Source organism: Muscardinus avellanarius, assembly GCF_963383645.1.
Source record: "Muscardinus avellanarius genome assembly, chromosome: 20".
Lineage (NCBI taxonomy): Eukaryota > Metazoa > Chordata > Mammalia > Rodentia > Gliridae > Muscardinus > Muscardinus avellanarius.
Window position 1 is genome coordinate 4,890,360 of NC_137806.1, and position 144,179 is coordinate 5,034,538.

Sequence of the window (144,179 nt, forward strand, 5' to 3'; positions counted from 1 at the left end):
AATGTCCTCTCCAAAGTCTTCTGTTTCCAATTTAAAAAAATAAAATGGTGCATCTCCCCCACCCCCTTCTGATTGTGTGTGTGTGTTATTAGGGATTGAACCCAGGGGCATTCTACCTCCAAGTCACAACCCCAGCCCCTTTTCATTCCTTGTTTTGAAACAGGGGTGTGCTAGGTTACCGGAGTCTCGCCACGTTGCTGAAGCTGTCCTTAAGCCTGTGAGCCTCTTGTCTCTGCCTCCCAAGTGCCGGGATTGCCGGCTCGTGCCACCGCGTCCAGCTGCTCTTCCAAAACAGAAATCAAAACCAAGAGTGGAAGTCTCCCTGTGGCTGCAGCAACCCCAAAAGAAGGCAAGGCACAATTATTCCTGCTATACAATCTTAATTGCTCTGAATTAACAAGATCTTTAGAGGCAAGGAAATCTTGATTTATCCCCCAGTCTCTTAAAGGCCCTTCAGAAACAAGTTTTGTCTATTATCCAAAATTCCAAGCTGGGTGTGGTGGCACATGATTGTATTCCCAGCATTTGGGAGGCTGAGACAAGAGGATCATAGTTCACAGAAAGCCCCAGCAACTTAGTGAGGCCCTCTGCAACTCAGTGAGACCCTGTCTGAAAATAAAAAATAAAATATAGAGTTGGGGGGTATAGCTCAAAGGTAGAATGCCCCTGGGTTCCATCCCTAGTGCTGCAAAAACAAAAACTCCTTAAAAAGTCTTTAAATTTTTTTCTTAAAGAATAACACAAGCTGTGCGTGGTGGCGCACGCTCGTAATCCCCACGCTTGGGAGGCAGAGGCAGGAGGATCGCGCAGGTTTGAAGCCAGCCCCGCTGGCTTAGGAGACCCTGTTTCCAAGTTAAAAAAAAAAAAAAAGAATATATATATATACACACACACACACACATATACATATATCATATATATAATAGGCCTGGGAGTGTAACCCGGAGGTAGAAGGGTTTCCAGGAACCCCAGTACCACCAAAAAAAAAAAAAAAAAGAATACAAAGCTGGGCATGGTGGTACACACTTGTGATTCAGTCCTTGGGAGGCTGAGACAGGAGGATCACGCAGGTTCAAAACCAGCCTCAGCTACTTAGTGAGACTGTGTTTCCAAATAAATTATGAAATAGGTTTTGGTGCAGGCTTGTCATCCCAGCATTCGGGAGGCTGAGACAGGAGGATCGCAGTTCACGGCCAGCCTCAGCTACTTAGTGAGTCTTTTTGCAACTCAGTGAGACCCAGTTTCAAAATAAAGAATAAAAAGTAGGCTGGGAGTGTGGGAGTGTAGTTTGGAGGTCGAATGCCCCTGGGTTCCAACCCCAGTACCACACACACAAAAGAATAGAAAGGTACATATTCTAAGTGCATAGCCATGAACTTTCACAATCTGAAGTCCTCCGGGAACACAGCAGCAGGAAGGCTCCGCTTCTTTCCAGTACCTCCTCAGAGCAGCCGGGAGCCCGGCTCCCACAGGCCCATTAGCCAGCTAGCCGGCTGGCCCTGCGCTGGGCACATCCGTGGAGTCTCACAACATGCGCGCTTGTGTTCGGCTGCTCCACTCAGCACTGAGCTCACGAGAGCCTCCCAGTCGTTGCAGGTGGTTCAGAGCGTCCATTCTCATGGCTGTGTCCTACTGCAGCTCTTTAGCTGTGCTGGTGTGGATGGGCGTTTGGCCAGTTTGCAGATCTGGGCTACTGTAAAGAGTATGCCTATGAACGTTCTAGTACATGTCTTTTAACTGGCATATATGTACTGCGTTTGGGTATATATAGATCACAGTGTACGCATGTGGTTCAGCTCTAGGAGATATTGCCAAATTCCCCCAGTAATTGTACCAATTTACACATCCATTGCCGGGTTAAGAGAGCTACTATGGCTCTATAACCTTGCCAACCTTGGTATTTATTGTATATCTTTTTTCCTTTTAGATGAAATTCACTTAATATATAATCAACCTCTTAAAAGTAAGTAATTCGGTAGCATTTAATGCACTCACAATATTGTGGAACCACCACCTCTGGCTCCATGACATTTCATCACTCCGAAAGAAAGCACTGTGTCCCTTAAGCAACGACTCCCTATTTCATGCCCTTTGACCCAGCACTGAGCAACCTCCCATTACATTCAGCCCTATAGATTTACCTACTTAGGATATTTCATGTAAATGGAACCATACAAAACATAAACTTTTGTGTTTGACAGCCTTCACGTATTTTCCAGGTTCATCCATGTGGCACCGTGTATCAGTATTTCATTCTTTTAATGGCTGGATAATATTTCATTGTAGGTATATAGCGCACTTTGCTTATCTCTGCACCCCATTGATGGATACTCTGGCCATTTCCATCATTGGGCTGTTGTGAATAGTGCTAGTAAGAGTATAGAGGTATTTGGTTGAGTACCGCTTCAATTCTTTAGGATACACCCCCAGGAGCGGATTCCTGGGTCGTATGGTGTTTTATGTTGAACTTACTGAGGACCTTCCAAACTGTTTTCCATGGTGACTGAACCATTTTACCTTTCCAATAGCAGTGTACCTGGGGTCCAGCTTCCCCACATCTTTGGCAGAAAATAACAGGTTGTTTTTGTTTGTTTGCTTGTTTGTACACAGTACTGGGGATTGAAGCCAGGGTGCTCTTCCACTGAGCTCCATCGCCAGCCCTTTATACTTACTTGCTTTTGTTTTGACAGCGTCTCTAAATCGCCCAGGCTGGCCTCAACCTTGTCGGTCCTCCTGCTTCCGCCTTTGAATGGTTGGGATGGTAGATGTGCAACACCAGACTCCGCCACGGGTTGCTTTTGCTTGTTTTTTTTGTCTCTAATAACTAATGAAATCGAGCATTTTCTTATGATCTTATTGACTATTGGAATATCTTCTTTGAAGAAATGTCTAAGTTATTTGCACGTTATAATCAGATTTGCTTGTCTTTTTGTTGTTGAGTTGTATAATCTGGATACCTTATTAGATATGTGATTATTTTAAAATATTTTCTCCCATTCTTCATCCCTCCCTCCCTCCCTCCCTCCCTTTCTCTTTCTTTCTTTCTTTCTTTTTGCATATTGAGGATGAAACCCAGGGGCATTCTATCTCCGAGCTACACCCCCAGCCCTATTTTTAATTCTTTTTTTTGAAACGGTCCCACTGAGTTGTAAAGGGCTTCACTAAATAGCTGAGGCTGTCCGCAAACTGCAATCCTCCTGTCTCAGCCTCCCAAATGCTGAGATTACAAGTGTGCACCACCATACCTGGCTCTTTTTTTTATTTGAGACAGAGTATCACTAAGTTGCCCATGCTGCTCTCAAACTTGTGATCCTCCTGCCTCAGCCTCCCAAGCGCAGGAATTACAAGCGTGTGCCACCACGCCCGGCTCCATTTTTTATTCTTTTGACTGACACATAAATTTTTGTAACATCCCGAAATCTCATTACATATCCAAAGGAAATCATTTTCAAAAATTTCAAGAAACCCTTGTGCTGTCAGCATTCATTGCAACACTAGTCACAATAAGCCAGGATGTGGAATCAACCTAGATAGCCACCAACAGACAAGTGGGAAAAGATATGCAGATATGCACATATATATTACATATATACACACACATATATATGCGGTGGAATACTACTTAGCATAAGAAAACAGGAGCTCTTAGAGAGTTGATCTCATCAGTGTCGATCCACTTTGAGCTGTCTTCTGTGTATATGCGGTAAGGTTCAGCTTCATCATTTTGCATCCAGTTGTCCCCTCACCAGATGGTAAAGGAGTGTGCTTTTCCCATTGAATGGTTCCATCCCCATTGTCCCCCTACACACACACACACACACACACACACACACACGCACACACGCACACACGCACACACCGCACACGCGCACACGCACACGTGGTTAGAATGTACATCCTTGTGTTTTATTGACTTAGGAAGAAAGTTTTCAGTCTTTCACTATTGAACATGATGATGGCTCTGAGTTTTTCACAAAATGTCCCTGTCACATCAGAGAAGTTCTCTTCTGTCCCTACTTTACATTACATCGGCTTATTCTTCGTTTTGAAACAGGGTCTCACTGAGTTGCAAAGGGCCTCACTAAGTAGCTGAGGCTGTCTGCGAACTGTGATCCTCTGGTCTCAGCCTCCCGAATGCTGGGATTACAAGCGTGCGCCGCCACGCCCGGCTCCAATGTTGTTTTAACCTGCATTTCCCTATTGTCTATGAAGTTAAGCATCTCTTAATAGGTTTACTGAACATTTTTATAGCATCTTTTATGAAAGTCTGTTCAAGTCTTTTGTGCATTCTCCTACTGGTATTCTGCCCTTTTCTCATTTACAAAAGTATTTATATATTATGGATGAGTCATGTATATATGTATATCTTCTCCCATTCTGCAGTTTGTGCTTTTATTCTCCTAAGGGTACCTTTTGATGAACAAAGTTCGTAATCTTAATATAGTCCTGTTATACCATTTTTTTCTTTTGTGATGACCTTGTTTATGTTGTGGGTAAGCCATCTTTGCCAATTTCAACGTAATAAAGATTTCTCCTGCATTTTCCTCTAAAAAGCACTATTACTTTGCCTTTCCCATACAATGTGTTACTTACTTTTGTGGGTGTGAGGTAAGGGACAGTAAAACCATCTAAGTACAGTCTATAATGTTTACCTAACGGTGGTATTGCTTAACAGTGCTTCTCAGAACTTTGTTAAGTGATCAAGGCCAAAGCTGTCTCCTAGGATGCCTTAGGGAGGTGGGGCATAAGGACAAAATCAAACAAGAGAAACCAGCTACCATCAGAAGAGGAGTAGGACTGCAGCTTGGCATCCTGGTGCATGCCCATAATCCCAGTACTTGGGAGGCTGACACAAGAGGATCGCAGGTTCAAGGACAGCCTAAAAAATGTAGCAGGACCTTGTTTCAAACAAGAAATAAAATGGGCTGAGGGTATAGCTTAGGGGTATTAGGCTGCTGGGTTCAATCCCCAATAAAAAGAATAGTAAATTGATAAACTTTAGGAATAGATTCTGAGAGTGTTTTTTCCTTCCTTTTTTTTTTTCTTTTTTGGTGGTACTAGGGGTGGAACCCAGAGGCTTTCTACCTCCAGGCTATACTCCCAGACCTATTTTATATTTTATTTGGAAACAGGGTCTCACTAAGTAGCCGAGGCTGGCTTCGAGCCTGTGCGATCCTCCTGTCTCAGCCTCCCAAGCACAGGGATTACAAGCGTGCGCCACCACGCCCGGCTTTTTCCTTCCATTTTTAGAAATTTAAGTATGAAGAAATTGAAATACAGGAAGCTAGGCGTGGTGGCACACGTTTGTAATCCCAGCATTTGGGAGGTTGAGACAGGAGGATCATGGTTCACAGACAGCCTCAGCTACTTAGTGAAGCTCTTTGTAACTCAGTAAGACCCTGTTTCAAAATAAAAAATAAAAAAATAGGGTTGGGGGTGTAGCTCCAAGATAGAATGCCCCAGGGCCTGGGTTCCATCTCCAGTAACACACACACACACACACACACACACACACACACACACACACACTGAAATACAGATACAGAACTGGGCAAACACTTGTTATTCTTTTAGCCACCCAATCTCTGATCTCTTTTTTATATTTGGAGAACCTCCCTCTCTCATTTTTTTTTCTTGCAGTACTGGGGATGGAACCAAGGGCATTCTACCTCCGAGCTATACCCCCAACCCTATTTTTTAATTCTTTATTTTTGAAACAGGGTCTCACTAAGTTGCAGAAGGCCTCACTAAGTAGCTGAAGCTGTCCATGAACCCGGATCCTCCTGTCTCAGCCTCCCAAATGCTGGGGTTACAAATGTGAGCCACCACGCCTGGCTTGAGAACCTCTCTCATTAAAAGGCAAAGCCTGCTGCCTACTAAGCTGAAAATGTGGAATACTTGTTCTTTTTGGTGTCAGTACACTCAAGTGAGGTTTCAGTCCAACGCCTTGGGAGCTAGACACACATAGTGCCCTGGTGACACATGCCAGCTGCAGATGTCTTCGGGACCAGCAAAGCTGTTGGGCCCAGAAATGCCCTTCCATGGGACCCTCACACCCTGACCAGTTATAGCACAGTGCTGTCTTCCTGAAGCAATGCTGTGGGGAATTTGGGGTGCTGTTTCCTGGATAGGTGGCCCCATATAGTGGTATACTAGAGTTAGCTGTGTCTGCTTGCAAAATCCAATTACTATATTTTCAGAAATTTGTGAGATAGTTGTTAAATATAATGCTAAAAATTAAATTATGTAAATGTACAATTGCATAAGGTATGTTCTTAAAAGGTAATCAATATTCAAAACTAATAATTTCCTATTATCTGTAGATATAGGTTATTTACATGTTTTGTAGCTTTGTGATACATTGCTTTTGGATTCCATGTTCATCATGTTGGGAGCAGGAGATTGACAATGATGGGATTATTTGCACCATGAGAATGGGCAAAACTAGAAATGAAAGCTTGATTTATTATGTATTAGCTGCCTAGAGTTTGATATAGCCATGTTAATAATATATATTATATGGTGGGTCCATTCTCAGTTTTCTGAGGAATCTCCACACTGATTTCCATAGGGGCTGCACTAATTGGCTATCCCACCAACAGTGTGTAAGAGTTCCCGTTTTCCCCACATCTGTACCACTCCTGGGTATCTTTCCGAATGGACTGAAATCAGAATATTATAGTGATACCTGCATATCCATGTTCATAGCAGCAAAATTCACAATAGCTAAATTATGGAACCAACCTAAGTGTTCATCAACACATGAATGGATTATAAAATCATGGGATATGCACACAATGGAATTCTACTCATCAATAAAGAACAAAATTATGTTATTTGCAGGGAAGTGAATGGTCATAGTGTCCTCTTCTATGGGGAAGCTGGGGAGTGATCAGGACGCAAGAGAAACTGTAGACAGTTGAGGAGAAGACCCAGCGGAGCAAGGGAGGTGGTCCGGGGAAAGGAGCGATGGTGGGGAGAATAAACGAAGGAAATATTTCCATTGACCTTCTTGATATATGTGAAATTATCATGTCAACTCTATCATGTGTGGGGAGAGGGCAGGGGAGGGGAGGAGCGTGGGGAAGCTCACCAGGTGCTATGTGCATGTATGTCACTATCACTCTGAACTACACTGACTGCGTGCAACAGTAAAAGTATGACTTTCAGCCGGGCGTGGTGGCGCATGCTTGTCATCCCAGCCTTCAGGAGGCTGAAACAGGAGGATCACGGTTCGCAGACAGCCTCAGCTACTTAGTGAGGCCCTTTGCAACTCAGTGAGACCTGTTTCAAAATAAAGAATAAAATTAGGGCTGGGAGTGGAGCTTAGAGGCAGAATGCCCCTGGCTTCCATCCCCAGAACCACACACACACACACACAAAGTATAACTTTCACAGAGGTATAGCATCTGGAATGGTACAAGTATCATCTCAATAATATATGATAACTGGAAGGCTGAGACAGGAGGATCATGGTTCTTGGACAGCTTCAACTACTTAGTGAGGTCTTTTGCAACTCAGTGAGACACTGCTTCAAAATAAAGAATAAAAAATAGGGCTGTGTATAGCTCAGAGGTAGAATGCCCCTGGGTTCCATTCCCAGTACCACACACACATAAAAATAATAATATGGCAAAACCTCTATGATAAGCCTTAGCTCAAAGGAGGACAAGAGTCTTTCCTTCATTCAAAGCTTAGGCTCAGATGGTAACAAGAACATCCTACCTGCCAGGTGTGTGGCACACTCCCAGCCTTTGGGAGGCTGAGGCAGGAGGATCGTGGTTCAAGGACAGCCTCAGCTACTTAGTGAGGCCCTTTGCAATTCAGTGAGACCCTGTTTCAAATAAAGAATAAAAAATAGGTTTAGGTGTGTAGCTCAGAGATAGAATGTCCTTGGGTTCCATCCCCCAATACTGTAAAAAATAAATAAATAAAAATAAATAAAATAAAAAATAGGTCTGGGGGTGTAGCTCAGAGGTAGAATGTCCCTGGATTCCATTCCCAGTACTGTAAGAAAATAAAAAAGAAAAAAGAACATCCCACCTCTGTGAAAAGTAGTCCAATTCCCAGTTGAAATTGTTGAAATTTTCCCATATACCCCAACTGCAAGTCTCTCACATGTCATGATGTATACCTAGTGCCCCAAAATGTAAGTGTATATTCTAACCTGGGACTAGTCTGACTATATTTGAGGAACTAAGCTATTTCTATTAAAAGTAACAAACATTTCTTGAACTCCTACCATTTGAAAACTGCTTCAGCAGGCCAGGCATGGAGATGCACACTTGTAAACCCAGTATTTTGGAGGCTTAGACAGGAGAATTGCAGGTTCACAACCAGCCTCAGCAATTTTGCGAGACCTGGCAACTTAGTGAGACCCTGTTTTAAAGTAAAAAACTAAAACAGGGCTGGGGGGGAGGGGGGCTGTGGTTCAGAAGTAAAATACCCCTGGGTTCAATCCCCAGTAGAAAAAAAAAAGTTCTATGGCAGAAGCTCTTGGAGAATAAATCTAAAAGTTTTGTTTGGCCCTTGAAGAATACTATTATTCACCATGGTAGATCACACACGCACACACACACACACACACACACACACACACACACACACTAACTGAAATTCGGAAGAGTATGTCAGGAAATACAAATGTGGTTCAAACTGCTAGGATAACTGCCAATTTCAGTAAGGTAACAACTAAGTCATTACAGTATAATTCTAAATTGTTTTTAATATAAAAGAAAGACCGAGATGACCTTGGAGCCAGACAGACCTGCTGTCTGTATTAGTTAGTAGTTCAATCAGAGAAGCAGAGCGGCCAGGAGTTCGTTACAGGAATAAGACTTTATGGATGGGGGAAATGTGATGCTGAGACCGATCAAGGAGGGGAGCGGGAGCATCAGACAGTCACCAACCCGGATGGTGAGCAGGGGATGGGAAGGGCGCCTGCCGACCTCCTCCGGGGCCTGTGGAGGTGAGTGCACACCGCACCTGCTTGCGGCTGCGCACTGTCTTCAATCGCCTCTCACCTGGCCCAGGCTTGAGAGAAGCAAGCCCAGCAAGAAGATGAGCAGGAGCCCTTGAGCCTCATTGGGGGCCCCTGGCTTTGGCCTCCAAGTCTCCCAGGATACCTCTTGTGGCCAGCACTGAGGAGGAGCCATACAGGTCGGGAAATCCTGGGAAACATAATCCTAGTTTAGCTGGGTTGCCTCAAAAGAAAGCCACCACACTGTTACCCCAGGTAAGAGACTGAAACCCTTTGAGCTTGATTCCCGCGTGGAGTTGACCGGGCTCACCTGGGAGAGTTGGTAGGCTGCGCAGCCCAGTGTATAGTCTCTAATATTGCTTATCCCACGAAACAGATTTAAGGCCTCCAGTGCCAGCTTTATGGTATTTTCTTCTATTTTTAAAGTTATCTTCTTTTGTTAGAATTGTTATAGTTTAGCACGGCGTGGTGGTGCATGTCCGTAATCACAGTACTTGGGAGGCTGAGACAAAAAGATCACAGGTTCAAGACAAGCCTCAGCAACTTAGCAAGACCCTATTTCAAAACAAAAATATTAAAAAGGGGGTTGTAGCTTGGAGGAAAACACCCCTGGGTCCAATCCTCAATTATAAGGGGTATGCTTATCTGCTCCCTTTTCTTTTCTTTTTTTATTTTTTTTTATTGGTGCATTATATTCATACAACTTATTGGGGTAAAAAACTTGTGTGTACAAACATGTACTCATGGCTGATTTAACCCCTACCCAAATCCCACCCCATGCCCTCCCCGTCCCTCCCTCCCTTGCTTGGCTTAGTGATTGACTTCGATATGTTTAAGATGCTCCCTTTTCTATACACTCAGTGTAAGAACACAGCCTCTGGAAAGCACTAGGAGACTGACTTCGAAACAGGATCTCACTGAGTTGCAAAGGGCCTCACTTAGTAGCTGAAGCTGATCGTGAACCGTGACCCTCCTGTCTCAGCCTCCCGGCTGCTGGGATTACAACTGTGCACCACCTTTTAGTATTTAGGGCCCTAAACTTGAAAAGAGGCATTTGGTTGGGATAATATGAACAAGGCAAGGATGCTTACTTTGACCATGTCTATTTAACAGCATATTGGAAATCCTAGCTAGGGTAACTAGGCATAAAAAAAATAAAGACATACAGATTGGAAAGAAAGAAATAATATTATGTTTATTTATAGAAGACATGCGTGTCTACGCAGAAAAATCCCAAAGGAGCTAAAGAAACTACCAGAGCTAAACAGGTGAGTTTTAGCAAGATTATAAGATTAATATACAAAACAATTATTTTTTATATTCACAATGAAGAAATTAAAAATGGAAAAATTTCACAATAAAGAAATTAAAAATGGAAAAATCATATTTCAAGAAGCATAAGAGAACATAAACTATTTAGGTAAAAATCTGACAAAATATGTATAAAATCTGTATGCTCAACTATGAAATACTGAGAGAAATCAAAGAAGATTATAAATAAAAATAGAGCTATACCATATTCATAGATTGGAAAACTCAATATTTTCATCATTTTTTCTTCTGAATTAATTAATAGATTAAATGTGATCCCAATTAAGATCTCAATAGGCTTTTTAAAGTAAATCAATAAGCTGATTATAAAACTGATGTGGAATAGGCAAATAAAATGGAATTTCCGGAACAACTTTGAAAGAAAAACAAATTAGAGTACTTTATACTTTTTTGTGGTATTGGAAATTCAACCCAGGGGCATTCTACCTCTGAGCTACATTCCAGCCCCAATTTTCATTATTGAAACAGGGTCTCACTAAGTTGTGGAGGGTCTCACTAAGTAGCTTAGGCTGTCTGCAAACCTATGATCCTCCTGTCTCAGCCTCCCCCTGGGATTACAAGCAGGTGCCACCATGCCTGGCTTACTGTCTGGTTTTAAGACTAAGTCTATGGTCATGAAGACACATAGATCAATGAAACAGAAGAGAAGATCCAGAAATAGACCCACATGTATATGGTGAATTGAATTTTGACAAAAGTAAAAAGATAATTCAATGCAGATCAGATAATCTTTTTAAAAACAGGATAAGAGAATTGAAAATCCATATTCAAGCTGGGTGTGGTGGTACATGCCTATAATTCCAGTAATTGTGGGACTGAAACAGGAGGATCACAGGTTTGAGGACAGCCTCAGCAATTCTTGACTCTCGTCAACCTAGGGAGACTCTGTTTCAAATAAAAATTTAAAAATAGGGCTGGTAGTATAACTCAGAGGTAGAATGCCTCTGAGTTCAATCTCCAATACCACACATACACACACACAAAGAAAATCCATTTTCAAGAAAAAAAAAAACAACAAAAATTCCCACAACTTAATTTGTTTCACATTATATATAAAAATTGACTCAAAACTCAACATGGATCATAAACATAAATGCACAATCTAAAACTATAAAACTTCTGGAATAAAACATAGGAAAACAATTCTTGTGGCCTTGGTTAGAGAATTGGTTTTAGATGCAATACCAAATGTATAATCCATAAAAAACTGAACGTAACCAAAATTAAAATTTCTTTCCTTTGAAAATCACTAAAAAATAAAAATATAATCCATGAAATATACACAAAAATATTTTCAAACGTTTATCTGATAAAGGACATGTATCCAGAATACATAAAGAACATCTAAAACTCAATCATAAGAAAACAAATAACTCCATAAAAATAGGCAAAAGATTTGAATAGACACTTTACTAAGAATATCAAATAGGCACAGGAAATATGCTCAGCAGTAGTAGTCATTAGATAAAAGCCCTTTGTATTTTTGGTTCTGAAACAGGGTCTTGCCCAATAGCCTCCTGTGCAGCCTCCCATCCCTGAGATTGCAGGTGTGCGCCACCATCCCCAGTGGTGAAGTCGTCTTGATTTAGCTCCCGAGACTTTGTAAAGAGCTGCTGGCAAAGGAAATGACTCCGGAAAGATGGGAGGAGTAGCAGAGGGGAGAGCGGGGACAGAATGGCCTGCAAGGCTGTCTTAGGAGGGAAGTATTTATAGGTAAACTGGTTATAACAGAGACTACTGGTAGACTGTGGGATCTCTAGGGGGTCGAGAGGTAGGGGGATAAGAAAACTTTTGTCATCAAATCATTTGAGTTATTCTACGATTGACGTTATTTTAAGAGCTCTGAGTTTGACTTTAGAGTTCCTAAAAGTGCAGAAGTAACGGGCAACCCAGGAGGGTTTTACTTTAAGTTTTTAAATAGGTGCTTATGGCTGGGCATGTAGGCATACCCAGAAATCCCAGTAACTGGGAGCCTGAGACAGGAAAATCACAGGTGCGAGATGACTCCACCTCAGCAACTTCCTGAGACCCTCAGCAACGTTTTTGAAAATAAAAAGGGCTGGGGATGTAGCTCAGAGGTAGAGTGCCCCTGAATTCAACCCCCGTACCAAAAAAAATGGAGAGCTTAGCCAGGCATGGTGGCACACAGTTGTAATCCCAGTACTTGGGAGGCTGAGATAGGAGGATCACAGATTTGAGGACAGCCTCAGCAAACAATGAGACTTTCCTTAGCTTAGCAAGACCCTTTTTCAAAATAAAAATAAAACAGGGCTGGGGTGTAAGTCAGAGGTAGAATGCCCCTGAGTTCAGACCCTAGTACCACACACACACACACACACACACACACACACACACACATACACACACAAATGGGGGCTTATGCACTTGGGGCTCTCAGATGGTTACATCACATGCATACAGTTATAAATTTAAGTTAAAAAAAAAAAAACAGCAAAACCAAAACTCACAATTGCAGATTCTCTTATTTGGTTATAACTGCATGTGTGGAACAGGACTTAACTCTGAATGCTCTCCAAGAGCCTTTTGGAAGAGACGCCATTAAGACCTCCACTGTGCACTGGAGGAAAATGAGACCCCGCCTCATAGTCAAGGGTTCAAGGCTCAAGAAACACAACCTTAGTCCAAGGTCACGTGGAAAGGTCTGGCCCACTGCCTCCCTCCACGCCTTTATTACCCTCACTCATTCATCCCACAGATAACTCTTGACTACCTAGTAGGTACCTGGCATTTGTCCCATAAAAGGACTCTATAAGAACAGCAAAGTAAAGAAGTAACAGCTTATGTTCCTTTTTTACAACCCATATTATAAAAATCCATAAACTTCAGTATACATATAGTTATTAAGATAAAACAGATTTTTAAAACAAAATTATGGAAATATTCCTATTAAGAAAATAGAATATATCTCCCTAAATGGCACCTAAAATATAGTTAGTATTCCTTTTTAATAAATCTTGTTATAATCAAGAATGTTATTAGAAAAATTGATATTCCACTTGAAATGAAAGATAGACTATAATAGCTAAATTTGTCATTTAAACTTTTTTCTCAAAATAACCATTTATATAATTATTCATATATCTTTAGGCAAAATGAGAGTAACAACTCTTTTAATTGAAATAATGGTACAATATTATTATAATGCCCAAAGTAATATTAGCTAACTCCTATTATTTAGCTGAGATTATCATTTTTTAAATTGTATAATATATAACTGTCTTACGTTCTGATGACATTTCTGTGGAATGACTTTTTTACATTTTGCTATTTTTGTTTCAGTACTAGGGATTGAATCCTGGGCCTCACACATGCTAAACACATGCTTTACCACTAAGCTAGACGCCCAGCCCTTATTATTTTTATTTATCTATTTAAGTACTGGGGATTGGATCTGTCCCTTGCTCATACAAAGAATGTGCTTTACCACCAACCTACATCACAGCCCTAACGCCTTCATTTTCATTTTATTTTGGGGGGTACTGGGGACTGAATCAGGGGCATTCTACCTCTGAGCTACACCCTCCCAGCCCTGTTTTTTATTCTTTATTTGAAACAGGGTCTCACTAAGTCGTGGAGGGCCTAAGTAGCTGAGGCTGGCCGTGAACCCAGATCCTCCTGTCTTGGCCTCCCGAGTACTGGGATTACAAGTGTGAGCCACCACACCAGGCCTAATGCCTTTTTAAAAAACCATCTTAGAGCCGGGCGTGGTGGCACACACTTGTAATTCCAGCATTTGGAAAGCTGAGACAGGAAGATAGTGGTTCGAAGACAGCCTCAGCTACTACTTAGTGAGGCCCTTTGCAACTCAGTGAGATCCTGTTTCAAAATAAAGAATAAGCCGGACGTGGTGGTGCACGCTCGTAATCCCAGTAGTCGGGAGGCTGAGACAGGAGGATCGCACAGGATCAAAGCCAGCCTCAGCAACATAGTGAAATCCTGTTTCCAAATAAAATAGAAAATAGGTCTGAGAGTATAGCCCAAAGGTAGAAAGTCTCTGGGTTCCATCCCCAGCACCATAAAACAAACAAATAAATACAATAAAATAAAGAAAAAAATAGGCCTGGGGGTATAGCTCAGAGGTAGAATGCCCCTGGGTTCCATTCCTAGTACCGCCAAAAAAATAAATAACAACCATCTTAGGAATCATTAAATACTGTATTTTAAGTCTAAGCCTTTAATCTTCAAACTGTTTTCTAAAATTTTAATGAAGTAAAGAGAAACTAAGACAAAAAGCTTGAGAAAGCACAAGTACCTTGTTTTGTATGGCTCACGCCATTGCCAGACATTTAAGTGAGAGAACGGAGTCGGTACCTTATGCTGTGTGCCTCTCCCCTTCACAGGCAGGATGTTTGTTTGCAAAAGCCTGCCTTCTTTCTAGGTGTTCATGTAACAGACCATCATTATGACTTAACTAGAACATTAGTCATCTTGGAATATCAGTCTCTACAAACAGATATTGGTCATAGCAACAGAATAAAGAGAAAATGAAAATAAAATTAATTTTAAAATATTAGTTTGAAAATGCTTTTGTAGGTTTCTAAAAACACTTTGAGCCGGGCGTGGTGGTACACGCTTGTAATCCTCGCGCCTGGGAGGCTGAGACAGGAGGATCGCACAGGTTCGAAGCCAGCCTCAGCTACTTAGTGAGGCTCTCAGCAACTCAGTGAGACCCTGTTTCCAAATAAAATATAAAATAGGTCTGGAATATAGCCCAGAGGTAGAAAAGCCCCTGGGTTCCACCCACCAGTACCACCAAGATATAAAAAAAAAAAGATAAAAACACTTTGAGGTTTGGTTAAGGCATTTTACAAACACCTAAAACATATTTTCGATTTTTATTTATGTCTACTTTGTTACCAAAATAACTTAAAGCAATCTTCAAAACTATGTGAAAATATTAACACAAATACAAAATTAATATTTCCAAGTATTTATAATATATATTATTGAAAAAAAAAAAAGAGTTCTAGGCTGGGCATGGTAGCACATGCTTGTAATCCCAGCGCTTGGGAGGCTGAGACATAAGGATCACACAGGTTCGAAGCCAGCCTCAGCTACTTAGTGAGGCTTTCAGCAACTTAGTGAGACCCTGTTTCCAAATAAAGTATAAAAAATAGGTCTGGGAGGATAGCCCGGAGGTAGAAAGCCTGTGGGTTCTCCTCCCAGTACCACCAAAAAAAATAAAAAAGTAAAAAAATAAAAAAAACTAAACATTAAAAAAAGGAGTTTTTTGTAAAGAAGAATGCATATTATTTACAGAAGTTTTAAAATAACATATATGTTTTTTATGACACCTTTGGTCTTACAAAACTAATCTTCATTTCAATTCACAATTTTAATTACATTATTATTTTAACAAAAGTAAAAGTGTCCTTATGCCTCTCTGGACTGTTCACCTATATATCATACCTTGGCCTCATTTAAAATTTTCTGTTACTTTTAAATTTTAAGGAAAGCATATAAAAAATTCAGAGTTCTCCTAGGCCTCATTTACTCACATATTTCCACCTATGTTATTATTCTTAACCAAATTTCTCTTATTTCTTAGTTGGTAATTTATAGAGAAGGCAAGACAAATAAAAATTGCCAATTATCTGATTGATTTTGTTTTAGAATACTGCTGCGCTAAATGGTCCAGGCCACTCCTTTAACATAGAAAAGAAAAGAAAGCTGAGTAATTACCTAAAAACTAGTAACTTACGACCAAGTTTCTAATGACGTGGGCTAAACTGACTATATAAATACAATTCTCTCCTTCACCCTGTTGCTAGTCATTATTTTCTTACATTAAAACGACTTTATAGCTGGAGCTGGCCGTGGTGACGCACGCTTGTAATCCCGGCATTCGGGAGGCTGAGCGCAGGTTCGCAGCCAGCCTCAGCTACTTAGTGAGGCCCTCTGCAACTCAGGGAGACCTTGTTTCTAAAATAAAAGAACAAAATAGGGCCGACAGTGTAGCTGGCAGGTAAAATGCCTGAGTTACATCCCCAGTAGCCCACCCCACAAAGATTTTATAACCACCCCCCACCCCTTTCTATAAAATGCAGATGGAAATGCTTACCCAAAGAATTGTAATTTGGGGCTCTGAGTCAGTGGTAGAGAGCCTAAAAGCATGAGCGGGGCCCTGGGTTTGATACCTAGCACTGCATAAAAAAAAAAAAAAGAATTCTAATCTTGAAAAAAGCTAAAACAATAATATTTATGTTTGAACCTCAATATTTATGTTTGAACCTCAATAAAATAAACAAAAGCTTAGGGAGAAAGAACTGAGTCTATAGAAAGAAGTACAGTAGAGAGGTTTTATCTATTTTCTAGGTTTCTTGTTTTTGCAATCGTCTAATAAAATTATTTCTGAAGATTCACCATTGTATGAAATTCAGGTATTTATAACCATACGCAGCATTTTCTGAACAGTTTATTTACACAGGAAACTAAGTAGGTGGGTGTGATAGCACATGCTTGTAATCCCAGTATTTGGGAGGCTGAGACATGAGGATTGCAGGTTCGAGGGCAGCCTCAGTAACTTAGTGAGACCCTGTTTCAAAATAAAATAATAAAATAGGGCTGGAGGTGTAGCTCAGAGAAAGAATGCCCCTGGGTTCAATCCCCAGTACCACAAAAACAAAAACCAAAATGAAATTAGGTGAAAAATATGAGGATGATTATTCTACTACAGTGTATTTTTAAACTATCATCAAACTAAATAATCTCTAAAAATTTTTCAAGTCTATATTTTATTTTGACAGGGAAAATAAACTATGTATTTTTTAGAAAATAATAAAATAACATATTCTTAACCATATTGAAAATGTTAAATTCTTAACCAACATTATTTTATATATTTATCTTAAAACATGAAAACAATTTTTATGTAGGCCTTTCTTTGCCAAGTAAGTTTTTAAAAACACTAACTTTGGTTTAAACGTTCATTTTAAATGAGTTAAAAGTACATTTAGTAGAGCCTTTTTAGTGTTTATCATGAATTTAAGTCAACTGACCCCTTAGACACTTAACCATCCTAGAATGCATTTGGTAAGTGAATATGGTCAGATCTTGTAGTTGATCAGAACAGATTATTGTTACCTGAATTTTTTAGTCTATAAAATACCCTTTTCTGTTTTCCTTTTTCTCTGTAAAATTATATACCCTTAAACAAAAAACATAAATATGTATACATGACTTAAATATCCAGTTCAAATATGCGTTTTCTCTCAAATTGCAAACTTTAAAAAATATACCTCTATAGACATAATGGTCCATAGAGCAGGCCCAGCTGCTCAGCCTTTCACTAGACCTCATGGATCTGTCAAAAATTCCAGTTTCTGAGATATGAGAAAATACAGTGTTAGTGTAGATTCTTAATACAGAACCCAAACAGAAAGGGAATCTGTGAGGTATGCTCTGCTGTGACAGTCTAAATGCAGGACACCTGGACACGGATTCGCTTCTGGGCATGCCAGATGACCTTTCAGTCTATCCTGAGTTTTGGATTCAGAGTAGCCAAGGGCATCTTGCTATAATGGATGTGTCAGAAAGAACACACAGTAAATAAGCTTTCTGTGATGTCTCTCTGTGGGGGGAAATGTAGCCGGCCTTCTTCCATTCCTCTTCTTCCCTTTCTCTCTCTTCTTTCATCCAATCTTTCCCCTCTTTATTTTTAAAAACATACCAACAATTTAAAGGGCAGTCTACATACATATGGAAGAATTCATGTATTTATCAAAGGAAACTTAACATATCTCTGCTTTGCTTTTACTTGGGGTCATTCTGGCTGGTAGCAGATCAGTGATGGTGGAAATGAAAATGGCGGTCTTCAGAGTTTAAGCCCAGAAAAACACAAACAAAACCCTGCTGTTGAGGGGTTCTCATTATTATCTAAATTGTCTGTTCGAAAGAATTTGCCAGCCCCAATTGGCCAGCCCCAAATTTTCACATCAGTTCACTGGTGATATAAATTATGTGATTTCAGAAGTAAACTTGCTTTTTAAAATCTATAAAAATGAGAAGTGATAATCATCTAAGTCACTTACTGAATTTAAGGGCAAATTATTGTTTTCTATTTGTCTATGTAGAAAAATTCTAAGACACACTATTGAATCTGTTCTTTGCCTCCACTAAATATTTTATGGAATCTGACTTTCTTTCTTATTTCTTCCTAATACCCTCACCTTTAAAAATGTGCTCTTATCTTTTACCAAACTGCATTTCTTTGCATTTTGTTTTTACAAAGCAGCTCCACATCTCTTAGATGAAGACTTCATGGCATTAGTCTGCATGACTCAGATGTTTGCATGTAACATCGACCGCTTCACTTAAAAAGAGGGCTCAAACTTACTAAAGTAAGATTCAGTCTATTGGTGACATTGGAGCCCAAAGAGATCACTGTTTTTCTGCTATGTAGAAAATCTTTTCAAAACTATAAACTGGGTAGAAATAGATATTTGATATTAAAACTTATAATTTTATGCTTATTTATGTTCCTTCAATCTTTTAGAGGTCTTATTCTGACTCAAGTAGCTAACAAAATCATAGCACAGCACCAGTGACTACAGCTTCCTAACTTCAGTATTATATCCTGACTACCTGACTACAGAATTTCCTATTTGCAAAATCTAACAAAATTACTGTGTCCTTCCTTCAGGAACGTTTGAGATTTTTCTTTTTAAGAAATTCACTTTTGTGTGTAGCATGTTAATTGAACCTTTTAAAACTTAGGTTTGAAATAGTTAATTTTTATTGTTCTGTAGTATTCTGAAGTTTTCTACTTCCCTGACACAACCATATAAAATAAATATTTTAAAATGATATTAAGTAATGGAAACATTACTTAAATAGAAATTGAACTTTTTACTCTTTAATTTAAATGTCTTCAATAAAAGTCTTAGGGAGAAATCCAAAATAATTTCAGCAGGAATTTCTAAATATTTTAGAGAACATTGTATCATGGATTTTCATTCCAGGGGTTCCAGCTTTTTTCTGTAATTAGCATTTCACTTTCCTTCACACATTAAAACACTAATATAACTGAGAGAAATGTGAGTTTTATGTTTATTTGCATATATACAAGTAAGGCTATCCTGTGGGAGGGAAAAGGTTATATGCCTATAGCAATTACTGTAGCAATCACCATTTAGAAATTATTAGGAATTTTATTATATGGTTAATTTCAAAGTAAAAGCTTTGCTGTCTGCTCTGAATATTGAATTTGGTGTTTGAAAATGTAGGTGCTAGAAGATGCAATTTGAAATGACCAAACTGTGGTCATAAATGTGCAAAAAACTGACCATTCAAATTAAGTCTCAATTTATGCCTTTCCAGGTTAAGATATTTAATAAATGCATGTAGATAGGTTTATGTAAACTCCACTGGAATGCTTTTTGACCTGTACTTTCAAAGGTCATGAATAACTGAATTACATATTCCTTCCAATTGTCCATTTGTGGTTAAAATACTTAAAACAATACATCTATTTTCATTAATAAATATCTCAACCTCTTAAGATAACTAACCATCAAAGAATCAGTTATTAGAGGGTACAGATGGAAGTTTCTTACTTATAGGTAGTTTTTAAATGTTTTAAACCTCTTTCTAGAAAATGAGCAAGTATTGATAAGCAGGAATAGAACAGACCCCTACTGTAGACTGGCAGAGGACATATGCCAGTCTAAAACTTCTGGATAGCTCATTGGCTCTTAAACATATTGGGTTTCCCCCATCTACATGTTCAGTGAACCTTTTAATCTAAAGAAATACATCTTTCAGGGTTTTTTTTTTTTAAACAAAAGCAAAATAAAATCTTTAAATTCACAAAACTAACAAATGTAGAAATAAGGCCTTTGGGAAAACTGACCACTGAGATCCTGTAAAGAGCTCCAGCCTATTTTAATCATAATTACAGGGAAGAGCCAATATTAAGTTGGTTTTCAAAAATGGAAATACAAAATTAACAAGCCAGTTTAAAAGATCTGCTGTATCTTGAAACATTAAAACATTGTTAAAATAGTACTTTCTGGTTCTTTACATAACTTCTAGATTTTCAAAAAGGAAAAAGTTTAACAGTATCCTCTACTTTGGTATATGCAGTTTAAAGGGTAAAAGATACATTTTTAACAGAAAGCTATTTGAATATTGTGATTTTTCATCTGTATACATTGTTCTCTGAAAGGCTCTTTGAGGTCAAATTCAGTCAACTGGCTCTGAACCTGCAGAATTTTTAAAAGTTTAGTAAAAGTTCCAATGCTGTTTTCAGTGAGCAAGGCAAAAATTTTAAATAGTATTCTTCACATTTTCACAATATATTCATACATAGTTTGCTCATAATATAAAATGCATTGATTTTATGGTTGTAATCAAGAAATTCTACCTCTGAGTAACCATGTCTTTTAATGACACACATGTATATTTCAATGGCTTGTCAAAGACACACATATTCGACACTTGCACAAATATTTATTCCTGTGTCTTCTTCAAAGAAATCTGAAGCAAATTTACCTGTAGTTAAAAAATAATTCAGTATTTTTAGCATCAGAAAACATGGCTAAAATTTTTATGTGAGCTGGAGGTGTACCCATCCCTGGGGCCTAACATATGAATATATTTGGACAAAAGACGACAAACATCCTCTAAGAGAAAGTACTTACATATGGGCAGGAGAGTTAACACGACAGATATTAAGGAAACAAGTCTAGTGACTTACCCAAGTTTCATTCCCACAAACTCAGAACCACTTGTGTTTCAAAAAAGCATTTTAAAATCTGTGCTCAGGCATGAATGCTTTACTTTTTTTTTTTTTACACCAGATTAAGTATAATTCGAGTTATCGACTCAAATTCTACTAGAGTATCAACAATCAGTGTATTATACATGTCATGAAACATATAATAAACACACTACGCGTGGGTGTTACCCTTGTTTAACATGTATGCAGTTCTGCCCTGTAAAACATTCCCTGTGAAAATCAGATACCCTGAAGCTTTTCAGCTGACATTTTACTTCTGAGGAGAAGAAACGAGAAACTTCGGGAGCGGTGGGAAGAGAAGGTGGACGTGGCGAGTCGGCGCCGGTCTCCTGAAGACCCGGGCGACCCGGAGCCTCCTTTCGCCGCGGTTTTGCGCCGCGGAGGCGGCGGCGCGGGCGGGCGAGCGATGCGGCCGCCTCGGTCCGTCCCTGTCCGGTGGCGGTGAAGGTCCTCACCCTGCCTATGTGTGCGAGGTCAAATGTTGACTGTGCTCAGGAAACATTTTCCCCAAATGGGCACTTACACTGTGCCCAAGGAAAGGACGTTCCCCGTGCATCGAGCGTGGCCAACAGTCGCTCCCGAGGCTTCGCCTGGCTGTCCCGCGGCCTCCTCCCTCAGCCTTCAAGAACTCGCTTTTTTTTTTTTTTTTACTTTTCACGTTCTTTTGATTTAAAATGGCTCATCTACTTTGTGGAGATTTTTTTTTTTTCCCTAAAGAATTTCTCTTGTTCTCTTAAAGCAACTTCGCAGAAACAGAGGGGAAGTTAAAGTTTATTCAGGGTTCAACGTGTAAAGCTACCGGCATCCGAAAAAGAAGTCCCCGCGGGCGGAGACCCGGCCTGCCCGCCGCGCGTGCCCGAGCTGACCGTCGGGGTCCACTTCGGGGCCCCGGGGGCGAGCGCGGCCGGAGCTCCCGGGCCGCCTCGGGGACGCGGGGACGGCGGGCACGAGCAGGCGGCGGCCCCCAGCCGGCCGGTCTCGCCCGCTACCGGGCGGCGCTTCGGGGTTCAACTGGCGAGTCAAAGACAAAAAACAAAAAACATAAAAATAAAACCCGAAAGCCGGGGGCGCGCGGGGCCGGGCGGGCGGGAAGCCGGGAAGCCGCAGCCCGCAGCCCGCAGCGCGCGCCCCCGAGCGCGCGGCCGCCCGCCCGCGTGCGCGCCCCCGAGCGCCCGGCCCGCGCGGCCGCCCGCCCGCGCGCGCGTGCGCGCCGCGCCGTCAGCTGAGCGGTCACGTGGGGCGTGTCGAAGGTCACGCGCGCGCACCATGGAGCTGGCGGCGGCGGTGCAGAGCGGCTTCCAGGCGCTGGCCGACCCCCGCGCCTTCGGGCCCGGCGCCTTCGCGCGGCTGCTGCGGGCGGCCTTCCAGAGCCTGCGGGGCGCCGCGGCGGGCGAGGCGGCGCTGGGTAAGCTGGCGGCGGCGGCGCGGGCCGGGGAGAGGAGCCCGCCGCGGCCTCGGCGGGACGGACTGCGGCCTCGCCCGCGGCCGCGCTTTGTTCCGCGGCACCTGCGCTCCGCGGACGCCCGCCGCCTTTGTTCCCGCGAGGCCCGGCCCGTCCCCGGCCTGCGCGCCCCCGCGGCCCGGGCTCCCCGGCCTCCGCGCCCAGGCCGCGCCCGCCTCGCCCGCCGACAGCGGCCGGCCGCCCGGGCGCGCGAGCCTCGGCCCCGGCCCCGCCGCGGTCGGGCCGGCGATCGCGGAGGGCAGTGTCGGGGCGGGCCAGAGGCGTTTCTGAAGTCAGAGAGCCTCCAGATTGTTTTCATAAGTATAAGTATCCCAACAATTCAGGTTCTGGGGTTTTCCCTGTAGTTTCATGAACTAGACACTTGTACAAGAAGTATGAAAGTGGAAGTCCCTGAAGCGAAAATAGTAACCACCACCCGGGATAATCTCCAAGGGGGGGGGGGACTGTCAAAACCTGAGAATACTGATGAGATTTGGGATATTCTGTTTACACCCTGAACTCACCACTTCCCACCGCTCTGGATGTATGAACGACCATGGAGCCGGTCCCCCTGAAATTTTAGAGTGAAAGTGATCCTAAAACTTCACCATGTTTGCCTTGTGTTTTTCTTTGAATTTACTCCAGTGCCAGAATGACCACTTCCAGAGTTACTTTTCCTTGGGGCCATCGTGTTTCTTATAGATGGTAAAAACAGGCAAGATGAAAGAAAGTAATTGAAAACAGATCAACAGCAGAATTACTGACGCGTTCTCTTGACCGTTTTGCAGTTGACCTTGTAGCGCATTTACTAATCACGGACAATCCTCATACTTGAACTCTGTTATTCCTGTTAAAATCCCCATATTAAAGTACACTTTTGGGGAACATGACTGCAAAGAGTTTATTATCACAAACGTTACTGGCAGTTAATTTGTTTTAGATCACCCAGACTTGAAACATATTGACCCAGTGGTTTTAAAACACTGTCACGCGGCAGCAGCAACTTACATACTGGAGGCCACAAAGCACCGGGCTGACAAATCCACTCTCAGGTACAAGATTTACATAAATACTAATTACCTCAAATATTCTCTTTATGATTCCAATTCCAGTTTTTAAAAATGGAGACTAAACTTTAGCTTTTGGCCCCCTCTAGCACTTACCTAGAAGACTGTAAATTTGACCCAGAGCGAGTAGAACTGTTTTGCACGGAATACCAGGTCTCTTACTTTACATTTTTAAATTAACAATGACTACTTTTCTTCTACTCTGTTTACAAAGATGTGTTTTCTTTCCTTTTTCTCCTCCCCAGAAGAATAAGCATTCCCTAGAAATCCTACTGGGAAGGTAGGTTCTGTGGAAGGTGTCAAGCTGGGGGCACTTTGCACTTGCAGGTATGAATGGAGAGTGCTGGTGTGAAACCGAACAGGGCCCTGAGAGCTGGGGTCCTGACCCAAAGGAAGGGGGCCAAAGGGCAAGGCAAACCATTGAAGCTGCTAATCTTTTTAAAGATAAAAGTTTGAGATAATTTTAGAATGCTTTGACTCTTCAGAACTTGAAAATGAAGTTTAACACTGTTTTAAATTCAGAGTGGATTAAAATGGGGGTGAGGGGTGGGAGGTAGACACCATTCTTAGTAAAGATAGTTTTTCTGTAGATAGCATATTAAAGTTATCACTGTATCTCTTAGTATAGGCAGATCTCTTCCTCATATAACTGATGTTTCTTGGCGCTTGGAGTATCAGATAAAGGTAAAGTTTAACAAACTGCTCTCTACAGGGATCTAGGGAACTTTTTAGAAAATCGAGTTAAAGACTGATGTGTTGTGTTGTGTTTTAGACCAATCAGCTTCATAAGATGTACAGACCTGCATATTTAGTGACCTTAAATGTAGAGGTATGTATAGATAATTCCTTTCTAAAACTGAAATGTGTGGTGAAATTTTAAAATTTCCTTGATTTAAATAAATAGGTTTTTTTTTCTTCCCTAGAACACAGATTCTCCATCCTACCCAGAGATTAGTTTTAGTTGCAACATGGAACAATTACAGGTACAGTATTAGGATCTCTGAAAATGCCTTTTTTATAGATATTTGGGAATTAACCTATGAAAACTTCAAAAGAAAACTATTCTAACTGCCTGCCAGAAGATATAAGGCCAGTTAAGGGTGTGATGGGATGGAGGCTTCAAAAGCAATATTTTAAACATAGACTTTACTTCTGAATTTAGGATGTTACAGGTGACTCATATTTACTGTTCTCTCCAATTAAAATAAACTTATGAAAGCGTAGTGTTCAGTGTAAACTCCTTCAGTTCATGGTGAATTTGGTCCAGTAAGGTAGAGCAGACTTAGGAGCAAGGCTTTGAAAATGTCTTCTTTGCTTTCAGAAGTCGAGTCAAACTTTGAGAATTTCATTTTTAAGCAGCGATTTTAAATGACTTTATAAAAGGGGTGTATGTATAACATGTAAGCACTGTCTCTGTTGCCAATACAAGACTGGGGAGATTGAACAGTACATTCATTGATGGAGAATCCAACGAACTTACGACTTACCACTTTAAAAAATGAAGATGAGTCCTGGGGATTTAGAGGAATTGAATTTCTCAGAGGCATCTTCTGCGGACATTTCATTGCAACTGTTAAACTTTCAGAGAATGTGTCTGTAGGATAACGTCATTTAGATAACTTGAGACATTTAATTTAGAGATAACTTGCGTGTTAAGAGGATTCCGTTAGAAATCATGTTTCAATCCAAGGGCAGATAGCCGGTTTGAAAATGAGGTATTTGGGGGAAAATAGCACCATACTGTATGCATGTATTTTGGGGGAAGTTCAACCGATACCGATTTGTCAGAGGTTAGAACCCTAGTGAATTTAACGTCGTTTCGAAAGTGTTCTCCCGACTTGTAACTTGCATCGCTCACGGACTCAGAACTCACGGACTCGTCCAATGCTTTATCCTTCAAATGTGGCATTGTATACATCTTTTAGGATTTGGTGGGGAAACTTAAAGATGCCTCGAAGAGCCTGGAAAGAGCAACTCAGTCGTAACTGGGGTTTAGCGCCCCGCGGAGCCCCAGGAGAGCCGCGAGTCGCCGCCCTCAGCGTCCGCCGGCCGGCCGCCGCTGCGGAGGGAAGCGCCCGCGGACCCGCGCGCGCTGTCAGCCTGTACGACGTGGCCTCGGCCCAATAAAGAGCGTTCCGAGCGTGCCTGGTGTCGCGGGCCCGTTACCTGCGGGCGGGCGCGGGCCCGACGCCCCTGCCCGGGCCGCCTCCGGGAGCGGCCACGTGACGGCGGGCGGGCCCGAGCCATTTTGGAGCCGGTGTCAGTTTCCAGCGCCGGCGCCTCCCTCGCCCCTCCCGGCCGGCGGAGGACGCCGCGCGGCGGCGAGACAATGGGGCCGCGGGCGCGGGCGCGGCGGGGCGGCGCGGGCTGACGGCGGGCGGCGGGCGGCGGGCCGGCTCCTCGCGGCCGCGCTCGGCGCGCGGTGACAGCGGCCCGCTCCAAGATGGCCGCTTGGCTCGCGTTCATTTTCTGCTGAGCGGCTTCCAACTTTCATTGTCCTCTCCGCCCGCCTCGCTCGCTCGCTCGCTCGCGCCGGCCGCTCTTTCCGGGTACGTGGGCCGGGGGCGCGGGCGGCGGGCGGGCGGCGGGCGGCGCTGACAGACGGCGGGGCGCGGGCGGGCGGAGGGACGGACGGACGGAGGGAGGGCGGAGGGACGGAGGGAGGGCGCGCCGCCGCCGCACATGGCCGCCGCCCCGGCGCCCTTTGTTGGAGGGAGGCTCGCGGCGGCGGCGGCGGCGGGTCAAGTGGCTCCGCGCGCCCCCAGGAAGGGCCGCGGGCGGCCGCGCCGGCAACTTAAGTTGAGGGACACTTGTGTGGAGTGGACGGCCGGTAAGATGGCGGGGCCCGCGCCGCGCCGCGCCGCGCTCGGGGGGAACGTGAAGCGCCCGCCGCCCCGCCCGCCCGCCCGCCGCGCCCGCCCGCGGCCAGACGTCAGCCGGCCCGGGGCCGGGGAGCCCGGGAGGGGGCTCGGGAAGTCGGCGGTGGGCGCCGTCGCCGGGCTGACAGCGACCGCGCGGGACCCCGCCCGGAGATTTACAGTCGATAATTGGGAGCGAACAGGGAGAGGGACTTTGATCATTCCCAATTGCAATAAAAGGATTTAGTGGGCTTAGTGGTCACGGTTCAATATTTGAAAGAGAATCGTGTATTAACCCCTTCCCTTAAAGTAGGCAGAATTCCGGGCATATCTACCCACATGCAAATCACGTCGGTGGCGAGGAGAGCAGCCTCTCTGGGAATGTTAGCCCCCAAGTTTCGGACACGCATTAGAAGCGACACTACAGACTTGGTCCTGGAGGATGTCAATTGTTGACCATACAATGTATGAGACTTATTTGAAATCCGATAGTGACATTTGGGGTTGAAGTTGACTAGTGAGAAATTTCTCAAAGGTCGATTTTTATGAGCAAAATTATAAGTTTTTTTTTTATCCTTCAGTCCGTTTTCATGTATTTTCCCCAAAGTGCATGCAGAGATAGTTGACATAACTTATCTAGGCAAATTATACCTCTAGTAACACAGTATCTTTGAAGCTATATAAGAAACACTTTGTATTCCCGTGTAGATGGACAAGCTTCTGTAAGAAAATTTAAGCATTTAATTGTATTTGATTAATCCTATAATACTCTACTGCCGAGCTCTAAGTGTCCAGATAGCAAAATTCTCCCCAAGAGTCACATTTACCATAGCTTTACCCATACTTATATCTCATTGTGAACCCCAAGTGGGGTTATGGAGTTCATTTGCATTTCTTAGATGGCAGTAGTCAAGCTGATTGTTAACATAAGAATTTGCTTTTGTTTTCCTTCATTTTGGCATTTCTGATGAAGGGTGGGCCTCCGACTAAAAACTGACAGACTCAACTGAGTATTTTATAGCGGCAGGTTTTAACGATTGAGTATTTCTCCTGTGTACATTTGGTGCCTTTTGACTAGCTCAGAGACGGTTGCTTTGTTGGGACCTAGATGATCTTTCTTTCTGAGGATCAAGAGATTGTGTCTGAAACCTTACCAAGCCTGTCAAGCATTTTGGAAGTCTTCATTAGTTTGTTAGCACTTGCCAATAGGATGAAAGATAAGGAACTGATTTTTATGTAAGCAACAAAGTGGTATTTATTAGCATCATAAATGGTAATAAAATTGTGGCTAGATTCTTCTGAACTGAGGTAGGAGAGTTGTGTGAATTAAGACCGAAGATGAATTTGAAAGGGATTTGATCAAGTATATTTGACTTAAATGTCAAAGCCAGCCAATATATTGCCTTCCACTGAGGAGGTTTGGCTGTTCCCTGGGATAATATTTGTGTGGTGTTGGGTTTTATGTGAGGTAGAGAAGAAATAAAGGAAGCTGTTTTTATGGGAGCCCTTTCCAGAGCTCCGGGGTCCCTGGTGTTAGTGGGAAAGGCTTGCACAGGCTAACAGACTGTATCACCTTGCTAACTGTCTTTCTAGAGTAGATCCTGGTGCTTTCACAAGGAGAGATTTCCTTGGGCACCAATGTCTTTAATCATCAAGTCCAGTTGGATTTAAGTATCCCTGCTCTTTAGGACGTGGCTCCATCCACAACTCTTCTGTGGCTCCATTTAGGTTTCTGTTAACATAGGTTGACAGTATTCTTCTAAACAAGCAATCCAAAACAACTTTGGAGTCACACACTAAGCTTTTCTGGTCGAGGTCACTGGTTGCCACTGCAGTCACTTTCATAAGAGAAGCTTGCTTTTGCTTTTGGCCATTTTTCAGTACTCAGTCCTTTTAATCTGAGCCACTGATGTATGTTGATTGGTATTTCCGAACTCTTTGACATTAAAATTCCCTAAGAATTAAAACGTCAGAGGCATTTTACTGCGAGCTTCACAAGTTCCTAGATAGATTCCCATTCAAGGCACCTTTGAGAATGTACTTCAGTCAGGTCTAGAAGCTTAGTCAGGTTCTGAAATGAATGAAATGGGGGTGGTAGTTAGAATTGTGAGTTTTCAGCGGGTACTACACGACATAATTGACTTCCCTGGTTGTCCTCCTGTGTGTTGTTGCTGAAAGTTCCCTACCGTGACTTTTCTATGATATATAGTATCAGCTGGGAATAGCATTTCATCGTGTGGGGGTTTCTATAGAAGTTAGGCTGAAAAAATGGCATTTGTTTCTTTCTCCTCTCATTACTCCGGGTTGACAAGGTGTTGATTTAGCCTTGGGAAGGGGCCAGTCACTTGGCTCTTTACATATTGTCACTATCCTACCGATTAAAGGAGTTTTTCTTGCCTCCAGCATAGTTTGTTCAAATAAAGCGCTGAGCTTTGCTCCCTCCTCTTCCTTTGTAAAACAGATTTCAGTTTTCAGCCCTTTGAAAACGTTGTATGGCTCATCTAATCTACAGGAGAATGTCTTATTAGAGAAGGAAGCTTTAAAGAGGCTGGGTTCAATACACATCTCTGCAACTTGAGCCTCCACGCTTTGGGGCTAAGTGCACAGTTGGCAATTCTTACAAGATCCCTTCTTGAATTTTTTGACCTAGCAATTGCTAACTGGACAGACCAAAAGAGTCAGGATCTGAAACCAGCGTTTCTCACCAGCTAACGTGGACAGGGGCCCCCAGGAGTGTCCGCAGGGCCCAGCGTGCGCTTTGCATATTGTGTGGCAGGAGTCCAGGGTGCCCTAAGCTGCCTGCCGGTGGCGAGGCGAGGCGGAGCGGATCGCGGCTGTCTTCGGTCGCGGCCTCGTGGGCGCCCGCCCCGCCCCCGCTGGCGGCGCCCCTCCCCCTCCTCTCCCTCCCCCACCCGCCCGAGGCCGAGGCCAGCGCCCCGCAGCACCCGCGAGGCTCGGGGCTCCCCCGGGCGGGCTCCGCACCGAGTAGCAGCGGTGGCCGGATGCCAAGTGTAAGTGTAAGTTGCTATGGAAACCCCGACGGAGGCGAGTTCCGAATCCGGAACGAGTCGAGCCCCGGGCGCCGCCGGATCCGCCCCTCGGCCCCGGCCGGGCTCAGCCAGGCTCAGGCCCCAGCCGAGGCCCGCTGGAGGTGCGTCTCCGGCGTCGGCACCCAGCTCCGGAAATTCCAGGGATGCAGATAGAGCAGAATTTGTTTTCCCTTTGTTTCGCTTAAAAACCTGCCAGGCTCCGGGCTTGAACATCTAAAACAGAATCCCGGGATTTTCGACCGGAAGATTCTGGAGGAAGCTTTACAATAAATTGAGAAACCTGGAACGAGTCCTAGTGGTTGGTAAATATCTTCGGAGACTGTAGAGTCGGTAGTAGCCTTGGGGCTGCTGGCTGGAGGACAAATGGAAGAAAGAGACTGCTCCCGGCTCCCACCCCTGACCATCCTTTTCACCTTTACAGTGGAATCGACTCAGATCTGATTAGTAAATTCATTCTGTGGGTCGGTCCATTTGTACCGGGCTAAAAGAGTTTTATGAACTCTACGTTTCAGAGCGCACAATTACCTGGTCGTAAGAGATGATCTTGATGCTCTTTCTTTGAATTATGGCCAACATGTCTTGTCTTACAGGATCTATATCAAGCAGAAATGCATCGAACAACCAGAATCAAGATCACTGAGCTGAATCCCCACCTGATGTGTGTGCTTTGTGGAGGGTACTTCATTGATGCCACCACCATCATAGAATGTCTACATTCCTGTGAGTACACGGCTTTAGCCCTCCCTCTTTTGTGTCACATTTATTTCACAGTTCATCCTAAACCACGAGCAGTTCCCACAATCCTTAGGAATATTGGGACAAAGTGGTGGGAGTCATTTTCTTCTCTTCCCATTAGTGACCTTTTGTTACTGTTTCATTACAAGTATGCATTGTGTGTTATCAGGGTACCGATTCCGTTTTCTTGGAAATTCCTTTGGTATTAACTGTCTTGCTTCTACTAATTATTTTTCTGACACTAATTATCCTGTCATTTCTAAACTTACAAAACCTTTACATGTTCCTATTTCTAGTCTGTAAAACCTGTATTGTGCGTTACTTGGAGACCAGCAAATATTGTCCTATCTGTGATGTCCAAGTTCACAAAACCAGACCACTACTGAATATAAGGTAGGAAAATGTTTAAATTCCTTGTTTATGCTTGTTATTGGAGTTGCATAATTTACAGACAGGGAAGGAAGGCATGTCGTGTTTTTACAGGAAATTTATTCTTGAATCCCCACCTAATGTGTGTACTTTGTGGAGAGAAACCATTTAATTTTTCCTGAAGAATTCATTCCTTTAATGGTGACCAAGTTTAGACAAAGTTCATTATTTCAGTGCTTTTAAGACTTTTTTCTAATTGCCCTTTAAAAACCGAGTTAGTTCTCCTTGTATTGCTTTATTGACTTCATGATAGAAGAGACTGAATTTTTTAAAGTGTTTCCATATTCTCTTTGTTTTCTATTTGTATTAGCAAATTTAGTACCTTACAAGGCATACTTCTCTTGACTCAGTGTTTATTAGTGAATATAAAATGAAATGTTTCTGTTTATTTAAGAGTATTACTGTACAAGGAACTTTCCCCTAATTTTTCATATTCATGCAGTTACAGACAGCATCATAATGAAGTAAACTATTATACCACAAAAAAACAAAAACTATAAAAATATAGGAACAATTTTAGTTTTTGCCATATTAGTTGGTGGTTCACTTTTTTTCTTTTTTGAACTTGGTTGTTTATTTCTGGGCCTGAAGGCTAGTAACAGTCAACTTTTCTATTTTTTTTTCAGGTCAGATAAGACACTTCAAGATATCGTCTACAAATTGGTTCCAGGGCTTTTCAAAAGTAAGTAACTTGCTTACATAAATTTAAAACTATTATACGTTTGTTTTACCTGCTATGCCAATTGTTCTTATCTTTCTCTTTCAGATGAAATGAAGAGAAGGAGGGATTTTTATGCAGCTCATCCTTCAGCTGATGGTAAACTGGGGGAGTGGAGGAAGACATTTTATTTGGGGGGGAACTTACCTAGTAACTAAATTTTATTAAAATTGAGCTTACTTAGCTGGGCCTGGTGGCGCACGCTTGTAATCTCAGCATTCAGGAGGCTGAGACAGGAGGATCCCTGTTCTGAGGACAGCCTCAGCTATTACTTAGTGAGGCCCTTTGCCAACTCAGTAAGACCCTGTTTCAAAATAAAGAATAAAAAATAGGGCTGGTTGTGTAGCTCAGAGGTAGAATGCCCCTGGGTTCCATCTCCAGTACCAAAAAAAAAAAAATTTTTTTTTGAGCTTACTCTAATGTAATCCTTCCTTTCTAATGTATATAAAATATTTTATTAGTTAAATGCTTATTTTTTAATTGAATTTCAAAATGTCTTTATAGCTGCCAATGGCTCTAATGAAGATAGAGGAGAAGTTGCAGATGAAGATAAGAGAATTATAACTGATGATGAGATAATAAGCTTATCTATTGAATTCTTTGACCAGAACAGGTAAATTTTCTAGGAATTTTATTTCATGCTCATGTGTTTATTAGATACATTTTTTTTTCACTAGTGACTTTTCTATTTCTTAGATTGGACCGGAAAATAAACAAAGATAAAGAGAAATCTAAGGAGGAGGTATGGTCCATATTAAAATGTAGCTTGCCCTCTAGAATAGTCTGGGGTCAGATTTTTCTCTTAATTAGAAGAAAATGGCTAAGTTGGATGTTAAAATGGCCATGTTAGGAAATTTAATAATTAGAATTTACATCTGTTGCTATTCTTAATTATTTAACATACTTAAAAGTTTCTTATATTAGGAATTCATTCATTTGTTATAATGGTAAATTCAAAGTAGTTATTTGAGAGTTTAGCTGCATCCATTGTTAGTACCTTTTGTCATACTTGGGTAATTGAATGGAAAGGTAGCTGAAAGTTAGGAATTGATAAAATTATTTTTGTAAATCTGCTCGTAGGTGAATGATAAAAGGTATTTACGATGCCCAGCAGCAATGACTGTGATGCACTTAAGAAAGTTTCTCAGAAGTAAAATGGATATACCCAACACTTTCCAGGTACCTACTTGATAGCTTTTGTGCATTTTATGTAGGTTTCTAAAAATTTAATTATTTTTTCTCTTTGGATTCTGAACCCAAAAAAGCAGTAGAAATTCAAATTCGTCGCTTAAGTTAAAGATACCACTTAAAATATATTGGATAATTGTCTTTTATACTGTAAAAACAATTCTCTTAATAATTTCTCAAATGCTGTCATCCCTCATTTAGAGTTTCAGTGAGTCTTTGCTTAAATGTAGGAAATTTTTCTTAAAGCACTGTTGAATTTTATTTTGATGACAACAACGTAGATCTACCTGTGTTCTTTGGTTACTTATTACAATAATTGAAATATGTTTCTATAGATTGATGTCATGTATGAAGAGGAACCTTTAAAGGATTATTATACACTAATGGACATTGCTTACATTTATACCTGGAGAAGGGTAAGTAGCATTATTTACACTTAGATTGTGGTGGGTAAATGCATGTAAAGAGTTAAGAGTGATTTTTTTCTTTCCCCTTTTGAACTTTATAGAATGGTCCACTTCCTTTGAAATATAGAGTTCGGCCTACTTGTAAAAGAATGAAGATCAGTCACCAGAGAGATGGACTGACAAATGCTGGGGAACTGGAAAGTGACTCTGGGAGCGACAAGGCCAACAGCCCAGCAGGAGGTCTCCCCTCCACCTCTTCTTGTTTGCCGAGCCCCAGTACTCCAGTGCAGTCTCCTCACCCACAGTTTCCTCACATCTCCAGTACTATGAATGGAACCAGCAACAGCCCCAGCGGTAACCACCAATCTTCCTTTGCCAATAGACCTCGAAAATCATCAGTAAATGGGTCGTCAGCAACTTCATCTGGTTGATTCCTGAGACTTAAGGAAAACAGTTTTAAATCCCTGATTTATATAGCTATCTTCATGCCATTACAGCTTTCTAGATGCTAATACATGTGACTGTCGTCCAGTTTGCTTTCTTTTGTAGTGACATTAAAATTTGGCTATAAAAGATGGACTAGGTGTGAAACTCATGGACGTTAATTGAAAAGAAAGATTGTTCCTATCAAGAATTGAATTCTGGGAAGGCAGGCAAGATCCCCCCCCCACCCCACCCCCCTATTAGGAAAGATGTGAGATGGTTTTCTGTAACCATTGTTTGGATTTGGAAATATTCTGCAGTGGATAGAAGCATTGGGCCATAGTTTGTTAATCTCAACTAACCGCCTACATTACATTCTCCTTGATTGTTCTTGTTATTATGCTGTTTTGTGAACCTGTAGAAAACAAGTGCTTTTTATCTTGAAATTCAACAAATGGAAAGAATAAGCATAGAATAATGCATTCTATGTAGCCATGTCACTGTGAATAACAATTTCTTGCATATTTAGCCATTTTGATTCCTGTTGATTTTTACTTCTCTGTTGCTACACAAAACCGATCAAAGGAAAGTAAACTTCAGTTTTACAATCTGTATGCCTAAAAGCGGGTACTACCCTTTATTTTACTGACTTGTTTAAATGATTCGCTTTTGTAAGAATCAGATGGCATTATGCTTGTTGTACAATGCCATATTGGTATATGACATAACAGGAAACAGTATTGTATGATATATTTATAAATACTATAAAGAAAATATTGTGTTTCATGCATTCAGAAATGGTTGTTAAAATTCTCCTAACTGGTTCGACCTTTGTAGATCCCCATACCCTATTTGTTGCGCCTTGCTTACCAGCACAGAACATTTTTAATTTGGATATTTAATTCTAAATTGTTCTATTGGGAGCCTTTGCCAAATCATAATACTGAATTTTCTCCAATAATATGTTTGCTTTTAAAATTGATTGTTACAGCAAAGAAAAACTTTAAGGAACATGAAATAGTGTCCTTATTTTCTACTGGTTATGATGGAATTAATGTTTTTAAAATGCATATTTATCACTGTAATTCTAAAACAAGTTTTTTAATAAACCAGCTAATTGCTGGAAGAAGGCATTTTTTTTAAAAGTTACTTTAATATGTGATTTCAAATTTAAAGAGTTGCTTTAACAGATAACAATGGAATATGCCTTCCCTGCAATGGCTAGAAATAGAAGCTCAATTTATAAGTTTCTGTAGGTATTTTTCAAGTAGAGCAAGAGTGTTAAGTTTAAGATATGAATAACTCCAACACTTTTCAGTTTCTGTTTTACTTTGGTCGAACTCAGTATGTGCTCATCACCCATCAGTTATTTTGTGAGGGTGTTTATTCTATATGAATATTGTTTCATGTTTGTATGGAAAATTGTAGCTAAACATTTCATTGTCCTCAGTCTGCAAAAGAAGCACAATTCTTGCTTTGTCTTGCTTATAGTCATTAAATCATTACTTTTACATATATTGCTGTTATTTCTGCTTTCTTTAAAGATTCAGTAAATGATGTTTTATGAAGCCACAAAATACATATATTTTTATTTTGACCTAAATTTGTACAGTCCCATTGTAAGTGTTGTTTCTAATTATAGATGTAAAATGAAATTTCATTTGTAATTGGGAAAAATTCAATAAAATGGATATTCATTTAGAAAATAGCTAAGATCTTTAATAAAAATTTGATATGAAAAGCACAATGTGCAGAAGTTTTGGAAATCCTGTAGTGGACTACAACAGATGAAAGGGAAAGAGAATAAATACTGTCTTACAGTGATGTTGCTAAAAAGTACATGCTTTGTTGTATACTGCTTGAGAGCCCATTGAAAGATGTATCTGTTTATTTACTATCCAATCTTTGAAGTAAAAGTTACCAATGTTTGCCAACTTGGGTGAATTTAAGTCATTTTTTTAGGCTTTCCTGAACTTTCTCCTGATGTTATCTAGGACAAAGAAAAGTTAATGAAAGTTTTCTGTGGTATTTTTACTTTGGATGATCATGTGTGTAATGAATGAAAAAAATATTTTTCAAAACCTTAAAAACTCTAAATGCTAGTGGGCTGTCATTTGCACAAATCGAAGTTGTGACATAAACACAGAACTCAAAAGACATCTCAGCCTTTACGATGGACTTATTTTAAAATAAGTGATGAGCATTTCTTACAGCACTATTTAGCCATACTTGAAAACATTTTCCTTTATTTTATTTGGAAGTGGATTTTTACCTCAATTGAAAATTGCCTGTTTAAAAGGATATTTCAGTTAAAACTTATCTTTTAATAAAACAAGGAGACAGATTATCATGGCTTACATTCCTCAATAGCCAGCCATAACAGTTCTGACAAGATTTTAAAAACTCAACTAAAGATCCACTTTAAAAATCTTAATCTCACGAAAATCCCCATCGAAGCTCTGGATAACAAATTGGTCAAAGCAGAGTCCATGAAAGTTTGTCTTTTGCTTCTAACAGTATTCTAGGGTCCTAAACAAAGTTAGTGCTAACAAAATACTCCAAAGAAAATGCCTAAAGTGAGTTCATACATCTTTAGCTTAAATGCAAAAAGAAAAGGCCAGTTGCTATTGTGTAAACAGTGGTCTATCTTGCTTTTACACATGCATTCCACTTTACAAGTACTCTTTGCTTTTTAAATTGCCGGCCGTTAATTGCACTAAGTTGGGGGGGAAAAAGTTGTCCTTCAGTTGACTGAACCCATCAGCCACTTTGCTTCGTTTCCATATCCTTATGTTCTCTGGAGGTAAAATACAAAAGGGAGCGTAAACTGGTAGGACCTTTCCTTCATCCTTTCCTCTCCCCAGTTTTTGGGCTGCAGTTCATGTGTGAAGTTTTTCATTACACTCATTGTGTAGGCCTAACAAGATTAAGTTTTGTTAATGAAATCTTTATAGGAACTTAAATACCCCTCGTGAGATGCTACTTGCATTGACCAGCAAAAAATAAGACATTTGTTCTTTTTAAATAACTTATGATAATCTTTGGAGGGAATGGGATTTTAGTAACAACTTGCACCTGGAACCCAGTCCTGTCTCCTAGAATCTTGGGGTGAATGACATGTTAATTTTTCATTTCTCTTTATATTTTAAAAGCTCAATAAATTTATGATTTTCTTCCCACTGCACCAGGAATGAGAAATTCTGAATTAGTTTAGTACCTACGTGAAAGAGGCTCTACTGTAATCTTGAAACACGGTTGTTCCCCCTATATAGTCTTCCTTGCATTTTATCCAAAACAAAAAGCTCTTGATCAAATTGCACTAGAAATGACTTCTATCACGCTAAGTCTGTGCATCTTCTAAGAGAATATTAATTAAACGCTTTTCAAAAACCTTCTATTCCTTTCAGACATGCTGTGCCAAGAGCACAGAACCCATCTCTAACATAAAGCTCTTGGGTTAGATATGTATTTCACTTGATGTTTCAAGTACAAAATGAACACTACAATAGGTGATTACTTCTAAATTCCTTAAAAAAAAAAAAAAAAAACCCTAAACTGGATCGCAGGTTCTATACAAGGAGGACAAGGTATCACACACGTTCTATCTAGCCTTCCAGTAAATCAGACCTGGGCAACAGTGCCCGCTGAAGACCTTGCGTCAGGTCGGATCTCCCTGCAAATCTCTAGATCGCCCAGGTTTGATTATGAAAGTCTCTAAAAATGTTTACCCAGTCGAGTGTTTCCTGTTTCCGCAGTTAATTTTTTTTAACTTTTTTTCTTCTTTTGGTTCTTAAAACGGATTTCCTTTATTCGCACCAGTTTCTTCTTCTTAGTGTCCAATATCTGGAAGTCTCCTATGAAGAACTTCACCATCCAGTCCGCCTTCAAGCCGACAACACCAGACGTCATTGATCACTGGGAAGGAAGGCTACTCTGGGATCCTTGGGAATTTTCTGAAGACGTTCAAGTGGAGAATTCATCCTGAAATCGTTCAGCCCTCTAAACAGTGAGCACTCAATTAAAAATTCCAGTAAATCAATTACTCTCTTCTGACTCTTGCCCTAAAAATACCCTTCCAGAGATCATCAGAAGTAACTTATGAAAACAGCGAGTGGTGTTGCTTCAGAATCGCCTGTGCGTCGGTTAAGATGTCCCTCTGGCGGACCGCTGGGTCCTCAGAGGCCCGAACTCGGCGGCGGACGCGACCTGAAGGTCTCGGCGGACCCCGGGCTCTCGGCCGCCGCCCCGGCCCGGGGAGGGGGCGCGGACCCCGGACGGCCGGCGGGGCCGAGCGGCCGCGGGCGCGCGTGTGCGCGGCGGGCGGGCCTTCCAGCGGGCGGCGTCCCCCCGCAGCGCCGCTCCCGGGCCGGGCCGCGGCGGGCGGGGACGCGGGAGGCCATCTTGCGCGTGCGCCGCTCGCTCCCGCCCGCCCGCCCGCACGCGGCGTCGCGGCCCGCCGAGGTTGAACGCGGGGCGGCCGGGCCTCGCGTCGACGGCCTCGCGGCGCTCGGGCGGAGGGGAGGCCGCGGGGAGGCGGGCGGCCGGCGAGACGGGCGGGGGGGCCGCGCGCTCCCGCCGCCCCGCGCGCTCCCGCCGCCCCGCGCGCTCCCGCCGCCCCGCGCGCTCCCGCCGCCCCGCGCGCTCCCGCCGCCCCGCGCGCTCCCGCCCCCCGCGCGCCCCGCCGCCCCGCGCGCTCCCGCCGCCCCGCGCGCTCCCGCCGCCCCGCGCGCTCCCGCCCCCCGCGCGCCCCGCCGCCCCGCGCGCTCCCGCCGCCCCCCGCGCGCCCCGCGGGGCTGGTTGCCCGTGGCAACCGCGCGCCCGCCCGCCCGCGCCGCCCGGCCGGGCTCCCTCGCCGTCGAGCCCTCGGCGCCGGCGCGGCTCCTCAGTCAGACGGTCGGCCTGGCGCGCGCGGGCGGCGCTCTGCCCCGGCCTCGGGCGCGAACCCACCGGGACCCCCTGGCCTGGTGCTGGAAGGACGCCATCGGCCTTAGCCCGTAGGGGTCGGTCGGCCTTTTCTGTGGCTCTGGGGCACACTGCTTTCACCTTTCTTTTTCACAGAACCCTTACTAGTGTTTTAAACAGGCTTTACTGAAAACAACTCCTCAAAGTATCCCAAGTCTTTTCTTTATTAGGATAATGTGCATCGCTAAAATTTTCCACTCTTAATCATTGTCCCTGCGCTAAATACCCATTAAGTTAGCTGTGATTTTTTTTTTCCAGAGATTGAAAGTTCATGTAAAATCACAGATGTGCTGAGATTTCTAAGTTTAAAGCTCCTTGAGGACAAGCACCTGTCTCATTTACCTTTTTATGCTCTGCAGTCCTTTGACTACAACTCACATGTTTGTCGGATTCCCAGAAGATCCCAGAAGTCTCCACAACCCATAGCAGAAAAAAAAAAAAAAAGCAAGACGCTTTGGTAATAACTACCACAAAGCTTGGATATGTTTAATGAATCCAATGAAAAGCCAAACTTTTTTCAAGCTCCTGCCATTAATCAGATCTCATTCATGCATATTTTAATCTCATTGTATTTCAAACGTGGTACACTAAAAGAATGTCTGACAGATGTTTCTAAGATTCCGAAGATAAATTCTACATAACAACTTGTAACTTTGCTGATCTCTCACCAAAAATGTCTTAAAAATTGGGTAAAGACCCATTCATGAGGTGAGATTTTAACGTGGCTGTCATAGAGCACTGAATGGCATTACTCTGGCTCAAGGGGATGCCCAAGGGGCTAGTACTAGACGTTGCGAATCTAAGACAGTGCAACTTGAAATGTTCTATTTAAATTGAGCTTTAACATGCATTGCAAATAGTTCCTATTTCTTAATCATAAATGATGGTAAGCTCACTTCACAACGCCCCCTAAAATGACTCTTAGGTATGTTACAAAGGGATTCACCTTGAAGTTTCACAAAAAGTCAAGTTCATTAAACAATGTACTTTAAAGAAGAAAGTTAACACTACTTGGTTCCTACAGGCAAATAACAACCTGTAGCTTGCCCAACCACTCCCACATGACCTTAAAAATGAGAAAGCAAGGCTTTAGTGAGAAGTTCCTTTCTATGGTCTTTCAAGAAAGAAAAGCTCCAACTTGCTTTGGACCGAGTTAAAGAGATTATCTTTCTTTTTCATTAGGACCGTGTCTTTCAATGTATTGAAGATGAGATCAAAGTACACTCATATTCATGTGAATTATCGCTATTGACTTGAATAATGATGGATTCCATTGTTTTATTTAAACTAAAACCAGGAACTGCTGCTTTTGAGGCTACACTCCTGAGGCTGTAGAATTTCTTCTATGAGGACTCAAAAAAAAAAAAAAACCAAGCAATTAGGGTTGACAACCAAGTCATTTCTATAACGTACTTCTGCACAGAGGACTTTCTTATTGGAATTCGTTACGTTTCTATAGAGCTTTACCACTCAGTTTTTGACTCCTTTCCAACCTCCTTAACACAACTCCTAGGTTCAGCAAGCACACTCTCAAAGTACTTAGGAATTAATCGTAGTGGGAAGATACGGTGATGTTTAGAAAGCGTTTAGCTGTTCACAGATCAGACAAATGAATGTTATCAGTAATTAGCTCATGAGAGTGTTTTTGCTTTGAACATGATTCATTACAGTGTGTTTTCTAGTGTAACTGAAGAACTCAGTCAGAGTGAGCTTGGGAAAATGTGTTTACCAGCTGTTTCTTTCTAAATATGCCTCATGACAATTTTGTTAAAATATTTTCACTTGAGTTTTCTTCAGACTCTCCCATCAGTTTCTAAAGAGAAAAAGAGACTACCAGATTCAGTGGAGCCCACTTTTACTAAAGGATCATGGTGCTCACATAACTAGCTCACTAAAATGCTTAGCACTTTGGAGAACATTTTTTAGGCGATTCATTACAATAGAGCAAGCTTAGCACAGAATAGTTTAAGAAACTCTTAATACAGACTTAGGAAAGTGTTTTCATGAACTGTAACATACACATTACACTTAACCCTTCTTAACTAATAGGGAGTCTCCCGTGCAACACAAGTCTTTCGTACTATCATGGTCTGCAATGGGCTTTGGGAATATCCTCTCTCCCAAAGCCAACTGATACCAGTTACTTGGTATCTCTCTTAAACGTTTTACAGCATTATACAGAAAGATCACATTTTTAAAAGCTCACCATTTTTCTATCTAATTTGACTTCAAGACGTCTCTGTTTTCACTTTATCCATGATATGTTCTTAATGTTGCCAGGAGTTTAGCAGTAAGTTGTTTCTTTTTGGAATCTGACCATAAAATACTGACATTATTTGTATAGTCGACTGTTTGTGAACTTCCAAGGGGCTATCCTTGACTCACAAAGTGATAGGCAATTGTGTCTTATTTCACCAGGGAGAGAACAATAATAATTTTAAAAAAGCATTTCTTTAGCCAGGGTGGCGGCACGCACCTGTACTCCCGGGATTTGGGAGCATGAGGCAGGAGGATCGCAGGTTCCAGGGCAGTCTCAGCAACTTAGCAAGCCTTTGCTTCAATATAGAAAATAAAAAGGTCTGGAGGTGTAACTCAGGTAGAAGCTGCTGGGTTCAATCAGTACCAAAAAAAAAAAAAACCTTTAAAATAATTTATTTCTTTAAGATTAAATCTGTCTTGCCAATGGGAAAGGCTACTACTCTCTTCATGTAGTTGGCTTTTGTTTTATAGTGTCCATTTGATGACCTTTATTCTCTCTAAAACCTAAGTAGGGTGTGACGTTGGAGGAGGAGGTAAATGAAGGTAATTCAGCATTAGCAACTTTCAGACGTTGCCTCTGAAACACGAGGGGGAACCCACCAAGCCAAGGTGCAAACTGCGGTGCCAGCATCTCCGTGGGAGAACGAGGTGCGGGCTACCCCGTCCTCGGACTTGGCCGGGGCGGCGAGCTCGCCCTCCTGACCGTCCGAGCCGGGCAGCGGATCTGCTGCCAGAAACTGGAATCCTTCTCCGTACTTTTGCAGTCACTTCCAAAAGTCAGGGGATGTACCCAGTTATCCTCCAGCGTAATTGTTGCACAAGACACTTGGGCCTGAGACGTGATACAGCGAAATGACCGCAGCTTTTTAAGAGGGTTTTTTTTTGGGGGGGGGGGATCTCGCGCATGCGCAGTGAGGTGCAGCTGTTCTCCCCTCGGGGCGCCGGGCGGGGGGCTGCCGGCCGGGGGCTGCGGGCGCAGGTCTCGCCTACCCCGCTCTCCCAGCCGCGGCCCCGGGCTGTCGGGGCTGCGCGGGCCCTGGGCGGGGGGCGCCGGGGGTCCTGGGCCTCCCCACTCCCCGCTCCCCACCTCCAACGGAGCCCAGCCCCGCTCACCTCCGACGCCCTGCTTCCTAGGGGCTCCGACGCTTGGATGCTGTGCTAAAATAAAAGCAAGAAAAAGCAAAAGTTGGGAGAGGAGCCTAAGCTCTCCAGGACAAGTCCAACACTTTGGGGGGGGGGCTGGGGGAGGGCGTGTGCAGGGCGGACGGCGCCCGTCAACGCGGGGCTCGCGACGCTTCCCATGGGGTGATGCTGCCTTTGGTACATTTTTTAAGCCTTTATAAAGGAGGTATTCACTCACGCACTAAGCAGCAACATTTTTTATGCGTGTATATGTTATTGCCTCGGCAAATATACTGGATTTGGCTTTTATATCAAAAGCGTCACTTAAAAAAATACCAATCACTTTGTGTTATATGGTGCCTTCTTTTTTGGAAGCGAGATCCTTCTTGTGTGGACTCTCCCTAATCGCGGTGTTCTTTGGGAGTGGAAAAAGAGGGGTCTAATCTCTGCACCCACTAAATTACTGGGGAGGAAGCCACCCCAAGCACAGGTGCACTTAAAAACTCCGGGGCCAGCCAGATCATTCTATCGGCCTCCTCACTAAAAAGAAACACAGGGCTCTACAGCTTGAATGACAGCATAGGCTTCAGCAAGCGTGAGACGTCAGGGGTAACACACACACCAAGCGTGCACAGAAACTTTAATCTGCCCCGGGAGGTACGCGTGCAAATCTCTTCTGTCCTACTGACAATCTGATGGTACAACTGACTGGTCTGCACAGACCCGAAGGGACAAGGTCCGGCATTACTTCCTCCAAAGAAGGGAAAGTGACATTCAAGATAGTCACGTTTCCATCATTACAGATAATACATATCTATTATCTTGGTGATGGAGCTTGTAGTGCCTTCATTTTTAATTAAAGTATGTAAGGATGGAGTTATTTGAGTAATTTTAGAGTTCGTGTTGGCAAAATGATCATTGTATTCTTTTAAGTTGAGTAATTGCATGCAGTTCCCAGTGGGATGGCTTTGAAGATGCTGACAGGATGTTTGAATTCTTTTTGAGAATGTTCCATGTGCAGATAAAACTCAGCCGATTAAAAAAACAAGATGGACCTCATTATTTAAATGTTTTAGGTGTTTTCACCTCTTCACCTGAGCCTCTCATCTTTGCACTCAAAGCACTTACAGCAATTTTACAGTCCTTAAAAACGGTGGCAGCTTGTCCAAGTAATACAGGCTCCAGTGTGTACTGCGGAATGAGTTCGTCTCTATCTCTTACTAGACGCCATGCCCTAGAAGATAGGCACTCTCTCATTACTTAAGTGTCTGACACATATACAGTATCTAGTGTGTTCAGTTTGATGGAAGAAAATACATATGTACGCATACACACATACATACATACACATACACACTCCATGCACCTCCACACCAGCTTTTAAAATGTGAAGGTTATTATCTAATTAACATATATAATGCTTTAACTTTTAAAATTCATCTAGAAGCTTAAAATGCATGTATGTTAAAATTACCAAAGCTCCTTTTAGGTATATGCAGCATGTATTCCTTTGGTAATTCTGGATTCTTAAAGGAGTTGTAAAAAAAAAAGAGAGAGAATTTTTAAGATTGGCTTTTTACTGTTGTTTTCTTTCAGTTTCATTTTTATAAATAAGGAATTACGTGAAAGATGATTTTGAAGTTATATGTTATAATTAGCCTTTTCAAAAGGAGTTAAAAGCTTCCAAACAAACTTTTCATGCAAACACATTTGCAAGTTGTCCAGATAATGTTCTTAAAGCTGGTACTTTAAGAACAGTGATCTTAATAACACTGAAGTATCTCTGAATAGTTTTGAAAACTGAAGTGTATCTGAATGGTTTTCTTTTTCATTGTTTAAGTGTTAAAGGTGTGTGTGTGTGTGTGTGTGTGTGTGTGTGTGTGTGTGTTCGTGGAGCATTCATTTAACTTTGCAAGACAGAGTTATTTTGTTTTAAGGTTAGTACATTGAAAAATGGGTCAGAAATAGAAATTGATTTTCTTGACAATCTGCTTGCCATATTTAATATTTAAATTACTAAGAATTTTATTTGCATGTATATTATGATTATTCTGTTTAATTTCTCCATTTAATTTTAAAGATTTTTGAGCCGGGCGTGGTGGCGCACACTTGTAATCCCAGCGCTTGGGAGGCTGAGACAAGAGGATCACACAGGTTCGAAGCCAGCCTCAGCTAGTTAGTGAGGCTCTCAGCAACTTAGTGAGACCCTGTTTCCAAATAAAGTATAAAATAGGTCTGGGAGTGTAGCCTGGAGGTAGTAAAAACCCCTGGGTTCCACTCTCAGTACTGCAAAAAAAAAAAAAAAAAAAAAGATTTTTGAAAAAAGAAAGCTAGAATAAAGGGCAAAGCTCTAACTTTAATATGTTCAATTTCAGATATGAAGTAGTCACCCAATATTGTGTTTTATCAGGAATAATACAATTTAACTGATGAGCATTGTTAATGACACTCAGACTCTATAATTTAAAATAATTTACATACCATGTGAACCAATTTGTCAAACTTCGTAGCATCTCATAAGCAGACTATGTTAACAGGTTTCGTTTTTTTCACTATTGAGCTCTTAACAGTTTTAAGAAACTGTTAAAATAGAAAATACATAGTAAACTAGAAATGGCAGGTGTAGTATTTATAGTATTTTAGCAGCTTGAATTGTTTGTTTAAAGACTGAACCAAAATATGGAAACTTTTAATTTTAAGGGGATTTTTATTTTCATAATGCAACAAGGAACTGAAAATAAAATCACGACAGTTTATTTGCAGTTCTAATTATTTATTCAGTGTTCTCCCCACAAATGTCTAAATAGGAGCACACAAGAAAGAACTTCTATTTAAAGTTTAGTTTACGGGATCTGTTTCCTTGGGAAAGTGTAGAGATTACTGTGAAAGTTAGAGCTAAGTGAAGGTATTGCAATATTGTCTTCTGGACGGCAAAAGCAAAAGCTGTATGCCTTCTCTGGGGTATCAGGGACCCGAATGACACCCGTCTTCCTTTTTCTGGTCGCTGGTCTATTCCCCCACTGTCTGGGGACTCCGCAAAATATCAGGACGTCATCAAAGCCCTGCAGGGTGAGATCTGAAAGATGATTGTATTCGCTAGTATTTAGTATGAGAGCCAGCTAAACTTGCCGCTCCCTTGCACTGAGGGATGTCAAGGAGTCGCTGGTGGCACTACCGGCAGCCGTGGCCATCTGCTTACTTGACACCTGGTGAAACTGTAGTTTCTGAGGGAGAAATATTTAAAGTTGACACCTGTCACTGAAACGTGGCGTTCAAAGGCAAGCTAGAAGCCGGTGGTAGACTAAGTATTGCATTTAAATTTTGTTCAAAGAAACTGGATGAGGAGTTCCAGTTAGTTATTAAAGCAGGGAAGTCTGGCTGTCCAGGTAAAGAGTCACTCTTTCCTTTGGACATGTCACTCAGCAACAAACATTAAAAGCCAGGAAGCAGCAAAATTGGTAGCAATTAGGAGAAAGCCACAGAACACAGCACGTGTATCACATCATTTCCACCTCTGCTTTCCCCATGGAGTCTCAGGAGTGCTTATCAATGGTTTCAATACAGTGTGATTAAATGTACGAGCACGGTGTTGGGACTCTCCAGGACTCTCGGGTCAGAAGAGCCAGCTAGATCAAAACGGGGCTGAGAAGGAAAAGAGACTTTTGGGTGTTGCATTGAAAATGACGTATTTATCAGCCGGGCGTGGTGGCGCACGCTTGTAATCCAGTCCTTGGGAGGCTGAGACAGGAGGATCGCAGGTTCGCAGCCAGCCTCAGCTCCTTAGTGAGCCCCTCTGCAACTTAGACCTGGGGGGTGTAGCTCGGAGGTGGAGGGTTCACACCCAGTACAGCAAAAAAAAGAAAAAAAAAAGAAAGAAAAAAGGGAAATCCTGTATTTCCCCAGCGGGACCGGCCCCCCCACCGCGGGTCGGGTGGTCGCGAGCGCGGCGAGCCCCGCGCCCCAGCTCCTCCGCACCCGGCCGGGCCCCGTGACGTCACGCCGCCCTGACGTCACGCCGCCCGCGCGCCCCGCCCTGACGTCACCCGCGAGACGGCGCGTTCCGGTTCCGGCCGGTTGCCCGGGCGACGCGGGTACACAGAGCAACGGCTGGGTCGGGCGGGCGGAGGCGCCATGAGTCAGAGGCAAGTGTTGCAAGGTAGGCCGGGCCGGGGGCGGGGGGCCGCGACGCGCGGGCCGGGCGCCCCCACCCACGCCGTCTCCCGCAGTGTTCGAGCAGTACCAGAAGGCGCGCACCCAGTTCGTGCAGATGGTGGCGGAGCTGGCGACCCGACCCCAAAACATCGAGACGCTGCAGAACGCGGGTGAGCCCCCCCGCCCCGGCCGCGCCGCCCCAGGACCCCCCAGGGCCCCCCACAGCCTCGGCCGCCCCAGGACCCCCTAGGGCCCCCCACAGCCCCGGCCGCCCCAGGACCCCCTAGGGCCCCCCACAGCCCCGGCCGCCCCAGGACCCCCCCCCCGCCCCGGTCGCGCCGCCCCAGGACCCCCTAGGGCCCCCCACAGCCCCGGCCGCCCCAGGACCCCCTAGGGCCCCCCACAGCCCCGGCCGCCCCAGGACCCCCCCCCCCACCCCGGTCGCGCCGCCCCAAGGCCCCCCAGGGCCCCCGCCCCTGCCTCGGCCGCGCCGCCCCAGGAACCCCCAGGGCCCCCAACCCCGGCCGCGCCGCCCCAGGGCCCCCCACCCCGGCCGCGCAGCCCCAGGCCCCCCCCAGGTCCCCCCCCACCCCCCGGCCGCGCCGCCCCAGGGCGCCCCCGCCCCCCCGGCCGCACCGCCCCAGGGCCCCCCCGGCCCCCCCCGCCCCCCCCCGGCCGCGCCGCCCCAGGGCCTCCCCCCCCCCGGCCGCGCCGCCCCAGGGCCCCCCAGTTCCCCCCCCCAGCCCCCCCCCCCCGGCCGCCCCGAGCCTGCGGAGCATTCAGGCCCCGGGAGGTCCTGGGGTGCGGCCGGGGGGGCGTTCCCGGGGGGGCTCGGCCTGGGCCCCTGGCCGTCCTCAGCCGCGGGCCAGTCGCCAGGCGGGATCAAGGCCGCGGAGTGGCCGGAGTCGCCGAGCGTGGGGGGGGGCGCCGCCCTGATCGCAGCCGTTTGACCCGGGCGCCCCCGGTCTCCCGGCTTCGATCACCCAACTCCTCGCCGCCGAGAACCCCGGCTGCGACGTGCGGTGCTTCTCTTCTCAGCGAAGTAAGAATGGCGTGCGCGAACGGAGATTTGACGTGGGGAAGTCCGCGCGGTTCTCTCCGTCCCCGGTCCGAGTGAGCCCCAGCCCGAGACGGTAGACGAAGGCCGGGCGGGGGGCGCTCCCGTCGGCGTCGTCTCGCCCCATCCCTCCCTTTTCCTTTCTCCCCTCTTCCACCCCCTACATTTCTTTTTGAAGATAATTCCATCACGGTTTGATGGGCCAGGGAGCAATTTATCACGACTCTAACAAATCTTTAAAACTAGCTTAAGTTAATACATTGTTAAAAACAAATTGAGAGCCTATTGACAGAGCGACAGTGTTTAAAAAGTCTACTCTGGGTTTCTTTGAGGGGATTACTACTGTACCGACGTGGCAATTTATTTTGTCCCTGGAATTTTGGGTGTTTTCATTGGGAGGGTGTATTTAGAGAAAGTGTATTTTTAATATTTTTAAAACCTGATTTCTTATTTTGTCATAATTGCAAAACCAGAATGCAACTGTAAGGAGTGGCGTGGAGAGGTTCCCCTGTTCCTTTTATTTAGTTTCCCCCAAACGTTCACATGTTTTGAAACTAGAATCACAGCAGGATGCTGATCCCGCTAAAAATTCATTGATTTTATTCAGGCGTCCTGTCCTCAGTTGTCCTTGCTCTGTGTGTGTGTGTGTGTGTGTGTGTGTGTGTGTGTGTGTGTGTATGTACTTCATTCTGTACAGTTTTGTGCTGTGTGTACCTACCAGCACCATGGTCAACATAGTCAAGCTACAGAACATTTTCATGGTTGCCAGGATCCCCGTGTTGTCCTGGTATAACCACACCAGCTTCCTGCTGTTCCTAACTTGGGCGACCACTAATCGAATCTTCATTTCCAAAATGTTGTCATTTCAAAATTAGTAACCTTTTGTCCGGTGGTGGCTTCATAAAGATTAGTTTTCTTTATTCTCTGTTTCTGCACATGTGCTCATGCTCCTCACAGTACCCAGAACAATCCTTTGCAGGTGGCGTTTCATACACACAAACCGGTCTAAACTTATTAGGGCATTTTACACTTTAGAAGCAAAGTGACTTTTTAAGTTTTTTTCTTTCTGTCCTACTCAATGCCCTTGGTGAATGGACACTTACTACTTAAAAAGATTTACTTTTTGCACAATATGTTTGTACAGGCAAACGAAAACTTTATTTTTTAAATTGGGATCTTAATGCCGTTTTAGATATTTAACCCTGAAATGTGAGATTTACGTGCTTAAGATGTAGAGTACTACCTTTTAGTATTGTAGTGTGTGGTTACCTCTTTCCATAAGAGCACAGTGTATATTATGGATTTTCTTTTTCTTTTCTTCCCTTCTTTTTCGAGTTAGGGTCTTGATTATGTTGCCCAGAGTGGCCTTGAGTTCCTGAGCTCAAGTGATCCCCTTGCCTCAGCCTCCCAAGCAGGTGGGGCTCCATGCCTGAACCACTGCACCTGATTTATATTCTGGGATCTAATCCACATTGGCAGGCCAAATGATCCCCAAAGCCTAAGTATGATGTCAACCAGATTTAACATCCACACGATGGCCTGGCTGATGAGGAGATGGAATATATAATAATAGGCCAGTGTTTTGAAATGATGTGTCTTTCAGTCTTATCTTGAAGGCCGACTAAGATTTTTTCTTTTCCTGAGAAATTTATTTTTATAATGTTTCATGTTATACAGATCAATTTTAAACATTCCTTTAGCCACTTTATTTTTTTTCATTCTCATTTTTATTTATTTAATTTTTTTGGTACTGGGGCTTGAACCCAGAGGCATTTTACCTCTCCAGACCAATTTTATTTCTTATTTGGAAACTGGTCTCAGTAGGTTGCTGAGAGCCTTTTAAAATTGCTGAGGCTGGCTTTGATCCTGCAGTCCTCCTGTGTCAGCCTCCCGAGTGCTGGGAGTACAAGCATTTGCCACCTAGCCTGGCTGGCGATTTAAATAGAGATGGATGTGAATATACCAATGTATTTATTATTTTAATTAATCTATAAGCTTTATGAAAATTTATCTTCTTAATAACCAACAAATGTAGCCGATAACATGGTCTGTTCTTTCAAAATAAAATCACCATAGATTTAAAACTGTCTTCGAGTGAGCCACAGTATCTGTGTATTGACGATATATTGCAGGTTAAGCTTTTTTTTTTGGTCCAGGCAGGTGAATTCATTTTGGAAGTGTAAGATACTAGTGATTTTCACTCCTGACTTTGACATATTGTCTTCATATCTGGGAAGACTTAGTTTTTTTTTCTTTTCCTAATATACTGTTTCAGTAAACATGTATTGTGGACTTAGGATAATGTCAAAAACATTTTTCATGTAGGTATCACGATCAAACTAATTCTTTTCCTAAGAATTTTGAATTATTGTATGTGAAAAAAATACTAATGGTGAATATTATCACTGCAATGTTATAGCATTTTACCTCTTTAATATTTCTGTGTTTTTGACATGCCAATGAGAGAATTTGTCTTACTTAACATGTCAGAAGTCATTACTGAAGCAAAGTGTTGCAAGTTTTCTTCCACGTATTTGGAAAATAATGTTTGACTTCTAATCAAAATTGTTATTTCAGAGAACTAGGTATAAAGTATCTATACCTTTTATTTTTTTCCTCATTGAACTTTTATTCCTTTTAAATAAAAAAACACCTATGAAAACATTAAAAAGTTTAATGTTTGTTACAAAATCTCTTTATAAACCCTGTACATATGAACCATTACATCTTGTAACTGTTTAAAAATGAATTTTGATACTTCCTCTCTCTGAATAATCAGCAACACATGACTATAATAGTAGAGACAATACATTGTTACTTTTACCAATTTTAAAATTTCAGCAATTGGAGGTAGTTGGTTACTTATAAAATATAAGAAACATGTTTTGTGGCATATTGAAACACCAGGCCACTCTTAGGTCTGTTTGGGAGGTCTTCTAAAGTTAGCTAATAAAAGCTCCAAGAAAATTATTTTTAAACTGTTTAGCAGCATAAAATAAACGTTTCCTGAACATCTCTTTATAGAAGCGGGTAAAGTTCTATACTATTTTGTAAATAACCTCTAGTAAAATAGTAAAGCATAGCAGTCAGTTCAGGTTTTCAGAAGAACAGATAAAGAAGTTTCATAGCACTTTAAGTATCTGTATGAGATCATTTTGCTGATTGAAGCAGTTTAATGGGTTGAGGATTCAAGAAAATAATATATATTGTTGACATTAAATAATTTAAAATTGCACAGACAGGGTGAAAATCTTCAGATTATTTACAACCTTAATGTGCTATGAGAAGGAAAAGCCCGAGTTAAGATTTATAAAGTCTTCGTGTGTACATATACTGTGACTCACTTGGAAAACGTGTTTCTACAAGGGATATAGAAACTGAACAATAATGAGTAGAGGGACTTCAGAAAGCTTCATTGTCCAGCCGGGCTGGTGGGCACGCTCGTCATCCCCACACTTGGGCGTGGTGGCGCACGCTCGTCATCCCCGCACTTGGGAAGCGGAGACAGGAGGATTGCGCAGGTTCAAAGCCAGCCATGCTGGCTTCAGAGAGACCCTGTTTCCAAACAAAATAAATATAAAATAGGTCTGGGAGTGTAGCCTGGAGATAGAAGGGCTTCCAGAAACCCCAGCACCACGAAAAAAAAAAAAAAACTTCACTGTTTATGCTATTTAAATTTGATTTATTTTTGTCAAAATAAGCCTTAAAATTTTGTCAAAATAAGTCTTACAAAAGATAATTAAAAGATAATTAAAGTACTGTTTCTTAAAGATGGGATAGAGGTTGGTTACATATGTTAATGTGGAAAATATGCCAGGGAGTTATGTACCTAACAGCATGTCCTAAACACAAAAGATTATTCAGTTTTATTCTGTGTTCTCAACCACTGTTCCTTCCTGGACATTTGTCTATCTTACTTTGTAAGCCTTGGGGCTTAGTAGAAAATAATAGAGCAAGGGCTAGGACCGCAGTGGTTCTTAGCAAAAACTGGACAATTAAAAATTAACCAAGGCTTGTGGATGAGTGTGAAAGGTGAGGCGTTGCCGTGGCGAGCTCTGCGCTGTTTTAACGGTGTGGATTGCATCTCCCCCAGATGTTTGAATAGCTCTACCCTGCGTGTCACTTCAGGCCCTTGTGTTCTGCCTGGAACTGCCCCCGCACTTGTTTTCTCACTAACTTCTGACCATTCTTTATGGCTTTGCTCAGATGTGACCACTCAGGGACGCCTTCACAGTAGTTAGGGCCTGGAGCCACGCTGCTCTTTCTCCGAAAACTTCTCTCTCTTTTCATTTGCAGTTTTGCGGGCAGAACTCAGGGCCTTGCACATGCTGGGCAAGTGCTGGACCGCTGGCTGGGCTAGCCCAGCGTGGAGCTCGCTCTCCTGAATCTCTCTGTATATCTTTATATATAAACACGTCTCTCTCTATTAACATTACTTATTTGTTTATTCTGCAGCACTGGAATTGAACACAGGGCAGTTAGCACACTGGATGAGCACTCTATCGCTGAACTGTATCGCCAGTCTGGGCTGGCCTCTAACTTGCAATCCTGTCTCAGCCTCCTAAGTATCTGGGATTGCAAATATGTGCCGACACTCCCAGCTAAAGATTGATTTTTTAATTATTGTTTTCCAAATATTTCTTCTTAAATATTAACTGTGAGCTGGGCGTAGTGGCGCATGCTTGTAATCCCAGCGCTTGGGAGGTGGAGACAGGAGGATCGTGCAGGTTCGAAGCCAGCCTCAGCTACTTAGTGAGGCTCTCAGCAACTTAGTGAGACCCTGTTTCCAAACAAAGTCTAAAATAGGTCTGGGAGTGTAGGCCAGAGGTAGAAAAGCCCCTGGGTTCCACCCCCGTACCACACACACACACACACACACACACACACACACACACACACACTATTACCGGTGGAACCTCTTGGAGCAGGTGATTGTTTTGGTCCTGTCCTCTGTCCTCTGTCCTCTGTGCCCCCTCATTCCTAGACATTCCCGTCTTCCGTGGATAGATGGCTGTAATAGGAAAACTGTATCAGTAAAAGGAAACAACTGACTCAACATTTTAGTTGTATAGAAGACTTTCATGATTTTAGTTGAGGAAGCAGTAGAGATGTCCTCTATGAGTTCCTTAAAGCTTTATGAATTTATGGCAGTAGTCAGTACTATTCATATACCTGAAACCACCTAAAAAGAAAATAACTACATGCATAATACTACACATTTTGTCTTAATTTCACTGCAGTCTATATGAAAGGGGAGAGAATCACACATTAATTTTCACAGTTGGTTCGCTCATCATTCAGCTAACATTTATTGTCCACGTACAAGATAATGAAACTTGAAAGGAATAGTCTCTGTCCTTAAGTAGCCTCTTGCTAGCAGACACACACACACACACACACACACACACACACACACACACAATCGAGGGGTCTATAACCTTAAGGTTTAGGAATGAGAGGTGCTCTTCAGGGGCTGTATCTAGGAGATGTTACCTCCGTTGAATTTCCTCAGAGTTAGTTGAAACTATATTCACATAGAAAGAACGTTAGGTATAAAGGAATGAGGGCAGGAGAGCAGCTGCAGGCAGCAGCTGGAGGTGGGTGACAGGGCAATGGAGAGGAAAACAGGCCTGGTCATGAAGGACCTCCTCAGGTGATGTTTGGATTTCTCCTGAAATATATGAAAAACCATCGAAAGCTTTTAGAGGAATGATTGGACCTATCTTTCCATCTGTCAAGGTCGTCTTCAATTTCTTAAATGTTTTATAGTTTTCATTGTAGAGGTCTTTTACGTCTTCGGTTAGGTTTATTCCTAGGTATTTTATTGGTTTTGAGGTTATAGTGCATGGAGTTATATTCTTTGTTTCTTTCACTGTGGATTCATTGTTGGCGTATAGAAAAGCATCTAATTTCTTGAGGTTGATTTGTATCCTGCACTTTCCTGAATTGGATAATCAGCTCCAGTAATCTTTTGGTTGAGTTCTTTGGGTCTTCTAGATAAGGGATTACGTCATCTGCAAACAAGGATAGTTTTAATTCCTCTCTTCCTATTTGAATTCCTTTGATTTCCTTCTCTGTCTTATTGCTGTAGCGAGAGTCTCAAGGATATATTACAAAGGAGTGGGATAGTGGGCATCCTTGTTCCTGATTTTAGAGGAAATTCTTACAGTTGTCCCCATTCAGTATGATGTTGGCTTTGGGTTTATTGTATATTGCCTTAATGATATTCTCCTTATATTTCTAAAACATGACGTTCCTATTATGTCCTCTTTAGATCCTGAACAGAATGCCTGAGTTAGATGGTAACGTTGGCAGTCAAAGGCTGATTGTGTAATTAACTAGTTGTGTGCACAGCCACTTCTTCCAAAATGTGGCAGCAGTTTCATAATAAATGGCCACGCTGGGCATGGACATACTCTTTAATCTCAGCATTTGGGAGACTGACAAGGAGGACTGCAGTTTGTGAACAGCCTCAACTGTTAGGCCTTTTGCAACTCAGTGAGACCCTGTTTCAAAATAAAGAATAAAAATAGGGCTGGGTGTGTAGCTCGGAGGTAGAATGCCCTTGGAATTTGCATTTTTAAAGCCTTATAAAATTTGTAGTAGCAAATGTCTTACATATTTTATGTTTATTATGTTTAATGTTGAATAGAATTGGAAAAATTGTAGAAATCTCAATTTTAAATCTAAAAAAAGAAGGATCAAAGCACACTATCAATAAGAATGTGTAGACAATCCACAGAATGAGAGAAAATGCTTGCAAGGCATACATTTGATAAGAAATTGTATCTATACTAGGTAAATAACCTCTTCAACTCAACAACAACAACAAAACAACCCAATTTAAAAAATGAGGGAAGAACTTAGATTTTATTTTTCCAAGGAAGATATACAGATAGTAAGTGAGAAGATGCTCACTACTCAGGAAAGTACAAATCAAAACCACTTAAGGTCATCTGTGTGCCTGAGGTCCCAGTTACTCAGGAGGCTAAAGCAGGAAATTATGAGTTTCAGGCCAGCCTGGGCAGCACAGGAAGACCTCGAGTCTTATTACCAAAAAACAAAGCCAACTAGAGACGCAGCTCCGTGGTAGAACGTGTGCCTAGCACATGCAAGGTCCTGGTATGATCCCTAGCACTGCAAAATAAATAAGTAAATAAAACTAAAATGAAAGCCCACAGTGAGATACCACTAATGATCATTAGGATGGCTATTGTTAAAAAAGCCAAACCAAAAGTTAAACGTTGATGAGGTAGCGGAGACGTTGGAAGCCCTGTGCTCTGCTGGTGGGGTTTAAAGCACTATGGAAAGCAGTCTGGCAGTTCCTCAAGAGTGAGACCTAGGATGTCCGCTGCCCCAGGAGTTCCCAGCATGCCAAGTGACGTCAGCGGACAGACGAGGGCGGGCGTGCTGCAATTCCCCCAGTCGAGGCCCTTAGACCATAGAGGCAGAGCGTGGAATGGGGGTTACCATTCTACGGTGGAATAGGACTGAGGGCGAGGAAAATGGGGAGCTATTTAAGTGGGGTTAGGGTTCTGTCAGGAATGGTGAAAAAGTTCTGGAAACAGTAGTAATGGTCATGTACTTAGTGCCACTAAATTGTATGCTTAAAGTGGTTAAAATGATAAATTTAACCACAAAGTAAATAAATTTAAGTTATTTTATTAAAATAAAACAAAGCAAGCCGGGTGTGGTGGTGCACACTTGTAATCCCCACGCTTGGGAGGCTGAGACAGGAGGATCGCGCAGGTTCGAAGCCAGCCTCAGCTACTTAGTGAGGCTCTCAGCAACTTAGTGAGACCCTGTTTCCAAATAAAATATAAAATGGGTCTGGGAGTATAACCTGGAAGTAGAAAGCCTCTGGGTTCCCCCAGTACCACCAAAAACCAACCAACCAACCAACCAAACAAACAAACAAACAAACAAACAAGCAGAATAGAGGCAACCAAAGCAACAAGAATTTTTACTTTTTTTTTTTTTTTTGGTGTAGGGTCTCATTCTATTACCCAGGGGCCTCGAACTCCTGGGCTCACGCCTGTTCCTGCTGCTTAGCTGGGACCCCAGGTGTGCACCATTGTGCCCAAAGGAAGAAAGCTTTGCTATGACTTAAACAGACCAAAGGCCCACTTTGCAACATTTTTAAAAATTTAAAATGTTTATTACAAAGGAACTTTTCAAGGTTATGGTATACAACTGCACAAGTTGGAAGAACTATAATTGGAGATACTTGCTTTTAAAGGGACAAAGTTAGCCGGGCGTGGTGGCTTGTAATCCCCACGCTTGGGAGGCTGAGACAGGAGGATCGCACAGGTTTGAAGCCAGCCTCAGCTACTTAGTGAGGCTCTCAGCAACTTAGTGAGACCCTGTTTCCAAATAAAATATAAATGGGTCTGGGAGTATAGCCCGGAGGTAGAAAGCCTCTGGGTTCCACCCCCAGTACCACCAAAAATAAATAAATAAATAAATAAATAAATAAATAAATAAATAAATAAAATAAAGGGACAAAGTTGAAATGTTGACTATTTCTGTAAAACAAATTGAGTAATATGCAGATAAATTATATGCATGTAATATGAAAATGTTTTTTTGCCACTGGAAATGTTTTACATTTCTGATGATTTCTATATACCACTGGCATGCAAAATCAAGGTAATTTGGCCTACATTGTGTTGTAAGGGATTCAGTGAAGACCTGTGGTTATTCTTAGGCTATTTCATAATCTCCATGCGTTAGTTTCTTGATAATAGTAGGTGTTGCCTTAATAATATATGTTTTCTTATTTTTTTTCCTTTTTATGTGATACTGGGGATTGAACCCAGGGAGGGGCATTCTACCTCTGAGCTACACCTCTGCCCTATTTTATTTTTTTTATTTTGAAATAGAGTCACTGGATTGCAGAGAGCCTTTCAAAGTTGCCGAAACTGGCTATGAACATATGATCCTCCTATCTCAGCCTTACTTGGCTATTTCTATTCTTGACACTTGGTTAACCCTGACCTGGCTTTTTTTTTTTTTTTTTTGGTGCTGGGGATTGAACACAGGGTCATTCTACCTCCAAGCTACATCCCCAGCCCTATTTTTTAAAACTGCTTATTTGGTCTTGCTAAGTGCCTGGGAGCCTCACTGAGTTGCTGAGGGTGGCCACAAACCTGCAATCCTCTTGTCTTAGCCTCCCAAATACTGAGATTACAACCATGTGCTGCCATGTCTGGCTCTGATGTGTTTTTTGAATGAATTTCTGTGGGCACCAGCAAGGTTGTTATTTGTGTTGTTTCTGTGTTAGCTCTTTTGTCATCATGTAGCACATATATTGATAAGAACAAGTAAAAGGAACAAAGATCTATTTAGGTTTGTTTGTGGTCCCGGTTCAGCTGGCTCCATTGGGCTTGAGGTAAGGCAGGACATCTTGGTGGAAGAGCCAGAAAGAGGAAGGCAGCTCAGCTCCTGGCAGTCAGGAGAGGGGGGGAATAATAGTCCCCAAGGGCCCGCCCCAGTGACCTCCCTCCTCCCGCTGCCCCAGCCTCCAGTCCCCTCCAGCTCCCAGCACCCCCTGCGCTCTCATTGGACTAAGCCTTTGATGCCTTCAGGACTGCTGATCCAGTCATTTTCTAATGCCCCACCCACTGAACATTCCTGCACTGGGGACCAGCTCTTCAGCACTTGAGCTTTGGGGGATATTCCAGATTAGAACATAATTTTTTTTTTTTTTTTTGGTGGTACTGGGGTTCCTGGAAGCCCTTCTACCTCCGGGCTACACTCCCAGACCTATTTTTACATTTTTATTTGGAAACAGGGCCTCCTAAGCCAGCGCTGGTGGCTGGCTTTGAACCTGCGCGATCCTCCTGTCTCTGCCTCCCAAGCGCAGGGATTACAAGCGTGCGCCACCATGCCCGGCTAAATGTTTTTTTTATTTTGCATAACTGGATTGCAATTAAGTATTAGAAGCAGTGTTTGCAGTATGGCACTAAAGCAAGAAAAATAGAAAAGGAACTCAGAGCTACAGGTTGTGTGGAGATGTGGGGAGGAACTGAAAAGATTTGTCATTAAATTCTAGAGATGTTTTCACACCATCTTGTTAGTTTTTATAGATGGACAGTGTTTTATAGGTACTAGAGTACACTATGTAAATATTGTTATTAGTAGTAATGATGTTGTTGTGGTGGCTGGGGCTTGAACTCAGGGCCTCAGGCAAGCTGGACAAGCTCAGTGATACCATGGAGCCCGCCCCAGTGTTGGATTCCGGTTTATTTTCTTTGAATGTTTTGTTAGGTGTTGGGCCTTGAGTGGAGACTCTAATGCTGTCATGACGTTCTTACTAGAAGTCTTGTTTATTGAATACCGTAGCAATGGTTCAGGCTGCTGCTATTCATAGACTCTAAATTTTCATGCATTCGGTTACTGTGGACTATGGATTCATAACAGGAGGCAGGTAAGGAAAACTTCTTTTTATATATTATAGATGCTTTATTTCTTCCCCTTTTGCTCTTATTTTCACCTTTCCCCTTTTTTTTCTTTGTTTTTTTCTTTTTTTCTTTTTTTTTGCAGGTCTGGGGTTGCTACACCCCCTGCCCTATTTTTTTTATTCTTTATTTTGAAACTGGATCTCACTAAGTTCCAGAGGGCCTCACTAAGTAGCTGAGGCTGTCCGCGAATCGCGAGCCTGTCTCAGCCTCCCAAGTGCTGGGATTACAAGCCTGCGCCACCACGCCCGGCTCCCCTTATTTTCTTTCTTCCCATCTTTACTTATTTAGTCAGCATTCATTCATTCATTCATTCATTCATTTTTTTTTTTTGGCAGCACTAGGCCATTCTACCTCTGAGCAACACCCTATTATATATTTAATCCTAGGATAAATATTATGAGGAGAGCTAGTATTATATTGCTTATCTCAAGGCATTTATTCAGAGATTTTCATGAATATAAGACCCTAGAAAAATGGCCCTTCTAGTTCTCTGGGCTCTGAAATAGATCCTGATAAAATTTCTGTAGTAGCCAGGCGTGGTGGCACACACTTGTAATCCTCGTATTTGGGCGGCTGAGACAAGAGCATCCGGTTCCGGCCAGCCCCAGCTACTTAGCGAGGCTTTCCACAACTTAGTGAGACCCTGCTTCAACTAAAGGGTAATAGATGGGGGTGGGGGCATAGCTTAGAGGGAGAGTGCTCCTGAAGTCAGTCACCACACACACACATTTCTGTAGTAAACTGTAAGTTCCACTGGAATAAGAGAAAAGACCAAATGGAAGGCTTAATTGGGGAGAAAGAGCTTAAAGTGAACCTCGAAACAGGATTAGAAAGGGCTGGAGGTAGGCGGGGCCTCCTCCAACCCCTTCCTGCCAACCACGGCATTTGAAATACTCTGCCCGCATTTGAAATACTCTGCCGTCTTTCTCTGCATTCCTCATGATAACCTTGTCAGGACACCGAGCTGTTTACTTGCTGAATCAGAAAGTTAAACTCTTACCTATCTCCAAAGGTTTTCTTGCTTCCCAACTTAATAATTGCAGATAGTGAGATTTTTGTCTTGGCCAATTCGATGATTCTAAATATACCATTAGTGTTTAGTGGATATATATATTTTACTGATTCCTACCTTTAATTTTTTTTTTTATCTGTATATGTGCTAGTCAGCTTTCTGCCACTGTGAAAAAATACCTGCCAGAAACCAACATACAGCAGGAAAGGTCTATTTCGGCCACGGTTTCAGAGGTCTCAGTCCAGGCCCGCCGGGCCTCATTGTTTCTGGGCTGTGGTGAGGCACGGTGGAAGGGTGTGTGTTGCAGCAAAGCTACTCAGTTCGTGGCCGCTGCAAGGGGGCCCGAGACAAGACACATCCTTCGGGGGCCTTTCTCCGGTGACCTGACCAGGCCTACTCCCAGAGATTTCCACCACCTCCCAGTAGTGCTGCTGCCAGCTAGAGGCCAAGCCTTTATTTAACGCATGCGCCTCTGGAGGGCGGCTCCCAGAGCCCAGCTATGAAGTCTGTGTATGTATGCTGAAGTGCATGCTTGCTTTTTCATTTAAACGCCATGGACTTCTCTTTCTCATCACTTCACCCAGGTGTGATGTCTTTGCTGCGGCCTCTTCTTCTGGACGTGGTCCCGACAATCCAGCAGACCGCCGCCTTGGCGCTCGGGCGGCTGGCCAATTACAATGACGACCTAGCAGAGGCCGTGGTGAAAGGGGACATCCTGCCACAGCTCGTTTATTCATTGGCGGAACAGAACGTGAGACCCTTAAAAGATAACTTCTATGCGTTTGCTTTTAGATTTTTAAAAATTTGAAAGTTGGACACAGTTGTAAGCTCATTCAGATCATTGGGGTGCTAATACAGACTTAAGTTCTTTGAACTAAGCAGCATAATATCTTTAGGGTATATGTTTTGTTTGGGGGCTAATATGCAGCTTTTTCATTATTGTTAATATAAGGAGACATGATTTGAAATATTTTAGGGTGGTTTTTTTTTTGGTGGTACTGGGGTTCCTGGAAGCCCTTCTACCTCCGGGCTACACTCCCAGACCTATTTTTTATATTTTTTTATTTGGAAACAGGGTCTTTTACGCCAGCGTGGCTGGCGTTGAACCTGCACGATCCTCCTGTCTCTGCCTCCCAAGTGCGGGGATTACAAGCATGCGCCACCACGCCCGGCTCTTTTAGGGTGTTTAAACGAAGCTCTGACTAGGCATTTTTGATAAGTAGACAGCATATCAGCTCTTTTAGTGCTGTATAAAAGCGCTGGTTCTTCCACTTGGAGCTATTTTCTGCATTTCTATAGTACCATTTATTTGGTTTTTGTAAGACTTAAGGATAGGTAGGGTCTTGGACTATGTATCTTACTTTCTTAGTTTATCATAATCTAGTCATATTTTTTAATTCTTTAAGATAAAATCATATTTGTTTAATAAACAACCTAATTTGGAACATTGACCAAAGATATGAGTAGCTGTTTCTCCAAAGATTATCTATAAATTGCAGACATACTAATAAAAACCCATGCAAATCAAAGCCACAATGAAATATTACTCTTTACCTGCTAGGATGGCCATTAGAAAACAAAACAAAAGAAAAAAAGGGTTGGTGAAAAGTAGAGAAATTGAAACCCTCAGCTGAGCATGGTGGCTTATACCTGGAATCCCAGTATTTAGGAGGCTGAGGTAGGAGGATCACAGATTTGAGGCCAGCTTCAGCAACTTAGTGAAATCCTGTTTCAAAACAATAAAATAGGTCTGGGATATGGGTTGGAGGTAGAGTGCCTCTAGGTTCAATCCCTAATACAAAAAATAAAAAAGAAAAGAAAAAGAAATTGGAACCATCATCTATTTCTGCTAGGAATGTAAAATGGTGCAGTTGCTGTGAAAAACAGTTTTGAAGTCTGCAATAAGGCAGACATTGCTACCATATGACTCTGCAGTTTTTCATTATATATCTAAAAGAATTGAAAACAGGTGGCCAAACAAAACCTGCACACGTGTTCAGAGCAGCATTATTCATCATATCCAAGAGGTAGAAGCACCCAAGCCCATGAGCAGATGAATAGACCAAGTGCTGTGTATTACACAATGGACCATTGTCCCGTCATAAATGGAATTAATACCGGTTAATGCTACAACATGGCTGAATCTTAAAAACATCTTGCTAAGTGAAAGATGCTAATAAATGGCCACAAATTGTATGATCCCACTTGTATGAAATATCCAGAATGTGCAAATCCATAGAGACAGGAGCAGATGAGTGTTTGCTGGGAGATAGAGGAAGAAGAGGCGCAGGGAGTCACTGCTAACTTATAGGAGTATTCCTATTGGGGTAATTAAAATATTCTGAAGCTAGATAGTGATAGTACTACATCCACAATATTTGAATGCATTAAGTTCCATTGAAAAATTTAAAAGCTGTACATTTAAAATGTACTATATAAAAATACATGTACTTTATCAGGATAAAAAATATCCTAATTGCACAAGAATTTAATTTTTTGGGGGGATACTAGGGATTGAACCCAGGGCCTTACACCTGCTAGGCAAGTGCTGTACCACTAAGCTACATCCCAGCTCTTGATAGGGGCATTTTACCTCTGAGCTATAGCCCCTGCCCTGTATTTATTTTTATCTGGAAACGGAGTCTCACTAAGTTGCTGACAGCTTCACTAGTCGCTGAAAGTGGCCTCAAACCTGCGACCCTCCTGCCTCAGCCCCTCAAGTACTAGGATGACAGGCGTGCGCCCCCACGCCGGCCCAGCCCTTGATTTTTAACACAGATGGGAGAGTCACTCGCTGACGCCTCCACGAGGGATCGCAGGAGTTTAGTTTTTCATGTTCATGCTCCTGTTTCATCAAATGCTGCTAAAAATTCTTCCTCTCAGATTCTTTCCTTTGAGAGCAGCCCATGCTTTGGAGTCCCACACAGAGGCTCTCTGTAGATGTTTTCTTTTTTTTTTTTTTAATGATCAACATTTGTAGTTTTTTCAGTTTAGGGTTTTTTTCAGTATAATTTTCCAAGAACGAATGCCTATCTCTTAGCGGTGCAGAGCCAAGAAGTGGCAGGCAGAGTGGAGGGAGCGAGCGGCCAGGGTGCGCACGGCGCCGCCCCTCCTGCCAGCTCCACGCCGCTTCTCACTGAGATCTAATCTCCTCTTTATGAGGTACAAAGTCCTGTGGCTTTGCTGTTCTTTTTAAGGCAGTTCTATCGGTGAGGAATATCGAGGAAGGAAAAGTAGGAGAAAGAGAATTAGTTGAGAAAGTGTGAATTAGCGGCACTGTAGTGAGTAGTGGCCACTGACACCTGTAAATTGTCTGTAAATCTGACAGTTCTACAGAACGGAACGTCAAGTTAGCTTAAGGTATTAACAAGAAATTTATCATCATTATTTCTCCACAATATTAAGAAAATTATAAATGGAAAGTGACTTTAAAATGCTACCCTAAGTTTTATAAGAGTAGAATCTGGTTACTGCTGTAACTTAAGAAACTAAGGAAATAGCAAACATCGGTACTAAAATATTTTAGCATATCACTTATACAAGCAGCATATATCAGTTTTTAAAGATAAAATAAATATACTCAATGTTTTTCAACTTCCTATAATTTCTATTCTATTACTATTTGGGACTAAGTAAGTAGGAAGCTTTCAGCACAGGTGCTGGCAGCACCTAGTCACATTTTAGTAGTCATGGTAAAGAAATGGAAGCTAAGAATGGAAAGCAGGAGACTGATTAGGTTTTATTAGGTTTTATTAGTTATGAGGCCATCGCTGTTATCTTTTTAGCCATAGGACAATTATAGGTAAATATTTTCATGCATTTACCTTTTTTAAGCAACATGAAGAAAAACAGTTTTGTGTTTGTTTTGGTTTCTCATTCCTTAATCAGATAAAAAGTATATTGGAAATAACTATGAAACAGTATTTAAAAGTCTCATAATAGTAATTCACATTTTGTGTGTGTTTGTGTGCGGCACTTGGGATTGAGTCCGAGAGCTCTCTACCTCGGAGTGACACCCCCAGCTCTGTTTATTTTTGTTTTTGAGCCTGGGTCTTACTTCGTTGTCAGTGTCTCAGTTAGTTGCGAGGGCTGGCCTAGAACCTGCAATCCCCGTCTCAGCCTCCCAACTACTAGATTACAGGCATGTGTCATCACGCCTGGCTACTTTTATCTTTTTAAAAAAGCATTTTTGAGTGGACAGATAACTTATAGCACATTGCTTCACCTACATTTACTCTGAGGAGAAGATTAGAACTCGATCACGAGTGTTTTGCCTTCTTCTTAGTTTATGACTGGCAGGTGCATATTGAGACGTGGCTGTTATTTCAGGATCGCTTGGGACGTCAGAAAGGTTAGTTGAGGTCATGAATGGCCCACTGTGCGTAGAGACTGGGGCAGGTAAAGGCAATGAATTAGTACTTGACGGAGAGTTTAGTCCCACATGCACGGTCAGTGCGTTCCCTGGGGTCAGACAGTACCTTTCAGTGTAATGCAGACACAAGAAATCTCATTATTATGAATTTGCAGAAAGTAGTTTCCTATTTTATTTTGAAGGAGTTCCACATGCATGCATTAGAGTAAAACGCTTGACATGTGGATGAGTTTAGTTGCTGAACAGAGCAGTGGGGAGCATCAGTGGTCACAGGTTTTCAGGATGTCGTTCCTCTGAGTAAAGCTGTTGAGCTTTCTTTACATGAATGCTGTTTTTATGGTGCTTTTCTTCTCCTTTGGTTTTGCATATGTAAGTGCTCAATTCCTTCTGGTTTGGTCTCTTTTACCCTGGTAGCGTTTCTACAAGAAAGCAGCGGCCTTTGTGCTGCGGGCGGTTGGCAAACATTCTCCGCAGCTCGCCCAGGCCATCGTGGACTGCGGAGCCCTGGACACGCTGGTGATATGCCTAGAAGACTTTGACCCTGGAGTCAGGGAGGCTGCGGCCTGGGCACTTGGATACATTGCAAGACACAATGCTGGTATTGGAGCATAGTTTAAAATAGACTGATTAATGTTTGGTTTTATTAGGTAAATGTGGCTTTGCTTTAGTAAACCATAGATGGGTTTCTAAGGATGTTTCTTTTTTGGGGTGATCCCAGGGGATTAAGCCTAGGGACATTCTACCTTCAAGCTACACCCCTAACACTTTTTGTTTTCAAACCGGTCTCACTAGGTTTCTGAGGCTGCCCTCCAACCTGCGATCCTTTTGTCTCAGCCTCCTAAGTACTGGGTCACAGGTGTGCACCACCGTGCCTGGTAGGATGCTTCTGTATCATCAGTTTAAAATGGGAGCCTGTTACGTGAGGTCAGCCAAGCACAGAAAGAGAAGGGACTTATGTTTTCTCTAATATGCCCAAACTAGGGAGTATTAGGGATACCAGAGGGACTCCAGACAGTGGAGGGGAAACCTCAGCAAAGCTAGAATGGAAGGATAGGAGAGGAAGAAGGCTGAGGTTGATTAGTGAAGGAGCTACGTTCGAGTTTGTGTAAAAATATAAATAGAGCATGGTTAACCTGGACACTCATTATTGGGAGGGGCAAGGGAGGGGGGAGGCACCAAGCATATGGTGAATGTAGGCCATTTCCAATATGTTAAAAAAAGCAGCTGAGGAAAAGAAATAAATGGGAGCCAAGTTGTTTGGCTCACATATCCCCAAATACTTTCATTCCACTCTTAGTAGAAGGGAAACCCAAAGAGGGGGACAAGGAGAGCGAGCCGCAGGCGTGGAGGAGGGTCAGTTCTCAGAGGCCTTCATGGAGGTATGGCTTGTCACTCCTAGGGCTCATTGGACTGTCACTGTCACTCCGTGTCGGGTGCTCCAGGCCAGTCAGGCATGTCACGTGAGCCAGGGGCGTGAAAAGAGAGGCACAGAACTCTGTAGACTATGTTAGTATACTGGTCATGTTGGCGGGAAGGAGAGAAAGAGAAAGGGCCACCTTCTGGGAACTGAGGTCAAGAAGGGGCTTTTCCAAGGAGAAGGCTGTGCCGATGCGTCCAGTTGACAAGAACAGACAGGGAACAGAATTTCCCCACCACGTCATAGAACTTGCTTACAAACCAATAACATAAGCAGAAGCTGGGCCTTGTGGCGCGCACTTGTCATCCCAGCATCCGGGAGGCTGAGGCAGGAGGATCGCGGTTCACAGGCAGCCTCAGCTACTTAGTGAGGCCCTTTGCAACTCAGTGAGACCCGGTTTCAAAATAAAGAATAAAAAATAGAGCTGGAGGTGTAGTTCAGAGGTAGAATGCCTCTGGGTTTTATCCTCAGTACCAAAAAAAAAAAAAAAAAAGAAGTTGATGAAGTGCTTAGAACAGCGCTTGGTATGTAGTAAATACTCGGTAAACATGAGCTATTACTGTTACCTCTGAGGACCGGGAGGACTTTATAACATGTAGCCGGGTGTAGGTGTGGTGGCCACATCTCTGAGCCCAGCTTCTCAGATCAAGAAAGAGGCTCATTAAGCACGTTTGAGGCCAGCCTGGGCCATGTAGCAAGAGCCCACAAACAAACACACAAACACACAAACACAGCAGAGAAGCAGCTACACATGGTGTAAACTCACAGAAAGCAGCCTGGCAAAGCCAGTCCAAGCCATGAACGAGCCCTGCTTCCCCTCCAAAGCCTTGGGAATTCACCCCAAGGGTAGAGTCTACCCACAAATGACAGAGCTGTGCTCGCGAAAATGTCATTGTAGCATTATTTGTAATTTCAAAACACCTCTAATGGATGACAGAATTTTAGTGGTTAAATTATAGTAATTTACATGCCATGCAACAAAGTAAAAGGGAAATTATGATCCCTATGTGGTAATATGGAAAAGCAATTATAATATTTAAGGATAAGATTGTTATAATAAAATAACAATATGTGGACATAAGCGATAAATACAGGTTTGTATTATTAAAATGGTAGAAATAAGGGTGTTTTTCTTCGTTTCTAGATTTTTTTGTGTGTATATATATATGTATAAAATAATAGCTACTATGTACTGGTGATTACTATGTGCCTGTCTCTTGCTCCAGACACATTACATCATTTTGATTGCTGCTGCCCTTGAGTAGCAAAGAAAGAAAACAAAACAAAGAAAATATGCCTCAGGAAGGATTCCTGACGTTCAGTGAAGGGCAGAACCAGAATCTGGTCTAATGTCATCTGGTTCCCAAGCCCGTGTTATCTATTCCATGCAGCTCCCCTATACTTCCTGAAAGTGTACTGAAAAGTTAAAAAGGGAACAGGAAGTCTCCCGTGGTCGTGTTTAATTTGTAAATATGGTGATATATTTAAAATGGTGACATTACGCCGGGCGTGGTGGCGCACGCTTGTAATCCCCGCGCTTGGGAGGCAGAGGCAGGAGGATCACGCAGGTTCGAAGCCAGCTGCGCGCGCTGGCTTAGGAGACCCTGTTTCCAAATTAAAAAAAAAAAAAGTAAAAATAGGTCTGGGAGTTTAGCCCAGAGGTAGAAGGGCTTCCAGGAACCCCAGTATCACACACACACACACAAAAAACCACCCCCCCCAAATAAAACAGGGTTTCACTAAGTTGCTAAGGGTGATTTTCCTACCTTATTCTCCCAAGAAGTGAGATTATAGGCACGCACCATGAATCTGGCCAAAATAACATTTATAATTTTGAGCCAGGCATGGTGGCGTATACTAGTAATCTCAGTACTTAGGAGGATGAAACAGGAGAACCACAGACTTAAGGCTAGCCTCAGCAACTTAGTGAGACCCTGTTTCAAAATAAATTAAAAGGGCTGGGAGTATATTTCAGAGGTAGAACATCTCTGGGTTTAACATTCAAATATGTTGTGATTCTTCTGTATTTTTAATTCATGTAATTTTTTAAAGTTAGGAACTCCTGGTTAATAAAATCTTCTGAAGCTTTATGAGAATGTAGAGTACAAAACAACAACATTTAATCATTTAACCTCAGATGCTTCAGTCACTCAAGCCTATAACTTACATATTATGCTAAAATCAATTCCTTTAATGATATCATCATTGTTATGGTAATCATCAAAAATATGTAAGGTACTTATATTTGCCTTACTGTATAAAATAAATTGTTCAAAATCTCGCCATAGGAATTTACAACCAAGGTATAAAAATCAACACAGATGCGCGCATTAAGGTCACAGACAGTGGGGGAAGCTTGGGCAGGAGCGTGCAGTACTGTATTTAAAAGTGTGTGTAATGCACCGACCGCGTTGGGCTTTGCAAAGGGTGACCCGTGTGGTGCACTGCTGTGCAGTGAGACGGGGGGGCTTTCATTGTAAGAACTGTTCGGTAACTATCCAACAGATTTTGGCATAGAAATAGAAGAGGGTGATACCTGCAGCTCCTAGAGTCAGGGACGCTCACAAGATGCCCCTGCCTGATTGCACTGTAACGCTTTTGGCCTAAGGCTTTGGTTTTGTGTAAATCCCCATGGGAGAAACGCACTAACTGTGAGTGCTGAGTGGATGAAGAGAAAGCAAGTTTGAACAGTGCGTCACGACACATTTTAAGTTAGAACGAAACAGTTTCTTGAACTCGGTTTATTTTCTAGTCATTTGAGTATGAATTCACCTAACACCTTTCAGATATTGAGAGGGAAACCATTCTTATTTACACTTAAATTTCTAGAAGTACATTAGGTTTAATGTACTTGACTGAAATTTGAAAATACTCCGATTGAGCATTTCACAACCATCTAAAGTAATTTAGCTATTAAAAGCTTAGGAATTGGTAGAGTTAAGAATAGTTCTTTGAAAGAGGACATGCTCGTCATCTCCTCTTATGAGAGATTTTCAAACCCATAGTCTGTGGGCAAGTTGGAGCGGTGTTACTAGTGCTGTTATCACACCGATTTTGCACAGATAATTTGGGGGCCTATTTTGCTCGTATCTGATGAAGGGACCAGCTTGCTTTCAAAGGATAGAATAGACTACTTGAATGAAGGCATTTAATTTAAGGTGGGAGCTCTGACTCTGAATGTTACTGGGTGTGTTATGATGCTGTAGCCCCTGGGGAACATTTCTGCCTGTCTCCTTTGCCCTCATGCTACGGTTTCACCAGTTTGGTGGCCAGCGATCACATATAAATTTGCACACTTGAACTATGGCCAGTGTATCTGAGGAGCTAAATTTTAAAATTTAATCTTAAGTTTAAAAATTGAAATTCAATTTAGTTATTGGAGAAGTTTTAGAACAACTTGGGTATGCGATTCTGTTTTAACTACAAACTTTGTGTTTGTGTGTGTGTGGGGGGTCTGGAGATGGAACCCAGGGGCATTTGACCTCTGAGCTACACTCCCCGCTCAATTTTTTATTCTTTGAGACAGGATCTCACTGAGTTGCGGAAGGCCTCACTAAGTAGCTGAGGCTGTCCCTGAACTGCGATCCTCCAGTCTCAGCCTCCCGAATGCTGGGATTATAAGTGTGCGCCACCATGCCTGGCGTGACTACAAACTTTTTAAAGTGTAAACATAGAGCATTTCTGATAAAAATTTAGTAGCTTTGAGAGAAACTTCAAGTAAAAAAACAACAACACTGAATTCCAGGATTTTTTTTTTTTTTTTTTTTTTTCAGAACTGGAGATTGAATCCAGTAGCATTCATCCTCCTGGCTATACCCCCAGGCCTATTTTTTATTCTTTATATTTGAAACAGGGTTTCACTAAGTTGTGGAGAGCTTCACTAAGTTGAGGCTGGTCGTGAACCTGGGATCCTTCTATTTCAGCCTCCAAAATACTGGGATTACAAGTGTGTGCCACCACACCCAACAGGATTCCAGGATTTAATATAAAGAAGACTGAGATTGCTCATTAAGTTTTTTTGTGTGTTGTTTGTTTGTTGTTGTGGTACTAGAGATTGAACCCAGGGGCATCCTACCTCTTTTTTTTTTTTTTTTTTTTTGGTGGTACTGGGGTTCCTGGAAGTCCTTCTACCTCCGGGCTATACTCCCAGACCTATTTTATAATTTGGAAACAGGGTCTCTTAGCACGATCCTCCTGTCTCCGCCTCCCAAGCTCGGGGATTACATGCGTGCGCCACCACGCCCGGCTGGCATTCTACCTCTGAGCTACAACCTCAGCCGTATTTTATTTTACTTTCAAACAGGGTCTCCCCAAGTTTCTGATGGTCTTGCTAAATTGCAGAGTATCTCACTGTGTTGCTGAGGCTGGCCTGGAACCTGCAGTCCTCCTGTCTCAGCCTCCCAGGTGTTGGGATTACCATGCCCACCTTCCTTAAATCTTAAAATATTGATAGCATGTTGAAATTGCAATTAAGATATATGCATTAAAGTGTATTAAATTAATTCCACCTGTTTTTGTTTTTAAATGTGACTTATTTAAAAATTTAAATTATATTATGTAGGGTGTGTGTGTGTGTGTGTGACTGTGGATTGCACACAGGGGTTCTTCACCTCTGAGCTACATCCCACCCTATTTATCTTTTATTTTGAGACAGGGTCTCACTAATTTGCTTAGTTTGATCTTGAACTTGAAATCCTTCTGTCTCAGTCTCCTGAGTGGATGGGATTACAGTCATGTGCCGCCGTGACCGGCTGTGGCTCACATTTTTATTGGCCAGCTTTGCCTTAGAATTGCTGCATATATATGAGGGTATTTGTTAAAAAACAGTATGAGGGGCTGGAGTGTGCTGAGTGGTTGAATGCTGGACTAGCATGCTTGAGGCCCAGAGTTCCATATCGCATTAAAAAAAAAAGCAATGTAATAATAATGCTGTGGTCTCCGAGTCTTGTATGCCATTCATGTTTATGTTGTATATACGGTGGGAGCTGAAGTTTGCCATTGTTACGTAGGGATGCTGCCTCTCTCCGATGTGTTGGTGAGGAGCAAAGTGGCAGCTAGCCTCCTGCCAGCCTCCACGAGGCCCCTCCCATCACTCACGTCTCTGTAGCCCCCCGCTGTACCAAAGAACAGCGTGGAGGTGATGGCGTGTGCTTCCAGGCTTCGATATCGAAGACTACAGCTTTGGCCCTGGATCCTCCAACGGACGCCTCACACTGCGGGCACATCCTCCCCAGGGGCTGTAGAGATGCCGTGTGGCCAAGAACCAGGTGCTTGAAGGGGATCTCAGGTGACCACAACCCCAGCGACTGCTCTGCTAAGTCACTCCCAGACTCCGGTCCCGTGGACGCCAGGGGGTAGTAGGCGGTGTTGCTTGTCTTAAGCTTCCAGGGTTGGTGTGTTTTGTTACACACAACAGATAATAATGAAACCAGTTCTTTTTTTTTTTTTTTTTTTGCTACTGGGGATAGAGCTCAGGGGCATTCTACTGCCAAGCTACACCCCCAGCCCTATTTTTTAACCTTTACTTTGAAACAGGGTCTCGCTGAGTTGCAAAGGGCCTCCCTAAGAACTGAGGCTGGCCGCAGACTTGGATCCTCCTGTCTCAGCCTCCCGAATGCTGGGGTGACAAGCGTGCGCCACCACGCCCGGCAAAAGCAGTTCATTATTAATAGCTGGGTCACACTGAAAACGAAGTGAGTTTCTTTGGAAATGATATTATTAGGATCACAGAGTATGGCAGTGAGCGCTGGCGATTGCGGTACTGTACATGTTCTTATAATTTTACCTGACCATGAAAACTTTGGTCAAATGCAACGACATTAGAAGATTACCATCATAAATGATAGCTAAATTTTAAAATATATTTTAACTGACTTTAACTTTCTAATATACTTTTATTGGTGCGTTATGGGTTCACATCGTAATGGAGTTCACAGACTGACACAAGCACACAGGGCTTGGGGGCGGCCCTCCCATGCCGGGTGTTTGACATTGTGCCTCACGCAGTGTCAGGGGAAGTGGAGCCCTCATTAGTTACCCGCCCCACAACCCTTCCCTTGTCCCACGGGGGCTCCCTCTTTAAGGACGATGGGTCGGTGCCACGAAGTTTCTGGCTGTGCCCTCGCTGTGTATCTGCGAGTTGTAGGGCCAAGAGCCTCTTCCTTCCTTGTCAAGGCAGTGCCACCCTTCTCTCCTTTCATACAACACCAGCTGGCTTTGTTTTTAAAAAGGTTTTGAAATTATATATATATAATTTATTTTAGGGCCAAATACAAAACCCAAATCCTTGTCTTTTTTTTTTTTTAACTGGGGATCTAACCCAGAGCACCACACCTGCAAAGCAGGTGCTTTACCACTGAGCTACATCCCGGCCCCAATCTTTTAAACTGAAATAGGATCACCTAAGTGCAAAGAAAGATTGATTTGGGCTCTTGTAATTTTTTTTTTTTTTGTGTGTGTGTGTGAGGGTCTGGAGATGGAACCCAGGGGCATTCGACCTCCGAGATACACCCCCTGCCCTATTTTTTTTTTATTCTTTATTTTGAAATAGGGTCTCACTAAGTTGCAGAGGGCCTCACTAAGTAGTAGCTGAGGCTGTCCGTGAACTGCGATCCTCCAGTCTCAGCTTCCTGAATGCTGGGATTACAAGCATGTGCCACCATGCCCGGCGACTCTTGTATTTTTAATGAAAAAGATTATAACTTTTGTAGGACTTAGAAACAGAGTTAAAAGCTATGTTTGAAAGAATAAATTATAAGGCAATAAAGTAGCTGGCATGATGTTGCTCACCTGTGATCCCAGTATTTGGGAGGCTCAGACAGGAGGATCACAAATTCACAGGCAACCTTGGTAACATAGCAAGACTCTGAGCAACCTAGTGAGACCCTGTTTCCAAATAAATAACAGCTGGGCATGGTGGTGCACGCTTGTAATCCCAGCATTTGGAGGCTTAGTAAGACCTTGTTTCAAAATAAAGATAAATAATAGGGCTGGAGGTATAGCTTGGAGGTAGAGTGCTCCTGGGTTCAGTCCCCAGTACCCCTTCCTCACATACACACAAAGGCTTACAGAGGTTTTTGTTTTTAATTTTAATTTGGAGCCAGGAAACATGATGGTATAAATCTGTAATATCAAGAGGGTCAAATAGAAGGATTGAAAGTTCAAGACCAGCCTGAGCAATTTAGTGAGACTCTTTCAAAATAATAAAAAGTGCTGGGGATGTAGCTCAATGGTGGAGTGTCCTTGGGTTCAATCCCCAGAACCAATAACTAACTAACTAAATAAATCTAGTTTTGATTTTGTGTTCTAGGTCTGTATGTATGTATTTATTTTTGTGCTGGGGATTAAACCCAGGGGCATTCTACCTCTGAGCTATACCCCCACCCTGATTTTTTATTTTTTTAATTTGAAATAGGGTTTTACTAAGTAGCTGAGGCTGGCTGTGAACCCGATCTTTTTCTCAGCCTCCCAAGTATTGGAATTACAAGTGTGCCCCACCACACCTGACTTAAGAACATTTTATCTTGATTTTTTCTTTTTGGAAAAAGCCTCTTTATTTTTGAGTTCTTTTTATGCGTTCTCAGAATCACTTAATTTTGCTGCAATTCATATGAGCAAAAGAATCAGTATAATGTATGTTTAAAAGTTTTTTTTAAATATGGAATGGTTCATGATTTGTGTGTCATCCTTGTACAGGGGCCATGCTAATCGTCTCTGTGTCGTTCCAATTTTTAGTATATGTGCTGCTGAAGCAAGCACTAATTGTGTGTGTGTGTGTGTGTGTGTGTGTGTGTGTGTGCGTGTGTGTGTGTTTGGTGGTGCTGGGGTTCCTGGAAACCCTTCTACCTCCAGGCTACACTCCCAGACCTATTTTTTATATTTTTATTAGAAACAGGGTCTCTTAGGCCAGAGAGGCTGGCTTCAAACCTGTGTGATCCTTCTGTCTCTGCCTCCCAAGCACGGAGATTACAAGCTTGTGCCACCACACTGGCATAGCTTTTTTTTTTTTTTTTTTTTTTTTTTGTATACTAATCTTTAGGTTTTTATCAATCTCCTAGAATTATTATATAACCATTGCTGTGGTTATTTCTTTTGACCCCAAAGCATGACTTCAAGAACTACAAGTAGAAAGAACACTGCCTTTCCACATCCAGAAAGGCCATTTAGGAATGTGTAAAGTTTAAGCCTGAAGCAGTGAAACCAGCTGAGCTTGAGCTAGCCCACAGATGGACATGGGCTTTTTAAAATTTTTTTAAATGAAAACATCATAATTCCTTTATACTTTCTTCTGTCAATGCACATTTGCCTTGCTTCCAGTTTTCATGTATTGCAAACATCGTTGCTCTGGACATTCTTGTACTTGTCCTCTTTTTTCTTTTATATATATATTTTTATTGGTGCACTATAGTCTCACGTCGTCATGTAGATCACATTGACAATGGCGTACATTCACACAGTACTTGGTGCCCTCCCCATTTTCCTCCCTCCCAATATCAAGTGTCCAGGTTAACAAAAAAAAAAATGTTACATTCACATGAATACACATAGTCGCAGGTAGCATTTCCACTAATAGACCTCAGCCTTCCTCCTCCCCTCCCCTTCCTCCCTGGCTCCACTGAGGAGCTCCTCCGTTATCTGGAGGCCCTCTGGCAGCCCAGATACTCCCCAGCTCGTGCATGTTAGAGAAAACGTAGGTCCCTTCTCTTTCTGTGCTTGTCTAATCTCACCTAACATAATGTTCTCCAGGTCTTTCCATCTTCTTAAAAATGACAGAATTTTTTTCTTTTTTATTGCTGAGCAGAATTCCATTGTATGTATTTCCCATAATTTTGCAATTCATTCATCTGTTGATGGAGACCTAGGTTGGTTCCATATTTTGGCTATTACGAATTATGCTGCTATGAAGATGGGTAGGCATATGTTACTGTAGTTCTCTGACTTCAGCCCATTTGGAAAGATACCCAGGAGTGGTAGAGCTGGATTTTGTGGTGGATCCATTTCCAGTTTTCTAAAGAATCTCCACACTGATCTCCATAGTGGCTGAACTAGTTTGCACTCTCACCAACAGTGTAAAAGAGTTCCTCTTTCCCCACATCCTCACCAGCATTTGTTGTTATTTGATTTCTTTATGCTTGCCACTCTGATTGGGTTTAGATGGAATCCCAGTGTAGTTTTGATTTGCATCTCCCTGGTTGCTAATGATTTTGAACATTTTTCGTGTATCTATTGGCCATTTGTATCTCTTCTTTTGTGAAGTGTCTGTTCAATTCATTTGCCCATTTATTGATTGGGTTGTTTGTTTTGCTAGTGTAGAGGCTTTTGAGCACTTTGTATATTCTGGATATTAGCCCCCTATCAGAGGGGTGGCTGTAGACTTTCTCTTTAGACTCTTGATGATTTCCTTTGATGATCAGAAGCCTTTTGATTTGATGCCATCCCACTTGTTAATTCTTGCTTTAGTTTCCTGCGCTTTGGAGGTTGTGTAGAGGAAGTTACTACCTGTGCCTGTATGTTGGAGTGTTGAACCTATGCCCTCTATTAGCTTCACAGTCTCTGGTCTGATTTCCAAGTCTTTTTTTTTTTTTTTTTTGGTGATACTTGGGGGTGGAACTCAGGGGCTTTTCTACCTCCGGGCTATATTCCCAGACCTATTTTATACTTTATTTGGAAACAGGGTCTCACTAAGTTGCTGAGAGCCTCACTAAGTAGCGGAGGCTGGCTTTGAACCTGTGTGATCCTCCTGTCTCAGCCTCCCAAATGCGGGGATTACAGGCCTGCGCCACCACGCCCGGCTGATTTCCAGGTCTTTGATCCATCTCAAGCTGATTCCTGTGCACGGTGAGAGGTAAGGATTTAGTTTCATTTTTGTACAAATGGATAGCCATTTCTCCCAGCACCATTTGTTGAAAAGGCTGAATGGACATGTTTACTTGACCTATGCTATATTGTCTCACATTCTGTTCTTTCAAAAATAAAATTGCTGACAGTTAAAAGCCAGAAAATCTCACATTAAAGGAAGGTGTGACGAGGCTGGCCATCCTGGCGGAGGCGCAGGCTCTGCGCCCTTAGGCGGTGCCTGGACCCCCTGGCTCTCCACCTCACTCTTCCTCCCACCTGTTTTTCCTGCCTCCTCTGGCTTCCCTGTTTTAGTTACCTGCCTGGGCCCTGGGAGCATTTGAGTTTACCACTTCTGATGTAAGCAGACAACTAGTCATGACATAATTAATGAGAGAGCTTAAACTGGGCGTAGTGGGGCACGCCTGTGATCCCAGTACTTGGGAGGCTGAGACAAGAGGATTGTAGGTTGGAGAACAACTTCAGAAACTCAACAAGACCTTGATTCAAAATATAAAAAGGGCTGTGAGTTTAGCCCTTTAGGCAGAATACCTCTGGGGCTCAATCCCCAGTAAAACAGAACAGAACAGAACAAAAACCAAACCAGCAGTAAGGCTGAGAGCTGGGGTGTAGCTCAGTGACAAGGGCCCTTCCCTAAGACAGCAGAGGCCTAGGATTTGATCCCTGGCCTCATGAGCAGTACTAAAAATCATTTGCCTAGTCATGTGATGGTCCATTTAGTCAGTCAGTTCTAATGTTTCATTCCCCCGTATTAGTACTGATTTTTATAAATGCGGTTAATCTGAAAGTCCTTTTTATCTATGCTATTTTGTTTTGAACTTAAAATTGTTTTTGATTATTCTGTGGTAAATATTTTGATCTATGTAAGTGATAATACTTCATGCCTGTATGTGGTTCATAAAGGTTTCACACCTGTAATCCCAGTACCTGAGAGGCTGGAACTGGAAGAGCACAGGATTAAGGCCAGCTTATGCTAATTTAGTGAGGCCCTGTTTCAAAAATTAAAAGGACTGGGTATAGCTCAGAGGTCTCTGGGTTCAATACCCTTCCCACACACTACTCAGTACCACACACACACACACACACATTGGTGACACTTTACATCTGTTAATGAGAGGTCAGTGCAAGTCTAATCTTTCTTTAGTTAGGCAGAAACCAAATAAACCAGAAAACCCACGTTCCAAGAAAAGCATAGAATGACATTGCTAAGAAAATGCTACTGGACTTCCGGGAAGATGGCGACGGAGAAAAGCGGGGCTTACGAGCCCCGCTAACAACCAGTCTCTATTACCACAAAATCAGCGCCTTTCATAGCCAGAAAACACCATCAGCAGAGAAACAAAAAATGTAATTACAAGGGACAGAGAAAAAGAGGGCTGGAAAAACGAGACACCAGAAAGAAATCAGACCACAGTGCTGCGGCTGGAGCCGTGGCGCAAAGCAGCGGGCACCATTTTCCCTTCCAGCACCAGGCCCCAGAGAGGAGAGGGACTCATAACGGAGCCCAGAGCCACAGAGGAGATAGGCCAGCCTCATGGCTGAGGACGCGGCAGCAGCGCCTTACTGCCAGCGGTAGCGGCGACTCCACCGGACGGCACCAGACCAACGCACTCAACAGCCCACCAGGCTCCAGAGAGGAGCGGCAGACAGCAAGCCGAGGTGAGCCGCTGCGAATCAGCCGGGAGGAATTTGGCAGATTTCTCAGCGCAGGGAGCATCTAAAGCTCCCAGAGGCTGGGCTCAGCACACCCTGCAGGGACTCAGAGTGGAGCTCAAAAACAGAAAAGAAATACGCCAGCCTCACGGCTGAGGGCGTGGCAGTGGCGCCATATTGCTACCGGCAGCGGCAGCAGCGAATTCACTGAGTCCACTACAGTTCCATCTGCACACTCAACAACAGTGAGTCAAATTGCGGCCCCTAGAGGAGAAATCCCAGTACTGCACTCCCAGGGACTTGACCCAGTGGGGGAGTGGCAGTGGCAGAGATATCACACCATAGGAGAACGCCCAACCTGGCACCTCCCCCCCCATGGTCTAAAGCAGCCTCGATTGACTCCCAGGGTCTGCGATACAACCCAGTAAAGGAGTAGTGGGGTCTGAGATACCACAGACTCGAGATCCAGAGCACCTTAAGTGAAGTCATAGTGACCCAAGGGAAGAACCCAGAGAAGGCACAAACTTCCAAAATCATGGGAAAGAGGAATAACAATGGAGCAATGAATGCCCACAACCCCACAACATCAGAACCTGATAAAAAAGAAATTCAGAGATTTCTAGAAGATCAAATCAGGAAAATAAATAACTGTAGAAATAATAGAGGTGTTTCGAAAAGAACTCAGAGAGAGCCAAAAAGAGATAAAGGATGCAATTAATGAAGTAAAGGCCTCAATTCAAAGTACAAACAACCAATTAGACCACATGGAGAATAGAATCTCTCTCTTTGAAGATGATCATTCAAAAAATGAACGCATAATTTTCTAATTTAGAAAAAAATATCCGATAGCCGGGCGTGGTGGTGCACGCTTGTAATCCCCGCGCTTGGGAGGCAGAGACAGGAGGATCGCGCAGGTTCGAAGCCAGCTGCATGTGCTGGCTTAGGAGACCCTGTTTCCAAATAAAAATGTAAAAAATAGGTCTGGGAGTGTAGCCCGGAGGTAGAAGGGCTTCCAGGAACCCCAGTACCACAAGAAAAAAAAAAAAAAGAAAAAAATATCCGACAGCAGGAATCTGACATTGAAGAAATATGGGCCCATTTTAAGAGAGCTAACCTAAGAATAATTGGAATAGAGGAGGGAAAAGAAAGTGGAACCAAAGGGATCAACAATCTATTCAAGGAAGTAATAGCAGAAAATTTTCCAAACATAGAGCAAGAGGTTGATACACAGGTCCAGGAAACTTATAGAACTCCCTTTAGACAGGATCAGAGAAGAGGATCCCCACACCACATAATTGTCAAAATGACCAATGTGGAAGCCAAGCAGAGAATCTTAAAGGCAACAAAAACAAAGGACCAAGTGACATTCCAAGGCAAACCGATTAGAATCACTCCAGACTTCCCAAACCAAGTCATGAGAGCCAGAAGGGCTTGGAGTAACATATTCCAAACTCTGAAAGAAAACAACTTCCAGCCAAAAATTTCCTATCCAGCAAAACTTTCTATCAAATTAGATGGAGAAATAAGAAGCTTCCATGACAAACAGAAACTGAAGGAATTTATGTCTTCAAAACCAGCGCTAGAGAAAATACTCAAAGAGATTAACTACAAAGAAGAAATAGATAACACACACCAGAACCAGAGAAACAAGATTTTCCACCCAACAGAAACTAAGATAGGTTATCTGTGGAGATTCATTATTTATGTTAGTCTTTTACCTATCTCTAAATTGTATTGTTTGCTTTTATTGTTGCTAATTTTTAGGATTTCTAGTTGGAATATTAATATACTTCAGATATAGCATTTGGAAATATTTTATCCCATTCTATCAGTAACTTTTAACTCTGTTTACATTGTCTTTGGATATACAATATTTTTTAATTTTTTAGGGAGTTTGTTTACCCTTCTGTTGCCTGTGCCATTGAAATCATATCCAAGAAATCACTGCCAATTTTAATGTTGTGAGGTTTTATGACCCAGATTTTCTTCTAAAAGTTTATAGTCTTAAGATTTATATTTAGGTCTTTTATCTATTTTGAGTTAATATTTGTATATGGGATTAGGTAAGGGTCCAATTTTATTCTTTTTCATGTAACTATTATTTTTCAACAATATTTAGTTAAAAGATTATTATTTCCTCCACCAAATGTTCGTGGAAACCTTGTCAAAAATAACTTGACAATATATGGAAGAATTTAGCTCTAGGCTTTAACTCCAATGGTTTATATATCTGCCTTTAGAACAGTACTACACTGTTTCAATTATTGTAGCTTTATATGGTTTGAAATCAGGAAATATACATCTTCTAGCTTTGTTCTTTTTCGAGATTGTTTTGGGTATCTAGAGTCCATATTCGGATAGATTTTTTCTGAAAAATAAATATATAAATATATGATAGTTTCACCTAAAAAAAAGAAAAAAATATTCTCTGGTAAGAAAGAAAGCAAAAAGAAATATTGAAATGTTATCTTTAAGTCATCAAAAGCTTGGTATCAGACAAATGAAACTATTATATGAGATTATCATCGTTAATATTGGATAAATTGCTATAAAACTAGATGTCAACTACTAAGCCAAGCATGGGAAGGAGGGATGGGGAGGGAACGGGGAGGGGATCGGGTAGGGGCTAACTGGGCGATGTGTGCATGTATGTCTACAAAAGTATTTTCTTTATACCATTATGATATATGGATACAGTGCACCAATAAAAAAAAAGTAAAAAAAAAAAAGAAAATGCTACTGTGCGAGAGGTAAACACTTGTCACTCCCAAGTTTCACAGGTTACTATTCAAAAAATTGCACGCACACAAGCCTCATAGTGTGGTCAGCAGGAATTATGGGAAGACGGAGAGCAGAGAAGTGTGGCGAGGTGACGCAGCCCCGCTTGTCACAGTGCTCGGAGGAGGCTGCTGCTCCTGCACTCACAATGAGCCACTCAGGAGGCCACACAGCACCAGTGATTCCTTCACTGAAACGCTGACTATCACATTTGAGGGCGGTACATTTAGTTGGCTACATGTATGCCATAAATGTCTTTGATATTGGTGAATAAGGAAAGTACTATGAGGTAATCTTAGTCTCTCCAAGAATTTGCAATCTAAAAAATAATTCCTAACATTTAAAAGATGTTGCATTTTAACTTGATGTAATAAGGGCAGGAATACAGGCAACCACTGAACTGTGAAAAAGTCAATGACTGTGTAGTGTACAGTGGTAATTCTTTGAAGAATAATTATACGCTCTTCCCTGGTATTTAAAGGAGACACATATCTCACCATTTTTTAAATAGAAACTTTCTGCTGTACTGAATAATTAACTAAACATTTTATGTATTTTTCCTTTATGATGACAATGATAATATTACTAGTCCCAGTAGTAGCGATAGGTATATAGATAGAATGCATGTCACATTGTTCATTGTTATTGTTATTATTATTGCCATGCTAGGGGTCAAATTAGGGGCCTCATCTATACTAGCAAGCACTCCACCACTGAACTGCATTCCCATCCATATTGACTGATGGATTGCTTGTACTGGCAGTTGAACTCAGGGGCATTCTATCTCTAAACTACACCCTCACCCCTATTTTTTTTTAAACAGGGCTTGTTAGGTTGATGAGAGTCTCACTACTTGCTGAGACTGTCCTCAAACCTGCAATCCTCCTGTCTCAACCTCCCAAGTTCTGGAATTACAGGCTTGTGCCACCACACCCAGCTATTTTTTCTTTTAAACAAATAATCATATTGAGGAAAATTCGATAAGTAGAGGGGAAAAAATCACCAATATCACCACTAACCCAGTATAAATACTATTAGTATGTTGGTATAACATGTAACCTTTTTTCTTTGAATTTTAAATATAACTATAGCCACTTTAAATTTTGCTTATTCTAGCAGTGTAAGGATTATGTCACATGTTATTACTGCAAAATAGAAGATTTTCTAAAAATTAATTTTGAAGAGTCACTTAAAATTTAAGATGAGGCTAAGATAGTTTCAGTACTAAAAGTAAATTTCTTGACTTGAGTTTTTATTTTGGTCAACTTATTGTGAGCATCTAAGTCTATACATATTAATTATTGATTTCATAAATATAGTATTTATTGAACATCCCCAATTCATTTTCAAATTAGAGTTTAAAAATAAGATTTCTCCAATGGGAAATAATTTTTAGACATGCAAAAACATTCTTTTTTTTTTTTGGTTCCTATGTGGTTTTTGTTTTTGATTAGAGTAGAAAAATAGAAAAAAGAGGGGAGAAGGGAGTGAGGTGTGAAGCGCTTCCTGAAATAACACCCGCTATGCAGTTTCCTTGAGTGCTCTGCAGACCTGGTGCTCACCTGGGCTCTGGTCTTGGAGAGGTCTGTTCGCCCACTCATCCTGCGCGGGTCCGCTAGAACACACTCCATCCTGCTCCCCCAAGAGCTCACCACGTTCCCACAGAGAGACATACACATGATGAGGGAAGAAAAAGAGGACAAGATGTTCACAGACCGAGCCCGAGGCCGGAGGATGCCATCAGGACATGCAGCTGTGAGTTAGAGAACCTCAACTATATGACGTTCTCAAGCAGGACATTTTTTGTTCTACATAACACACAGCTCAGTCAGGGCAGGCCCGCAGTGCCCGGCAGCTGAGTGGTGCGGGAGGACCCAGGTGGCCTTCATCTTTGCGCTCAGGCACCCTCGGCACCTTGGTGATTTCTTCCATGATTGTTGCAAGATGGATGTAGGGCTTCCAGATGTCATTTGCAGACATGACCATGTCTGACAAAGAAGAGGCGGTGTTTTCTCCTGTGAATGTGCTCCTTACAAAGGAAGACCTTTTGCAGAGGCCTCCAGCTGACTCCTGCTCCTGTCCCTCTGGCGGGGATAAGCTCTTAAGCTGGTGCCCGAGCTGACAAAGGCTATTTGGTAGATACCGGGGGTGATTAGCACAAAAATACCAAAGGAGGCAAAGGTAGAGAAAAGGAAAAAGGCCATAAGAAAAAAGAGTGATGATAGAGGAAGATGAGCTAGCCTGCAGTGGATGGAAATGCGTAGCACGGGCTGAGTGTGGAGCCCACACCCGCAAGCCCTGGGCTTGGAGGCTGAGGCAGGCGATGCACAGTTCCAAGCCAGCCTTAGCGATGTAGTGAGGTGCTCAGCAGCTTTGTGAGGACCTGTTTTCAAATGAAAAACACAAGAGGGCTGGGGGTGTAGCTCAAAGGTAGAATGCCCCTGGGTTCCATCTCCACCATCACAAAACAACACACAAACAGAAACCCCAGCATCACTCAGGCCTGTTACGTTCTCACTGTCTATATGCTCTAAATATTGAACAAGACTATTTATTTCTAAGGAGCAACGTGTGCCACCCAAGACAGATCCGGCCGTGGGGGCCTTGTGCATTTGGCGGTGGAGAGGATATGGGACTGCAAGTCCCGGGGGCTTCCCCGGGGCCATCCCAGTGTGTCCACACAACCCCGCTCCTCTGGAGAGCATGGAGAACAGCTGAGGATGGGATTGGGTAACAGATCAGGGAGCCTCTTTGCTCTGTGGTTCATAGTACGGCCTCCAGGGGAATGAGAACACAGCAGGCTAGCAGTCGTTGAAGGAAAGGCTCAGATCTATAGAAATTGTAAAGATAATCGATGTTTTTAAAAAGAACCCTGAGATTTTGTTAATAACATCTAAGCAGTGTGACTTACTGCATGAAAAGTGGCCGTGTCGGAGCAGATGAGGTAGCCCTTGCAGACTCTCGAAACAGTGTGCAGCCCTTTACATTCCAGTAAGTACAGAGAAAGCCGATGCTGCCATGCAGCGCCTGTGTAATTTGGATGGAACTGAATTTTTAAGGAACATGTTAATAATTAACAAAGTACGAGTATCGACATATATTACATATATTTTCTATTTCTTCTTTCGCTTGGCTGGTGGGGCGGGGAGGGAGACAGTGGGTACCTCTTTCATCTGCTGTCCGGCTGGTCCTTAGCCTATGGCAGCAGTATACGGAGATGGCTTCTGAGGAGCCTGTTATTTTTTTTAGGCAGATAGCCTAGTCTTTCTTCTATTTCCTGTCGTCATCTTCCCCAGGGCTTTCTACTTCCGATGTATAGCCCATCCCTTTTTATTGTTTGTTTGTTTATTTTTGTGGTGCAAGGGATGAAATCCAGGGGCCTTCTACCTTTGGGCTATCCTCGCAGACCTATTTTATATTTTGTTTGGAAACAGGGTTTCACTAAGTTGCTGAGCCTCACTAAGTAGCCGCGTGATCCTCCCGTCTCAGCCTCCCAGCGCTGGTGTGCCACCATGTCCAGCTTCTTTACTGCTTATTTTGAAACTGGGTTTTGTTAAAGTTGTCTAGGGTCTCACTAAGTTGCTGAGGCTGGGACTCCAACCTGAGATCCTCTTGTCTCAGCCTCCCAAGTACTAGAATTACAGATGTGTACCAACTACGCTGTCTTCTTTAAAAAGCAAAACAAAGCAATTTTCCTCTTATCTATCTCCAGCTCTTGAGATAAATATGACTTTCTCAATGCACACTGTATTTCACATTAGATTAAAAAACTGAAGTAAGTTGGGCGTGGTGGCGCACACTTGTAATCTCAGCGCTTGGGAGGCTGAGACAGGAGGATCACACAGGTTCGAAGCCAGCCTCCGCTGCTTAGTGAGGCTCTCAGCTACTTAGTGAGACCCTGTTTCCAAATAAAGTCTAAAATAGGTCTGGGAGTGTAGCCCAAAGTACTGGGTTTCACCCCAATACTGCAAAGACAAAAACAAAAACCTTCCAAGATAATTATGATAACTTAGGAACACAAATTGTGGACACTAATCCATTCTTTGCTAGCATTTTCTTTAAAAAAATGCTACGGTACTAACTTTTGATAAGCCAAATGCTGTATTTTCTTCAAATTAAAGACTTTAAGTGATAGGCTACATAGCTATTTTAACTTGGCAAAGACATTCATATATGGCTGAGGTTCTACAAACCTGGGAAAATATGAGCATCATTTGAAAGAAAGAAATGAAGAGATTATAGAAACGGGTATATGTGATTCACAAGAGAATATATAAATATATAAATATATAAATATATAAATATAATATATAATATATATAATATTATATACATAATATAATATATATTATAATATATATAATATAATATAATATATGATATAAATATAAATATATATATAAATATAAATATATAAATGCAAGGAGAGTAGAGTCTGAGTGTATATGGTGCTCTATGCTTCTCAAAAGGCATCTTTTACATATATATATGATATGAGTCTGCCTGCCTAGCTCCCATTTTATGTAATTTAAAATATGTTATTTTTATAGCTGTTATTTTTGGACACATGAGTAAATCAACATATTCAAAAGACATTTACTTGATATCTGATGCATAACATGGTTAAGATAAATATATTCCTTTATCCAAACGTGAACATTCACAACATCGATATATAAGAATATATCGATCAGTTGTAAATTTAATTTTTAAAGTGTTTTAATGCGTAATGAAAACACAGCTTGTTTTGCAGAAAATAATTTTTTAAAAAAAGGTTTAAAAGTATTACAAGATGAAAGGAATTGAAAAATCCACGTTATTGGCCCAAGATTCGTGTTAATGTTTACTCACGTAAATAGCACAAAATACTGCCTAATTAGTGTGGTTGGTAAATTTTTGGTACTTTAATTTTCTCTGTTATTGTAAACCATGCATAAAATGCTTGCCTATTGAGAAGTGCAGAATCGTCGGAGCTTAAACAGCTGACATCTGCTTACTCTCTTAAAAAAAAAAAAAAGAATAACAAGCCGTTTCAGCCTAATCTACCTCAAATGTGCTCATGTAAATGGAGGTCCGTCTATTGACCTATGTTCTTTTCAGCTCAGGATTGGTCCACATGGTTATGAAACCAGGGAGGCTGATTTGAAACGCAGATGTCGGGAGAGTGAAGTACACCCTCCTCTTTTTTCTTTGCTGTATCTGTCAGGGTGAAAAATGGCTTGCACAAGGGTCAGTCACCCATACTCACTTAATTACTTTTCTTGGGCCCACAGAACTGTCACAAGCTGTGGTGGATGCGGGAGCGGTTCCTCTTTTAGTACTCTGTATCCAGGAGCCAGAAATTGCTTTGAAAAGGATTGCCGCTTCAACCCTCAGTGACATCTCAAAGCACTCCCCCGAGCTGGCGCAGACCGTGGTGGACGCCGGGGCCGTTGCTCACTTGGCCCAGATGATCCTGAGCCCTGACGCGAAGTTGAAGGTATTTCAAAATAAGGCTCACATAAGCAGGCTTCCTTTAACCTAAGAAAATGCAGATGTGCACAGACTAACATTATACAGCTAAGAAGTAATTAGCAAATTATCCCGGAAAACATGAATACATTGTCTTTGTTTTTTAATATGTGAAAAGAATGCTATAAAGATAAGACAATAAAATGTGATTGTTGAAATTATAAGTAGCGATCTTGAAAATTAGAAGTAGCATTGGTGTTAACAATAGTTAAAACAAAGAATCAAATCTCAGAGTTAGAAGGGATCTAATGGTTCTGTAGCCCACCGCTATTTAAGGTTTTTATGAAAATGGTTATGTATATGTTAGTCCTTTTTGTAGCTTCCCAAATTTGATTTCCATTTAATAGTTAATAAATTATACTTTTTCTTCTAATAGTTACATCTTATAAAGTGTAAAAATTGTTATTGTTAGCACAGCAATGGAAAGAGTTCTTTGCTATGACATGAACATCATGCCAAAGTGAAGTGCTAGTTCCGTTTAGTCATCTTTGTGCTAAATTATCACATGGACCATAAGTTAATAATTTAAGTATTGCATGATTAAGAAATGGCATTTATCCAAAGGTCTTCTTTAATCATCTGCAATAGACAGAATTTTTATTTATTTATTTATTTATTTATTTTTATTTATTTTGCGGGTCTGGGGATGGAACCCAGGGGCATTCGACCTCTGAGCTACATGCCCTGTCCTATTTTTTATTCTTTATTTTGAAACCGGGTCTCACTGAGTTGCAGAGGGCCTCACTAAGTAGCTGAGGCTGTCCACAAACCGCGAATCTCATGTCTCAACCTCCTGAATGCTGGGATTATAAGCGTGTGCCACCATGCCTAGCAGACAGAATTTTTTTAATTTTTTTTTTTTTTTTTTTTGGTGGTACTGGGGTTCCTGGAAGGCCTTCTACCTCTGGGCTACACTCCCAGACCTATTTTATATATTTTTTAAAATTTAGAAACAGGGTCTCCTAAGCCAGCACGCGGCTGGCTTCAAACCCGCACAATCCTCCTGTCTCAGCCTCCCAAGCGCAGGGATTACAAGCGTGCACCACCATGCCCGGCAACAGACAGAATTTTTAAATAGTCAGCAAAGAACTAATTTGGAAATTAGGAAAGTTTTAAGAATTGAGTGTAAGATTAGGATGTGACAGTCTCAGAACTCAGAAACCTTAGGGGATGTTAGGTAGGCAATTCTTGCCCTTTTTAAGGGCTGTGGAGATGTATGGAGCTGGTTAAGTCGGGTGTGAACTCTGTACTGGACCACTGGATCCATCCCACATGTTTGTTTTGTTTTCTTTATCGTCCAACAGCGGCAGGTCCTTTCGGCTCTCAGTCAGATCGCGAAGCATTCTGTGGACCTGGCAGAGATGGTGGTGGAGGCAGAGATCTTCCCAGTGGTCCTTACCTGTCTGAAGGACAGAGACGACTACGTGAAGAAAAACGCTTCGACTTTAATTCGAGAGATTGCCAAGCATACACCCGAGGTGAAAAGGTTTTTTTTTTTTTTTTAAACGTTCAGGATACAATGACATGCAGTTTTTTTTCTTTTCTTTCTTTTTTTTTTTTTTTTTTGTAGTACTGGGGATGGAATCTACCTCTGATCTATACCCCCAGCCCTATTTTTTGTTCTTTATTTGAAACAAGGTCTCACTGAGTTGCAGAGGGCCTCACTAAGTAATTGAGGCTGTCTACGAACTGCAATCCTCCTGTCTTAGCCTCCCAAATGCTGGGATTACAAGTGTGCACCATGGAGTTTTGGTTTGGTTTGGTTTTGTATGTATGTATGTATGTATGTATGTATGTATGTATGTATTTGTACTGGGAATGGGACCCAGGGGCATTCTACTTCAGAGCTACACCCCAGCTGTATTTTTTATTCTTTATTTTGAAACCTGGTCTCACTGAGTTGCAAAGGGCCTCACTTAGTAGCTGAGGCTGTCTGTGAACCTGCGATCTTCCAGTCTCAGCCTCCCAAATCCTGGGATTACAAGTGTGTGCCACCATGCCAGGCGTAGTTTTGGATTTATTTGGATTTATTTATTTATTTAATGGTGCTGAGGGTGGAACCCAGGGGCTTCCTACCTCTGGGCTATACTCCCAGACCCATTTTATATTTTATTTGGAAACAGGGTCTCACTAAGTTGCTGAGAGCCTCACTAAGTAGCTGAGGCTGGCTTCGAACCTGTGTGATCCTCCTGTCACAGCCTCCCAAGCGCTAGGATTAGAAGTGTGCACCACCATGCCTGGCTGTAGTTTTTGTTTTAAAATAAAATGCCAGTTTGTTGGCTAGGCCCAAGTGGTGTGCCATGTGACGTGGGTCAGCCGGGGCTCCTGCCAGCACTGTGGACGGGACGAGGTGATCTTTTGCTGTGGTGAGCTTCTCTGCACGCTGTAGAGTGGGCATTTAGCAGAGTCCCTGGCCTCTGCCCACTAGATGCCATAGCACCCCTCCCCCCATGTGGTGACAGCCAAAAATGCCACCTGTGGAGATATGCTGCCAAATGCTCCCCAGCGGATAAATTGCCTCCAGTTGAGGACTACTGGGTTGTATTGGTGGAGTTTGATCGGCAGTTCCAGTTTCTAATCACTTCCGGCCTCTCCTTCCTGATGGTGTGGACCGGGGGCCTCTGCCATCATTTCGCGTCTTGTCTCGCGCGGGCAGAGGGACCGTCGCGCCTCAGCTGGGCAGGCCCTGGCCACCTGGCCGGCGCGGCCGCCGCGCCAGCTGCTCCTCCGCAGCATCCTCCGTGCTGCCTTGTTAGATGTGAACGAGCTGGGAACAGAACCAGCCCCTGCTCAGTCCCAAGCTGTATCATTTTTCGTTGTATATTTTGACTAATCAGTTTTCACTGCATTCCACATTAAAGTCCTCATTCTTTATTTCATCTAATGTCTTTATTTGGTCATGATTTTTTTTTAAAATTGAAGGGCACCCAGCTAGTAATCGTTGCTAGCAAAGGAGGGATAATTGGGCTAGCCTATTTCAGGACTGACCCTGGTTTTCAGCATCCAGGGATTGGTCTGTTCGTACTCTCCCATCATGATTGGGAGTTTCAGTAGTTAGCTACTTTTGAACTAGCCCTAGGCATCGTGTCTAGGTGAGGAATTTTGACATCCATTATAATAGGCATAAAAGTTGTGCCACAGATACATGAAAAATTAAACCATGCAGTAAAGCCACTCACAGTGAGTATATTTATACATTTGAAATAGTAGGGTTATTATATTAGTACATTTCCTTCATCAATATAATAATTTCTCTAAACGATATGTCAGTCTTGCTGGCTCTCTGGTGGTCCTAGCTGAGGTGTGGTCGCGCTAACGGGATTTCAGGATGGCGTCTGCCCACTGGCCCGGCGTCTAGCTCTGCTCCTCCCCTCTTTCTCCGCAGCTCTCTCAGCTGATAGTGAACGCAGGCGGCGTGGCGGCGGTGATCGACTGCATCGGGGCCTGCAAAGGCAACATACGGCTGCCCGGCATCATGATGCTCGGCTACGTGGCGGCTCACTCCGAGAACCTGGCGATGGCAGTGATCATTTCCAAGGTTTGCCCCTGCTTCCTTTCGAGTTGTTGCAGTAAGCTAGCCCAAGACAGAACCTCAGGTTGATGCTTCCACAGAATATAAAGTGGAATGGCCAGAGCCGAATATTACCCGAAAAGAGATTTGGTCCTTTCAGGGCTTATTAGTGTGTTTCCCAAAGCAGTCTTTGAAGGAAAGCTTAGGTCATGGGAACTTACTCAGCATTTAACATCAGCCGTTTTGAGTCTTAGTATTAGCATATTTTTTCTTTATTGTGGCACTGAGGATTGAACCCGGGGGCATTCTACCTCCAAGCTACATCCCCAGGTCTATTTTATTTTTTTATTTTGAAACAGGGTCTCACTAAGTTGCCAAGGGCCTAGCCAAGTTGCTGAGGCTGGCCTCGAACCTGCAATCCTCCTGTATAAGCTTCCCAAGTACTAGGATTACAGACATGTGCCACCATGCCTGGCTATTATGTGTATTTAAATTTTAAGTATATTTGTATCTTGAAGAATTAATTGTGCATGTTTACAGACATGGAAAGCATATTGAAGTTAAAACACCTTGTTTTGGTCCTGGGGATAACACGTAGGGTCATTCTACCTCTGCACTACACCCCAGCCATTCTCGTTTTGAAACAGAGTCTCACTGAGTTGCTGGGAGTCTTGCTACATTGCTAAGGCTGTCCTTGAACCTGTGCTCCTCTGGTCTCAGCCTTCCAAGTACTGAGATTACAAGGGTGCACCACCTTGCCCGGCTTCAGAGCAGCTGTTACAGATGACATACTCGGAAGCCACGTCCATTGTTCTCCGCCCTCCCTTTCTTGATTTGGGTAGGAGATGGCAGTATCTAGGCCCTCTCTTTTTTTCCACTTTTTCTCAGTCACTTTTCAGAAACAAATTTCTCTGAGTCAGAGGCAATCAGAGCACATGCCGGACAGCAGTGTGTTTTGTTTCCCACGGAACCCACTGTGTTGTGTGGCCCCGGCACATAGTAGGCAGTCACAAAAGACATGTAGATGAACAATGTGGGTGAGCAGGTCAGAGGCTGCCTGCTCCCGTGCGCCCGGCCCTCCACTGTGCGCTTCTTAGCAGCCTAGAAAACCTGCTGCTGTTTGTTAAACAGAAATGTGGGTTTTTGAGCCGGGCGTGGTGGCGCACGCTTGTAATCCCCGCGCTTGGGAGGCAGAGACAGGAGGATCGCGCAGGTTCGAAGCCAGCTGCACGTGCTGGCTTAGGAGACCCTGTTTCCAAATAAAAATGTAAAAATAGGTCTGGGAGTGTAGCCTGGAGGTAGAAGGGCTTCCAGGAACCCCAGTACCACCAGAAAAAAAAAAAAAAAAAAAGAAAAGAAAAAGAAAAGAAATGTGGTTCTTTTTTTCATCCCTGGCTAATCTCAGAATAAAGGGCGCCTTAGATCTTTATTTTCTACCTGTTCCATGGCGATCCCTCGCTCCCCCTCCTCTCGTCCCTTTTTCTTCTCCGTTCCCCTGGCCTGTGCCAGTCTAGAGTAGTGGTGGTGCTTCCAGGAGGGTCGCTGTCCAGCGGTTACTGGGACTTTTGATGACTTTTGTGGAGAGTCAGGACGCGGCCGCACAGGGGGGACGAGGACTGCGCTGGTGCTCCCGTCCCTCCCCAGGCCAGCGGCCCTCCTGCCCCGGCCTGGGGTTGCTGCTGGTTTTCCCACCTGCTTCCGGGCGTTAGTGAGTTGGAGATCAGGGTGGCAGCAGCAGTGAGCCTCAGGAGCACCGCCCGGCAGTGCCGCTTTCTCTGCTTTGCTGTGCAGCCCCAGAGGGATTTCCAGTAACACCTTCTGTCTGAATAACGTTCATCCGCTGTTACTCGTAACAACTGAGGCCAGGAAGGCAGAGCTTCGGATCCGTGGAGGGGCTGCTACTTGTCCTCCTGCCTCCTCGTTCCTGTTAAATCCTAAGTCCAGGAACTTCTCCTTTACTCTGAAGGCAGGCCTGACCTTTTGTATTGGAAGTTATACGTTTTTAGTTCTAGGAAAGAAGCTAATGAAGAAGAAATCTAGGCGGCTTCTTAAGGAGATAAGTTGTAATAACCGAGGTAAAAGGTGGAAGGAAAAAGTGTCTATGATAATTGGGGCCTTTGCTATGGTAGCATGGTGGTACTAAATTTGAGGTAATTACTGTGGTCTCAAATCATGACCGTACAGAATCTGGAAGTAGAATCTGATTTGGGTTTTTTGATTCTTCCTGGGGTAAATGAACTGTGATATATTTGTGATTCTTTAGTTAATTGTGTCTTTACTATTTAGATAAAACTGAAGCCCACCTTACAATCTGTAAGCACAAGCTTTTATGTCACAGAAGTAATCATTTCTACTTTGATATCCAGTCTTGTTAAAATGAGAAAAATTATAGAAATCAACAAAAATTAATGGAAATTCTGTAGTTCTTAGGGAAAAGTATTACTGAATATATTATTATTGAATATCTTAGATTAATGTTTTAGATTTGTCTAAAAGATACTTAGGATTTTTACTCATTTGATTTTGAGTCAGTAGTATTTATTTATACTTGGTGAGAAGATTTATTTCTTTTAAGATTCTAAATTAAGAAAACATTTTACGATTCTAAACATTTTTAGCTTGTCTTAGTGGACTCTGGCTTCACCTGGTCTTTGACATCTGTTGTCTGGTTAAATGTTCATCTATTTGGGGATAAAAGCTGGTAGAGATATTCGTAGTTAGGTTGGATTGTTACAGATAATTAAGGTAATTTAGTTCTAGTGATTTTATTGACTTAAGAAATGACGGCCTCTGTGATGTGCTCACTTACTGAACCATTTAGGGGAAAAAAGGATCAAGGCTGAAATGATTTCTTCTCATGTTTGAGAGCAAGGAGGACTTTAATCCCAGTCTAGCTGTACAAGGCTTGCTCTCCTGACCCCGCTGCAGGGCGTGCCTCAGTTGTCCATCTGCCTGTCAGAAGAACCGGAGGACCACATCAAGGCCGCTGCCGCCTGGGCCTTGGGCCAGATCGGGAGGCACACTCCGGAGCACGCTCGGGCGGTTGCCGTCACGAACACTTTGCCGGTTCTCCTCTCTTTGTACATGTCATCCGACAGTTCTGAAGACCTGCAAATGAAGGTAAGCGCTCAATTCTTAGTGGTTTTATGAAAATCTGCTAGATTTTTACTCCGTCTTTGTAATACGTAATTTAAAACATTTTAATTTGCCTGGCGTGGTGGTGCACGCTTGTAATCCCAGTACTAGAGACGCTGAGACAGGAGGAGCACAGGCTGGAGGCCAGCCTCGGCTACTTAAGTGAGGCCCTCTGCAGCTTAGCAAGACCTTGTTTCAAAATAAAGAATAAAAAATAGGGCGTGGGGTGTAGCTTGGAGATAGAACATTCCTGCATCCCATTCCCAATACCACAAAAAAAATTAACTTTCTTTATGGACAAAATTGTTATGTGGGAGGTTCCTCTTTTTACACATCCTTGCCAACTCTTGTTCTATTATCTTTAGTTTTTAGTACAGCCATTCTAAGTGGATATGAATTGATATTTCATTTTGGTTTTGCATTTTCCTGATGGCTAATGATGTTGAAAACCTTTCGATTTACGTATTGGCCATTCATATGTGTTCTTTGCAGAAATGTCTGTTGAGACCTTTTGCCCAGGCAGTGACAGGTATCGACCACCATAGGGGGAGCCTTGAACCCTCTTACATTACTAGTGAAAATGCAACATGTTTCAGTTATATTGAAAACATTTTGGCAGTTTCTCAAAATATTAAACCTAAATTTATCATTATTACCCCAAAACTCCAGTCCTGGGTTTCTACTCAAGAGAAATGAAAACATTTGTCTAAACAGATTTGTATATAATTTTTTATAGCAGCATTATCCATATTATCCAAGAGTGGAAACAGCCCGCATATCTGTCAAATAGTGAATGGATGAACAAAGTGTGGCCAGTTCATACACTGGGTTCCTATTTGACAACAAAAAGGAGTGAGGCATTGATAAGTGCTGTAATGTTTGAACCTCACGGGCACTGTGCTGGTTGGAATATTCCAGGCATGAGTGTTCACAGCTGTATGCTCTAATCTGTGAATTATCTAGAAGAGCCATATTTATAGAGACAGAAAGTAGATGAGTAGTTGCCTGGGGACGGTGGGTGAGTGGGAGAGGGACAGGCAGCAAGTACACACGGCCCATGGCACTTCTGGGATGAGGAAAATGTTCTCAACTTAGATTGTGGAAATGGTTGCAGAATTCTTTAGATTTACTAAATATCATTGGGTTGTGTACTTAAAAGGAGGGAATTTATGATATATAAATTATATAAAGCTGTTAAAATCTTAAGCTGAGAAATAACAAAAATAAAATATTTAAAAATTCTAATTTAATTTTTATTGCTGCATTATAATTACACATCGTAGTAAGGTTCAGAGTAATAAAGACCTACATGGTTCGTTGTGTGTTAAATAAAATCTTAATTAACTAGTAGTTCCTTCATGCTAGAGAACATTTATTCCTATTGAGTATATTTTTTCCAGATGAAGGATAGTAGAGTCCAATGAATTTTTAGTGTCATTAGACTCCTTTCTTGAGTTCTTGATTAATAACTTGATAGTACATCATCAATTCAGAACTGCCAGGATCAGAGCACGCTGCCCAAGGGGTACGGAGCATGTGATCCCTGCATGTAGTTACTAGGCCTTGTCACCGTACCTGTGAAGGTCATTTGTTAGCCTGTGAAGGTCATCATGATCTTAAGGTGGGTCACAAGGTATCGTATAACCAGGCATGTTGTACATGAGAGTTTAATTCTAAACTTATACTACTGGTGAAAAGTTTCTGGCTTTATTTAATCTAGTTTATAAAACAATGTTTTAAGGCAAATATGTGAAGAGATAAGAGGTTATGCAAGACTATCTAATCCTGGGTCTCTGAGAAGCCTTACATTCAAGAGACCCTTTATGAATAGCATAAACGTTATGAATTTGTGGCTGAATCCAGTTACCAGTTATAAAATTCATGATGTGAAAACTCAAAATGCCCCTTATAAACACCCACTGACAGGATCATAACCCAGAATCCCAGGTTGCTAAGGGCTCAGAGAGAGGAGGCGAGCAGAGCAAAGTCCTCAAGGGTGCCCTGCAGCACAGACCTTCTACAGGCCGACGTGCACTTCCACTGGAAAGTACCTGCAGACGACACACCATGAAGCTTTCCAAAATGGAGGGACAGCCTGGATACAGAGAAAGAAAATCGCAGCCAGCCGTGGCCTCAGAGCCGGCAGCGGCATCGCTGTGCTACAGGCACACCAGGGCCTTCCTTGGCCATATTTGCAGCAGGGGGACAGCACCACATGGCGTCACTTGGAAATATGGAGGCGTGCTGGGTGCTGGGGGAAGGTGCATCGGTACTTATCCTTCTGCTTGCGGGGGATGCTCCACTTGTGTGGAGAGAAGCTTTCCCTGACAGCTGAGGAGTTCCTATTGTTTTGCTTCTATCTAAATAAGGAAATTTCTTCTCATAAGCTATAGCAGCGTCTCTGCAGATGCCCATCAAATAATGCAGCACACATTTATGACTGCATATATATACGACACAAAATCTTTTGGAGAATGCAGGATGCCAGATGACATTCCACGATAAACTAAGCTATTTTCTTCTATTTGTCTATAGGGAGAGATAGGTTAGTTATTTTACATACCAAATCTTACGCTAATATACAAAATCTTATAAAATCTTACACTAATATGATAGGTGAATAGTAATTTACTGCCTATAACTTTATGCTTTGTAATTTTATCATAGATATTTTAAGAGTTCATTTATACACTGTACATTTTAAGGATTAATAGAGACAACTTGGCAGGTATTTTATGATGAAAGCAATAAAATATAGGCGTTTCTTTGAACACCTATTTTTTTATTATTTATTTATTTATTTATTTATTTATTTATTTATTTATTTATTTTGGTGGTACTGGGGTTCCTGGAAGCCCTTCTACCTCCGGGCTACACTCCCAGACCTATCTTATTTTTGGAAACAGGGTCTCTTAAGCCATCATGGCTGGCTTCGAACCTGTGCGATCCTCCTGTCTCCGCCTCCCAAGTGCGGGGATGACAAGCGTGCGCCACCACGCCCGGCCTAAACACCTGTTTCTAAAAATGAAAGAACTCTAGGTCAAGTTGTAGGTTAAAGTGATTTTATTTTCAAGCTCTGTGAGTGAGAGATATTTACAAATGTGTGTCAGGCTTTCACTGACTGCTCACTACTGACTGCCTCTCGCTCTGTGTTTATAGAGTAAGAAAGCTATAAAGAGCATCCTGCAGAAGTGCACCTACCTCCCCGCACTGGAGCCCTTCCTGTACGATGCTCCTCCCAACATTCTCAAGCACGTGGTCGGCCAGTTCAGTAAGGTAAGAAGCCGCTCAGCCTGAGAAGGGCACGGGAAGGAAAATGACTCTTTTTGTGTTAGCTTTTTTCTTTCTTTCTGTACGATGAGGTCTTTGTTTCACTGTCTAACTCTAACCAATCCATACTGATGGGGGTAACACTGGCTAATTAAGTCCACATACAAATGAAACACTTCATTCTGTCCCCCTTTTTTTTTATAGCCTCAGTACTGTCATTTTAAGTGGTCTCAGAAGTAAGGAGTATGTCAGCACATAAAAGCCTCATAATACAGATAATTTATGCTGATAAGTAACTTCTAGTAATGTTCCCAGCGTATTTAACCTCATTCACTAAGAAACACGGCAGAGATGTTACAGAGAAAAAAGGTCTCTGAGCCATTGAGAATTTTTGACAAGGTCCATGCATTTAACTGAGATGCTCTCAGACAGCCATTTGGAGCGTATTGACTTTTTATGAACAGTTTTAACAAATGTGGCTGCCATAGTTCTTAGATCATTGCAGATTAAGTGATAGCAAATGATGGGAAGGTAGGAAGGCCAAGCGGCTGGAAGTGGGCTCAGTCAGCAGACCTGACTCCTGATCACCAGGGATGGCAGAGAATGACGGCGCTTCCATCGCCAAGGGTCAGGACGACGATCCTGAGCTCTCAAGAACTGGTTACCTTATGCTCCGTGTATGTGGCCTCAGAAGGTGGCGCGTGTGCAGTTCGCGGGCCGGAGTGGCTCTGCGCACGGGCTCAGGAGCCGAGGGCCTGGGTTTTCTGTGCAGAAGCTCTCATTCTTCAGTAGTCTTGGCCGCTCTCAAACCTTAGTTTGGTCACCCATACAATGATAACGATAATAGTTCTTATTTCAAAGGACCATTGTAAAGAGAAATGAGATGTGACAGGTTATCTCAAGTCCAGGCATAAAGTAGACACTTGAATAGTGGAGTCAAAACAGCCAGAGCCTGTTTGTAGGAAATGAGGCTGATTAAGTTTGAATTATGGTGGAGGCAGATCCGCTCTGTCGGTTATAATTCTACTTAAATGAGGTGCTACTGCTTGTATACTACATTTCTACTAATAGTGAATAAACACTGTGTGTTCATCTTTTAAAGTAGACTCTTTGGTTAAATAGGCCTAGTTTTAACTCCTGTACTAGATAAACTTTTTTTTTTAATGCTTCTGGGATTGAACCCAGGGACATTCTACATCTGAGCTACACTCCCAGCCCTATTTTATTTTTTATTGTGAAACAGGGCCTTACTACATTGTGGGGAAGCCTTACTAAATTGCTGAGCCTGGCTGCGAACCTGAGGTCCTCCTGTCTCAGCCTTGCACATGCTGGGATCACAGATGTGCACACCACGCCCAGGTCTAGACTCTTCTAGACCCTCTCCAGGGCCTGCAGCCGCTAGAAAGCAGTATCTTGAAGCCACCTCAGGGCACAGTTCTGTGTTTCAGACCCCTATGCTCTATTTCTTCTTGCAAAAAAATAACGAGCCGGGTGTGGTGGTACGCACTTGTAATCCCCGCACTTGGAAGGCTGAGACGGGAGAATTGCACAGGTTCGAAGCCAGCTTCAGCTACTTAGGCTCTCAGCAACTTAATGAGACCCTGTTTCCAAATATAAATAGATCTGGGAGTATAGCCCGGAGGTAGAAAAGCCACCAGGTTCCCCCCTAGTACCACAAAAAGAGAAAAAGAAAATAACTAAACTTATTTTTTCTCTTAGTTATATGGGATGTAGGAGATACAATCAATGGCAGGCCCACTTGGCAAGCCTACCACCGAACCAGGCCATGCAGAGAAAAGACTAAGTTACTGCACGAGGGAATCAGCCCATGTCTTCACATTTGTGTGTGTGTGTGGGGGGGGGGTTTACTGGGGATTGAACCAGGGGAGTTCTACCTCTGAGCCACGCCCTAAGCCCTATTTTATTTATAGTTTGAAACAGGGTCTCGGTAGGTCGCTAAGAGTCTCACTGTGCTGTTGAGGCTGTTCTTCAACTTGTGGTCCTCCTGTCTCAGCCTCCCAAGTACTGGGATTACAAGTGTGCGCCCCCTAGCTTGGGTGCTGAATAAGAAGTCGATTAGATAATTTGCTCTTTTCAAAGAGAGAGGGGTAAGGGGCTGAGCTGGCCTTCTATAGAGAGTCATCAGATCTTGAAATGAGTAGTTGACATTTTTTCTGAAAGTTTCATTTTGTAGTTTGTTTAGTCTAAAGAGCAAGATACCCCAGTTTTATTGAGTTACTCTGAAGATAAACACTAGGCCTTGTTAAGAGTTAACATTAAGAAAATAAAAATCAGTGGAATTCGTGGGAGTTACGTAGCCAATGTCAAGTAAAGATGGTAGCTAACACCGTATACTCTTAAATGTACTGTTGGAACTGTTTACTTTGGGCACAATTTTGTATTTTCTTAGACGTTTCTTAAAGGCGGTAACACTTGAGCTGAGTCTTAAACACAAGTAAGATTTAACGAGGCCCAAGAGGGGAGTTGGTGGTGTGTGCAGAGGCCTTCTAGGGAGAGGAGCGGCAGGAGCAAAGGCCAGCGTGGTGCAGTGTGCGCGCTGTGGTGGACGCTGGGGGCTGGAGGCTGGAGAGGAGCCGGCGCTGGTCCCAAGGGCGCTCTGTGCCTTTGGAGGAGCTTGCCTGTAGTGTGTGGAGTGGCGAGACCTCGAGAGGGCGTGAGCTCATGGTTACGCTCCTGAGCGGACCCCTTCTGTGTTCGTCACCTCTGCCGTCTCTACCGCCTCGAAAGTGAACGCGCTTCCGACAGGCGGCATCTCCCCTGCAGACGCGTGGATCCGGGCTCGTCTATTGTTATAAATGGACCTGGCACACATTTTCTTCTACGTCTTCTCAGATATGTCATCACCTTCAATAGCCAACGCTGACTTGGAAAAGGCGAGCTGACGTTTTCTGTGTGCTCCGATTTTCCAGGTGCTGCCGCATGATAGCAAAGCTCGGCGACTTTTTGTAACAAGCGGTGGACTTAAGAAGGTTCAAGAGATCAAAGCGGAACCTGGCTCTCTTCTTCAAGAATACATCAACAGTATCAACAATTGTTACCCAGAGGAAATCGTGAGGTAGGAAGGATGGACCGTGAGGAGTTCAGTACTCTAACTAGCTTTTGGGTCTTTTTTTGTGTGTGTGTGAGTCTGGGGATGGAACCCAGGGGCATTCAACTTCCGAGCTATAACCCCTGCCCTCTTTTTTATTCTTTATTTTGAAACCGGGTCTCACTGAGTTGCAGAGGGCCTCAGTAAGTAGCTGAGGCTGTCCTCGAACCGCGATCCTCAGGTCTCAGCCTCCTGAATGCTGGGATGACAAGCGTGCGCCACCACGCCCGGCTACATTTGGGTTTTCAAATCTACATTTTATATCCACTGTGTCAAAACGTGAACACCAAGCGAGTGCCTGTGGTCAGTGTGCACTTTTCTCCCATCTCTTTAGAACCCTCATTCAAGTCATGTTCCCTCTGACACGCACATTTCCGAGGCAGTTTGGAATGTCATTTAGACATTCGTGTACTAACTTCATACATGCTTTTCTAAAGAATAACCAAGGTTAGGGTTCACTTTAAAGCAACAGCTTTTAAATTGCAGACACCTGATTCAGAAGAGGCGCGCGATTCTTTTCACAGTTGCTGGCATCACTACCGTTGTGTTTTGTTTGTACTGCGGGTTGAGCATTCTGCCTCCAAGCTGCACTTTCAGTCCTTTTTGTCGCGCTGAGTTGCTGAGGCTGGCCTCGAACTGTGATCTTGCCTCAGTCCCCAGTACTGGGGTTACAGGTGTGTGCCACCAGGCTTGGCTTGCACATTCCTCTTCTTAAACTCCATTTACAGTAACGGGAGAGCTACAAGTAGAAAAGAGATTTGAGCGCCCAAAAGAAAGTTGTATCTACATGCAAAAAATTATGTAAATAATATTTATGATATGTGGATATATCAAAGTACTGTAATGGGAAGCTATGTTCAAAATTATTTTTGCTATCATTTATTTATTTATTGCTGTGCTGGAGATGAAATCCAGAGCCTCAAATATTCTGGGTAAGTACTCTATACCCCCCCCCCGCCCAGATTTAAAAAATTTTAAATAAAGTTGGTTTTCAGAGCATTAAGTTTAAGCCTCAGTCCACGTAAGCCTAACAGAGACCTATACTATTAAGCTCCAAAGGAAAAAAAATGTTACCAAGAAAAATAGAATAGCTTAAATGACTGTCTTGAAAAATACCTACAGAGGATGCAGAATAAAAGGAATAATCATTTACATTTAAAATTTTACACTTATTTTCTTTACTAATATTAGGAAATATAAATTCTAGTTTTTAAAACTTACATGTTATATAACATACTTATATACATTATAACTTTTATCTGTTTATTCTTCCTATTTAATACCAATGATTTTGAATATATATGGTAACATTGATTTTAAAAGCACAAAAATAATTTTAAAATTAAAAAATAGTTTTCTATTCATGTACATTCAACTAGCAAATTGTTCCATTTCAGAGTTAGAAATTTATGTACTTTGGGGAGACTTACAAGAAATACTTGACCTAAAGAATAATTTAATACTCAGTCAATAAACCAGCTTTAAAAATATTAATTTATATATAAAAGGAGTAATATATCATAACATATAATTACTACATATAAAATATACAAATACTTTTATTTAACAAAATATGTATGAAGCCACTAAATGAAGGAATTACTTACTAAAATCTTTTGTTAATAAAATAAAATTATTGTATCCCACTATGATGTATGAATACAGTGCACCAATAAAAAATAAAAAAAAAGAAAAAAAGAAAAAGGGAAATAAACACACAAAAAAAATATAAAATAAAATTATATTATTATTGTTATTATTTGTGGTACTACTTCTGATCGGTACTCTCAGCCCTATTTTGTATTTGTTTTGAAACAAGGTCTCACAAATTTGCTGAAGGCCTTACTAGTTGCTGTGGCTGACCTCAAACCTGTGATCCTCCTGTCTTAGCCTCCTAAGTACTGAGATTGCAGGTGTGCACCACCACAACCAGCTTACATGAATTTTTATACATGGAATGTATGTCCCTTCAGGAAGAATACTGTTTTATATAATTTATAAAATTATAATTTACAATTCACCGGGCGTGGTGGCGCATGCCTGTAATCCCTGGACTTGGGAGGCAGAGACAGGAGGATTGTGCAGGTTCGAAGCCAGTCTTGCTGGCTTAGGAGACCCTGTTTCCATAAAAATATAAAAATAGGTCTGGGAGTGTAGCCCGGAGGTAGAAGGGTTTCCAGGAACCCCAGTACCACACAAAAAAAATTATAATTTACAATTCAATTTTTCTAATAAAAAACAAAATTAAATATAATGTGAGACATAAACATAATTTAAATTCTTCTGTTAGTCACATTTAAAAAGTTAAATTAGCCGGGCGCGGTGGCACACACTTGTAATCCCCGCGCTTGGGAGGATGAGACAGGAGGATCACACAGGTTCGAAACCAGCTACTGAGTGAGGCTCTCAGCAACTTACTGAGACCCTGTTTCCAAGTAAAGTATAAAATAGGTCTGGGAATATAGCCTGGAGGTAGAAAAGTCCCTGGGTTCCACCCCCAGTACCACAACAAAAAGTATAATGAAACAGAATATATATGTTTTAATGATATATTTTGTTAACCTAATATACCAAAAATAATTTCAGCTGATAATCAATATAAAAATTATGAATGATTTTATATTTTTATAATATCATTTTGAGTACATCTTAAACTCAGTTAATTTTATTAGAACTTATGACTGGTATTCAGTTTATACAAATTTTATAATAAATAATATTCAAATATATGACCTATATCTAGATTATTTAAAATTTATATAATAATAAAATGTATATACTTGAAATATAGACTTATAAGTCAGTCCAAATACACCTAAGTATTTTCCAATAATTGTCAGTTAAAATTTCCTTTTTTGTGGTACTGGGGTTCCTGGAAGGTCTTCTACCTCCAGGCTACACTCCCAGACCTATTTTTATACTTTTTTAAATTTTGGAAACAGGGTCTCTTAAGCCAGCGTGGCTGGCTTCGAACCTGTGGGATCCTCCTGTCTTAGCCTCCCAAGCGCAGGGATTACAAGCGTGCGCCACCACGCCCGGCTTAAAATCTTAATTAAATGTAAAAAATTTAGTTTCTTGAACACACTAGCCATATTTCTAGTACTCAATAGCCACATGTGGCTACCATTTTAAACAGAACAATTTTTAGATTTTTTAAGTCTGCCTCTTGCATTTATTATTATTTTTTACAGTACTAGAGATTAAACCCAGGACCTCATATATGCCAGACAGGTGCTCTACCACTGAGCTATATCCCAACCCCTTTTTATTCTTTTTTTTTTTTTTTTTTTTTTTTTTGGTGTGTGTGTGGTACTAGGGATTGAGCTCAGGGACATTTTACCTCTGAGCTACACACCCCCAGGTCTATTTTTTATTCTTTATTTTGTAACAAGGTCTTAGTGAAGCAGAGTGCATCACTAAGTAGCTGAGGCTGGCTGCGAACCTGGGCTCCTCCTGTCTCAGCCTCCCAGGTACTGGGATTACAAGTGTGCGCCACCGTGCTCGGCTCCCTTTTTGTTTTTATTTTGATATAGGGGCTCGTGCCAAGTGGTCTCGGCTGGCCTTGAATTTTCAGTTCTGCTGCTCAGTCTCCCAAGTAGCCGGGATTACAGGTCTGCAGTACCATACCCAGCGCACCCTTTGCATATGTATAAAAATACCTGCCACGTGTTTACACATATATAAGGCCTAGAAAGGCAAGGCCTGCTTTAAAATTTCTGACTAACTCAGAGGAAAAGAGAAAGTTATGAATTTCTGAGAGAAGGATACTTTGAAGTAACTCACTGTTGAAAGACTTCTTGAGTGCAGCAGGTCTTGGGAGGAGAGACCTTTAAGGTAGCTTTGTATGTACATAGTGTGTATTGTTAACAGTTGCCGTGTAGCACAATATAGATAACATTCATCTTTTTTGCTCACTTTTTTTTTTTTTTTTTGGTGGCACTGGGGGTCCTGGAAGCCCTTCTACCTCCGGGCTACACTCCCAGACCTATTTTAGATTTTTATTTGGAAACAGGGTCTCTTAAGCCAGCACGGCTGGCTTTGAACCTACACGATCCTCCTGTCTCCGCCTCCCAAGCGTGGGGATGACAAGCGTGGGCCACCACACCCAGCCTGTTTTGCCCACTTTAACTTGACATATTTTGGAAAAAACGTATAGTATGTATAAGTTATGAATTTTTAAGTCAAGCATTTAGGCATAGATAAAAATAACTAACAAAGACAAAACAAGTCCCTAATATTAGGTTTTATCTAGATAAAACACTTTTGGAGGCTTAATTATTTTCAGTGAATATTTTGGAAATTTTTGAATTATACTTCTTTAGATTTTTAAATCTATTTACTATATTCTAGAATGCCTGCCAAATTTTATTTGACATGTTTTTTGTTTGGTTTGGTTTTTTGTTTTGCGGTGCTGGGGATGGTACCCAGGGGGATTCTACCTCAGAGCTATACCCCCGGCTCTACTTTTTATTCTTTATTTTGAAACAAGGTCTCACGGAATTGCAAGGGGCGTCACTAAGTAGCTGAGGCTATCTTCGAACCACAATCCTCCTGTCTCAGCCTCCCAAATGCTGGGATTACAAGCGTGCGCCACCACGCCCGGCTTGACATGTTTTTATATGCATGAAAAGTATTTTCCAAGGCATGTCAAACATTCCACAATATATTAATATATTTAATCATTTAATACTTATATTTTCTAAAATGTTCAATTAAAAATAAATTTATAGTATTACATATGCCCAAGAACCAATGAAAATTATTAATTTCCCAGGCCTATATGATATGTCAACCATTTATTATGTACTTCTTCAGTGTGAAATATACTCCCCCCAGTTTTTGTTCTTATGGGTGACCAGTTATGATTCATTAAAACATACACTAAGAAATGGTTTCGAAGCTGGGTGTGGTGGTGCACGCCTGTAGTCCCAGTACTTGGAAGGCCGAGACAGGAGGATCGCAGGTTTGAGGCCAGCAGTGCACAGTAATTTAGCAAGACTCTGTTTCAAAATGGAAAAAAAAAAGAGCTGGAGTGTAGCTCAGAAGTAGAATGCCTCTGGGTTCACTAGCTCGTATAAAAAATTATCAGAAAATCAGAAGGTGGAAATTGTAATGATAGGCTGTGTAGTCTAGTTTATACAGTTTTTAATTACATTACTCCCATGCTATGACAGAGTGTCTGTGATACAGCACTGTCGCTGAGCGGAGGCTTCTGGTGGAAACATCCTCTGCCGTCCATTTACGCCTTCTCGACCACAGTGTTCTTAGTGTGTTTTCCTTCATAGTGTCTAAACGTATGCACAGCACTATTGAAGCATCATCATGTGGTGTATATGTGAGGTTTCACTCACTGGATTATTTCAGATGAATTCTTTATGGAACCTTTTGTGTCTACAGCGCTGAATCTTTCGTAAGTATCTAATAGCAAATTTTCTTTTCTAGGTACTATTCCCCTGGATATTCAGATACACTGCTGCAGAGAGTGGACAGCTACCAACCACTTACTAATTAAACAGAGTTACATTTTTCTACTCAAATTCACTGCAGAGTACTTATGAATAACAATTGCTAAAGCCCTACCTAAATATTTGAACTAAGTATACTAGATTTATTCAATGTGAGATTTAGGCAGTACTTTAAAAATTAGTAGCTTGAATACATGAGGAGCTATTTATAGTCATTTGCATGCATAAGATTTACTCTAAAGGTAGATTTTAAAAGACATTAAAGATTTAAGGCATCTGCTATTATTCTAAAACGTACACACACACACTCACACTCACACATGTGCACACACACACACACACACAGGCACGCATGTGCGCGCACACACACACACCCTTCAACTAGAGACAGATGAGAGATGGTGTTCAGAAAGAACCCTTAGATATTTTGGCCAGGTCCTCATAGGCATAGAGGAAGAGTGGCCTTGCAGGCCACATTGTAAGAAGGAGGCGGGAAGCCGCGGAAAGAGGAAACTCCGCAGGGCGGAGAGGCCGTGGTGCTGGCTCCACACAGGCATTAAGAGAACAGTAGTAACAGTAACGTTAACATCAGAATCTAGGATACCTTGCCGGGTTTTCCTAAGGCCGTAGCCCTTCCTCTTCTCTCTCATACATTTCGGAAGTTCTCTTAACCCTTCCCGAAGGTTCCTTCCCCATCATGGGTTGCTTGACTCATGAATAGACCCCAACGCAGATGAGTGAAACGCGCTGTCAGGATCCACCTGTCCTAGGTGCTTCACTTTCTCAGATTTCAAAAGTCACATTTTTCAGGGACTTAGGGAAAAACTTGAAAAGAATAGTACTGGGCTCACACTTCACGTTCCTTTTCACTTAGGAAACTGTAAAGGGGTCAAATGATATCTCAATAAAATTTTAAAATATTAGAATTGTCCTTTCTCTTTTTTCCCTGTCTGGTTTTTCCTGCCCTCTGGTGCCGTGGGGTGGACGTAGATGTCTCCACGGTTGGTGTACGTGTGTTTATTTTATTTTTTTGGTGGTACTGGGGTTCCTGGAAGCTCTTCTACCTCCGGGCTACACTCCCAGACCTATATATATATTTATATATATATTTGGAAACAGGGTCTCCAAATAAATAAAATAAAAAAATAAAAAAAATTTATATATATATATTTATTTGGAAACAGGGTCTCTTAAGCCAGCAAGGCTGGCTCCGAACCAGCGCGATCCTCCTGTCTCTGCCTCCCAAGCGTGGGGATTACAAGCGTGCACCACCACGCCCGGCTACGTGTGTCTTTTGATTAAGGGCTTGCTTCTGAGGAGGGGATGGCAGCGCAGAACCCCCAGGCTGCAGTGCCTTCAGGCTGGCTGTGTTTTCAGGTTCCTTCTTGGACTTTTTCCCCCTCAGAAGGAAGCTAGCTATTTACTTTTGGCATTTTTCTGGGTTTATCTTTGTCATCATTCTTTCCCAACAGTGCAGAGTTGGTTGTCTTTTCAAACTTCATTATATGCAAGATTGCCCATTTCTTTTTCCTTATATAAGGCTAGAATTGCCAGTGATTTTTCCCATATTTTTCTTTGTGCTGGGGATTGAACCCGGTGTCTCGTGAATGCTAAGCTCCCACCAGCGCCTGGTTTCATTGTGTTCTACGCCTCCCGCCCCTCATTTCATTTTCAGTACTTCCTCAGGCCTGTTTCGTTTCCCTGAGCAATTTCTTGGAGTCATTGCACAGGGAAGTGTTACTTTTACTCTGGCTTCATAGCTGTCCTTTCTCCTTTCCAGTCTATCTTATCAGCCTTTCAACAATCTGACAAAATCAAAGTAGCTTCCTTTTTTTCATTAAGACTATTTTTCTTAGATGCCTGTGTTAGTAATGAAAGAAATTATTTTATTTAGGTTAAAGCCTCAGATATGAAGCCGGGCATGGTGGCGCACGCTTGTGATCCCAGCGCTTGGGAGGCTGAGACAGGAGCATCGCACAGGTTCGAAGCCAGCCTCAGCTACTTAGTGAGGCTCTCAGCAACTTAGTGAGACCCGGTTTCCAAATAAAGTATGAAATAGGTCTGGGAGTACAGCCCGGAGGTAGAAAAGCCCCTGGGTCCCACCTCCAGTACCACACACACACACACACACACACACACACACACACCGCCTCACATGTGACTGAAATGGTGGGTGACCTGCTTCTTGCTGCTGCACTTTGCACTTGAAGTGTTTCTCACCTGGTACACCACGTTACACTTCCAAATAGAACCAAAGACTGTAAAATATTCAGTAGTGCTTAGCTGTATTTATAATTTAATCATACACAGCTTGGAAAATTTATGTTTTGAGCTGTTTCTTGACATAAAACTTTAAGCAATATGGAGCTTTCTTCACCTTTTGAGAAATCTATGAGGTTTTTTTTTCTTCTTTTCTCAGTACTGGGGATGGAACCCAGGGGATTCTACCTCTGAGCTATACTCCCAGCCCTAGTTTGTTTCCTTCCTTCCTTCCTTCCTCCCTCCCTCCCTCCCTCCCTCCCTCCCTCCCTCCCTCCTTCCTTCCTCCCTCCCTCCTTCCTTCCTTCCTTCCTTCCTTTCTTCCTTTCTTTTTTGTGGGTCTAGGGATGGAACCCAGGGGTATTTAACCTCCGAGCTACACCCCTTGCCCAATTTTTTTATTCTTTATTTTGAAACAGGGTCTCACTGAGTTGCAAGGGCCTCACTAAGTAGCTGAGGCTGTCCGTGAACCTCGATCCTCCGGTCTCAGCCTCCCAAATGCTGGGATTAGAAGCGTGTGCCACCACGCACTGCGCTCTCTCTCTCTCTCTCTCTCTCTCTCTCTCTCTCTCTCTCTCTCTCTCTCTCTCTCTTTTTGCGGGTCTGGGGATGGAACTCAGGAGCATTTGACCTCTGAGCTACACTCCCTGCCCTGTTTTTATTCTTTGATACAGGGTCTCACTGAGTTCCAAAGGGCCTCACTACGTAGCTAAGGCTGTCCGCGAACCGTGATCCTCCGGTCTCAGCCTCCCAAATGCTGGGATTACAAGCATGCGCCACCATGCCAGGCCTATATGAGATTTTATAAAACATAAAAATTATTTTTCACTTGTGTGAGAGCAAAAATAATGTTTCTCATTTATGACATTCTCTGACATTTTTACCCCTGATTTGAATTTGTCAATTCTAATTTCTGTGTACACAAACCCTGCCCTGCTGTTCCCCACTCCCTGCAGTTTACCTAAACTTCAGCTACAGCCAAGGGTGGTGGTGCACGCTTGTAGTCCCAGTTCTCGGGAGGCTGAGACAGGAGGATCGCAGGGGCACGGCCAGTCATCTTTTCTAGTTCCTAGGTTGAAGTGTCCTGACATTTCATAGTGCAGTGTGGAGGAGAAGAGACCAGAGGGACTCATTCCAATCTCAAGACTACTATACCCTGAGTCGGCAGCCTCGGGCAGGTTACTAATAATAGCCACCTCTAGGACCCAGAGGACCCATGAGGGAGTAAGCACAGGGCTGCCCGGTGTAAGCAGCACCAGGCCAGGTCAAGGCCCTCAGCAACTCAGTGAGACCCTCTTTCAAAGTAAAGAAAAAAATAGGCCTGGGGGTGTAGCTCGGAGGTAGAATGTCCCTGGGTTCAATCTCCAGTACCACGATAAAATAAAATTCAGGTATTAGTAGGGCCTTTCACTTAGTGAGCTGTGTTAGGACTTTGGTTTGAGAGTGGAATTGATTGAACGCTGTTGCTACAGAGGCAGCCAGTTTACCCACTGTGAGGATAGGTGTGAGGATAGGAAACACTGAATTGAGGTGTTGAAAACCGGGGTTCTAGTCACTAGTGTGCTAAGCAGTAAAGGTGGTAACACTTGCTCACCTACTCAAACGATGCTTATGGAGCCAAGCATGGGGGTGCACACTTGTAATCCCGGAGCTTGGAGGATGAGACAGGAAGATCCAGGTTCGCTGCCAGCCTCAGCTACCTAGGCCCTCCGCCACTTAGTGAGACCCTCTGCAACTCAGTGAGACCCTGTTTCAAAAATAAAGACAAAATTAGGCGAGGGGTGTAGCTTGGAGGTTGAATGCCCCTGGATTCAATCCCCAGCACCACAAATAAATAAATAATTGATGCTTCTGAAGATAACCTGCAATGGTACCTGTAACAGTTTCGGTCCATTCTACAGAAATCTGCCCGGTGACTGTGGAAGACTGTCAAGCCGGTTCCAAAGTTTGGCCAGCACTGCTCAGTATGCCCACGCCCAGTGCCTTGTATGTTCAGATGAGTGGAACTCAAAACAGTATGATTTATGATAAAGAGAAACTAGATTTCCTGCCCTCATGGAGTTTTCTGATATAAACACAGTTCCCCAGACACAGGGACCGAAACACCACACAATACTGAACACAAAGCAGGCATATTTAATTCAGCCTTAAAAACAAACGGTAACCTTGTATTTACAGTATGTTGGCCTGTTTTCCTAACCCTCTCCTCTCAAACCCCTTTCCTTTAAAGAAAGAATAAAAGGTTTGTTTGTTCCTTAACTTGATTCAAGGTCCTGCTGAACACAAATCCTGACCTTAAATTCCTGGCGGAGGCCATCTCCAAGATGTCACGTTTAGAAACTCATCCTGAAAGAGCGAAGCCGATTCTGTTGAGTTACCAAACAGCCAACCCTTTGATTAAGATAGGGCTCCCAGATGTTGAGGCTTTTCGCCACAGGCTTCACTGTTTAGGAAATGTTGATTTTTAAAGGATCAAGGGACAGCCTTATCTCTATTACACTTGCCAGTACTCGGTTAAAAGACTTTTGACTTTTAAAATTAGATTTTTTTTTCATGCACATATTTTTGTAGAAGTCTGAATTCTTAGGTTCTTTTATTCTGTATTGCTTTAAGGAATTGTGAATTTTATTTTTTTTTTGTAAATATCAATAAGTAACATTTAAAAAACTTTACACAATACAAAAAGAAAAGAAAAGAAAGCAAAAACACTTTAGATCTCAGAACCCAGAAAAGAATTGTCATTAGCAAGGTAACATAATTACAAATAGCTCTCTAAACGTTGGACATATAGAAAAAAATGGAGTCGGGCGTGGTGGCGCACGCTTGTAATCCCAATGCTTGGGAGGCGGAGACAGGAGGATCGCACAGGTTCGAAGCTACTGAGTGAGGCTCTCCTTAGACCCTATTTCCAAATAAAGTATAAAATACTCTGGGAGTGTAGCCCGGAGGTAGGAAAGCCCCTGGGTTCCACCCCCAGGACCACACACACACAAAAAAAAAGGGGGGGAAAATATACTCAGGCTGTACATTGGTTTCAAGTTATAAAACAGTTTGCTTGTTTTACAGAGAACAGACTTATCACCCTTTATTGCAGTGAGTCCAGGAAAAATTTTTTCCCAGTGATTAATTTCGGGATCAATATAAAACATAACTGGTTCCTCTTATTCATTATTGACATGTTTTTATAGTAGATTTGAAACAGAGCTAGATCAAGATTATTACATTAATATGTCATTGCAGTGTTTGGGTATATAATTTATACATTAAGGAATATATGAATACAAATTCTTAAGTGATTTTTCCATGTATGTAGAGTTTATGCTAATGTACTCATGCTAAAATTTACACTAAAACATAAAAATACATTACTGATGGTGTCTATTCAAAGTATTTGGGGTTATAAATTAACCCAACTACCTCAGAACTATTGGAACCTACACTGAGTTCTCCAGTTTCCATACTTCTGTTGCACAGTCTAGTTAAATCACACAAATGTCATTAGAAGACCAAAGAGAAGCCATCATTTCCCGTTTTTATCTTCCCTAACTCAAGTGTGATCGTTTTCAGAGGTGAGTGAGGTGTGCCTTCTCACATCTGTCCCTGCGGCTCAGCACCGGTAAGCACAGGAGCCGCGGCCGGCTGCGCTGAGAGCCGGGGCTTCCAGCCTGTGGCTGCCTCGGCCCAGCCAGCTTTCTGGCCATGGTTGTCTCTTCAAGTTCCTATGTCAAAGAGTTCAGAAATTTCATAGCGTAGTGTGGAAGAGTGCAGACTAGATGGACTCACATTCCGATCTCAAGACTACTATACCCTGAGTCAGCAGCCTCGGGCAGGTTACTAATAGTACCCCCTCGAGGACCCCAGGACCCAGGAGGGAGTAAGCACAGGGCTGGCCTGGTGTAGGCAGCACCTCGCTAGTTCATGAGACATCTTTGTGTGAGCTCAAAGGGTGCCTGGGCCTCAAGACACTTTATTTCTATCTGGCAGAAGTTATTTTAATGGTCTTATTTTGTTAAAGCAAGACACTTTACTGCCATCTGCTGGAAAATTCTCTTTAGAAATATGCAAATCCATGAGGTCTAATATGTAGACCATGCCACCCAAGAAGTGCCGGTGCCCTGTGTAGTGTGCAGCCTGCACGCGGTGCACTTACGTGCTCAGTGAATTGTATTTGCTACTCTCCCTTTGCCTTGCAAATAGGGTTTGGAAGAGAATTCCAGATGAACAATGCTATTTGTGTGTGTGTGTGTGTGTGTGCGTGTGTGTATGTGTCTTACCAGACATGGAACCCAGGGGCATTTCTACCTCTGTGCTATACTTCCAGACCTATTTTCTATTTTATTTGGAAACAGGGTCTCCCTAAGTTGCAGAGGCCTTCACCTAGTAGCTGAGGCTGGCTTTGAACCTGCAATCCTCCTGGCTCAGCCTCCCAAATGCTGGGATTACAAGCGTGTGCCACCACGCCTGGCTAAACAATGCTATCATATAAAGAATATTATTTAAAACAAAAAAGGTCAAGGCTAATCTTAATAAAGAGAGTCCACATTTTGTTATGAAGCCTGGAGGCACTTGTGCTCCTGGGTTTCCCCACTTACTTCGCTGAAAAGCATGCGCTGCCTCAAACCTGCTCTTTAAGTAGCAGAAGCACTAAGTAGGCCATTCCTCTTGCATTTGTGACCGCTAGATGTAAAAGCAAGTAAGGAGACATATTTTATGTATCAAAAGTAAACCTATATAGCCTTGTCATCCTGATTTTAAAAACGGGATCAAAATATTATACTAATATAATTGCAGCATGACAGATCTCTAGAAAGTGACTCTGCTGGACTGCAGTCACCTTTGTTATCTTAGAACCTGGGCTGGATATAGCGGCTGACCCTCTTCTCGCCAGGGTGTCCTTGTTGAAGGGTGGTGTAGTGTACAAGTGCACCCTTCTGCACACAAGAGGCAAAAATGGGCTCATTTGCATATCAGCAGTACAGCCGAGGAGAAGACAGACTGCTATTGGATATGAGAAAGTGCATCAAGATGAACGCGTTCTCCCGGGTACAGTATCTACCGCTCCACGGGACCCAGGTGCGAGCCCGGCTCTTGGAAGCTTGAAGGCAGCAGCAGCCCATGGTCAAGTGCAGTGGGAATGCCGCGGCTGTCATGGCAGACTGGGAGATGGTGGCTCAGAGAGGGGGCGTGTGGGAGCCCCACGGAGGGCGGGAAGCCCAGCAGCTTGGCTGTGATCTGAGAGAGCTCCACAGGGCGCCCCATTTGTCACAATAAGAACTATGTTGTTAAGAGAGTAGCAGTCGCCGAGCATCTTCCTCTTGTGCAGGCTCTTGTCCACGTGCTGGAGGAGACACCGTGACAGACCTGGGCTTCCCACCAGAAATAAAAACAACAGGGTCCCGAGACAGCGGAGACCAGCTGGCCGCGCTTCGTGGTCAGGTGGAGGGTGAGCGGTTGCTGCAGTGCGTGGCAAGGCTGATGGAATGCAGCACTCCTGAGGCAAGATAAACGGAGAGATGACGAAGGTTTCCACTTAGAAAGTAAATGGTCAGAAAGCTGAGGACAGCTGCTCTATTAAAAAGTCATAGTCACTAGCCCAATTTCTAGACCTGATTCAGTTCTCGAGCCTGGAACCACTGTCTGAAGAAGAGGCTGGTTCCTCTGAGGAAAGGCTCCGAAGCATCTCAGCAAGTGTGTTCAGTAGCTGTTTAGACAGCATTAGAGAACATCCTTCCAACCCTCTTCCCAGATAACACAGCTGTGCAGCAGATCTGGTCAGAGTGCAAGAAATCAGCAGCCCTCAAGGCATTAGAGGATAAGGGACGGTGCTAGGGAGAGCTGCTGGGAATCCGATTCAAGAATCGCAGCATAGACTCCTCAGATTGTGGAGCAAGGCCCACGCCCTCCATAGCGGATGACCACATCATTCCACAGGAAATCCGTTCAGACTCCTACCCCGGTGAGACGGGGCGTCTCCCTACGGACATCCAGGAGCTCTGCAGCCAGAGCTGGCTCTTTCAGACCGCCAAGTCATGAAGTTGAGTGGACCCAGCAGCAACCCATCAGGACATGGAAACGGCAGGGGCAGGCCTAGGCGGGAACAGGCCCGGAGGACACAGTCAGCGCTCCCAGGTGGTGGCCAGACCTGCTGGCCACGCGCCTATTGCACTGGCGTTCACGGTCCTGGTGCTCAGCTAGCTAGGCCCACTACTGTGGCTGTGTGGGGTTTGCCTTTGGTCAGCTGATGGAGGAAGGAAAGGCCAAATTTCTTTTGCAGGGGGGGTTGGCCCAGTGAGAGTGCAAGCCAAAATATAGAAGCTGCTGTGGCCTGCGTAGGGTGACCTTGAGAGCCAGGTGAGGACAGCGCTCCACACGGGCGGCCTGCTGATGCCCTTGGCCATCTACTTGGGAAAGAAGAGTGGCTCAGGCTAAGAAGAGACGCAGGCTCATGGATGGTTCTAAATGGCAGTTTAGTCAGGGGCTTAGAAGGAGAGAGGCTGCTATGAATACCAAGTGCGAAGAACTTTCTATCCCGTGGTAACCTACCCCAAAGCGTCCATTACCAGAAAGGCACTAAACAATGCTCATGAGTCCTCCATGTGTGTCAGGCAGCCGGCCCTCAGGGAGTCCAACCAGCCTTTGGAAGCAAGTTGACTTTCGGTAGGTTCCTTCCACCCTAGACAGGGAAGGAGTTCATCCCGACCAGGCTGTTATATATTTTAGGTATGAGTTTGCTTTTCCTGTCCACGGGATCTCAGTCAGGACCACTCCCCACGGCCCTCAGAATGCTTGCCCCCTGGCACAGGCTCCAGACAGCACCGCCTCGACCCCTCAGTGTCATCACTTGAGACCCTAGCTGGGAGGTGACACCTGCCCCATGGGTTGAGATGCCACCGAAATCACTGTTATATGGTCCCAAATAGCTAGATTAGATGGGTCTAGGAAACACTCGGGGTGGGGAATAGGTACGGCCCTGCTACTGTCATCCCCAGAGGTGCATCTGGGGAATTTGTGCTGCTTGTTTCCAAATCTGTCTCTGGGTGCTGCTCGCCCGGCTTTAACAGTTAACAGATGAGAACGGAAGCCATGTCTACAACACTTGGCAAGCAGGGACTTGAGGTCTGGGTCACCCTACCAGCAATCTTCCTGGCCCAGCATGGCTGCCAGCTATGTCAGGGGCAGTTCTAGTCCGGGTCTGGGGAAGAGGATAAAGACTCCTTGCAGAAGGGAGAGCCATTGCAGTGGCAGTGACTATAGTTTTCCCGCTCACTTTCGAAGTCTGATCTTTCTCAGTAGTAAAAGCCAATGAGGATCTTGGATACTCAATACTGTAAGAAGAAAGTGGGTCTGAGTGGCACAGGGAACAGCTAGACACTGTGGGCTCTACAGGGCCAACGGCCAACTCACCCATCCTGCAGCTACCGTGAGAGGTGAGAGTGTGTGTGTGTGTGTGTGTGTGTGTGTGTGTGTGTGTGAGAGAGAGAGAGAGAGAGAGAGAGAGAGAGAGAGAGAGAGAGAGAGAGAGAGAGAAGAGAGCGCGCGTGAGCGCACAGGGGGTGGGGAGAGACTAGGTATTAAACACAGGGCATTCTACCATTCTACCTCTGAGCCCTTTTTATTTTGTTTTGAAACAGGGTCTCGTTGGGTTGCCAAGGCTGGTCTTGAATTCACAATCCTCCCGTCTCAGCCTCCGAGTCCCGGCATCACAGGCATGCCCAGCTAACTGCTATGTTTTTAATCACTCTCTCTCCTTACCACAGATATGAACTGAATGAAATCCTCAACGCACAGGCAGAACAAGTCTTAATGATTTGCTAAATCTTAAAGTTAACATCTTAATTTGAATCTAAAACAATTTGAGAACACTTAGGCAGCTAGTTCAAAGTGGAATCAAGCAAACCAGGACGTGGCATGTTCTCAGATCTCAGCCCAAGGTGCAGGCGCTCTGCACGCGCAACCTTGGGCAGACCCTCCCGAGCCCTAGCGTTCTTGCTAATGAAAAGTGCTGGCCTTCCCCGGGAGCTCACTGATACGTGTTTTTCAAAGCATGCTCTCACTTGAGTTCGGGGGAAATTACAAGAATTCTTAAAATTGACTTGTATTCAGTTATCTTCTTGGTTCAGAGGGGAAAGAAAACATCAGCTGTTTTTCAGAATGTGATTTTACAGCCTTCACATCACCTGGCTGTGGTTAACTGTGAAGCCATCTGAGCTCTCACAGAGCTAAGGCAGTCTCTGAAGAGAGTGAACTCCTAACCTTCACAACGACCACCTCGCAACTCAGGTGGAACCTCAGGTTCCTCAGCCAGGGGAGGGGAATTGAAAACCCAGTAACCATATGGAAAGCTGTCTGGAGTGTGTGTGTGTGTGTGTGTGTACGTGTGTGTGTGTGCGCACGTGTTTGTGCACGTGCTCTAATACTGAGCATTGTACCTAGAGGTTCTGCCACTGAACTATGTCCCTGGCCACTCTATGTGCATATCTGTTTATATAGCAGCACAACTCACAATAGCCAACTATTGAAACCAACCTACAAGTCCATCAATAGATGACTGGATTACAAAATTATGGGAAAGACACACGATGGAATTCTACTCAGCCATAAAGAACAAAATTATATCATTTGTAGGAAAATGGATGGACCCGGATAATAGCGTGTTAAGTGAAATAAGCCACGCGCAGTCATATGTTTTTTCTAACACGTGGAAGCTGGGGAGGAACTGGAATACAAGAGGGACTTGCGTGAAGGGAAGAGAATCTCCAGTGGAGCCAGGGAGGTGGTCTAGGGGAGAATCAGGGGAAGAGGAAGAAGTAACAAAGGAAACACTTCCATGGACGTTCTGTACATGTGGGAGGACACCAGTGCCAATCTCAGAATCCTGTGTGGGGTGGGAGCCAGGGCAAAGCCCGCCAGGTGCTGTGTGTGTGCCACTGGCACTGTTTACTATATTGTGATGTGAGATTACAAGACTCTAATGCTGGTCCATAAAAGTAAAAAGAGTAAACTTTCTTTTTGCGGGTCTGGGGATGGAACCCAGGGGCATTTGACCTCTGAGCTACACCCCCTGCCCAATTTTTTATTCTTTATTTTGAAACAGGGTCTCACTGAATTGCAGAGGGCCTCACTAAGTAGCTGAGGCTGACCATGAACCTGGATCCTGTTTCACTCAGCCTCCGGAATGCTGGGATTTCAAGCGTGTACCACCATGCTTGTATTTTTTTTTTTTTTTTACAGAAAAGTAAAGAAAAAATTATTTGGAGACAGGGTTTTGCTAAAAGCTTCAAAGAATGTTGTTTTTAAAAATTTTTTTAAATTAAAAAAAATTTTTTTTTTTTGGTGGTACTGGGGTTCCTGGATGCCCTTCTACCTCTGGGCTATACTCCTAGACCTATTTTATACTTTTTTTATTTTTGGAAACAGGGTCTCTTAAGCCAGCACGGCTGGCTTCGAACCTGCACGATCCTTCTGTCTTCGCCTCCCAAGCACGGGGATTACAAGCGTGAGCCATCACGCCCGGCCGGAGGCTGTTCTTAAACCTGAAATCCTCCTGTCTCAGCCTCCCAAGAGCTGAGATTACAGGCATGCACCATGGGCTCCCATTGGAAAGCTATTCTTAGAAGTCCTTAGGTTGTTGCTAATACATGAGGCGCAGACGAGGTTCATGCCCCGTGTGCACAGTGAAGGCAGAGGAACTGTACTCGATTCATCCCTGTGTCCAGCACAACACTCAGCACAACTCTTAGTTGGCCGGTGCTCGGTGGGCGGCCGGGATGTCATTATCCAGCCAATGATGCTTTAGAGTCCTCCGAGCATCCCGGTCGTTGGCAATCCCTGAGGGAACTTCGGCCAAGACAGTTCTTGCTCTTTGCGGTGCTGGGGATGGAACGCAGGGCCTCATGCTGGCTAGGCAAGTGCCCTACCGCTGAGCTCTCCCCGGCCCTGGATGTGGTCCCAACCCTGGACACAGACACTTGAAACGTAGCGTGCCCGAGCAAGGGTAGCTCTTCTCAAGCTCCTCTCGGTCAGAGCTGCGCAACTTCCTCCGCTTACTCTGGGCACCAGATCGTGTGCGAGCTGTCCGCCACATCAACTCAGCTGAGGTCAGCGATGCCCAAAGCAGTTCTTAGGTCTTTGAAATGCTAACGAGAAGGACCAGGTTAGAAGAAATGAACCTGCACTTAGCGTGGTTTTCGGGGTTTATTCTGCAACCTGAGCTTGAGTACACACGCTGTGTGTGCACGTTCACCAAGCGGATCCCCCGGGGGTTTTAGACTCGCACAGCCGGGCAGCGCTGGCTGGGCCTCTGGAGTCGGGAGCTGCCGTTAACTGTGGCCCTTTGAGGGATGAGGGGTGTCAGCCTCGGAGCCACTGGGGCTGACTGGAGCCTGTTCAGTCAGCTCCTCCGCTCCTCCTTGGATCTCCGCGATGCTAGAGGATCCTTCCAGTAGATGTTTACTTTTACTTAGCTTCTCTCAACTTGGTTCTGGTCATTTGCAAACAGAAGAAAGGCATTTTGGTAGAATGCAGGTGGACATGAGTTTGGGCTTTGAAGAGCCATGTTGCGGAGTGAAGAGGCGGGTGGGGGAGAGCTGAGCGCAGGGGGTAAGTCCTAAAGCCAGTAGTAGCCCTTCTCTGTGTGGCTGCGGGCGGGAGGCTGCCAGGCAGCATCTCAGGGAGCTCCAGAGGCCGAGGGGCCGCAGCAGCGAGGCTGGCAAAAGCCGTTTCAGAAGCGACCCCAGGGCTCTTCCCTCCTGCTTTCTGCTCCAGGAAGTGTTCAGCGCTCTCCAGCCACCTGCTGGTGTCCCTTGCCTTTCCTGTCCCAGGCACCAACAGCCAAGAAGAGCGCCGCGGTCTTTTCTTTGACTCCAAGACATTTCTATGAATTATTAGCCTAAGAAGTTCAAATGTTGACATAATCCATGACATTTCCTCAGGTACCCTATTGTGATAATTTTATTTCATTTGTGGTACTGGGAGTGGAACCCAGGGGCTTTTCTACCTCTGGGCTATACTCCCAGACCTATTTTATATTTTATTTGGAAACAGGGTCTCAATATGTTGCTGAGAGCCTCACTAAGTAGCTGAGGCTGGCTTTGAGTCCGTGCGATCCTCCTGTCTCAGCCTCCCAATTGCTGGGATTACAAGCATGCGCTACCACGCCCAGCCTATTGTGATTATTTATTTATTATTTATTTATTTATTGCAGGTCTGTGGATGGAACCTAGGGACATTTTACCTCCGAGCTACAGCCCCTGCCCTATTTTTTATTCTTTATTTTGAAACCGAGTCTCACTGAGTTGCAGAGGGCCTCACTAAGTAGCTGAGGCTGTCCGCAAACCGCGATCCTCCAGTCTCAGCCTCCCGAATGCTGGGATTAGAAGCATGCGCCACCATGCCCGGCTATTGTGATAATTTTAAAGATAAATCCTGCCTCTGGTTCAAACCATCTAATCTATTGTTTGTTTGTTTGTTTGCTTTTGCAGTATTGGGATGGAACTGGGGCATTCTACCTCCAAGCTACACCCCCAGCCCTGTTTTCTATTTTTTCTTTGGAAACAGGGTCTCACTGAGTTGCAGAGGGCCTTACTAAGTAGCTGAGGCTGACCGCGAACCACGATCCTCCTGTCTCAGCCTCCCGAATGCTGGGACTACAAGCCTGCGCCACCACGCCTGACCAAGCCATCGATTTAGTGAGTTTATTGGATGTCACTGATGCGAAGAAAAGGCTAAATTATGAAAGGGAAGAGAGTTGTGAATTTAAGAAAAACTACAGCAAATCTAAAGGGGGGGGGAGTAACAGGAGGAGCTTGGATCATTTATTTGCGATGTATCTTCCTGACAGTTAAATACAGTGGTCTGTTCTGGTTTCTGCCACTCGAGGGTTATTTAATTAAATTCATGACCTAGGATGCTAACCAGCCCCACGTCTAAAATAATTGCTTCTCTGTTGGTGAGATGTGACACTGGGATGGATTTTCCCCTGGCCGATGGTGCTCCTCCCCTCGCCGTGTAATTTAATCTCTGTATTTGATCGCTATTTAGTAGCACACTTCACTAACCAGATGTCTGAGTAATTAAAGTCCCACATGGGCACACTCATCAGTGACTTGCATCTACTTAATAGTCGGCTTAGAAACTTCCCACCCTCGGCTCTTCCCCACCCTGGCGTCCTCCGTCACTTTCGCAGGCTGTAAGTGAGCGCTCAGACCCGCTACGGTGGTGTTCGTGCATTCGCGGGTCCTCTTTTCATTTTCCGACAGCATGTCCCTCACAAGTTCCTGGTCTCGTTCTCCTTCAGCTCACCTGGACTTCGTGCCAGCATCCCCATGCTCACCGGGTGAACCATCCTGGACTTCACCCATCCAGGCCAGCACCAGCAATGGGAGGAACCTCAGGGCAACGCTGCTCTGCCCGAGCATTAGAGAGAGTGCCTTTTATTTTCCCCCGAGGAATAGACAAAACATTTCCGTCTAAACAAGCCTCCAGTTTTTTTTTTTTTTTTAACTCCTTGAGATCAAATACTAGAAACCTGTTTAGTTGTTACAGGTCACCAAGGTATTTTGATGGCAAAGAATTAGGGAAAGAATGTGTTTGCAGTAGGCCAGGAAGCTAGGGGCATATTAAGATTAGAGAGATACTTTAGATGGGAATTTATTTATGGAAATGTTTATATTAAAGAGACAATGTAGCCGGGCGTGGTGGTATACACTTTTAATCCCCATGCTTCGGGGGCTGAGACAGGAGGATCGCACAGGTTCGAAGCCAGCCTCAGCTACTTAGTGAGGCTCTCAGCAACTTAGTGAGACCCTGTTTGCAAATAAAATATAAAATAGGTCTGGGAGTATAGCCCGGAGGTAGAAGGTCTCTGGGTTCCACCCGCAGTACCACAAAAAATAAAAATAAAAAATAAAAAAGAGACCATGTTCTTGTGATAAGTCTTATGATACTGACAAAACACTGCATAACCCTCGGGGATAATGTTGTAATTAATAGTAGAAAAATGAGCTTCCTTTGCAGCTGATAATGTGTCCATTTTAAATTCCAAAAAGATCTTGAAAGTATAGAATGTATGCATATATGATGATACCTTTCAAACTAGACAAGTCAGACAGATGAATAGGTGAGTCATATAACAAAACGACTACTTTTCTACTTTTAAGTAGATGGAGTTTTGAGTGCATTTTTTGGGCGGGGGTACTGGGGATTGAATCCAGGGGCACTCTACCTCCAAGCTACACCCCCCAGCCCTATTTTGTATTCTTTATTTTGAAACAGGGTCTCACTGAGTTCCAAAGGGCCTCATTAAGTAGTTGAGGCTGGCCATGAAACTCCTTTCTTAGCCTCCCAAATGCTATGTATGCGCCACCACGCCTGGCTTTTGCGTGCATTTAATATGAATCGTTTTATAAAGGTAAGTTTCTCAGAACACGAATGTGTCTCGTGAGTTTCTATGTATTCACAATATTTCAGAATAAAAGATATAAAAACCAAGCAACTAATTAAGAGGTTAAATAATATTTAGTTCTCTGTAAGTAAATTCCAACGTCATTATAATGATTGTATTTAAAAACTAGGTGAGATGGAGGCTCAGTCTCCGAGCAGCCACTGAAGGGGAAGGAACTGATGGTGTGTGTGCATGTGTGCATGTGTGTGTGTGCATCCGCGCGTGTGTGTGGACAAGGGGGTGGGGGCCGCAGAGTTACCGTCCCAACTCCTCGGACTCCATTTGCTGTTCTTTTCTTTCTCCCACACACCTGTCTGGTGGTAGTGGGCGTTTATAATCGCGTTTCTTTTCATTCATTTCGAAATCTTCTACTAGGGTTAGGGGTGGTGGGGAAGGAAGGAAAGGGGCCAAGCGGAGAGTAGGAGCCGCAGTGCAGGAGGAGGACCAGGCGATGAAGAGGATTAACCTGGAGGAGGTGACAGAATTAATTAGTCGTTGATAATTGCCTGTGCGTCAATGGGGAAACTGAAGAACTGGAGTTTCTGAGTCTGGCTAATGTGGAATTAAGTTCGCTGGCTCAGCTGCCCAGTTTAAATAAACTTCGAAAGTTGGAGCTTAGTGACAATATGATTTCTGGAGGCTTGGAAGTTCTGGCAGAAAAATGTTCAAATCTTACCTACCTCAAGCTGAGTGGAAACAAAATCAAAGATCTCAGTACAGTTGAAGCTCTGCGAAATCTTAGAAACGTGAAAAGTCTCGACTTGTTTAACTGTGAGATCACAAACCTGGAAGATGACAGAGAAAGTACTTTTGAGCTGCTTCAGCCAATCACCTACTTGGATGGATTTGATCAGGAGGGTAACGAAGCGCCAGACTCAAAAGAGGAAGACGACGAGGATGGAGATGAAAGTGATGAAGACGGGGGTGAAGATGAAGCCGGCCCTCCCGAAGGATTCAAGGAAGAGGAGGAGGAGGAGGGGGAGGAGGAAGAAGAGGAGGGGAAGAGGAGGGGGAGGAGGGGGAGGAGGAGGGGGAGGAGGAGGAAGTGGCCTCAGAAGTGGGAGAGGCAGAAGAGGAGGTGGGCCTCTCATATTTAATGAAAGAAGAAATTCAGGATGAAGAAGGTGACGATGACTATGTTGAAGAAGGAGAAGAAGAGGAGGAAGAGGAAGGTGGCCGGGGCAGAAGAGGAAACGAGATGCTGAGGATGACGGAGAAGAAGAAGACTCTCGATCCTTCTCAGACCAGCTCCCCGCGTTCCGGGTGTGCAGCAGGGTGATTGCATCTGTTTCTTCATGTACCATAGCTGTCCTTAGAGAAGAGAATGTGTAACTTTTTATAGCAAAGTGTGGTTTTACTATTTTTGCCTTGTCATTCCAATTAAGATTTACTAGCCTGTTAATGATCTTTATTGTATGTAGAGAAAACGTTTCATTGACGCTTCCACTGTGAAATTCTCCAGCAGTTTATTTAGAATTTTAGTTTTTCTAACCCAAGCTCGTCGTGTAGTCATTTTTAGCTCATAATTAAAACAGGATTGCTTTTACACGGGTGCAGTTGGGTGCATTTCATTCCTAAGGTTTTAAAGTTATTTATAAATTAACTGAAATTACTCGGCTCTATTATGAAATGACAGTAGTCTCTTGAATGATGAGTTGATGCTTCTTTTAGAAGTGATCCAGGGATCTTTAGTTTGTGGGTGATGCTGTTCTTATAGCTAAGGATATTTGAGTGTTTTTTTGTTGTTGTTTTTTTGTTGCATGAGTTAAGCTAGAAAGTAGAAGCAGAATAACAAAGTTTCTATCCAGCAATCAAATGCATGGATTTCTGTGGTGACTGATAAGAATTTATGTTTGAAGGGCACGTTCATACAGTGACCATGCGGGTGAGCCCTTTCTTCAGGCTGCAGATCGTGACTTGCCAACGGCTGTTTTTGTTCAGGCGTGCATTTTTTCTACTCTCAGCAATTCCTTTTTTTTTTTTTTTTTTTCTTTTTTTGGTGATACTGGGGATTGAACTCAGGGGCGGTCTACCTCAGAGCCACACCCCCAGCCCTTTTTATTTTTTGCTTTGAAACAGACTTGGTAGGTTGCTCAGCGTCTTGCTAGGTGGTTGCGCTGGCCTTGAACTTGCAATCCTGTCTCAGCCTCCCAAGTACTGGGATTGCAGGGGGCACCACCACTCCCAGCTCAGCCGTTACTTTACTTCGGGGACACTCTTACTTCTTATTTCGCTTTCTTCCATCCGCAATGAAAGCTGGGAAACTCGTGAATACCCAGGAAGCTTTTAGCCTTTACCTCAACCACCTTTGTAGACATTCTGGGTTTTAAACAGAATGGAAGGGATGGAGCATCTTCTGAGATGGGGATATTGATACTGATGTCATGTTCCACAACAAGCGCTGCTTCCTGGAAATCTTTCTTAGTTGACATCACCTAAGAAATATTGGAAGGATGAAGATAGAAAGGCAGAGGGGGCTTTCGGAAGCAGTGTTTGTGATCCTAAGTCAGGATGATTGCCTTTTTATAATCAATGGGATGCTTAAGGCAGGTCAAGTTGGCTTCCCAAAGGGTTCAACCAACAGCCCTGAATGGTATTTTCAGTTTTTCTGAGTAGAACCTTTAGTTATTCTTCCTAGAGTTTTAAAGCATTACAAAGATAGCATTTAATTGGAATATAGCAGGAAGATGGGGAAATATTTGGAACTAAATGTTAAAATTAAGATTTATTTTGAAGTGGATGATGTCCATTAAAAATGGAAATATATTTGGGATAAGGCTGTGTGCTTCCTTATAGGGTCACTAAATATAAAGAGGAGACAAGTAAATCTCCCTTTTTGTCAAGGAGGCTCCAAGTTCAGGGCGATTGTTTCTTTAATCTTGGCTATCTCTAAATTGTTTTCTGTTTGTTTTGTGTATGTGTACGTTTTGCAAGAATTAGCATCAGGAAATTAATTGAAGTTATGTTTCTCTACGGGGACACATTTAAATTACTGACTGTAGCACCGCTGCTGCTTGTCCTTTAGTTTAAGATAGATGACATTTTATAGTAAAAATTATGTTATTTGTGGAGAAACTTAAAAAGTTGTTCAACTGACCGAAATAAAACAGGAAAAATTTAGTGGGGGGGGGGATTGGAATCTCCAAAACAATTGACACTTTTCTTCTAATTTTAATAATTAACCTGCATACATTGGTCCCTGAGAGCTTCCAGTGCACATGAGGCTTGGTTATAAAACAGTTATTCTGAAAATTAAATCTACCTGTGGACTTTCTTATCAATTATCCTACTCTGCACTTAGAGTTCTTTGATTTGAAAACAACACTTAGAGCCTTCAGATAACTTCTCTGGGTGGTATTTTCATGCAAATAAGTAAGGGTGGGTTTTCTATTTTGTAGAAGTTCAAGTCCTCTTTTACTGCTCTATGGCAGTATGGATATAGTGTGTTAAGTTCCTCAAGAATCTCTCCTTAAAAACTTTGAAGTTAATACCTTTGTGCAACTGTGTTTTGAATAAAGTCATGACAGTGTTAAGAACCAAGACAAAATCACCGCTCCTGATCATTCTTTCACTGATTCTGACTATGCCCTGTTTTTCAGTGACTGCTGTAACTTAAAGTTTTTGATACAATTGCTTCAAATAAACTGAAGATTTGTTGTATAAAAAAAAAAACTAGGTGAAAATCCCTTTTTGCTCAACGGAAACCTTATTTTGTTGGTTTAGATACAACTTCTGGTCTTGTTTAAGTTAACAAAAGCCAAGTAAATAAACGAAGACATAAATTAACAAGCTTGTTAGACAAACAGTGAGACCAATCGCGGCTAGTGTTTCAGGAAGGTAGACAGCGGCCAAAGGAAGGAGGGTGCTCCGGCTCCGCTCCTTCACTTTCGCTCTGATCCTCGGTGGCTCAGAATCAATGTGGTTTCCATTCTTGCTGGAAATATAATAAATAATCCCCAGCTCCCTTACTCTCCCACTGGGCTCGGGCTTAATCTGCGTAATGTCCAAGGCACTTCCTTCTGTGAGTCAAGCTTTTAAAGCCTGTTTTCCCTCTAGTCATTTTTTATCACACGTTTAGCTGCTCTCTGCGCTGTCAGTTTCTTTCAGATCAAGAGCGAGCAAGCGAGAGAGAGAGAGAGAGAGAGAGAGAGAGAGAGAGAGAAAGAGAAAGAGAGAGAGAGAAGAAGGAGGAGGAGGAGGAAGAAGAAGAAGAAGAAGAAGAAGAAGAAGAAGAAGAAGAAGAAGAAGAAGAAGAAGAAGAAGAAGAAGAATGGAGGAGGAGGAGAGGGAGGAGGGAGAGAGATGGAGGAGGAAGAGAAGGAGGAGGAGGGGGAGGAGAGAGATGGATGGGGGAAAGGGAGAAGGAAGAGGAGGAGAGGGAGGAGGAAGAGAGATGGATGGGGAGGAGATGGAGGAGGAGGAGAGGGAGGAGAGAGATGGATGGGGAAGAGGAGAAGGAGGAAAAGGAGGAGAGGGAGGAGGGAGAGAGATGGATGGGGAGGAGGAGGAGAGAGATGGATGGGGAAGGGAAGGAGGAAGAGGAGGGAGAGAGATGGAGGAGGAGGAGAGACAGAGACAGAGACAGATAGAGAGAGAGACTTTAATTCCAACAGTTCATTTCTGCTTCCCACTGCCTTAGTGTGAGCGCTGGCGCCATTTCCCGGCCCCCTCACAACATTTCGAGCTCCTGTGCGTGAAGAAGGGCTTGGTACATGGTTAAAGGTGTCCCGTGGCCAAGGAGCTCCAGCTTCAGCTCCATCTGCCTGCCTGGTTCAAATAACAACTTCTACTGTGTTTCTATTTGCGTGAACTTCAGCAAGCCACTTAGTTTTTCTGTGCTTCAGTCCATAAACGTGGAACGGGGGTCATAAGACCTAAATTATGGGTGATGCTTATTTGAGATAATTTATGCAGGTTCTGAGGTCAGACACGTTTAGAAGCGTCCCAGTTGCCTGTAGGTGCCAGCGTGAGGGTAGGTGCCAGGTCTAGGTCCTTCCTCGCAGACGCCCGTCTCTTCAGCCTGAGGCCCCGGGACTGGTTTCCATCTAGGCACTGCTGGGAGCTATGTTATATCCCTCGGGTGTGGTCTGTGACGGGTAAGGATGGCGGCAGGGTGTAAGGACCTGGCTGAGCACATATCTTTTGAGGGTTGGCAGGTTGGTTGCCCTTTTTTTTTTTTTTCCTCTCAGTACTGGGGATGGAATCCAGGAGCATTCTACCTCCGAGCTACACCCCCAGACTGATTTTTTCTTCTTCATTTGGAAACAGGGTCTCACTGAATTGCAGAGGGCCTCACTAAGTAGCTGAGGCTGGCCGCGGGCCGCGATCCTCCTGTCTCAGCCTCCGGGGTGCTGGGATTATAAACGTGCACCACCACGTCTCTCTTTAAACAATCACTTGGTTTCACTTCTTTAATGCTTTTATTTCAAATGATTCATTTATGTTGCTTTTTCAGTATGCTGCCTATTTGTTCTCCCATTTTATGATGTTCATGAAAATTACCTTTCTACTTTATAACGTATTTGTTTGTAATTTCTGGTACACGACTGTCCTAAGTGGCTCTGTGTCTAAATCTCTGATTCCTTCCATTGTTCTATGGTTCGTTCTATCCCATGGAGAAATCACTTAAATACTTTCTCCTCAGTTTCACCCTCACATTCACTCCTTTAAGCCTGGGAGGGAGTTCAGTGTGTGAAGTGTGCATTTCATCTGCGTGGCGGCCAGGCTTCTTAGGACCAGTTTTTGATAATTCATGTCTGACCCGTTAGTGACGCTTCATTTACTGGTATATTGAATTTCCTTTCAAGGCTATCTGTCCTGAAATATTAATTTGTCAATCTTTTCTCAGTAGTTCAATATCACTGTACTTATTATGGCTTTACAATATGTATTAACATCTGGTGGAGTGAATCACCTGTTATTATTCTTCCTTTTCAAAGGTATTCTGGTAACTTGTTTCCTCCAGATAGAAATTAATTATTTTGATATCAGACAAATGAATCTGTTATGTGAGATTATAATTGTTAATTTTGGATAAATTGCTATAATATTAGATGTCAACCACTAAGCCAAGCATGGGAAGGAGGGATGGGGAGGGAATGGGGTGGGGGTTGGGTAGGGGCTAACTGGGCGATGTGTGCATGTATGCCTACCTGTTTTTTTTTTATCCCATTATGATGTATGAATACAGTGCACCAATAAAAAAAATTTTTTTTAAAGAAATTAATATTTTTCAACTTCAAAAATGATTAAAAAATTTTTGTGTGTGTGTGGTGCTAAGGATTGAACCCGGGGGCATTCTACCTCTGAGCTATGCCCTCAGCCCTATTTTTTATTCTTTATTTTGAAACAGTGTCTTGCTGATTGTAGAAGGCCTCACTAAGTAGCTGAGGCTGTCCACAAACTGCGATCCTCCTGTCTCAGCCTCCCGAATGCTGGGATTTACAAACAGGCACCACTACGTAATTTAAAATTTAAAACAAAGGAATAGATGTATTTCTCTAAGAGCCTATCACCCCACCCCTCCTCCTTCCCTTTTCCTTCATTCCTTCTGTGGTGTCAGGAATTGAACCTAGGGGTGTTCTACCTCCGAGCCACACACACCCCAGCCCTATTTTATTTTTTATTTTGAAACAGGTCTAAGTTGCTGAGGGCCTTGCTAAATTGCTGAGGCTGGCCTTAAATCTGTGATCCTCCAGTCTCAGACTCCCAAGTACTGTGATTACAGGCATGTGCCACCAGACCTGGCTCATAACATATTTCTTAACTAAAATCTTTATCTTTCTGTCTTTGGTGTTTGTTTTTTTCAGTATAAATCTGATTCAATTTGTGTCAGTATTATTTACATGTGAATAGGACATTTCAAAAAATAAAATATATTTCCCAACAGGTAATTGGTGGATCATTGAAAAGATTCTTGATTTTTATTATGGTTTTCAGTCAGGGCTCTGAAGTTTTTTCTAATCAAAAGTACATCTGTAGGCCAGGCGTTGTGGTGCATGGTTGTAAGCTCAGTATTTGGGAGGCAGAGATCAGGGGATCACGGTTCGCTGGCAGCCTCAGCTTAGTGAGACCCTTCACAATTCATTGAGACCCTGTTTCAAAAACAAAAAGACTAAAAAATAGGACTAGGGGTGTAGCTTGGAGGTGCAATGCCCCTGGGTTCTATTCCCAGTACCGCAAAAAAAAAAAAAAAAAAAAAAAAAAAGTACTATCTGTAAATAAAGGTATCTTTCCCCCACTGCTTTGCAATATTCTATTATTTCTGGGTTTTGTCTTATTACACAATTATTCCAGCATAATTTTAAATAATAGCGGTGATAATAGATAATATCATTATACCTGATTTTAATGAGCATGCTCTATAATCATATCAGTGAGTGTGGAACATTTAAAATATACACAAAAGTAAGTTGAATAATAAAATAAAATGTGACATACACTTTCAGTGGATATACATCTGCAAGTTCATGACGAGGCCTTGATCCTAATCAATAGGCCAAGAGACGTTCAATGATGCTCGTTGTAACAGCGTGTGCAATTATAGAAAACCCGAAGAGTCTAACTGGTCCTCAATAGCTGAGTGAAACATTACGGTCCATTCGTGTGACAGTGCTCAATTGCCATGAAAAAATGTATAGGTCTCTATGCACTGAGGTAGGAAGATGTGCAAGTTCCTTCTGGGGATAAGAAACAAGTGTACTATAATATGTATAGTATAATTCCACTTTTTTTTCCAAGCAGGAAAAAACCTTACGTGCGTGGAGAATTTTTGGAAGGATATGTTAAAGAAACTGCTAGTAAAAGTTATTCTAGGAAGAGAGAAGGAGGAGTAATATAAGAAGGCGAGGGGTTAGACTTATACTTTCCCTATCTCCTTTTGGTTTGGGCTATTAGCATTATCATTATTTTTAAGAAAACATTGTTAAAATAAGGTGGTAATTAATGGTTTAATACTTATTGTTTTTTAGTAGTTTTAATCAGGAGTAGGTGTTAGATTTTTATCATCTATCAAGATAAGGTTTTTCTTATACAGTGGCCTAGGTAATATTTATATCAACTCCTTTACTGATATTAAAATATTCTTCCATTTCTAGGATAAATCCTATCTGATCATTCTAGAAGTGGCTGACTTTGTTGAATTTAATTTGCTGGCACTTTGAGGGGAATTCTGGCATTGGGTTTCTTATGTGAGTTTGTGTATTTGGAGTGTTCTTTTTATAGCATTTTTATAGGTTTTATAATAAAAATTGTTTCATTAAAAAATTAATGTAGCTGGGCGTGGCGGCGCATGCTTGTAATCCCGGTGCTTGGGAGGCGGAGACAGGAGGATCGCGCAGGTTCGAAGCCAGCCGCACTGGTTTAAGAGACCCTTTTCACAAATAAAAAAGTATAAAAATAGGTCTGGGAGGGTAGCCCGGAGGTAGAAGGGTTTCCAGGAAACCCAGTACCACCCCAAAAAATTAATCTAAAAAACCAAAATAAAAATTAATCTAATATGTTTATTCATGTAGAAAGGTACTTACATGTCCTTTAAAGTTTGCAGGAATGTGCCCATAATAATCTCTAGGCTGGAAGCCTGGCTGTGATATGTTTAATTTTTTTTTACTTCTTGATTGTTTTATGCTTTGTTTTTTTAAGTTTTATTAACTTAAAAAATATCTCCCCTGGGTTCCATCTTCAGTATGAAAAAAAAAAAAACAAAAAAAACCCCCAAAACTTCCATATCTGTTATGTGTACTTTCTCTTTCATAGTTTTATTTATATATTTTCTCTCTAAATATTCTATTAAATAGATTTGTCAGATAGTTTTTTATTTTTCTCAAAATGTTACCTTGGGAATTAATAATTTTATTTGTGGTACCAAGGATTGAACCCAGGTGGGCTCTACCACTGAGTTACATCCCCAGTCCTTTTTGAACCTCAGATCTGCCTGCTTCAGCCTCCCTAGTACTGGGACTTATAGGTATGTATGCACCACCAAGCCTGGCCTAATAAATCATTTTAGTTTCTCAATTCATTAATTTTTTTCTTGAGTCTTCACTCAAACCCCCCCTCCATTCTTAAGTATTACTCACTTTACTTAGTTTTATTCTAGTTCAATTTTCCCCTGCTAAACAATATTACTAACTTGGTGTGGTTTCATATGACTTTTGGGTATTTCTAAAAATCAAATGTGTTCTCAGAGGAGGAAATTTGCTATCGCTGATGTCATTTAAAAGAATGTGACTCATCTTCTTGCAAATGATAAAATTTTGTTCTTCTTTATGGCTGAATAGAATTCCATTGTGTGTATTTCCCACAGTTTTGCTATCCATTCATCTGTTGATGGTGATCTGGGTTGGATCCATATTTTGGCTATTACAAATTGTGCTGCTATGAACATAGGTATGCATATGTTGCTGTATTTCTCTGAATTCAACCCTTTTGGAAAGATACCCAGGAGTGGTATAGCTGGATCATATGGTGGATCTATTCCCACTTTTCTTAGGAATCTCCACACAGATCTCCATAGTGGCTGAACTAGTTTGCACTCCCACCAACAGTGTAAAAGAGTTCCTCTTTCCCCACATCCTCGCCAGCATTTGTTGTTGTTTGATTTCTTTATGCTTGCTACTCTCACTGGGGTTAGATGGAATCTCAGTGTAGTTTTGATTTGCATCTCCCTGATGGCCAGTGATGAAGAACATCTTTTCATGTATCTATTAGCCCTTTGTATCTCTTCTTTTGTGAAGTGTCTATTTAGTTCATTTGCCCATTTCTTGATTGGGTTGTTTGTTTTGTTGGTGTAGAGCCTTTTGAGCTCTTTGTATACTCTGGATATTAGCCCCCTATCAGAATGGTGGCTGGTAAAGATCCTTTCCCATTCTGTAGGCTTCCTCTTTAGGTTATTGATAGTTTCCTTTGAGGAGAAGAAACTTTTTAGTTTAATGTTATCCCACTTGTTTATTCTTGCTTTAATTTCCTGAGCTTTGGAGGTTTTGTTGAGAAAGTTACTGCCTGTGCCAATATGTTGTAGTGTTGAACCTATGTTCTCCTCTACTAACTTCACCGTCTCAGGTCTAATTTCTAAGCCCTGGAAAGCATCATGTTAAGTGAGATCAGCCAAGCACAGAAGGAGAAGATACACATGTTTCCTCTAATATGCCCAAACTAGAAAACACAAAGGATACCAGTAGGACCCCAGATATTAGAGGGGAAATACTAGCTAAGTTTTAATGGAAAGATAGGAGAGGAGAAAGGCCGATCTTGATTAAGGAGCATCTTCACCTGAACATGTGTAAAATTATGAATAAGACATGGTTAACCTGGCCAACCATTGGTGGGGGGGGGGAGAAAACGGGGGCGGGGGGAGAGGGCACCAAATATAGTGTAAATGTATACTATTTATGTTCAATAAAAAAAATTGTTAAAAAAAAAAAAAAAAAAAATAAAAACCTCTTTTCTTTAGAAATTAAAAAAAAAAAAAAAAAAAAAAAAAAAAGAATGTGACTCAGACTCTCGTGGCAAATTTCTAAAGAATTTGAAAAATGTTTGAGTAATGGTCATACAATTGCAGCAAGTTTATGACCTATTCCGAGGAGACCAATACAAATTTGTAGATATAAAATCTGCACATTTTCCGAACATTATCTGCCCTCATAGACTTGGGAAGAACAAGCAGCTAGTGTTTGGAGTGTCTAAAGGGGAGTTCTCAACGTTTGCTTATTGGGATGTTCCCTAAAACTGCATCTCTGCAACCCAATATGTCCTTTTCTTTGTGAGAAAACATATTTAAACACATTGTGTGTACACCCTGGCTTCATTTTTTGCTTGCAATTTAGCCTCAGATGAAACATATTTCAAATGCAAAGCTCAAAACCTGTAAACATGGTAGGGGAACACAGTTTTCACTGCAAAAATCAATTTGCCATGATGTTGTAGATGAAGGCAGAACATGTTTTTAAAAGTAATTTTTAAGTGCTCTGACAGGCTAGAATTGTAAGCAACAAAACTAAGTCTCTAATAAAAAACATCATGCCAAGAGAAAGGTCGATTTGCAGGTGTGACCTTTGCCAAGGTATGTAGCAGAAATCATTAGATCCATTTGTTTGTAGATTATGGAACTGTTTAAAAGCGGCTTGGAAAGAGGATTTTGTGCTTAGAAAAGTGGAAATGTCCTATTTAACATATGACCCTGGGCAGTCCCATCTCCAATTACTATTGATGGTTGGTTAAGATAGCTGGCCAGCCAGGTGGGAGGCAAGCCCAGAGTAAGTCCTGGTAAACAGCATGCCACAGTCAGTGGCTAGTACTGAAAACACGAGTTTACTGGAGTCTCAGCTGCATAATGCAAAGAAAAAAATCGTTTTGCAAAGCATTGTGAACCAGAAGCCATTTCAAAAGGCTTTAATATACCCCCTCAATGAGTTTAGGAAAGACAGAAAACAATTTTGTGAATAAATCGAAAACACTTAAGTATACCCCAGACTAATGGCTTGTTGATCACGATTGAAAGGGTTTTCTTTGTTTTGCACCCACACACATCTCGAGTTTTTCAAACTTCTGAAAATGTTAATTTTTAAATTTTATTAATTTTTTTTTTGTGTGTGTGTGTGGTAGCTGGGGTGGGACCCAGAGGCTTTTCTACCTCTGGGCTATCCTCCCAGACCTATTTTATACTTTGTTTGGAAACAGGGTCTCACTAAGTTGCTGAGAGCCTCACTAAGTAGCAGAGGCCGGCTTCGAACCTGTGCGATCCTCCTGTCTCAGCCTCCCAAGCGCTGGGAATACAAGTGTGCGGCACCACGCCCGGTGAAATGTTTAAAACATGTATGCGCATATGGATCAAGGGATTGACTCTGGAGAGAAAACACCATGAACATGATAAACCAATATATGGAAGCCCCAACTTTTGTCTCTACCAACGTCAAGTAGGGGCGCACCTATAAGAATTCGGCAATACTTTCAACAACTGCCTTTTATAAAGTAGCCCTTTATTGGGATAGTAAGCCACAGCAAATCAGAGGGGAAAGATCATCCTAATTTTGCTTGTGATTGCGAGTGTAATTTTCTTTTTGTAGGAAAGCAGACGGAAGCAGTCCAAAGACTGCTAAAGGATTCCTTACAAAGCCGAGCCTGAGGCTAAGTTTAAGGGCTATGATTTGATTAGAAAATACATCCCAGGGCAGCAAAATTGAGGGGAATTGCATATGTTGGCTACGACTTGTTTTCTGCCCTTTCCTGAAAGTTTACCTTACTGGGGGTGGGGTGGGGGTTCTAACTTTCTCAGTCCTCTGGGAGCAGCATCTGAGCTCTCTAGGCAACTGCCTATAATAACTCGAGAGAAGTCTGTACTTTAAAGTTTCTCACCGGAATCTGGGGCAAGTAGGAGCAGCCAGAACATTCTACCCATCAGAGCTTCCAGGTCAAGGGACCTTCCCCTGGGGTAGGCCAGGAGAGGAAGCCACCGCAGCGAGGTGGTGGGAGATGGTGGGGAGCCAGGGTGGGGAGGTGCATCAGCTGGGTGCTAGGTGTATCCCTGTGGACCTAAGCTCTTCCCAGGGCTGGTTGCAAGAGGACCAGAAGAAGCCACCCAACTCAGAGGCTGCATCTCTAAGGCTCAGATTTTGTAACTCCCACCCCTTCTCTTATCCTCAACTACCGTTATGACGATCTTCATTAACTCGTCTTCAACGCTTAAAAAGGACACTATTTTGCTTGTAAACACAAGAAACGTTGCCTATGTCGACTACAAACTTGCTTGATTTTGGCAGCCAGGCTTGTCATAGATTGTTCCTTCATCCCCCTCTCGCCCACCAAATTTCCTCCTCCCCCTTTGCATTTCATTCGGGCCTTATTCCACCTGCCCCTCGGGAAAATGTCATTACTAAAATTTCATATAAACGGAATCAGACCGTGCTCTTTTGTGCCTCTCCTCCCCCCAAACTACACAATATATAGTTGCATGTTTTTAAATCCACCGTGGTGCATGCATTAAATGCTGAGTTAATACTGGCTATATCTTGGAGAATTGTGCTTTCTCCGCCTTATATCTCACGTCCAACCCTCGCGGTATTGTTTCACGGTAAAAAAAAAAAAAAAAAAAAAAAAAAAAAAAAAAAAAGAAAGAAAGAAAGAAAAAAGAAAAAGAAAAAAGAAACCCCGCGCGCTGGGTGTTTGTTTCCGGAAACAGGAGGTTGGACAGATTTCTGCCAGACCTGCGGCCCGGTGCATCGCCTGCTCCAAGATGGACCTGTCGTCCAGCGAGTGGGACAGATGGAGCTGGGGACAAAGGGCGGTGTAAAGGCAGGCACACACCGGGTCTCAACCCGACGCTCGGGCGGGGCCAGGCACCCCAGGAGGCAGCGCGCAGACCCCACGGCCCCGGCGCCGCCAAGCCCCGGGCCCGCCGGCCGCTCCGCGCGGCTATAAATGCGCTCGGGCCGCAGCGCGCCGCACGTCTCCCTCCGCGCCGCGCCTCCCTCCGCGCCCGCGTCTCCCTCCGCGCGCCGACGGCGCTACTTCCCGGCCGGGGCCGCGGAGCCCGGAGGGGGAGGAGCGGCTGGCCTTTGGGGTTGCTTTGAGAACCTCATATTCTGATTTTTATGAATAGCCAGTGAAAAGCCGGGTGAGAGAAGGCGGAAGGAAAGCGAGTCCAAGAAGGGGGCTGTGGATCAGGGACAACCTGTCAGAGCAAAACAAAGCAAGAAGTGGAATACATGTGTTTGGCCAGCAGTGGAGTCTGGGGCTGGAGCGGCGGGGACTCTCACGGCCCCTTCTGCTCCCCGCGCCGACATTTATGACACACAGTGACGTGGCTCCCCCAGTGGCTGGCTTCTCTGCTCGCGGTCTGAAGCCGGGGGAGCGGAGTTGCTTGTTCACGGCCCTTTTCCAGGAGCCTCGAGGTTCCTGGTAAGGCGCTGGGGACTTGGCAAATATTTACGGTGCGTTATTTAGATGGAGTGAGGAGGATCGCAATGGCCAGTTCCCCTGACGAAACTGCCCGAGACTCCTGCCTCAACCTTTTCTTTGGAACTTTTGCTTAGGGAAAGGCCACGCCTAAACTAGAAGAATTTGCAATCCTTGTGGGAGTTGGAAAGGAAAGGTCTGCATTAAAAATAAGTTTGGTTTTGGTATTAAACCATCCAGTAATTATAGCACCCTGGTAAGTAAAACGAGATATCCTTGGAGGTCACTTATTCATTCAACAAATACACTCTATTGGAATCTATTTGGGGCTAGGCATTTTTCTAGAAGCCATAGATTTAGTATGGAACAAAGTAATTCTTCACTCTTTTATTATTTCACTTGGGGATTTTCTATTAATTCATGAAATCTTTTTTCTCCCCTTATTTATTTTTATCATTTATTTTCTGTACCTTCTTTACTACTTGGGTTTCTTCATTCACCATTTTTTCTTCAAAACTATTTTCTGTCCCTCATCCAGAATATGAACATATCAAAATATATGCTAGAATTGACTTTAAAAATCAGATTCCCCCCTTTTTTGATACTGAGGATTGGACCCAGGGGCGCTGTATGATTGAGCTATGTGCCCAGCCCTTTTAATTTTTTTTTTTTAATTTTGAGATAATGTGAGTTTTCCAGGTAGGTCTCCAACTTGTGTAACCTCCAGCCTACTGTTTATACTTAAGAGTTTTTATAAAGCCTAAAAATGATCTTACAGGCTTTCTTCAGTTGTGTAAGTGAAGATACTGTGCGGTCACCTTCTGCCGCCGGACCTGTCTTATAGCAGCATACACAAAACATAACTTAGAGAATAGCACACATAAACTCATTTTTTAAAGTAGAGCTGTTCCTTACTAGGATTTTTTTTTTTTTTTCGTTGTAAGTGACATTAGCTTAGAGACTCAGAAAATCAGTGCACCACAGGGTTCTAAAACACAACTTAGCCATAAGAGGGAATTTTCAAGCCTAACTCATCTCAGGCTATATCCGACTCTTCTGCCAGCTATCTTTAAATATTCTCCCTTTAGCCGGGCGTAGTGGTGCACGCTTGTAATCCCCGCGCTTGGGAGGCTGAGACAGGAGGATCGCGCAGGTTCGAAGCCAGCCTCAGCTGGCTTAAGAGACCCTATCTCCAAATAAAATATAAAATAGGTCTGGGAGTGTAGCCTGGAGGTAGAAGGCCCCTGGGTTCCATCCACATTACCACCACACACAAAAATATTCTCCCTTTAGTGTAAAATGCTTACTGCCCCAAATATTTCCTGGAGGCTGTGGCTTAACTATGATTCTCCTTTCTCCCCATTTCACGTTTAAATGTGTTTTTATTTCAAACTTACCTAAGCATCCTTCTGAATCCTCCCAACTTCCCCGTTCATCTCTTCAGTTTAAACTGAGGCCGAAGCTGGCCTCTGCTGGCCACCCCTAGAAGTCTGAGCTGGATTACTCAAAATACGACTAGCCAGCCAGCTAGAGTCTCTTGGGAGCTTCTTAAAGAAATGTGGATTCTTGGCCTTCCGCTGACCAATAATTAGGATCTATGGGGTTGGAGTCCCAGTGTTAGTGTGTTTGTTTGAAGATCTAATTGGCTTTTATTTGTGATTCTAGGATCAGACAACATCTCATTGTATAAAATAGAGTGTTCCAGTGAGCTGGAATCAACAGAGGAGGTTGATTTTATAAAGGACGAAAGAGAGTAGGAACAGAACAGAAAGCAGGCCCCGTGCTGGCATTTCCTAAAGCTTCTCAGAAGACTCTAGTGATGGGCCCATGTGTTTAAGGTGCTGGGTCTCAGGCAGTAGTATTTCTACATTGCCTGAATGTTCTTAGAACACAGGTTGCCGGGGCTCCCCCGAGTTTCTGATTCAGCAGATCTGGGGTGGGACCCGAGAGTTAACTTTTCTAACAAGCTCACCACCGGCTGCTGCTTCTGGTTTAGGGAGCGATTCACTACATCAGGATACCAACGAAAACAGGGGCGTTAAGAAAAACGAGAAGATTTGGAAAAGTTTGATATTTCAAACAAAACTTTGAAGTAATTATGGTGCAAATCAGAAACTTGTTGGGCCTCTTTATATTTACGATTTAGTAGGATTTTAAAAATTTACTTTTGACACATAGTATTTGCATAGACTTTGAGTGATTATACAATAATTGGATGCACAGATACAGAGAATAGTGATTGAATCAGGGTAATTAACATTTCTGTCTCCTCAATCATTTTAAGTGTTGGAAGCTTCGTCCTTTTCTAGTTATTTTGAAGTATATCACAGCTTGTTGTCACCTATATTAATTTACCCGACTGCAGAAAAGCGGAAGGAATTCCTCCTGTCTAACTGTTTTGTATGTAACTCTGTCCATCCTTCCTCCCCTTTTCCCTTCCCAGTCTCTGGTGAATCAATATTATTCTATCTTCTATAAGATTGACTTTTTTTTTTTTTTAGTTTCTACAAATGAATGAGAACACGCAGTGTTTGTTTTCTGAGTCTGGTTTATCTTACCACGATGTCCTCCCAGATGTGTGCGTGGTATTTTTTTATTTAAAATTGTATTTGGGGAGAGAGATGGGACGACTGAGGTGTTTCTCATTGTGGCTTCTAAAAGTCATAAGCGCTGTCGTTAATCCCTGCGTAAGCTGGTGCGTCTCTTCACAGAAGCCTCAGCCCTTTTTCCCCGACCACAGTGAGTCTTGTGGTGGTCAACAACGAAACACCGTGTGAACAGCTAAATCACACGCTCTGGCACACATCTCTCACTTCTCCTAACACAAAGCCATGAAGCAGTAGTTTTTTTTTTTTTTTCTGTCTTCCAGACCATGAGTAAGTGTGTCTTGCATGTTCAAGTGTAGGGCAGAGAACCTGACACCCAGAGGGCACGCGGACACCACTGCAGGGACCTGCCGGGGTTATGGAAATTAAAAGTACGCTGTCCTCACATTGCTTTCCTATCTGGTTTTGTTTGTTTGTTTTGGTGGTACTGGGGTTCCTGGAAGCCCTTCTACCTCCGGGCTACACTCCCAGACCTATTTTATTTTTGGAAACAGGGTCTCTTATGCCAGCGTGGCTGGCTTCGAACCTGCACGATCCTCCTGTCTCTGCCTCCCAAGCGCGGGGATTACAAGCGTGCGCCACCACGCCCGGCTGTTTTTTTTTTTTAAATAGTTTTTGTTCTCTACAATCCCAGGAAATATTTCTATTTTATAGGGAGAAAATTCCGAGTCAGAAAGCCTTCAAACGTGCTCAGAACCATCTAGCTCATTAGGTATAAAGCGAGCTCTCTTGGCCCCAACCAAGACTCTGCAGTTTTTCTTCAGCATATGCACTGGGTCTGAAGGGAAGCGGGAAGGCTTCGGTGCTTTTAAGCCCACGCAGTGGAATGTAAAGAAGGTGCTCTACCATCTTCACGCCAATGAAGTAGCATTATTATGTTGTTAGAATTTAGATGCAATTTATGATACCCGAGGGAAGAACAGTATGAAAAGGGAATACAGAACAATGGGAAAGATTTGGGTAAAATATCTGAATAACTACTGAATAGTCTTAGGATCAGAAAGAAATTCTTTTGGCCCTCGAAGGAAGACAGAGTAGAAGACTCAGGGTTTCAGGCAACTCCTGCTGCGTTACATGGCACCTCAATGTTTAGTGACTTAAACAAGAACCATTTCATATGCTCTCACTTCTCTGGACTAGGAGCCAGGCAGGGGTCTGCGATGATGGACCGTGTGGTCTTGATGGGCCCCCCCTGGGGCCGGAGGATCCGACATGGCTTCATCCATGTGTGGGGGCCTCAGTGCTGCTGGGTGGCACCTCGGCTCTCCTCCATGTGGTCGGTTGGTCTCTGTCTCTCTCTTTCTGCGCATCTCTGTCTTCCTGTTGAACAGTTAGGTAGTCCAGCTGCGCTGTTTTGTGTTTTGTTTTGTTTTGGTGGTACTGGGGGTTAAGAAACAGGGTTTCTTAAGCCAGCGCGGCTGACTTCGAACCTGTGCGATCCTCTTGTCTCCACCTCCCAAGCGCGGGGATGACAAGCGTGCGCCACCACGCCCGGCCAGCTGCAGTGTTTTTTTAATGTGACAGCTGTCTTCCAAGAGGGTGGAAGGGGTCACAGAGCATCGTTTTTGTTTTATTCTGTTGGTTAAGGTCAGAGGGCCAGCCTGGATTCAAGGAATTAGGAAGTAGTTTTACTCTTGATAGCTGAATGGCGCAGATACATTGCCTGCGCACACACACACACACACACACACACACACACACACACACACACACACATGGGAGGCTGAGGGAAGGAGGCCAGGCCAAGCAAGTCCACGCTGCATGACTCTATTGATAAGATTTCCTAGAAAAGGCAACCAATCTGCAGTGAGAGAAAGCAGGTCACTGGTCACTTGAGGCTGGAGGGCAGGACTTCCAGATAAAGGGAACTTTTGGGGGTGATGGAAATGTTCTACACCTTGATTGTGGTGGTGTGTGCAGAGATGTCCACATTGCTTGAAATGTGTGCCTTTTGTAGTGATTATAAAAGCAACATACCTGAGAAACACAGGGAACGTGAGGTAGGAGGAGTTGAGACCATTGCAGAAGTCATCTGTCATACATAAACACTTAGATCTGAAGGGACCTTGGTCCAGTTTCTTCATTTTACAGATAAGGACAATGAGGCCCCAAGAGAGGAACTTGGCAATGTTGTCCTGGTCGTCAGTACCCAAAACCAGGATTAGCGTCCATTCTCGCGGGGTCAGAGAAAGGGTGTCCTGGCAGGAGGCGGCCGAGACTCACCCAGCTGCGAGCGTGGCTGGGGATACGGCGGCCCACGGGAGCCCTCAAGTTCCAGGGCCTGCAATGGTCAGTGAAAAGTTACCAGCAGAGATTTCTGTGCTCTGCTCCTCATTCGGGAGACCACGGAGAAGCTCCTACGACGACTCTGTGAGCTGGTGTCTACAGAGAGGAGAACGGAACAGTGTTTATAAAGAACATTTTGAAGAGCAGCTAAGCCAGGCGTGGTGGTGTGCGTCTATAATCCCAACATCCGGGAGGCTGAGATCGGAGGATCGTGGTTCGCGGACAGCCCCGGCTACTTAGTGAGGCCCTTCACGACTTAGTGAGACCCTGTTTCAAAATAAAGAATAAAAAATAGGGCTGGGGGTGTAGCTCAGAGGTCGAGTGTCCCTGGGTTCCATCCTCAGACCTGCAAAAAATAAATAAATAAATAAATAAATAAATAAATAAAAATAAATAAAACAATTAAAAAGCGCGGCTATGTCCTCATCGCTGCCCATGTGTCTGCGGAGGGTGTGGGGGAAATGACCAGGAGGGCTATAGAGCGGCATCATTATAATTGCAGAATTGGGGATTGGACCCAGAGGTGCATTGCCACTGAGCTCCATTCCCAGCTCTTTTGAAATGTTCTTTGAGTCGAGGCCTTGCTGAGCTGCCCGGGACGGTATCCAACTTGCAATCTTTCTGTCTCCGCCTCCCAAGTAGTTGGGATTACAGGCGTGTGACACCATGCTGGGATAAACGTGATGATTTGCTTAGGCTTTACTAAATTCGTGAACTTGCAAGGTGAGAATGATTACTTGCTTTTGTAAAGTGCTCCACAGAGCAGAGTCGAAGTAAGAAATAGTATCGCAAACCATAATAATCTGCAAATGTTAGTACATAAGCACTTAAAAAGTGAACGCAATCTTCCCTCTTGTTAGCATTCTTTCCTCACTCCGAAAAAAATGGCATGGATCCTTGTCCCAGGTGTCTCCGACATTTATAAGATATACTGAACTCCTTTGGATGCCAGAGAACCTTTCAAAAAGTATTTCTAAGCCGGGCGTGGTGGCGCATGCTTGTTATCCCAGCATTCGGGAGGCTGAGGCTGGAGGATCGCGATTTGCGGACAGCCTCAGCTACTTAGTGAGGCCCTCTGCAACTCAGTGAGACCCTGTTTCAAAATAAAGAATAAAAAATTGGGCAGGGGGTGTAGCTCGGAGGTCAAATGCCCGTGGGCTCCATCCCCAAATCCACAAAAAAATAAAAGTAAAAATAAAAAATAAAAAAATAAAAAGTATTTCTAAGAGGTGGCAGGATAATCGGAGATCAACACCCCGCTGCTGTGGGGCAGTAACCCAGAGAATGACAGATTGCACTGAGACTGGAATAGGAACTTTTTCTGTACAGTCACATTTGAAAAACGAGTGATGCAGCGGGGGAATTGTTTTGTTTTGCAAGAAAACATCACTCTTAGGCATTTCTGAAGTTTGGAGTTTTCTCCACTTTGTTTCTCACTTTTCTGATACCTACAACTTTTAAATTATCCTATAGCAGGCAACTTATTAAAGGAGGCGGGGACGCGTTTGCATCTGGGCGCAGTGGCTCTGTCACTACTTCCTGCTGCCGCCAGGAAGGCGGTTCTGTGAAATGCAGCTGGCCTCACCCCAAAGCCAGGTGGGAAGTGGTGATTTGTGGGGAAAACTCGAGCCCGAGAAATCTACTCTTGCTTGGATTACCTCAGCTGGTTGGGGCGTTGGTACCGACTGAGGGGACCAAAGAGGGGAGCGCACTGTGGATGCCATGGTCTCAGCCCGGGGCTCTCCTGGAGTTCAACAGTCCCACGAGATGTAGCTTAGCTTAGGCCAGAAGGTCTCAAAGTCTTTAAAAACGTTACATTTCCACTCTCAGAGCTGCCAGGTTTTGAAGTATCTGGAATACCCAACGCGTAGCATTTATTCATACCCCATGCAGCCTTCGCTTGGTAAATGCACGTGTTGGTCAGGCTTTTTTCAGGATTATTGGAAACTGTGTCCTACCTTCGGAACACATGCTGGAGCCAGCATGGCCGGACGCAGGAGGGAGATGAATGGAGCTTGTCTTCTACAGCCCCCCTGCCGGCTCCTCCCACCACCGCGCCCTCTGGGTGTTCACCACATTGGTGAGGTAAGGGTACCCCTGGGGTTATGAGGACTCCCCGTCCAGGTCACAGGTTTGGCCAGACACGTGGCGCTGGACAAGTAAGACTGACAGCAGTTGATGAGTAATATTCACTCCTAGGCAAGGGAGGGAGAGGGAAAGGGGTACGGCACACACACATCAAATGGTGGTTGGATATGAAGACGAATGAGCGGGCCGCGGCCGTAATCTCAGTACTTGGGAGGCTGAGACAGGAGGATTGCAGTTTCAAGGCTAGTCTCAGTAACTTAGTGAGGCTCTCAGCAACTTAGTGAGACCCTGTTTCAAAATTTTTTAAAAAAAGGCTGCAGTATAGCTCAAAGGGAAAACACCCTGGCTTCAATCCATAGTGCCACAAACAACAAAGGCGCGGTACAAAGGCGAGGTAGCCCTGGCTCCCGTGGGCGAATGTGATGGGCTTGTTTGAATTCCAGGGAGCCCACCTCTCAGAGATCAGCAGGAATTGCACCGGTCCGTTTGAAGAGGAGGGTTGCGTGGCTGGGGACCTGAGTTAGCCACTGGAGGCCTTCCTGGGTTCCCCAGATGTTAGGGCAACGTATATTGGGCCTTACATTTAGGTCTTATTCTAAGACAGCAAAGCCAGGATATTTCTAGACCACTATCTACTACGCTCCATTCTAACTTGGAGAAAATTTTTTAAAAAGTAGAGCAGGGTGACAGGTGCAGTCCAGACCTTTTAGATAATACTTTCAAGTAGTCACAGAGCCCGCTGAGCATCTGCATGTGCCAGCCTGAGGCTAGGCACAGACTTTAAGAAAAACACAGCCATGCCCCGTGGACAGAGTCCAGCGGGGGAGCTATGGAAGGCTGTCGTAACAGTGGTGACAAGGAGACGTCCGCGTCTGTGCATCTCTGTGGGGTGTGTGCAGCTGGTATTAAAATATTAATGCGAGGTGTTATAGTGTGTCTTCAAATTCATGAGTGCAGTGCTGTGTGCCGTTTTTGATAATCGATGATAGATAATTAATTTAGTTAATAACTGGTTAAGTAATAAGTGTTTAATGTCATATATGGATTTGTGCTTGTAAGTTTTGTTTTAAATTGACAGGCAAAAAGCGGCCAAACAGGAAACACCCAGAGCAGGTGCCCAGGCCCAGCCACCTGTGTGTCTTAGATAAGAAGCCCCTGCCTATGCCTAGTTAAAGGTAGATGTTTTAGGAATTGGTTTAAGTTTTATAAGCTTGCTGTGATTAAAATTAAGATTAGTAATTGTGACAATAATATTATGTAATATAATATAATAATATTATTATAAATAATAATAAGAAATAATAACAATCAATAGTATTAGATCAGTAGTATTGTGCACCAATAGTTCAATAGTATTGGGTGTTAATTATAAGCAAGCTCAAATGGCCAATATTAACGGGCAAATTCATAGAAAAGCTAAAAAGTGTAGAGTATCCGCCCCGGCTAAGAGTACCCGCCCCTCCCAGGGCTGTAAACTTAGCTAAGAGACCCCTACCCTCGCCCTTATTATCCCAAAGACCATATGTGTAAGTTACTTCAATGTATGCAAGCTGTAAAATTTAAAACGTCATCAATGATGTGTAAGAATGATTTGCAATTTGATATAAAACTGTATAAATTCAACCCCAGACAGAGCTCTGGGCCCATGCCATTTCTGCTGTGCCAGAGGTGCTTGGGTCCAGGTTCGAACCTGTAATAAAGTGTGGCTTGACGGACTAATAATTGGCTGTGGACAGTTAGGCTCGCTACAACACTAGGCTGCCTAGCTGATAGGTTAGATATTTTAATTTTATTACCGGTGGCACGCAGTTCCTAGCTGCAGTGCAAATTGGAGAAATGGCTTCTAAGCACAGTCACCAACAACATCAGCAGTAAATAGATGCTGAAGTTGGTTCACTTCTGCAAAGTCCAAAGTCCTGTGAGTTGAATGTGAGTTCCCGAGGGTGCTTATCGTGTGGTACACGAGGTGTGGTGATACCAACACGGGCAGTGTTTTGGGGGAAAAAACCCAACTGCGTAGAATCAGTTTGCGCAATATTGATAACTCAGAACATTTTATTCTCTGTATCTTAACTTTGCATTTGAATTTTTTAGTGATTAATAATTTTCATAACCTAAAGATCATATGTAAACACTTGCATTTTCTTTTGTCAGACCTGACCAGTGCAGTCGTAGAAGCGCTCTTACCCTGCCTTCCTCCTCCAACCCCCAAGATTAAAGACTTTTTGAATCAGCTGGTCTTTAGAACTGATGGTCGCCATTAAATGTGGGCATTAAATTAAGAAAGCAGTGTTATATATAAAAGTTTAGTTTTTAAATTAATTGAAACTTTTTAATTTTTAAATGTATCTGCTACTTGTGTCAGTGTGTCTGTGTTGCTGTATGACTGGGAAGTAGGGCTGAGGGTAAGTACCAGTCTACTGAGATGCTTCTTAGCCAGATAACGTGCTGAGTGCTTCAGGCAAGCTCCATCTCCTCTTCCTGAGGTACCGGCCACAGAAGTTTTCTTATTTCCACTCTACAGATGAGAAAGTATGGCTCAGAGAAGCTAAGAAACTTGCCCACATTCACACGGCTAAGTTATCTTGGCTAATATTCTTTTCTCTTTGTCCCCTGCTTTATTCATCATTTTCTCCTTGAGATTAAGAGTATTTATGTACTTTTTTTTTTTTTTTTTTTTTTGGTGGTATTGGGGTTCCTGGAAGCCCTTCTACCTCCGGGTTACACTCCCAGACCTATTTTGTACTTTTTTATTTTTGGAAACAGGGTCTCTTAAGCCAGCAAGGCTGGCTCCGAACCAGCGTGATCCTCCTCCTCCTGTCTCTGCCTCCCAAGTGCGGGGATTACAAGCGTGCGCCACCACGCCCGGCCTATGTACTTGTTTTGAAACAGGGTCTTTCTCGGTTCTGAGAGCCCCACTAAGTTGCTGAAGCTGTCCTCAAATCTGTGATCATCCTGTGTCAGCCTCCCAAGTGCTGGGATTGCAGGCATGTGCCACCACACCCGGTTTTATTCTTTAAGACAGTGTCTTGCTAAGTTCTGAGGCTGGCATCAAACCTGCAATCCTCCCGCCTCAGCCACCTGAACAGTGGGATGACTTGTGATGCTGTGTGTGCCTGGCTGTTAGTGAGTGAGCCTCTTGAGAGCGGTCTTTCGTTACTCTTTGGGGCTCTCGTTGCTTCTTAACTCGAGGGGATATATAATGAATGTTTGTTAGATAATCTTAGCACGTCACTTAATTGTCAATGTCTTACACTTGTGACCTCCTTAGGCTGGAAACTGAAGGTAATTTGCCAGTGTTTTCCAAGCTCACCTTTGGGATTGACCATCCAGTAGCCATTTGAAAAAAATGTTTGGGAACACATCTGGAAGCTTAAAACAATAAAAAGAAAAGTTAAAAAAATGTGGCCAAAGACTGAAGTCAAGGACGAAAAAAATTGAGACTTAAATTTAGAAAATGGCCGGGCGTGGTGGCGCACGCTCGTAATCTTAGCATTCGGGAGGCTGAGATTGGAGGATCGCGGTTCAAGGACAGCCTCAGCTACTTAGTGAGGCCCTCTGCAACTTTATGAGACCCTGTTTCAAAATAAAGAATAAAAATAGTTCAGGGGGTGTAGCTCAGAGGTCGAATGCCCCTGGGTTCCATCCCCAATCTTCAAAAAAAAAAAAAAAAGAAATAGAAATGATAAAGCTGGGCATGGCGGCACACATATGTAATCCCAGTACTTGGGAGGCTGAAACAGGAGGATTGTAGGTTTGAGCCTGGCCTCCACAACTTGTTGAGACCTGTTTCAAAATAAAAAATAAAATAGGGCTCAGGGTTTAGCTCAGAGGCAGAATGTCCCTTGGTTTACTCCCCATTCCCTGGTAATTAACACACACACACACACACACACACACACACACACACACACACACACACCCAGAATTGTTGGTACAGTTTGGGTTTCACTCTGTGGCCTAAGGAACAAATGGAGAAACCAAGAACCCATGGAAGAAAATTTCTAGAACACTTAAGATCAAGTCACAACCCCTGGTGGTTCCAGAAGACAGGATTTTCAGACATGAAAATACACCCCGACTGAATATTCCCTGAAGCCCCTTCCACAGCTCACAGGCACCTGACTGGCTTCCCAGGGCCAGGAAGGAACCTGCCTGGTGTGCTCTTATCCACGGTGTCCGTGTGGCCTCATGAGATGAGATGTCACGTGGGCCCGGAGATGAAGCCCCTGACTGAGGCTGCCATCTGATTTGACGGGTGAGGTGTTAGTCACTAAGGCTACCATTTACCATCACGGCATGCCCAGTGTGTGCCAGGGGCAGTAGTAAGTATTTAATACAAGTTATCAGATTTAATCCTCGCAGAACCAAATGAAACCGAGGCTCTGAGAAGAGCAGTTTATACTTGAAGGCTCTGTCTGCTGAACTTCAGAGCCCAGGCATGTTGGAAGGGGCTGCACCAGGGAGCTCGCCAGCAGGGAAGGGGTGTTAGAAAGTCGCAGACACTGAAGCGTCTACAGTGTCACTCTGGAGCTGTGCTCTGGAAATAGCTAAGAAAATGACGAAGGCAACAGACGGGCTCAGGAGGACCACTGGCCCAAGACCCACTAGGATATTTTAGCAGAAACTCAGCATTCAACCAACAGTCAGAATAAAAGGCCCAAAAGGTAAACTAACTTTCAAGGGACAGCTGACTATCAGTAAGAAAAACTCACTTCCAAGAAGGTAAAAGCTGGGGACTTGCCGTGCGGGGTCTAGCGCCTGCTCGGTACGTCTGGACTGTGAACCTGTCCTGGCCTCAGTTCTCGTGCCCAGCTTGGCTGCCAGTCGCCTTTCCAAAACGTTGGTGCCACTGAAAATTCTTTGAGGGCAGTGGCTAAGCTCCTGACAAGATGCCCACACCAGCCAGTCCTGGGGACGGATTCGTCCCTGCTGTGAAGCAGCAGCCTGCCTGAGAGCTGCCTGGGTTCAATCACCAGTACCCAAAAAAATTACACACACACACACACACACACACACACACACACACACACACACACACATACTTATGGCAGGCCTACTTTTCTGTATGTATGTTATACTTTAGTACAATTTACAAAAAAGGTACAGTATGATCTCT

At 43.2% G+C, this 144,179-nt stretch overlaps 3 protein-coding genes and 1 pseudogene across 5 annotated transcripts; all 4 read left to right on the forward strand.

The window, feature by feature from the left end:
* Window positions 1-22,337: 22,337 nt before the first annotated feature.
* COMMD3 (COMM domain containing 3) lies at window positions 22,338-25,564 on the forward strand (the record flags this gene model as incomplete). The annotated part of the gene is made up of 8 exons (XM_080717084.1): window positions 22,338-22,476; window positions 23,453-23,564; window positions 23,669-23,732; window positions 23,825-23,859; window positions 24,203-24,263; window positions 24,352-24,408; window positions 24,503-24,562; window positions 25,505-25,564. 8 exons carry the CDS (start codon window positions 22,338-22,340, stop codon window positions 25,562-25,564), a joined length of 588 nt encoding a protein of 195 aa, XP_080573210.1.
* Window positions 25,565-30,095: 4,531 nt separating this feature from the next.
* On the forward strand, window positions 30,096-33,395 carry BMI1 (BMI1 proto-oncogene, polycomb ring finger; the record flags this gene model as incomplete). Its single annotated transcript, XM_080717150.1, has 9 exons — window positions 30,096-30,207; window positions 30,519-30,615; window positions 31,278-31,333; window positions 31,418-31,468; window positions 31,874-31,982; window positions 32,066-32,111; window positions 32,450-32,548; window positions 32,893-32,973; window positions 33,066-33,395. The coding sequence occupies 9 exons, from the start codon at window positions 30,096-30,098 to the stop codon at window positions 33,393-33,395; spliced, it is 981 nt and encodes a 326-aa protein (XP_080573276.1).
* Window positions 33,396-45,861: 12,466 nt separating this feature from the next.
* Window positions 45,862-102,537, forward strand: SPAG6 (sperm associated antigen 6; the record flags this gene model as incomplete). 2 transcript variants are annotated; one of them, XM_080717170.1, is made up of 11 exons in its annotated part: window positions 45,862-45,886; window positions 45,957-46,052; window positions 58,999-59,165; window positions 63,201-63,384; window positions 83,763-83,968; window positions 85,305-85,478; window positions 87,386-87,538; window positions 90,440-90,631; window positions 93,806-93,922; window positions 96,847-96,992; window positions 102,468-102,537. In XM_080717170.1, 11 exons carry the CDS (start codon window positions 45,862-45,864, stop codon window positions 102,535-102,537), a joined length of 1,530 nt encoding a protein of 509 aa, XP_080573296.1. The 2 variants fall into 2 exon arrangements, with proteins under 2 accessions (XP_080573296.1, XP_080573297.1); XM_080717171.1 differs by lacking the exon at window positions 87,386-87,538.
* Window positions 102,538-115,302: 12,765 nt separating this feature from the next.
* Window positions 115,303-119,522, forward strand: LOC308277732 (annotated as a pseudogene). Its single transcript has 4 exons — window positions 115,303-115,348; window positions 116,871-116,936; window positions 117,045-117,173; window positions 118,683-119,522. The product of its transcript is annotated as an uncharacterized misc_RNA (transcript).
* The last annotated feature ends 24,657 nt before the right edge of the window (window positions 119,523-144,179 follow it).